General features: G+C 45.0%; 2 protein-coding genes and 2 non-coding genes across 6 annotated transcripts; all 4 read left to right on the forward strand.

Moving 5' to 3' along the window:
- Positions 1 to 12,706: 12,706 nt before the first annotated feature.
- Positions 12,707 to 81,417, forward strand: PABPC4 (poly(A) binding protein cytoplasmic 4). Of its 3 annotated transcripts, XM_040424653.1 has the most exons (15): positions 13,162 to 13,354; positions 26,594 to 26,787; positions 26,872 to 26,987; positions 30,995 to 31,134; positions 31,382 to 31,476; positions 31,621 to 31,758; positions 48,987 to 49,082; positions 51,403 to 51,675; positions 51,753 to 51,840; positions 51,933 to 52,049; positions 55,791 to 55,909; positions 67,064 to 67,157; positions 67,288 to 67,418; positions 71,669 to 71,768; positions 81,111 to 81,417. In XM_040424653.1, the coding sequence occupies exons 1-14, from the start codon at positions 13,162 to 13,164 to the stop codon at positions 71,753 to 71,755; spliced, it is 1,881 nt and encodes a 626-aa protein (XP_040280587.1). In that variant the 3' UTR covers positions 71,756 to 71,768; positions 81,111 to 81,417. The 3 variants fall into 3 exon arrangements, 2 of the variants coding, with proteins under 2 accessions (XP_040280590.1, XP_040280587.1); XR_005777591.1 differs by lacking the exons at positions 67,064 to 67,157; positions 81,111 to 81,417 and having other exon boundaries at positions 12,707 to 13,354; positions 71,669 to 71,766; XM_040424656.1 differs by lacking the exons at positions 31,382 to 31,476; positions 48,987 to 49,082; positions 51,403 to 51,675; ... (5 more) ...; positions 71,669 to 71,768; positions 81,111 to 81,417 and having other exon boundaries at positions 12,707 to 13,354; positions 31,621 to 31,753.
- LOC120996844 lies at positions 51,203 to 51,331 on the forward strand. Its single transcript, XR_005777943.1, has one exon. It is a non-coding gene; the product is annotated as a small nucleolar RNA SNORA55 (small nucleolar RNA).
- LOC120996845 lies at positions 52,900 to 53,016 on the forward strand. The gene has a single exon (XR_005777944.1). It is a non-coding gene; the product is annotated as a small nucleolar RNA SNORA55 (small nucleolar RNA).
- A 21,003-nt stretch (positions 81,418 to 102,420) lies between the features above and the next one.
- Positions 102,421 to 120,302, forward strand: PPIE (peptidylprolyl isomerase E). The gene is made up of 10 exons (XM_040424657.1): positions 102,421 to 102,546; positions 102,648 to 102,746; positions 106,501 to 106,544; positions 106,942 to 106,968; positions 108,974 to 109,055; positions 109,138 to 109,238; positions 109,728 to 109,851; positions 117,650 to 117,835; positions 119,230 to 119,372; positions 120,114 to 120,302. The coding sequence occupies exons 1-10, from the start codon at positions 102,516 to 102,518 to the stop codon at positions 120,180 to 120,182; spliced, it is 906 nt and encodes a 301-aa protein (XP_040280591.1). The 5' UTR covers positions 102,421 to 102,515; the 3' UTR covers positions 120,183 to 120,302.
- The last annotated feature ends 15,121 nt before the right edge of the window (positions 120,303 to 135,423 follow it).

Below are 135,423 nucleotides of genomic sequence, written 5' to 3' on the forward strand. Positions count from 1 at the left end.
GTGCCTAGAATGACAGGATGTCCTCCTCTGTCACCGGCCTGTACTACGATCACTCCCTGTTGAGGCAGGGTTACTTCTCCCACCTGCAGGGTGGGTTCCCAGTATCCATGAATCTTTACTGGTTTGCCATTGCTGGCGATAATTTCCACCCAGGATTCAGGCGGTTGGGTCAACTGGTTGGTGTCCCAGAACTTTTCAAATGCAGGCAGCTGAATAGTAGTGACCTGAGACCCAGTATCTAATAGGGCTTCAAAGGGGACCCCGTTGATCTCTATATTGATTTTAGGATGGGATCCTACATAACGTGGCATCCAATTTGGATCCTCTGGACCTAGTGTTCTACCTCCCGAGGGGTGGTCCTCAGCCTCAGGGGTTGCCCGTTTAACTGCCAGCACGTGGATTCTGTGTGTCCCAGCTTTTTGCAGTATGTACACACGGGCCGCTTGCGATCTCTATTACGCCTCCCAGGATCCCTGGGGTGAGTCTCTTGGTAAGGAGGTGGGAACGGCCTAGGAGGTGACAGGAATTCTTCTTCTGTCATTATGGGTTTTTCCCATTCCTCTATTTTTCTGCACACTTTCTCTAGACTTTTAGTGAGGTGATTTACTTGCTCTGTCAGCATGGCAATAGTATCGGTAGCTGACACTTGAACAGCTTGACCGGCCTCAGCTCGGTTAGTGATAAGCGGTTTTGGCCTGCAGGCTGGTGACTCAGGTGGGGTGCTCAACTCAGGAGATACTGCGGACCCCAGAATTTTTATAGCCAGTTCTTTAAAGTCCAGAAAGGTACTGTTAGGGTGCTGGGCGGACAGCATCTTTAATTGGGTCCTTATTTGCTCACTAGACACCCCGTTGATAAATTGTTCCCTCAGGGTCTGGTCCTGGTTATCAGCCTCTTTGGGATCTATCTGAATTACAGCCCCTAAAGCCTCCTGAAGTGATAGGGCATAGTCACGGAGGGACTCACCGGACTTCTGTTTCTTGCCAAAGAAGTGCATCTTTATCTCTGAGGCAGTCCTAGTTTCAAAAGTGGCCCTGAGGCGGGTGAATATCTGTTCTAGAGTACTCCGCTCAGTAGCAGGCCAGGATAATACCTCCCTGCGGGCAGCTCCCTCCAGCTGCGCTAGCAGGATTTCCATTTGCTGGTCGGCATTTATGGGGTACAGTTTGAATAATGCCAGCAACTTTTCTTTAAAGTCCCTTAGGGTATGGGTCTCTCCTCTGTAGCGGGGGAACCATGGGGCCCCGAAATAGTAAGGCATGGTAAAGGGCATCATGCTGGGGGCTGTAGGATGATTAGGAGCCGCAAGCTCTCCCGGGGCCGGCTGCTCAGGCACTCCCGGTTCTGACATGGTAGCTTATTGCGATGTGGCCGCTGGTGACTAAAGGGGCCGGAACAATCCCCTTCCCTCCGGTTACAAGTTCTTACCGGTATCGCCGGGTTTGCGCAGTCCAAGTCTCGAGAGATTCCGGACGTCCTGAGTACGCGGTGACGTAGAAGAAGCAGGGCCGCGGCGGTGCGATGATGACGAGGGGCGGGATTCTCTGTGTCTTTGCAGGGCTCCGCCCACGAAGGTCCTCAGCAGCGCGGGAAACTTTACTCCAGGCGGCCGGTGGCCATCTTTAGCAAAACGCTGTCCATTCACTGACAGCAAGCAGGATTGTAAAAAGTCCACAAAACCACACTCCGATGTGGCGATTTCCTTCCTCTTGATAGCGCAACACTGCACAGCGCTTTTTGGAGGTTTTAGGAACACTTTGGGTATGATTTTCAGTTCACAAAGTCCACTTTAAATAAACAGGCAATTTGTCACTTTGGTCACAGGGCAACTGTATAAGGCACAAAGTTCACGCTTCTTGCACTAGAAAGCGTGCGTATCCTGTTCGTGACGCCAAAAGAGAGGTGCAGCGTACTCAAGTTGTGTGTAGAAATGTGTTCCTGGGTGTAGTAGTGCAATAGACACTAACCTGAGACGGCTGACTCTCTGCATAGGCAGGTGATGGTAGGAAAATGTTCGTGACGCCAGTGCCAATTAAACGGTGGCACGCCGTTTGCTGATAGCAGGAATAACTGAGGAACCACGTGATGTTAAAACAAAACTCCAACTTTAGTAGTTTCCATATAGAGACATTAATGGAAGCACAGTTCCTTTGCATACAGTTGATTTTTCAATACGGTCGATGCAGGCAATACAGATTAAGCAAGGTGACTTCAGAGTGTGAAACACAGGACTTGCAGTACAGGAGCTTGCACTCTATTCCTGACTGATCCTGGGACATAGAAAATCTTCTCCAAGGCCCAATACCTTAACTCTGGCGTATATCCTTGGTTCTCTCTTTATAAAGTACCTCCTCTGTTATCTTGAGTACCTCTTGCTTTTCTGCGCTTTGCCTCTGTCTCCCTCTCAGCTTCCTCAGGCTCTAGAAACTTCTGAGCTCTAGACTAGACTGACTTTTGCTTCCCTGTCTGGGCCTTATATAAACTAGGGCTCTCTAGCTCCCTCTAGTGACTAGAAGCTGGAATGACACCCCTAGCAGGCCTGTACATGCAAGTGTCACAGTAACAGGGAAATACATAACATTACATTACATGACAATTTATAAAGATGACATATACCAACTTCCCCATAAATAAGGGGGGAACGACAGCACACCAAGTGACCCTTTTGTAGTGACGGGCATTACAGTCCCCGTACACTACATATGTCTGGCAGAAGCGTGGAGGCAAGTATTCGAGCTTATCATTTTTCTTTGGCAGCATGTCTTAGACCTTTATGGGGAAAGGCATAATTATAACTGATGGGCACATTGGTTTTACTGGGGGCACTAAAAGAGGGCATTTTCTAATGGAGCACATAAGGGGGCATTTTTTAACTGCCACACATTATAAGAGAGGGCACTATGGGGATATTGTTCTACTGGGGGCACTAAAAAGGAGTATTTTTCGTACTGGCACATGTTATAAGGTAGCATTTTTTTTCCTGCTGGCACACATTATAAGGGAGGGCACTAACATAGCTCCCAACGATCCTGGATCCAGCAGGACAGTCCTGGATTTCAGTGGCTGTTCTGCAGTCCCAGTACGGGGGAGGTATGTCCCACTCTCTGGCAGCTGTCCCTGCTTCCATAGTCTGTCTGTAATGATGAAGCAAGAGCCATCCGTTGGCTCCCTGCTCCATCATTCCTCCTCCCTGTATGCACTCCACACTGCAGGTCTGGGCAGGGCCGGTAGCTTCATGTGTTCTGCTGTTAGTGTTGCTGCTGCTGGGGAACGAGGTGAGTATGTGGAGTTTTTTTTTTTTTTACTGCCTGTTAAGGGGACACTTTACTGGGCATATTACAGTGAGGGGCACAGCTGGCTATATTACTGTCAGGGGGCACATATCTAGGCATAACTACTGTGAGGGGGCACATAACTGGGCATAACTTCTGTGAGGGACACATAACTGGGCATAACTACTGTGAGGGGGCACATAACTAGGCATTGCTGCTGTAAGGGGGAACATATCTGAGCATCACTACTGTGAGAGGGCACATATCTGGGCATCACTACTGTGAGGTGCACGTATGTGGGCATAACTACTGTGAGGGGGCACATATCTGGGCATAACTACTGTGAGGGGCACATATCTGAGCATCGCTACTGTGAGGGGCACATATGTGGGCACCAATACTGTGAGAGGGCACATCTGGTCACAACTAATGTGAAGGAGGCACAATACTGGCATAACTACTATGTGGTGGTATAAAGGGTGAATAATTAGTATGTGGGCACATTTAGGGGACAAGGGTGATTAGAAGTTTTGGGCGGAGAGGAGGCGTGGCCTACTGCAGAAAAAAATTGCACATAGTGTTCCTCTTCCTTCTTTTCAAAAGTTGGGAGGTATGCACTAAGGGGACATTGGTTCTACTGGATGCACTAAAATTGGGTATTTTTTGTACTGGCACACATGATAAGGGGCATTTTTTTGTACTGCCAAGTATTATGGCACACATTATCAGGGGGAGGGGGGCACTATCCGGACATTGGGGCACTAAAAGGGGGTTATTTTTTGTACTAGTGCACGTTATAAGGGGCATATTTGTACTAGCACACATTGTAAAGGACATTTTCTGTACTGGCACACATTATAAGGGGGTATTTTTTGTACTGGCACACATTATAAGGGTCATTTTTTTAAACTGGCGCATATTATAAGAGGGTATTTTTGTATTGGCACATATTATAAGGAGGGATTTTTTGTACTGGCACACATTGTAAGAGGGTATTTTTTGTACTGGTACACATTAGGGGGCAGTTTTTCTAATGGAAAACATTATAAGGGGAATTATTTCTACTGGGGGGAATTATAGTGGTTTTAATACTACTGGGAAAGTTATAGTGACTCCCTTTAAGCGTGCTTTAGCAGAGAATTAAAAATTACATTTTGAAATTTCACCTCCATTTTCCTTTAATTCTTGTAGAACAACCAAAGGGTTAACAAAGTTTGTAGAATCAGTTTTGAAAAGTTTGAGGGCCTTGTTCACATTTCCGTTTTTCACTGACGTGTGCTATCCACAGTTGTACTTTCTAGGGGCACCATTTAATATTCCATAGGATGTACCGTAGTTGCAAGCTAGAAACAAAATTCTACATCGGGTGAAACTGGCTAGAAATGCATTCCCACAACTGCTTTATGGGTTTAGTTTTTACAGCATTAGGGTACTTTCACACTTGTGGCAGAGAGATCCGGCAAGCAGTTCCGTCGCCGGATCTGCCTGCTGGATCAGGAAAAACGTATGCCAACTGATGGCATTATTAAGACTGATCAGGATCCTGATCAGTCTTAAAAATGCCTGATCAGTCGAAAAAATGCATTGAAATGCCGGATCCGTCTTTCCGGTGTCATCCGGCAAAACGGATCCGGCATTTATTTTTTTCACCTTTTTTTCAGTCTGCACATGCGCAGATCGGAAGGACTGATTCCGGTATTCTGAATGCCAGATCCGGCACTAATACATTCCTATGGGAAAAAATGCCGGATCCGGCATTCAGGCAAGTCTTCAGTTTTTTTCGCTGGAGATAAAATCGTAGCATGCTGCGGTTTTCTCTTTTGCCTGATCAGTCAAAAAGACTGAACTGAAGACATCCTGATGCAAACTGAACGGATTACTCCCTATTCAGAATACATGGGGATATGCCTGATCAGTTCTTTTCCGGTATAGAGCCCCTGTGACTAACTCTATGCCGGAAAAGAAAAACGCAAGTGTGAAAGTAGCCTTAACTGACATGTTAACTTCATTCTGAGGGTCTATTCAATTACAGTAATTAGAGATGAGCGAAGCGACTTTGGATGAAAAAAATTACCGTCCATTATAATACTGTATGGAGATTCGTCTCCATACAGTATTAGAATATATGGGCTCCGATGAGCCGAAGTAAGTTATTCACGAAGTCGCACGCGACTTCTTTGAATAACTTCGGTAATTGATTATTACAGTGAAAAACCTTGGAACCAAACTCGGTTCCAAGTTTTGAAATGTTTTTTCACTGCAATAATCAATTACCGAAGTTATTCAACAAAGTCTCGTGCGACTTCGGGAATAACTTCCATCGGCTCATCAGAGCCCATACATTTTAATACTGTATGGAGACGAATCTTTGTACAGTACTATAATTATTGTTTTTGTAAAGCTGCTTCGGATGTGCTCATCTCTAAGGGTACTTTCACACTTGCGGCAGGACGGATCCGACCTTTCGCTATTTCGCCGTGCCGCCGCTCCGTCCCCATTGACTATAATGCCAAATAAAATTGTATAAAAAGTGATCAAAAATTCATACATACCCCACAATGGGATATATAATTATAGTCAATGGGGACGGAGCGGCGGTCCGGTGGCACAGCGAAATAGTGGAAGGACGGATCCGACAGGGTGAACAGCCTGTCGGATCCGTCCTGCCGCAAGTGTGAAAGTAGCCTAACAGTAATACCAAATGTTTATAGTTTTTGTTATGTTTTAATACTTAAATAAAAAAAATAAAAAAATTGTTGTATCACCATATTCTGACATCGGTAACTTTATTATATTTATGTATACAGAGCAGTGTGAGGGCTAATTTTTTTGAAGGCCAATCTGTAGTTTTTATTGATCCCATTGTGGGGTATGTATGAATTTTTGATCACTTTTTATACAATTTTATTTTGGAAGGTGAAGCTATCATAAATGGCAATTCGGCCTTTGACACTCCAGCTATTGTGAAACTACAATTCCCAGCATGCATAGTTGCTTGCGTGTTCTTGGAACTCTCACAGAATGGAATAGAACATGCTAGGAGTTGCCAGAGATTGCTGAACAGTGGTCTAAAATTTGAAATTATCATTGCCCTTCACTGGAAATAAGGGGCCTAACAGAAACCATGAAAACCAGCCCCATACCATTATCCCTCCTCCAGCAAATTTTACAGTAGACGCTATGCATTCCACTAGGTAACCTCCATCCAGGGTTGCCAACCATCCAGAAATTTCTGGACAGTCTGTAAAAATAGGTGGCTTTTTTCCTGTGTCTGTGAAAAAAATTGACATGTCTGTGATTTTTTGAGGCTGGTGGTACTTGACTAGATTATTTTGGTGATAATTTTCATAATTTTATAGCTCAGTAACTGCTGGTAATGAGTTTTTATCAGTATATTGAGCTCTAGACATGTAAATCTTTTTTTATCATTCATTATGGTTTTCCAATTTGTTCATAACAAAATGTTGGCTGTCTGTGATTTTGGGATAAATTATTCAGATAAAAGAAAAATTCTGGTTGGCAACCCTGCCTCCATCTCCCAAACCCAGGTTGATCCATCAGACTGCTAGATGGTGAAACATGGTTCATCACTGCAGAGGACAAGCTACAATTGCTGTGGAGGTGGTGTGCACCACCAATGAGGCCAGGTGAGGCGATTGCCTCAGGCAGCACCAGGTAGGGGCAAGAGGGGGGCAGCCAAAGGGCCATGGGCTGAAGGGAAGAGGTTAGGTTAAGAAATTGTTATTGGGGGGCGGGGGGGGGGGGCGGCGCCCTTTCAGTTTTCGCCTCAGGCAGCAGAAAGGCTAGGCTTTACACCTCTCTAGTGGACCATTTGGCATTGCACATGGTGATCTTAGGCTTGTACCCATGGCGACCTTTTATGAATTTCCTGATTTTTTTGGGTGCCACGTTTCAGCGCTCAGCGGTCCTGTTGCTGGATTTTTGTGGTTTACAGCTTTATGACTGAGCTGTTGTTATTCCTAGCTGCCTCCACCTCCCAATACAATTCTCATGAGCTGACTTGTGGCAAAGAAGGACATTTATATGACAGTGCCCACCTTAAAGGGGATGTCCAGGCTCTAGATATTGACAACCTATCATCCATATCACATCAGTGGTCGGGGAGGGGAAGGTCCTACAACAGCCACGCCCACAATCAGTCTACAGAAATTATTATTTGTGATTAATCTATTGCAGTAGATGTTAAATTACCATATTTTCGATTATTCAGCTGTGTAACCCCCACCCCGAAAGCCCAGCAAAGCAGTAAGGCCTCCTGCACACGAACGTGTGTGCCCCTTCGTCGTGCTGCGGCCCGCAAATTGCAGGCTGCAATGCACGAACACCATCCGTGGGGCAGCCGCAGTGGATCGCGGACCCATTCACTTTAATGGGTCCGCGATCCGGCCGTTCCGTAAAAAGAAAGGACATGTTCTATTGTAGTGTACGGGGACTGTAATGCCCGTCACTACAGAAGGGTCACTTGGTGTGCTGTCGTCCCCCCTTATTTATGGGGAAGTTGGTATAAGTCATCTTTATAAACTGTAATGCTATGTATTTCCCTGTTACTGTGAAACTTGCATGTACAGGCCTGCTAGGGGTGTCATTCCAGCTCTTAGTCACTAGAGGGAGCTAGGGAGCCCTAGGTTATATAAGGCCCAGTCAGGGAAAGGAGAGTCAGTCTAAAGTCAGTCTAGTCTAAAGTCAGTCTACAGCAGTTGGAGTTTAGACTATGTCAGAGTCAAGTCCAGGCCGGAAGCCTGCAGACCAGGAGAGGGTATTGCAGTCCCTGTAACCGGGTTCCAGATTCAAAGAGAAGGTTCCCCTCCTGAGTTCCCATATGCAGAAACAGGAATACCGCAGTTAAAGAGCCTGAGGAAACTGAGAGAGAGACAGAGGCATGTCAAGAAAAGCAAGAGGTACTCAAGACTACAGAGGAGGTACTTGATAGAGATAAAACCAAGGATATACGCCAGAGCTAGGGCATTGGACCTTGGAGAAGAGTTTCTATGTTCCAGGATCAGTCAGGAATAGAGTGCAAGCTGCCTGTACTGCAAGTCCTGTGTTTAACACTCTAAAGTCACCTTGCTATATATATATATATATTGCCTGCATCAACTGTATTGAAAATCAACTGTCTTCAAAGGAACTGCGCTTCCGTCAATGTCCCTATATGATGACTACTAAAGTTTGAGTTCTGCTTTAACATCACGTGGTTCCTCAGTTATTCCTGCTATCAGCAAACGGCGTGCCACCGTTTAATTGGCACTGGCGTCACGAACATTTCCTATCATCCCCTGCCCTTGCAGAGAGTCAGCCGTCTCAGGTTAGTGTCATGATTGCACTACAACACCCAGGAACACTATTAACCCTAACTTGAGTACGCTGCACCTTCTCTTTTGGCGTCACGAACAGGATACGCACGCTTTCTAGTGCAAGAAGCGTGAACTTTGTGCCTTATACAGTTGCCCTGTGACCAAAGTGACAAATTGCCTGTTTATTTAAAGTGGACTTTGTGGACTGAAAATCCTACACAAAGTGTACCTAAAACCTCCAAAAAGCGCTGTGCAGTGTTGCGCTATCAAGAGGAAGGAAATCGCCACATCGGAGTGTGGTTTTGTGGACTTTTCATCATCCTGCTTGCTGTCAGTGAATAGACGGCGCTTCTACCAAAGATGGCCGCTGAGGCTACTGAAATAGCTGCTGCGTCATCTTCATCCCGAAAAGGCGGGAAAAATTGGCGCCTTTTTGAAGAAATAGCGGGAAGGAGTTCAAGGTCAGGCGCCACTGCTTATCTGGACATTTGCATGTCGGCCAGCATGGACTCCGCCTTCCATATACTGGAATACCTGGGGGGCGGCCTCCCAGTGCAATGGGAGGAGCTGGCTGATCTTATTGGCGCCACCCTATCGCTCTCCAGAGAAGGATCGAGCATGTTGGAGAGTGAGCACCGCTTTGCTGCAACGTCCGCGCCTGAAATACCAAAGATGACTGATATTGGTGTAGAGCCAGAGGAGGCTCCACCGGCTTACTCTCCGGGACCGGAGAAACCCGCCTGCCCGCCACGGGAGAAAGAACCAGAGCCCTGCTATGGCTCCTGGAGAGACTTCTTTCAGCCCTCTTTCAAGTGGTCTTCACTAATGGCAGAGATCCGGGAGGCCGCTATAAAGCGGAATACAAAGACTAAAATCTATTATGAGGAATTGACCAAGACTATCCATGAACGACGCCCCTTGTCACCACACTTCACTTTTGCCAATTGGACCTGATATGAATGTAAATGCAGATGAATTACATATATGTATGCCTGCATGTCTCTTTTTCTGTTTCAGGTAGAGATTCCAGTTGGGCGAGCCCTGATGGAGTACGAGGTCGTACTCAGCTTAAAGCAGTGGGGTATGTAGTGTACGGGGACTGTAATGCCCGTCACTACAGAAGGGTCACTTGGTGTGCTGTCGTCCCCCCTTATTTATGGGGAAGTTGGTATAAGTCATCTTTATAAACTGTAATGCTATGTATTTCCCTGTTACTGTGAAACTTGCATGTACAGGCCTGCTAGGGGTGTCATTCCAGCTCTTAGTCACTAGAGGGAGCTAGGGAGCCCTAGGTTATATAAGGCCCAGTCAGGGAAAGGAGAGTCAGTCTAAAGTCAGTCTAGTCTAAAGTCAGTCTACAGCAGTTGGAGTTTAGACTATGTCAGAGTCAAGTCCAGGCCGGAAGCCTGCAGACCAGGAGAAGGTATTGCAGTCCCTGTAACCGGGTTCCAGATTCAAAGAGAAGGTTCCCTTCCTGAGTTCCCATATGCAGATACAGGAATACCGCAGTTAAAGAGCCTGAGGAAACTGAGAGAGAGACAGAGGCATGTCAAGAAAAGCAAGAGGTACTCAAGACTACAGAGGAGGTACTTGATAGAGATAAAACCAAGTATATACGCCAGAGCTAGGGCATTGGACCTTGGAGAAGAGTTTCTATGTTCCAGGATCAGTCAGGAATAGAGTGCAAGCTGCCTGTACTGCAAGTCCTGTGTTTAACACTCTAAAGTCACCTTGCTATATATACACTGCGTGCAGAATTATTAGGCAAATGAGTATTTTGACCACATCATCCTCTTTATGCATGTTGTCTTACTCCAAGCTGTATAGGCTCGAAAGCCTACTACCAATTAAGCATATTAGGTGATGTGCATCTCTGTAATGAGAAGGGGTGTGGTCTAATGACATCAACACCCTATATTAGGTGTGCATAATTATTAGGCAACTTCCTTTCCTTTGGCAAAATGGGTCAAAAGAAGGACTTGACACGCTCAGAAAAGTCAAAAATAGTGAGATATCTTGCAGAGGGATGCAGCACTCTTAAAATTGCAAAGCTTCTGAAGCGTGATCATCGAACAATCAAGCGTTTCATTCAAAATAGTCAACAGGGTCGCAAGAAGCGAGTGGAAAAACCAAGGCGCAAAATAACTGCCCATGAACTGAGAAAAGTCAAGCGTGCAGCTGCCAAGATGCCACTTGCCACCAGTTTGGCCATATTTCAGAGCTGCAACATCACTGGAGTGCCCAAAAGCACAAGGTGTGCAATACTCAGAGACATGGCCAAGGTAAGAAAGGCTGAAAGACGACCACCACTGAACAAGACACACAAGCTGAAACGTCAAGACTGGGCCAAGAAATATCTCAAGACTGATTTTTCTAAGGTTTTATGGACTGATGAAATGAGAGTGAGTCTTGATGGGCCAGATGGATGGGCCCGTGGCTGGATTGGTAAAGGGCAGAGAGCTCCAGTCCGACTCAGACGCCAGCAAGGTGGAGGTGGAGTACTGGTTTGGGCTGGTATCATCAAAGATGAGCTTGTGGGGCCTTTTCGGGTTGAGGATGGAGTCAAGCTCAACTCCCAGTCCTACTGCCAGTTTCTGGAAGACACCTTCTTCAAGCAGTGGTACAGGAAGAAGTCTGCATCCTTCAAGAAAAACATGATTTTCATGCAGGACAATGCTCCATCACACGCTCCAAGTACTCCACAGCGTGGCTGGCAAGAAAGGGTATAAAAGAAGAAAATCTAATGACATGGCCTCCTTGTTCACCTGATCTGAACCCCATTGAGAACCTGTGGTCCATCATCAAATGTGAGATTTACAAGGAGGGAAAACAGTACACCTCTCTGAACAGTGTCTGGGAGGCTGTTGTTGCTGCTGCACGCAATGTTGATGGTGAACAGATCAAAACACTGACAGAATCCATGGATGGCAGGCTTTTGAGTGTCCTTGCAACTGATTTGTTTTTGTTTTGTTTTTGAATGTCAGAAATGTATATTTGTGAATGTTGAGATGTTATATTGGTTTCACTAGTAAAAATAAATAATTGAAATGGGTATATATTTGTTTTTTGTTAAGTTGCCTAATAATTATGCACAGTAATAGTCACCTGCACACACAGATATCCCCCTAAAATAGCTAAAACTAAAAACAAACTAAAAACTACTTCCAAAAATATTCAGCTTTGATATTAATGAGTTTTTTGGGTTCATTGAGAACATGGTTGTTGTTCAATAATAAAATTAATAATCAAAAATACAACTTGCCTAATAATTCTGCACTCCCTGTATATATATATTGCCTGCATCAACTGTATTGAAAATCAACTGTCTTCAAAGGAACTGCGCTTCCGTCAATGTCCCTATATGATGACTACTAAAGTTTGAGTTCTGCTTTAACATCACGTGGTTCCTCAGTTATTCCTGCTATCAGCAAACGGCGTGCCACCGTTTAATTGCACTGGCGTCACGAACATTTCCTATCATCCCCTGCCCTTGCAGAGAGTCAGCCGTCTCAGGTTAGTGTCATGATTGCACTACAACACCCAGGAACACTATTAACCCTAACTTGAGTACGCTGCACTATCTTTTTGCAGAATGGAAGTACGGGACGAAACCCCACGGAAGCACTCCGTAGTGCTTCCGTAAGGTTCCGTTCCGTGCTTCCGTTCCGCATCTCTGGATTTGCGGACCCATTGAAGTGAATGGGTCCGCATCCGTGATGCGGAATGCACACGGAACGGTGTCCTGTGCAAATGCGATCCACAATACGGGCACGGAGCACACACGTTCGTGTGCAGGAGGCCTAATAGTGTGAACGCTGCCTCAGAAGGAGGCCTAATAGTGTGAACGCTGCCTCAGAGTGCATTCATTTACTTCACGTTTGAAAGTCCACATGAACCAACTTTACATTTTTAATAGTAACGAAGCTGGCTACTGTTCCAACCTAGCAGACCAACTTCCACCAGTGAACAACTACTCCCCTTCGAAGTATATGCCTCTAGCAATATGGCGCTTCTCTTCATTGCAATTTGCCATACGGTTGGCGCACACCAGAGGGCGCTGTGATTACACGGCTGGGCCGGCACGTCTGTGACCTGGATATAAAAGCCGTGCTTCCAGCCTCAGGCGGCCTCTCTTGTGCTCGCTGCCGAGCACGGTGCCGGCTAAAAGGTAGTTTCCTGAGGGCGACCGGGGCGCAAAGCTCTAAAGACGTAAAAATAGGAGGGGTAACTACAAGATACACACTGCTCGGTACACGGGTCATTTCGTAAGACTGTAACCCCCCGGTCTCTCCACGGAACGTCAGCCGGTCACCTGCTCCTTTCTGTCACGTTGCATTCAGTGTAACCACCATAAGTCTAGCCGCTGTCCACAGTCAAGCACCACAGTGTGACCACACAACTCTCCGACTAGGCGCTGCCCTGTTCATAAGCCGAGCTCTGCCGGTGCACACCGGGGGATCTGCCCGAGCCATATTCCCTGACCAGCTTTGTAGAAACGCCTTATTGTCCTGTTACTTCTCCTGTGGAGATCCCCTGGTTCCTCCTCCTAGCTCGGTATAAGCTCTTGTTGGGGGATGCACACAGCTACCTGCAGCTATCCTATGGCCTCCCTCTATGTGGGTGACCTCCATCCAGATGTCACAGAAGCCATGCTCTACGAGAAGTTCAGTCCAGCTGGGCCTGTGCTGTCTATACGGGTCTGCAGGGACATGATCACCAGAAGATCCCTTGGTTATGCTTATGTCAACTTCCAGCAACCTGCAGACGGTGAGTATATAGCAATGTAATGACTGATGACCTATAAATCTGTGCATTGGACTTACCATGGGTAAGATCCGGCTTTCTTCAAATTGTAGCTTTTCACTAAAGTGAAAATCTTGTAATTCATTTAAATATCATTTTTCTGACTTCTGTTGTAAATGGAGGAGGTGTTATCAGTGATAGCATAGTCTGTGTACGTGTTTCCACTGATAGCTGTCATTCATTGATAGTTGTACATGGGGTAGGTGGTATCAGTGATAGCATTCTCTGTGTAAGTGTGTATACATAGATAGCTGTCAGTCACTGATAGTTATATACAGGGGAGGTGTTATCAGTGATGGCATTCTCTGTGTAAGTGTATATACAGAGATATGTCAGTCACTGGTAATTGTATACAGGGGAGGTGTTATCAGTGATGGCATTCTGTGTGTATATATACAGTAGCTGTCAGTCACTGGTAGCTGTACACGGGAGGTGTTATCAGTGATTGCATTCTCTGTGTAAGTCTGTATATATAGATAGTACTATCACAGAAAAAAGAGGCGCTAAAAAATATACTTTATTAGATACTAAATAAATGAAATTGGGGATGTGTGTATCAAATGCTCAAAAAATGCAATAAATGTGGCACTCAAAGTGACACTTGCTAGATAAATGGTATCCAAGGAAAGACACAGGACTATGAACATATAAGTCATGTCCTTCCTGTAAAATTAGAAACTCCTATATCAGTATAAAAGCCAATCAAGTGTCAAATGTACCGCACGGTCATTTGGTACTGACTAATGACCCGATTGTCACTAGGTAAATGCCACCATAAACCGGGTAAACTGTTCAGACGCAAAAACTGTACAGTGGGTAGGTAGTAAAACACAGTATGGGGAGATGTGAGTCAATGTCCAGCTCTATGAGCACTGACAATCGATGTGAATTTGTCTCCCCGGGATTAACAGTCACATGAAACTAGTGACCAGCCCTAAACCTAACTACCTGCCCCAATAAGCTAAAACTCCCACATGTAGTGTCTAAACATAGGCTCGACGCGTTTCATCAATGAGAATAATCAGGAGCGTTCAGTGCACGTGGTGAATTATAGCAAAAGAAGCGCTGCCTCACTGATGGTGTGTGGCAGTGTTTCCGGCGCTAGGATGGCCGTGAAGCGGCCGCCTGAAATGCCGGTGTATATATAGGGGGGAAAACACCCCCCCCCCCTCCCTTTCCGAAAGGCAGGGCAGACGTGCAGCCAATGGGAGCCCAGGGAGGTGGAACACTCCGCTTGTAAACTCACCGGCATACCAGCAACCCCACATAATAAGTCCACCCTTCTGTCTCTGGATGAATCAAGTAGGGAACAAATTAGAAAGCAAATCCCTAGCAAAGCACCAGGTATCAGATAAGAATTTTTTAGGCCAGGGATCCCCCCATTTCAACTTATTTGAGGTAGAGGAAGGATCCCCAAGAATGTGTCCAATAGCACCCTTGTCACCTTTGAGTTATCTGATGAATTACAGATTATAAATGTGTCTGATAGGGTGCTCACCCCACCCATGCCTTTTGATTTGTTTGGTTGGGTGAAAGATCTTAATCTTTTTATTTATAAAACTAAGGCCTCTTTCACACTTGCGTTGTCCGGATCCGTCGTGTACTCCATTTGCCGGAAGTGCCCGCCGGATCCGTAACACCGCAAGTGAACTGAAAGCATTTGAAGACTGATCCGTCTTCAAAATGCGTTCAGTGTTACTATGGCAGCCAGGACGCTATTAAAGTCCTGGTTGCCGTAGTAGTAGTGGGGAGCAGGGGAGCAGTATACTTACTGTCCGTGCGGCTCCTGGGGCGCTCCAGAATGATGTCAGAGCGCCCCATGCGCATGGATGAATTGTCCATGCGATCACGTGATCCATGCGCTTGGGGCGCCCTGACGTCACTCTGGAGCGCCACGGGAGCCGCACGGACGGTAAGTATACTGCTCCCCCGCTCCCCACTACACTTTACCATGGCAAACAGGACTTTAGTGTCCTGGCAGCCATGGTAACCATTCAGAAAAAGCTAAACGTCGGATCCGGTAATGCGCCGAAACGACGTTTAGCTTAAGGCCGGATCCAGATTAATGCCTTCCAATGGGCATTAATTCCGGATCCGGCCTTGCGGCAAGTGTTCAGGATTTTTGACCGGAGCAAAAAGCGCAGCATGCTGCGGTATTTTCTCCGGCCAAAAAACGTTCCATTCCGGAACTGAAGACATCCTGATGCATCCTGAACGGATTTCTCTCCATTCAGAATGCATTAGGATAAAACTGATCAGGATTCTCCTGGCATAGAGCCCCGACGACGGAACTCTATGCCGGAACAGAACAACGCAAGTGTGAAAGAGCCCTGAAGTGGAAGAAATTCTTTATGGATCACGATGGGCATCAATGTGCAGAACTCTGCATAGATATTGCTGATTTAGCAGATATGAGGAATCTAGTTGATCTCATGTGTGAGAATGATAGAACTTCAGGTGAGGGACCTTTCACGTCCCTCACGCTCCCGTTTGAATGAATCCCCATATTAATGATACCACCCCGATGGATATCTTTCTTATATTGGTCATTGATGATCTGACACAATTAGAGGGATTCAAAGGTAGCAATAATCTAACAAAAGATGAATTAGAGGGTCTGTTATCGCTTGAGAAAGACACCTCTATAGTGATCAAGGCAGCAGATAAAGGGGGTAACATTGTAGTGCTGGGACATGAACAGGACCTCAAAATGTGCCTTTACATCTTGCAAGACGGTGAGTGCTAAGGTGTGCTCTCAGGAAATCCCACTGAGCAGTATGTCAATGAGCTAAAAAACCTTATTCCTGCTTTGGAATCTAATTACCAAAACTGAGTATCGGGCTTTCCTGCCCAAATGCCCACAACTGGCCTGTTTTTGCAGTTTGCCTAAGATACATAAGGGGTTACACCCCTTAAGGGCAGGCCAATTATTTTGGGCACCAATAGTCTCACACATCTAATCAGTAACTGTCGGTCATTCTCAGACCTGTTGTTCTGTCCCTGCCCTCCTATGTGAGGGATTCTATGGAGTTTAACAAACTGGATGGCCTCTACATTGAGGATAATACGCTGCTTGCCAACCTTGACGTGGAGGCTCTCTATAGCTCCATTCCCCACGAGGGGGGCATTGGGGCAGTACGTTATTTCTTAGAGCAACGTGGCAGAGATCTTTTACCTCATAATGATTTTGTCATCAATCTCCTGAAGTTTATATTATAATCACAAAGTCTTTCTCTTCAATCGCTGCTTCTACCACCAGCTCAGGGGTGTGGCCACGGGGAGTCCATGAGCGCCATCTTATGCCAATCTGTACCTGGGCGGGTGGGAAAAAAGTGGTATTTGAAGATGAGTGTATGGTATGGTCCTTTTACATCTCGATGTGGTTAAGGTACATCGATGATGTCCTTATTTTATGGACTGGGATTGCGGAACAATCATTATTCAATACCGAATGACCATGTGGTACATTTGACACTTGATTGGCTTTTATACTGATATAGGGGTTTCCATTTTTACAGGAAGGACATGACTTAAGGGTACCTTCACACTTGCGGCAGAGTGATCCGGCAGGCAGTTCCGTTGCCGGAACTGCCTGCCGGATCCATCAAAGCGTATGCCAACTGATGGCATTTGCTGATCCGTCTTACAAATGCATTGAAATGCTGGATTCGTCTTTCCGGCGTCATCCGTAAAAAACGGATCCAGCATTTATTTTTTTCACCTTTTTTTTTTCGTCTGTGCATGCGCTGACCGGAAGGACGAATCTGGCATACTGGTATTTTGAATGCCAGATCCGGCACTAATACATTCCTATGGAAAAAAATGCCGGATTGGGCATTCAGGCAAGTGTTCAGTTTTTTTGGCCGGAGATAAAACCGTAGCATGCTGATCAGTCCTGATCAGTAAAAAAGACTGAACTGAAGACATCCTGATGCATCCTGAACGGATTACTCTCCATTCAGAATGCATGGGGATAAAACTGATCAGTTCTTTTCCGGTATAGAGCCCCTAGGACGGAACTGTATGCCGGAAAAGGAAAACGCTAGTGTGAAAGTACCATTATATGTTCATAGTCCTCTGTCTTTCCTTGGATACCATTTAGCCAGCAAGTGTCACTTTGAGTACCACATTTATTGCATTTTTTGAGGGTTTGATACACACATCCCCAATTTTATTTATTTAGTATCTAATAAAGTATATTTTTTAGCGCCTCTTATTTTCCGTGATAGTATTAGTTATACCGGAGACTTATATCTTCTTGATATTGTCTTACCTACAGTGAATTATTTTTTGTATACAGAGATAGCTGTCAGTCACTAATAGTTGTACACGGGGGAGGTGTTATCAGTGACTGATAACTTTCTCTGTGTAAGTGTGTATACATACAGTAGCTGTCAGTCACTGATAGTTGTACACAGGGACATGTTATCAGTGATTGATAGTATTCTCTGTGTGTGTATATATAGATAGCTGTCAGTCACTTATAGTTGTACATGGGGGAGGTGTTATCAATGAGCATTCTCTGTGTAAGGCCTCATGCACCAGGCCATTCCGTTTTATGCGGTCCGCAAACTGCAAAACATGGAAGCCGCCCGCGTGCCTTCCGCAATTTGCGGAACGGAACAGGTGGCCCATTGTAGAAATGCCTATTCTTGTCCGCAAAACGGACAAGAATAGGACATGTTATATTTTTTTTAGCGGAGCCACGGAACAGAGCAATGGATGTGGACAGCACACGGAGTGCTGTCTGCATCTTTTGCGGCCCCATTGAAGTGAATGGGTCCGCATCCGAGTCGCAAAAACTGTGGCTCAGATGCGGACCAGAACAACAGTCGTGTGCATGAGGCCTAAGTGTGTATATATAGACAGCTGTCAGTCGCTGATTGTTGTACACATGGGAGGTGTTATCAGTGATTGATAGCATTCTCTGTGTAAAGCCTCATGCATACATCCGTGAAACGCGGACCGTGTGATACCGGCCTGGATTTCTTCTCAGTGCAGGAGCGCACGGCGTCACTGGTTGCTATGATGCCGTGCGCTTCCTGCTGCCACCGCAGTACAGTAATACACTGGTATAGATCATACGAGTGTATTACTGTACTGCGGCAGCAGCAGGAAGCGCACGGCGTCATAGCAACCAGTGACGCCGTGCGCTCCTGCACTGAGAAGAAATCCAGGCCGGTATCACACGGTCCGCGTTTCACGGACGTGTGCATGAGGCTTAAGTGTATATACAAAGATAGCTGGCATTCACTGATGGTTGTACACAGGGAGTTCTCTGTGTAAGTGTGTATACATACAGTATAAATTACAAGTTTTGCTGAATCTTTTAAGCTAAAGCTACTTCTGCTCTGCTCCTCCTGCTCCTTTAAATGCTGTCTGCAGATTGCACTACATTCTGTGGTGACATGTCCTCTTTAATTTAGATTTTGGTTTATTTTGCATTAGCCTTACTGATTGTTGTTGCTTTATATGAAGAGTTGTGTGCTGTTTTGGCTGCTGTGGTAAACGTAAATCCCATTCATACAGTACAGGCAAAAAACCACTTTACTTGGGGCAGGCTGGGATTATTTTTAAATAGCAGTTAGTTAGTGTTGAGCGAAGCGAGCTTCGGATGCTTCATCTGAAGTCGCTTTGTTCAAAACTTTAAAAATAATACTGTATGGAGATTCTAGACACTAGGCGGAACCAAAGCAGAGTTCTGTTTCAAGTTTTAAAGTGGTTTTCCACATTAAAAACCAACTACGACTTGGCGAATCACTTACTTCGGCTTATTGGAGCCCATACATTCTAATACTATACGGATCTCCGTACAGTATTATTCAGAAGTTCCGGGTGAAGCTTCTGAAGCTCGCTTCGCTCAACACTAATGGCAGTATTGCCTATCTGCCCAGGTTTTTACCTCTGTCTCTGTAAGGCTACTTTCACACTAGCGTTCGGGTGTCCGCTCGTGCGCTCCGTTTGAAGGGGCTCACGAGCGGCCCCGAACGCATCCGTCTGGCCCCAATGCATTCTCAGTGGAGGCGGATCCACTGAGAATGCATCCGCCTGCCAGCGCTCAGCCTCCGCTCCGCTCAGTGAGCGGACACCTGAACGCTACTTGCAGCGTTCCGGTGTCCGCCTGGCCGTGCGGAGGCGAGCGGATCCGTCCAGACTTACAATGTAAGTCAATGGGGACGGATCCGCTTGAAGATGACACCATATGGCTCAATCTTCAAGCGGATCCGTTCCCCATTGACTTTCAATGTAAAGTCTGAACGGATCCGCTCAGGCTACTTTCATACTTAGAAAATTTTCTAAGTTTTAATGCAGACGGATCCGTTCTGAACGGATGCGAACGTCTGCATTATCGGAGCGGAAAAGAATAGGACAAGTTTTCTATTTAATCGGACATGCGGAACGGAACAACGGAAACGGACAGCACACATTGTGTTGTCCGATTTTTTCCAGGACCCATTGAAAATGAATGGGTCCAGATCTGGTCCTGATCTGTTCCGCAAAAAACGGAACAGATCAGGAAAGAAAAAACGGACGTGTGAATGGACCCTTAGGTTGTTTTTCAGAAACCCCGTATTGTGAATTAATCTAGGGCTCATGCCCACGACCGTATGGCGTTTTCAGTGTTTTGTGGGCTCATTTTAACGGATCAGTTTTTCCGTTCCGGTTCAGGTTCATGTCTGGACCAACAAAGATCCAGAGTTTGGGGCCTTTTGGACTTCACATGCCCAATGCTTTTGTTCTTAGGATAGATGCCAGATGTGTAGCACTGCAGGTTTGGCAGGAATGATAGTGGCCAGCAGCTACCTAAGATTACATTCACATCTGCGTTGGAGGCCACACACTCACGTTTTTTATGTAGTTTCTGATCCAGGGTCAGGAGTGGATAATAAAAGGAAAGAAAGTGTAAATGATGGATACTTCCACTGTAGGTTTAGTTTCAAAACATATTCATTGGTTTAATGGCAAAGATGGAGAAAACGTACATGGTATATAAGAGGACAGAATGGATGAACATAGATCTCCAGGAGTATTGAATAATTATTAACCATAGTTTGAAGAAGTATGAAGTAATAAAACATAACTTATGTAGGTCAGTAGGAACTGATCCTATGGAACAGTAAAGAGTTAAAAAGGGTCCAGCTCTCGTGACTCTCCCGGTCAGAAGAAGTAGAGTAAGGGCGGTGGGGACACACAGCTTAGGCTACTTTCACACTAGCGTTCGGGGCTCCGCTTGTGAGTTCCGTTTGAAGGCTCTCACAAGCGGCCCCGAACGGATCCGTCCAGCCCTAATGCATTCTGAGTCAATGCGGATCCGCTCAGAATGGATCAGTCTGGCACCGTTTGTCCTCCGCTCCGCTCAGCAGGCGGACACCCGAACGCTGCTTGCAGCGTTCGGGTGTCCGCCTGGCCGTGTGGAGGCAAACGGATCCGTCCAGACTTACAATGTAAGTCAATGGGGACGGATCCGTTTGAAGATGACACAGTATGGCTCAATTTTCAAACGGATCCGTCCCCCATTGACTTTCAATGTAAAGTCAAAACGGATCCGTTTGCATTATCATGAACAAAAAAAATAAATTTTTTTTTGTTCATGGTAATGCAAATGGATTCGTTCTGAACGGATCTAAGCGTTTGCATTATAGGTGCGGATCCGTCTGTGCAGATACCAGACGGATCCGCACCTAACGCAGGTGTGAAAGTAGCCTAAGGCTACTTTCACACTAGCGTTCGGGTGTCTGCTCGTGCGCACCGTTTGAAGGGGCTCACGAGCGGCCCCGAACGCATCCGTCTGGCCCCAATGCATTCTCAGTGGAGGCGGATCCACTGAGAATGCATCCGCCTGCCAGCGTTCAGCCTCCACTCCGCTCAGTGAGCGGACACCTGAACGCTGCTTGCAGCGTTCGGGTGTCCGCCTGGCCGTGCGGAGGCGAGCGGATCCGTCCACACTTACAATGTAAGTCAATGGGGACGGATCCGCTTGAAGATGACACAATATGGCTCAATCTTTAAGCGGATCCGTTCCCCATTGACTTTCAATGTAAAGTCTGAACGGATCCGCTCAGACAACTTTCACACTTAGAAAATTTTCTAAGTTTTAATGCAGACGCATCCGTTCTGAACGGATGCGAACGTCTGCATTATCGGAGCGGATCCGTCTGATGAAACATCAGACGGATCCGCTCCGAACGCTAGTGTGAAAGTAGCCTAAGTCTTCCAGGTACTAAAGCAAGTATTTAGAGAGATAGGAAATACTGTAAGTTAGGGGAGTTGGCACCGTTTACCAGGGGTTCCATATTTACGAGCAACGTTCCCTGGTATCATTCAAAGTGGCACATCATTTTTCGTATAAGGCAATGCGGTTGACTCTGAGGATAATCGCTGATACTGAAAGAGAGGGAGACCTCCATCTGGACGCGACATGAATCCTTGTAGAAGCTTCTAAGCAGTTTTGTTGAATGTTTGCAGTTTAAGGCCTAGCAGATATACAGGTGCCGACTAAATTCACTGTAGGTTTTGGATCCAAAAACTGCTTCCAAAAACCTAAATTTGTGGCTGCACCCTTACGGTAGGTTCACATGGCAGATCTTGCTTCTGCCAAATCTGTGCATATTCTGCAGCATAAACCGCCATAGTTTCTGCTGAGGTTTTTCACTTTGAATGCTGCGGACCTGATAGCAGCTTAGCCCTATTGAATGGAGCTAGACCACGAACGGTCAACCGCAATTGCTTCCAGCGGCATCAGTAGCAGCGAAGTGGATGGGATTTTACGATATCTCATTTCCACACTGCAGTCCATGATGGATTCTACACATAGATTGATATGCGATGTGGATTTTAAATCCGCAACTGCATATCAATTTATCTTGCAGATATCTGCAGCATATTTCACCCTTTTACAGTGCACAAAATCGATACCAAAATATGTACAATTTAGTGTGGATTATGGAAAATCCACAGCAGACTCGCCAATGTTGGACATACCCTTAGGCTACCTCTGCTCATGACTCAATTTCTGTGAGTTTGCCGTTGTGGATTTTATTTTCAGCAGTTGTCATTCTCACTTTTCAGCAGTTGTCATTCTCACTTTTCAGCAGTTGTCATTCTCACTTTTCAGCAGTTGTCATTCTCACTTTTCAGCAGTTGTCATTCTCACTTTTCAGCAGTTGTCATTCTCACTATTCAGCAGTTGTCATTCTCACTTTTCAGCAGTTGTCATTCTCACTTTTCAGCAGTTGTCATTCTCACTTTTCAGCAGTTGTCATTCTCACTTTTCAGCAGTTGTCATTCTCACTTTTCAGCAGTTGTCATTCTCACTTTTCAGCAGTTGTCATTCTCACTTTTCAGCAGTTGTCATTAGCAGGCTGCAGACAAAATCCGCAGCGGAAATTGACCTGTGATGCAGATTTTAAATCTGCATGTCAATTTATGCCGTGGATTTTTATTGAGGATTTCACCCACTGCAGTGCATACGGAAATCTGCGTCAAGTCAGTAACATTTCCACAGCAAAAAGTGCATCATTTAATTTCTGTGTGGATATTTTCGTACAGTGCGGTTGTAACTGCATTCAACTTAAACTTGGGGGTCCTGGAATATGAAACATTGTTTGGTGGAGCCCATGGAACAATTTGGTCACTGATGGTTTTCTATTACTGTTCTTCAAGACACATTTTTCTTTCTGTAGAGCCCCAAGAATCCTATAAAACATTTAATACATCTCAATTTAACTCAATAAATTCTCCCTCAGTTATATGGAATTAGGTTGTGTTCACACTACTGTCAGAGGCTCCAGTGGTTTAGAACCTCAATCCCAGTTCTGTCAGATTAGACGGGAAGGATAGCACAGCATGCAGCACTATTCCCAGGTGAACGACAGGCACGCTAACGACTCCCATGGATCTGGCGCTTTTTTCTACAACCAATGCCACACATTTTTTTAGTCTGTGCTCACACACGAACCAGACCAGTCAGTCACACAGGTTAGAGCCAGTATTGTGACTTCCCTTATTACTGTGGAGCTGTCTTTCCATTGTTTCCCTGTCCTTTTGTCCGATACTTTTTCTAGTAGTCCAGGCAGAGTTGAATTAACCCCTTACTGACGACCAATACACCTTTTTACGGCAGTCACTAAGGAGCTTTAGGCTGGACCACTGCCTTTTCACGGGTCTGCCATGCAGTGGGACAGCAGAAGCGCTGATCCGGGCCGTTTAGCCCCTTATAGACCGGCATCTAAGCTGTTAGAGGGAGCAGACTCCCTAATGAAGGCCCACGCCTACCTTCAGCATATTCCTAGCGGCACAGCCTGCTCATGAATGTCAGTATAGCACTGACAGAATAATATACATTGCATTGCATACATACATAAGCAATGCACTGTATTATAGAAGTGATTAAAAGATCGCCTATCAAAGTCCCCTTTGTGAGACTAGTAAATATTCATCAAATTTTTTTTTTTAATTAAATACCTGATCCTGTACAGTGAATGTCGCAAAAAAAAAAAAGCCAATTTTGCTGGTTTTTGTTTTTGCCACCAAAAAGGTGGTATTAGAGATGAGCGAATTTCAGGTTAAGAAATTCGTTCACGCTTTGTTTGGTAAAAGCAGAATTGTGTTATGGATTCCATTACCACGGACCATAACGCAATTCTTTGACGGAATGCATAATGGAATGCCTTTAGAGGCATTCTGTTATTGATTCCGTCATAATAGAAGTCTATGGCCTGCATAACTGAAACGGGACTGATCCATTATGCAGGCCATAGACTTCTATTATGATGCAATGAATAAGTGCCTCTAAATGCATTCAGTCATAAAATTGCGTTATGGTCCGTGGTAACGGAATCCATAACTCAATTCTGCTTTTACCACCAAACGAAGCGTGAACGAATTTCATAACCTGAAATTCGCTCATCTCTAGTTATGATACCAATAAAAACTACAAGTTGTCCTGCAAAATCAAGCGCTCACACAGCTCCGTAGAAAGAGATGTAAAGTTTGGCATTCGCGTCCCCACCCATCCGTTGGTTGAACTTGATGGACTTATGTCTTTTTTCAACTGTATCAACTATGTAACTGTTATGGGTTTTGGGACTCTGAGATGCAAATACATTTTTTTAAGGGTTTTTATTGTGCAAAGGTTTATTTTTTGTATTTTCTATCTCTGCTATTTATTTACTGATGCAGAAAAGTTATTTATGCCGAAAAATGAACGCTGCAAAATTTATAACTTGAAAACTCAATGGTAGTATTACTGTTTTCTCATTCCCCCCCTCCCCTCTAGAAACAGTTAATAAAAGTTAACCAGTAGGTTATTTGTACTCCAAAATGGTGCCATTAAAAACTACAACTTGTCCCGCAAAAACAAGCCCAAGGCTACATCGATGCAAAAATCTAAGTTATAGCTATTAGAATGAGACAATAAAAAATAGCTTGGTCACAACGGGGTTAATAGATCATTAAAATTTTCCTGTGACAAAGCTGTGCTGAAATACAGAGAGTGGAATTTAGCAGCGCTCTGCCAGTGCACAGCGTGGGAACGGGGAGCAGATCCAGACTCTTAGCGCCAATACTAATGTAGTATATGCATAGCGTTGCCAAAAATCTAAGATGACCTATCGCCTCTTCTGTCATTTCGCCAGATTTCTACTTTAGACTTTTTCACCGTGCTGAACATATGAACATTGCAAGAAATAATGTATATTGTGCAGTATGTTCTTGACGTTACAATATCTGCCTGAATGATGCTCTTTTGCTGTCATGTTCAGTGTATATGGTGAATGCGTACCAGAGGTGAACACGCCTAATGTGTACCTACATGCAGCTTTGGTCAGGGCAGGTCAGACACTGCCAGTGTGACAGGACTCCCTGCAGTGAGTGGGGAATCCAGGGCCATGTTTTGGATAGTTCCTCTTGTCTTCTCCTTTTAGTATGTGTTAGTCTGCCTTGCTATAAATACACTGCTCTACATTCCAGTGGCTGCTCCTACTGGGAGCTCTGCGCTTACTGCCTGACCAAGTACACGCGTCCCATTACTGCCTCAGCAACTTGTACAGGGGCTAAAGGTGGCCGGAATGGCCATTTCAGCCAAGTGTCATTCGAAAAATTAGCGCGAACAATCGTTTCCCAATAGGCCATGCAGGAGAAACTGTTGTAGGATGAATTTGCCATGTAGTATTCAGTGAACAGAACTAAAGTTTTTCTAACTTTGTAATTTCTTGTATTCTGGGTGGAATAATTTAGCACGTATCCACTGGATCCTTGATAAATGCTAGATCAATAGGGGCCTGACCACTGAGACCCAGCTCCAACTGGTCATCAAAACAGGGGTTCAAGGTCCCCCACTCTCGCCTCACCTTCTCCAGTTGCACATTGTATGGCAGTGACAGAAACTGATGAGCACTTGGCTTTTCCATCAGTGGCGACGCCATAGATTTTGAAGGGTGCAGCTCGGTAAAGAGGCGGAGGTGCACACAGATCTGATATGGCCCCCAAGACAAAACTTACCACTAGTCCATACCCCCTCCCCTTTCTGGAAAATTCTGGCACACATTACCCAACTTCTATGTCAATGCTTCATACATATAGCGCTCAATCTGACTACCATATTTCCCCAATGTATTTACACTAGACAACTGGCATCAATACATTGATAAATCTCCCCTGTGCTGCACTAAATCGCACCTGGCTTCTGTACACTAGGTGGAGCTCATTGCAATGGAATTTATACAGTTACTATCTCTTTACTCTGAGTTCTCGTAGTGGTGGCTCATGGAAAATGCTTTGGATTTATGTTGAGAATAGAAATTCAAAGTTCGGCACCCCTCACCCCCTGCTTAGGTGATAAAATGATTCAGTATTATGCCTCATTCAAACATCAGTGTTCGGTCAGTAATTTCCATGAGTGATTTTGAGCCAAAACCAGGTACTCTAAACACAGAACAGGTGCCGGTCTTTCCTTTATACCTTATGTCTGTGGAGGCTCCAATCCTGGTTTTGGCTCACAATGACTGATGGAAAATACTGACCAAAACATTGACGTGTGAATGAAGCTTTACTATAAAAAATATATATAAATCGGTCCTGGGAAGTGACTCTTGTTTTTTAGGACCATTGTAGTGCATGATAATTTATGACCTTTCTAGAATATGATTACCACGCTATTTCACTTTACATATTTGAATGTATTTCTGTGGAATCTGTTTGCAGCTGAGCGGGCTCTGGACACCATGAACTTCGATGTGATCAAAGGAAAACCTATTCGGATTATGTGGTCCCAGCGTGACCCATCTCTTAGGAAGTCAGGAGTGGGCAATGTCTTCATAAAGAATCTCGACAAATCAATTGACAACAAAGCACTTTATGACACCTTTTCTGCATTTGGCAACATTCTTTCCTGTAAGGTACGTTTAGCACCCTCTTGTAGTATAGCTTGGGTTTTTAAGTTCTGAAGCCCAGAGTAAGTTTTTGATGGGTGTCTCCTACAGGTGGTGTGTGATGAGAATGGCTCCAAGGGATATGCTTTTGTGCACTTTGAAACACAAGATGCTGCGGATAGAGCCATAGAGAAGATGAACGGCATGCTGCTCAACGACCGCAAAGTGTGAGGAAGAATAGCCTTCATTTCACCACACATTCTCAGTGCCATACAGCTAGAGACTGGGATTGGGACAGGGCATATATTTCATGCTGCGCCAATTCTGTTAGAAAAGGGATTCTTACAGGCAACAAAGCAAGAGCATGTAGCAACGCTCGTTACACAGCTCAAAGGCAGGAATATGGTATATGTTAGAAAAATGAGCCCTCTCCCTATTAGTTATTTTTTTTGCTAAAAGTATAGAATGTAGGGCTGCAACGATTAATCGACGTTATCGATAATATTCGATAACTGGATTCGTTGTCAACGAATTCAGTTATCGAATAATCGGCCGATTCGTTGCTATGCGGGCGGGAGCTTGAACTTTAAATCACTGCATCTTTATTACCTTACAATGAAGCTCCAGTAACAGGCAGAGCGGGCGGCGGCGTAACGTCACTTACTCACGTGACGCGCATGCTCCACCTGCTTCATTCATAAAGTGGGCGGAGCAGGCGCATCACATGAGTAAGTGATATCACGCCGCCGCCTGCTCTGCCTGTTACTGGAGCTTCATTGTAAGGTAATAAAGATGTGGTGATTTAAAGTAAAAGTTACTGCCGGTTAAGGAATGCTGCTGTGAGCGGCGGGGCTGTTATGGGGAGGGGGTCTGTGGATGGCACTGTTATGGGGAGGGGCATCTGTGACTAGCATAGTCATCCACAGGTCCCCCTCCCCATAGCAATGCCATCCACAGATCCCCCCCATAACATTGCCATCCACAGATCCCTCCATAACAGTGCCATCCACAGATCCCCCCCCCCCATAACAGTGCCATCCACAGATCCCCCCCCCATAACAGTGCCATCCACAGATCCCCCCCCCCCCATAACAGTGCCATCCACAGATCCCCCCCCCATAACAGTGCCATCCACAGATCCCCCCCATAACAGTGCCATCCACAGATCCCCCCCATAACAGTGCCATCCACAGATCCCCCCCATAACAGTGCCATCCACAGATCCCCCCCATAACAGTGCCATCCACAGATCCCCCCCATAACAGTGCCATCCACAGATCCCCCCCATAACAGTGCCATCCACAGATCCCCCCCATAACAGTGCCATCCACAGATCCCCCCCATAACAGTGCCATCCACAGATCCCCCCCCATAAGTGCCATCCACAGATCCCCCCCATAAGTGCCATCCACAGATCCCCCCCCCATAACAGTGCCATCCACAGATCCCCCCCCATAACAGTGCCATCCACAGATCCCCCCCCCCATAACAGTGCCATCCACAGATCCCCCCCCCCATAACAGTGCCATCCACAGATCCCCCCCCCCCCCCATAACAGTGCCATCCACAGATCCCCCCCCCATAACAGTGCCATCCACAGATCCCCCCCCCCATAACAGTGCCATCCACAGATCCCCCCCATAACAGTGCCATCCACAGATCCCCCCCCATAACAGTGCCATCCACAGATCCTCACCCCCATAACAGTGCCATCCACAGATTCCCCCCCCGCATAACAGTGCCATCCACAGATCCCCCCCCCCTATAACTGCATAACTGTCATCCACAGATTCCCCCCCCCCCTTCCCCATCAGTGATATCCACAATTTGTTTTAATATGGCCTTTGAACATAATTTTTTAAGTAAAATCATATAAACACCTTTTTTGTCATTTTGGTGTTTTTTCCCGATTAATCGATGAAATTATCGACAACTAATCGATTATTCAAATAATCGTTAGCTGCAGCCCTAATAGAATGCCTTTAACCTCTTGGCAGCCATTGAACGTACATTGATTGCCAGGGAATGTATAGAGCGGGCTCAGGAGCAGATCCCACTCCATACGGCGGATGCCTCTGGCAGGGCCTAATAGGATGCTAGTAAAATTGCTATTCATAGCCATACAGAAGAATGAGGAGAGAGAAGCATTCGCAGTGCACTCTCCTCGCTGCAGAGGACGGAATCGAGATGGGGATATAGACTTCCATTGAGCCCATTTTCTGCAGCAAGGAGAGAGCATGATACGTGCACACCTCTCTCTCCTCTTTCTAGCTATTGGTGCGGGTCTGCGCTCAGACCCCCACTGATCAAAATCTTTGGTATGCCTCTGTGGCATATCAAAAGTTTTAAAAGTTCCTCAAGACTGGCCTTCACCATCGTATCGACCCCTGCCGATAAGATAGTGACGGCCAGTCCTGAGGATAGTCAGTCACTTGTAAAGCTAGTATTACAGTAGCAGATCAGCCAGGAGATTGTCAGGAGGGAAGCGTTCCTTCCCAGCGATCGCTTGCTTGTTAGTTGAGGAGGCCACTGTTTTTACATGCAGCAATCTCCTCCTCAGTATGGGGAGAAACGATAGCTAATACCATCACTCATCCCCATACTGAATCATTGTTTGCCGGCAGCAGATTGTGATTAGACACCCTGATCTGTTGCTGGAAAACAATGATTTTTACATGTGCTGAAATATTGTGATTTCCCGATGACTTTTGCTCGTTCATTGGGTAATTGGCAGCAGTATTACACTGCCAGATCATCGCTAACGAGCATTACTATGCTTATGTTAGCGATGATCTGCACGATCATCTGCTAGTGCAATATAAGCTTGAAGGGTTGGGCATCCTCTTGAAAGGGTTAGGCCTCTTTCACACGACCGTATGGCTTTTTGTTTTGCGGTCCGTTTTTCACGGATCTGTTCCGTTTTTTGTTTCTGTTCCGTTCTGTTTTTCCGTATGGCATATACAGTAATTGCATAGAAAAAATTGGGCTGGGCATAAAATTTTCAATAGATGGTTCCGCAAAAACGGAATGGATACGGAAGACATACGGAGTACATTCCGTGTGTGTTTTTTTTTTTTTTTTGCAGACCCATTGACTTGAATGGAGCCACGGAACGTGATTTGCGGGCAATAATAAAACTTGTTATATCTTTTAATGGAACGGAAATACGGAAACGGAATGCATACGAAGTACATTCAGTTTTTTTTGCGGAGCCATTGAAATTAATGGTACCTTATACGGAACACAAAAAACGGTTGTGTGAAAGAGGCCTTAAGGAGATCATCAAGGTTGTAGTAAAGAAAGCTTCATTAACAAAGTGACAAGAATTAAAGACATATTAAAGGGGACCTTTCACCACTCCAGACACGCCTGTTTTAATAGCTTCATGCATTCCCCATGTAATAACAATCCCGGAGCATCTATTCATATGGCTCTATGTTGTACCATTCCTTTTATATTTGTACTAGTAGTTATGAATGAATTGCTAGCAGTCTGCAGTAAGGGTACAGAGGCCTCATTCTGAACATAGGAGTAGTTCCCAGAGGTGGACATTGGCATCAATATCTCAGATGGGAATATCTCTTTAATTCACCAAATCTGCATGGTTTCTTCACTCTACGGGTGCTTCAGGTGTTGTCTATAGTGCTTTCTGGTATAAAGCAGACTGTAGATTGCTTGCATGTATTTTACCTCCACACCTCTGTGTATATACATGTTTGGCTGCAAAGTTGTATGGTCACTAGACATAACCTGCAGCACTGTCATCATCTTTGAAGAAGCATTATATTTTTGCTGTTTGTCCATTTTATACAGCTTTATTAAACAGGGTAGCGAGCATTTCTTGACTATTTTATGGTCATCTGTTTTATTTTAATGGCTGCTATGTAGTCCTACCACTGCTTGAGAATAGTCCCACTGAGAGGACTGAAACGTCGCATGATACCGGGTGAATAAACGCACCCGGAAGTGCCGCAGAGTTTCTTTATTTTTTGTATTTCGGGCTTAAGGGATCGCCCTTCAGCCGCTGGCACGCCAGCATTTGCTTGATTTACAGTGGAGCTCCCTGATTTATTTATTCTTGCTATGTAGTCCTACATTTTTCCTACAGGGAAAAGTGTGGCCACCAGCAGCTTCCCTTTATGATCTCACCTAATTTAAAAACTTTAATTTGAAGTGGGGGGTAACCCATTTAATGCTATCCTAATACAAACTAATTGTTATCTTTGCTCTGCAGGTTTGTTGGTCGTTTTAAATGCAGAAGGGAGAGGGAAGCAGAACTTGGAGCTAAAGCCAAAGAATTCACCAACGTTTACATCAAGAACTTTGGGGAAGATATGGATGATGAACGACTGAAGGAGACCTTCGGCAAATACGGTAACTGCGTGAGATTGATTCCATCAAGTGACCACTTGCTTCTCGCTTAGTGTGTGCCGTGGATAACTTCGTGAGCTCCTTGGCTCTTCCCATGCATGTGGGTTCTGGTTTCACGCGTATGCCGTGGTTAACCTAATGAGATCTGACTCTGCTCCCGCATGTGGGCGCCTGGTATCAAGCCTGTGCCGTGCACCTGCATGCTGTGACCCTGTGACCTTTGTGGTTAACTGGTGTCTCTTGGCTGCAGGGAAGACTCTGAGCGTTAAGGTGATGACTGACCCGAGTGGCAAGTCCAAAGGGTTTGGCTTTGTCAGCTTTGAAAAACATGAAGATGCCAATAAGGTAAGAGCTCCCCTGGAGGACCAGGCAGACAAAGAATGTCTGCAGGGGAGAGCCAGGTACTCGGGAGCTCTAACGAAAATGTCCAAATGTGGGGAAAACAAAATTCTAAGTTATAATATTCCCTAAAAGTCTTATTTTTAATAGGCTGTAGATGACATGAACGGAAGGGATGTCAATGGAAAAGTGATGTTTGTTGGCAGAGCACAAAAAAAGGTTGAGCGCCAAGCAGAGCTGAAAAGGCGGTTTGAACAGTTAAAGCAAGAGCGGATTAGTCGCTATCAGGTATGCATTTAATTTATTAAATATGACATGGTAGAATTTTTGTATGATCCCTAAACAAGGGAGCTCTAGGGAAGACAGGATAGAGTTATATGCTGATGACCTAATAATTTTTATGGATGAGGTGGAGCAATCGCTGCCCAGAGCAATTGAGATAATAGAAACCTTTGGGCGTTTTTCCGGACTACACATTAACTGGGCCAAGTCAGCTCTGATGCCTCTTAAACCAACGGATTGGCCTGCGGTATACTGCAACCTCCCAGTTGTAGATAGGTTTAAATATCTGGGTATCATAATAACCCGAGATCCGTCCTTAGCATATACCTTGAACACTGAACCCCTCATACCAACATTTGCTGGGAAATTTGCAACATGGCAATCCCTCCCCATCTCAATTATGGGACGTCTGAACCTAATAAAAATGGTTCTCCTGCCTAAAGCATTGTACATACTTGAGCACGCCAGTACAACGGTTCCATGAAGGTTCTTTGATCGACTCCATTCCATGATATCGGCCTTTATTTGGGGGAAAGCTAGAAGGAAACTGGCGCTTCACACTCTACAAAGACCTAAACTACAGGGGAGGGGGCGGCGCTTCCAGACTTGTTTTTATACTTTTTGGCAGGACAATTATGCTACCTATCAGCTTGGGTGTCTTCACAGCCTCTTCCCAACGCAGAATTTTATCTGCAACATTTCTTGCAGATCCAATCGTTGTGGCCAGTGCTGGAGGATATTGGTTTGTTCTCTGGCAGGACTCTCCAATTGCATAGATTAGCCCATCAGGTCTGGGAAGCAGCTAAACTCAAAACCTATAGGGACATACCGGACGCAATACCCTTGTGGGAGAACCCCATGTTTCAACATCTGGAACAACATGATGGAGTGGTGCTGTGGAGGGGCCATGGGGTCCTGACTCTGGGAGAAGTCTATGAAAGGGGAGTTTTGAGGTCCTTTTCTCAACTGCAGGACAAATTTGCTATCCCAAGACACATGTTTTTTAGATATCTCCAAATTAGACATGCCCTGTCCTCACAGTTTGGAAGGGGTACCAGACAAATATCCAAATACCTGTTGATTGGTGTACTATCCACGCAAGGCCCCAGGGGTCTTATTTCGGCTGTCTATACGCACCTCATAACTGCAAAGATTGACACTTCCCCACTACGTGCAGAAGGCAAATGGAAGGAATGCAGTCCTTCGCTATCTGAGACAGAATGGGTAATAGCCCTAGCAGCTCCTACGAGAGTGCTTGGTTGTTGTTGGTATTTTATTGTATTGTGGCAAATAAACACTTGGTGTGACGTTTCGGCACAAATGCCTTTTTCAAACGCATGCCGCTCTGGAGGAAGGAGCCAGGTAATGCTGCGCTGAGAGGGGGTGTATAGCATGTCACTGCATGCGATTGGTATAAGCGCTTATACCAATCGCATGCAGTGACATGCTATACACCCCCTCTCAGCGCAGCATTACCTGGCTCCTTCCTCCAGAGCGGCATGCGTTTGAAAAAGGCATTTGTGCCGAAACGTCACACCAAGTGTTTATTTGCCACAATACAATAAAATACCAACAACAACCAAGCAAATCTCGCTGGAGTTTATTTTATCATATACATGGGGTGGGATCCCGACTCCAGGCTTCATCACCAAGTGTGCCACACTGGTCTACTATTCAGTTAACAATAGGTTAGTACAGTTGCATATTCTCCACAGGAGTTACCTTACCCCCACCAGGTTATTTAAAATGGGTAGATTAGAGAGCAGTAGATGTCTCAGATGTCAACAAAACGATGCCAACTTTTGGCATATGATTTGGGAATGCAGATTTATACAAAAATTTTGGAGAGATGTAACATCCTTCCTGTCGGATTTAGTACCTGGAACTGTGTCTCTCTGTCCCAAAATGTGTGTCTTGGGAATAGTAGAAGATGAGCAGTGGTCACACCATCATAGGATATTCCTAGAAGAGACTTTATTCCTTGCTAGGAAATCGATAGCGCTTAGATGGATGGCCGAAAGGTTGCCCACTCTAAACCAGTGGAAATTGATAGTGAATCAGATAATTCCAATGGAGAAAGTGATATACAAGCATAGAGGTTGCCCACAGAAATTCCAGAGGTGTGGGGAGATTGGTGCGCGTCCACAAACACGCTTTCCGTCCGAATTACACCACACATTTCATGAGTATAATAGGAGTTATATATCCTCCCACGGTTTTGTACTCTCTAGATTTGACCCCCTGAAATGTCATGCTCACCGTTGTAAGAAATGTGCTTTTTTCTATATATTGGAAACCCTGCTGCGTTCAGGGATATACTATTATGTACCATGTCTTTAGTTATGTTTAACTTTTCATTTTAACTTGATGATTCTAATGTCATGTAAAATATGGCATATATTTTATTTTGCTGTCTGCAACATTATACTTCAATAAAACGAGTTTAAAAAAAACAAGGGAGCTCACCATGTCTGCCATGCTCCAGGTCTTAGCATGTAGTCTAGGGGTAAAAGAATGAGGCGACATGATTCATGGTGGTATTTGAGTCTTTCTCGACCTCTCTGAAAAACTGGGTGTGACCCGTACAACCTAAAAATACAAATAAGCCAATAGGAATGTAACGTGGGTTAGCAAAGTGTGATGTATATACCCTCATAGTAAATATCTGGACAGAATTGGGATACTCCATGCCGGGAAAATGTAAACAGAGAAATTCCTTTGTCCAGATACATGATGTCACCTCTGTAGCCATCTAGCTTTAATACCAAGTATTGCACCCTAGTTATATCCAAGATTTAATTATGTTAAAAATGATCCTACCATATTAAATACAAATTTCAGTTGTGTTTAAAGGGGTTATTCAGTTCTTTAAAATTCTTGACCTAATTTAGGAAAGGCGATCAGATTATTAGATTTGTGATACCTGAACTGATCAGATGTTTGAAGGGGCTGTGGCAAGCGTTGCTTCTCCTCCATTATTTACCAGGCCTAGCCACCACTGCGTTTATTTCTGCTTCATTCCATTCAGATCACTGGGACTGAGCTGCAGTAGCAGCTGGGCAGCATGTTGGCTCAGTGGTGAGCGCTGGTGCCTTGCAGCTTTGGGGGTCCTAGGTTCAAATCTGACCAAAAGCAACATCTTCATGGAGTTTGTGTTTTCTCCCTGTGCTTGCGTTGGTTTACACCTGGTACTTCAGTTTCTAGGGAACTTAGATTGAGAGCCCCACTGAGGATAGTGATGACAATGTATGTAGAGCGGTGTATAACGATACCGGACACAGCCACTACTCAAAGTACAGAGTAAATAATAAAGGGGATTTACAGCTAATATTTATGGCTTATTCTTCGGATAGGGCATCAGTTTTAACCCCTTAAGGACACAGCCTTATTACACCTTAAGGACCAGGCCATTTTTTGAAAATCTAACCAGTGTCATTTTATGTGGTAATAACTTTAAAACGCTTTTACTTATCCAGGCCATTCTGAGATTGTTTTTTCGTCACATATTGTACTTCATAACATTGGTAAAATGGAGTAAAAAAATATCATTATTTATATAAAAAAAATACAAAATTTACCAAATATTTGGAAAAATTAGCAAATTTCCAAGTTTCAATTTCTCTACTTCTATAATACATAGTAATACCTACAAAAATAGTTATTAGTTTACATTCCTCATATGTCTACTTCATGTTTGGATCATTTTGGGAATGCCATTTTATTTTTTGGGGACGTTACAAGGCTTAGAAGTTTAGATGCAAATCTGCCAAATTTTCCATTTTAATCCATTTTTTCCACTAACAAAGCAAGGGTTAATAGCCAAACAAAACTCTATATTTATTGCCCTGACTCTGCGGTTTACAAAAACACCCGATATGTGGTCGTACACCACTGTACGGCCCCACGTCATGTCGTAGAGGGAAAGGAGCGCCGTGTGTTTTTTGGAAGGCAGATTTTGCTGGACTGGTTTATTTACACCATGTCCCATTTGAAGCCCCCTGATGCACCCCTAGAGTAAAAACTCCAAAAAAGTTACCCCATTTTGGAAACTACGGGATAAGGTGGCAGTTTTTTTGGTACTATTTTATGGTACATATGATTTTTGGTTGCTCTATATTACACTTTTTGTGAAGCAAAGTAACAAAAAAATAGAAATTCTGACATTTCATCTCCATTTGCCATCGACTCTTGTGGAACACTTAAAGGGTTAACAAAGTTTGTAAAATCAGTTTTGAATACCTTAAGGGGTGTAGTTTCTTAAATGGGGTCACTTTTTGGAGTTTCTACTCTAGGGGTGCATCAGGGGGGCTTCAAATGGGACATGGTGTCAAAAAACAAGTCCAGCAAAAACTGCCTTCCAAAATCCATATGGCATTCCTTTCCTTCTGCGCCCTGCCGTGTGGCCATACAGCAGTTTACAACCACATATGGGGTGTTTCTGTAAACTAAAGAATCAGGGCAATAAATATTGAGTTTTGTTTGGCTGTTAACCCTTGCTTTGTTATGGGAAAAAATGGATTAAAATTGAAAATTTGCCCAAAAATACCTGTTTTGGCACAGTTTTATTTTTTTTATTATTTTCAACGTTCATCTGACCGATTAGATCATGTGCTATTTTTATAGAGCAGGTTGTTATGGACGCAGGGATACCCAGTATGTTTACTTTTTTAAATTTATTTAAGTTTTACACAATAATATCATTTTTGAAACAAAAAAAATCATTTGTGTCTCCATAGTCTAAGCCATAGTTTTTTTTTGTTTTTTTTTTGGGCGATTGTCTTAGTTAGGGTCTCATTTTTTGCAGGATGATATGACACTTTTAATGGTATGATTTTGGGGTGCATATACCTTTTTGATCGCTTGCTATCACACTTTTTGTGATGTAAGGTGACAAAATTATGGCTTTTTTTACACCTTTTTTTTATTTTTTTATTTTATTTTTTACGTTCACCTGAGGGGTTAGATCATGTGATAATTTCTATAGAGCAGGTTCTTACGGACACGGCAATACCTAATATGCATACCTTTTTTTATTTATTAAGGTTTTACACAATAATATCATTTTTGAAACCAAAAAAACTTGTTTTAGTGTCTCCATAGTCTGAAAGCCATAGTTTTTTTTATTTTTTGGGCCATTGTCTAATGTAGGGGCTCATTTTTTGCGGTATGAGGCGACGGTTTGAATGGTACTATTTTGGCGTACATACGACTTTTTGATCACTTTTATTACCTTTTTTGGGAAGTAAGGTGGGCAAAATTTCAATTTCATCATAGTTTTTATTTAATTTTTTTTATGGCGTTCACTGTGCGGGGAATGTAACATGACCGTTTTATAGATCAGGTCGTTACGGACGCAGTGATATATAACGTGTAGGGAAAATATATATATATATATATATATATATATATATATATTCATGGAAAAAGGTCAGGCAGCACTCCTGCAGCTGCTGCTGTAATGGTGTGGGTGCCCGCGGTGGTCCCTCGATATGGGACGGGATCAATACCAGAAGAAAATCCACAGCACTCCTCAGGAATTTAAAACTGAGGGTGTGGTTCGACTCCGGTTCCACTGTTGCCATAAATACCAGTGAAGTCAGCAATCCTGATGGTCAACTTACGTTGAAACAGTTTGATTTGCATTTAAAAAGTGATTTTGTTCCACTTGTCAATTCGCATGCTTTGGAATGTTTTTCGGAGGCGGTTAAGAGAGATGTAGCTATGTTGAGAAAAAGAGTTCAGTCAGGTATGTACATAAGGCCAAATATTTCGACACAGGAAATGTCTGCATTGGAGGGTCTGTCCAGTAACCCCGATCTCACCATCAAGCCTGCCGACAAGGGTGGTGGGATCGTGGTGATGGACACTACCCTATATGTTAATGAGATTAATAGACAATTGAACGAACCTGGTGTCTATGAACCATTGGTCAGGGACCCCAGATTCGATATCGCAAGGAAAATAGATGTACATTTGTCTGCTGCGATGCAGAATGGCATTATTGATAGACAACTTAAAGAGTTTTTGGTGGTGAAGTCTCCGGTTACACCCACGATATACGTATTACCAAAGATACATAAAAGGTTGATAGACCCTCCGGGTCGGCCCATAATTTCTGGTAGGGGTTCGATTTTATCGAACATAAATGTGTTCTTGGATAAGATACTCAGAGAATATGCTATGGGAGCGAAATCATACGTTAGGGACACCGGAGACTTCATCACCAAAATCAAAGAAATGCGGGTCCCTAAGGGGGCGATTGTGGCCTCCTTTGACATAGTGTCATTATACACTTCGATCGATCATGGAAAAGGCGTGTCGGCTGTAGCGGAAATGTTACAACACTCTGAGTATTCCGCTCCAGTCCGACAGTTTATACTGACATTGTTGGAACTATCCCTGAGGAACAATTATTTTGTGTTCCAGGGACAGTTTTTCTTGCAGAAGATGGGCGCGGCAATGGGTTCTAATGCCGCGCCCACCTATGCAAATATCTTTGTGCGGTCATTTGAGGAGCGTCTTGTCTATGTATCTCCCCACTTCAACCAGGTTTTGACGTGGTGGAGATACATAGACGATATCTTCCTCATTTGGGGTGGCACTATGGAGCAGTTGATGGACTTTCACGTACACTTGAACTCCCTTGACCGGGAGATCCAGTTTACGTTAACGGCATCGACTGACCGGGTGCAATACTTGGATACACAAGTATATATTGAGGATGAACAGCTGCATATGGACTTAAACATTAAGGCCACAGATAAAAATACATTGTTGCACTTCACCAGTGGGCATCCAAGAAGGATAGTGGATTCTCTGCCGTTTAGTCAAATGCTACGAGTACGGAGAATAGTTGATAAAGATGAGAACATGAATTCAGCGATGAAAAATATGGAACAGTCCTTTATAGATAGGGGGTACCCTAGAAGGCTAGTAAAGAAACATGCGGAAAGAGCCAAAAAGATCCCTAGAGACGAGTTGTTGACCCCCAAACGAAGACAGACTAGTGATAGATTGCCGTTTGTATCATCATATAATGAGTTAAGTCCCGACATTGAAAAGATAGTGAGGCGACATTGGGGCTTATTAAGTAGTGGACACCCCAATATTGCTGCCTTTAAAAATTCACCTATGATGGCATATAGAAGAGCAGGGAACATCAGGGACAAGGTAGTACACTCCAAAGTACCAGATAAAGGACAATTGAGACAGACATTTCTTAAAACAAGGCGCACGGGCTCTTTCCCGTGTCTGGGATGCGTGAACTGTAAACAGATGGCCAAGGGATCTGTGTTCGCGCATCCAGACACGGGTGAGACCTTTGAAATAAGGCATTATCTCACCTGTGACTCGTCATGGGTGATATATGTACTATGGTGCCCTTGTAAAAAATTATATGTTGGCGAAACCACTTGTGATCTAAAAACTAGGTTGAATAATCATAGACAATCAATCAGGAATAAAAGAAGAGATTTGCCCGTATCAAAGCATTTTGCTGAAAAAAATCATAAAGAAAGCGATTTAAAATTTATGATTATAGACCATGTTAAACCACTGGAGAGAGGAGGGGACCGATTAAGTAAATTAAAGAAAACAGAGCTAAGGTGGATTTTTAGGCTGGATACCCTGAAACCGAAAGGGTTAAATGTGGAATTTAGGGTGACAGGAGGAATGGTTAGCTAAATACCCAGTCTACATGACCTATGGCCTGATGTTGCCTGCTTGCTGTATAAGGTGAATTGAATAGAAGCTATAGTGATATGTCTATATTAACATATATATTTGTATGCATTAACTATTGCCTGTGCCGGGTACTGGATAGGGACAATGAGGCATGTGGTGGTATGGAGAAGTAATGATATTGCCCAAACGGGTGCCCTGAATTAAGATGGTGGACGAGAACTCGTGGTGGGGCGCGGACGATTGAGCTGCGTGCTGGCGCACACTTTGAGTGTGTGCTGCGCTCAGACGCGGTCGATCGTGCGTCACCACGCTGGCGTCCACCCTAGAGGCGACGCATGATGGTTATATGCTGCGTCATAGAGGAAGTGGGAGAGATACATGCGCAGTAAGGAGCAGTAGACGCGGACGAGTGGCGCGCTCTAAATACAAGTAAAGACGCCTTCTCCTCATGCTTCTTGGTCCACGGTCAGGCTATCGGCAAGGTATTATAGTCTATGCCTTTTTAAATTGCACTGTTCACTTTATTGTATGCACTTGTATACACTGATGATGATGGAACACTATTGAATGTATCACTGGTATGCTTTGACCTTCGTTGGTGTATATGTTAACATGTGGAGTTAATTATGTGAATTGTAACACACCCACGAATGGGAGTGCACTAGTACCCTATTGGTTAACAATGTAAAGTATATATATTTTTTTTTTTTATCAGGGATGAATGTTTGTTTTTTTTACTTTTTTTCACTTTTTCAATTTTTTTTTTTTTACCCAGGCCCACTTGGTTCTTGAATATCCAGTGGGTCTGATGTCTGTATAATACAGTACAGTACACTATATAGTGTACTGTATTTCACTTACACTTTGTCTGAACAGATCTCTGTTCAGCACCATGGACAGCAGGATACCTGAGAAGGCGTCCTGTTGCCATGGGAACCTTCCCCGTCTGCCACAACTGAGCAGACGGGGAAGGGGAGGGAGGGGGGGCTCTGTGACCCCATCCTTTCCGGGGGCTGCAAAGGCACAGCAGCCCCCCGATGGGAGAGGGAGGGAGCTCCCTCCCTGTTAACCTCTTCCATACAGTGCTGACACTCTGATTCAACTTCTCGGTCATCCTGTGAATAAACTGGCCCGCCTCCCGCACTGCCCCCAATTCAGCCCCCCCCCCCCGCTGCGCCCGCAGGCACAAAAACACAGAGGGCTGCAGGGGGGGGGGGGGGGAGGGAGGAGGTTAACTTTGAAATCCAGGCACTTTGAATTGACCTGCGGTTTGTAGCGATCGGCAATGCGGGGGGGGTCACAGGTTGTGCCTAGGGTTGAGCGATATACTGGTATCCATGATATACCGCAATATTAAAAAGTGGCGATATCACCGTTTCCGAAAAACCGCGGTATTTAATGACGTCATAGGAGTGGTCACATGTGTGGCTCTGAGCTCTGCGCTGTGATTGGACAGCGCTGCTGTCAGGGAGAAGGAGAGGCACTGGCGTCTCCTCCTACTTGCACCAAATGTTAAGATAAAACCGGGGGCCACAGCAGACGAACGGAGCGGCGCCCATGAATAATAGTAAGTGCACTTAGATCCCTGGGCGCCACTCTATGCAGCCTGCTACTAAGTTCATATTCTTTGGACCCAATATGTGTCACCAACGCATGTGTCTTCACTCCAGTGTCCACCTGTGATGTGATACGCATATAAATAGAGATGTCACTGTGTACATACATGACGTGTATATATCGTGTGTACTGGGCTCCGGTAGACTGATGGTTTACAATACATTGATGGTGTTTTCATCTGCGTCGCCCTTTGTGACAGACAGCCCACTACTGACTGCTAACATAACCCCTGGCTATTTCACTACTCCTTCAGGTAATGACTGCAGTCACTGTCCATGGGGGTGATTTATAGGGGTAGGAGAACTTCATATTTGAAGTCAGCTTCTTATGTAGTGCTATTTTGGGGGTGGAGAGTGACATCACCACAGAATGACCCCCCCATACCAGTTGTCACTTCTAGCCCATGTGGAGCCCTGTCCTTTTCTTTAAAATCTCCCAAAGAAGACTTCCTCCACGAATTATCCTAATAGGATTTTACCCCAGTTAGATGGATCGTAAGAGGCGTCCCTACACTTCCACACACCGCCCCATACAGTATAACGTCTCCTTGTGGCCCACCGCCCCATACCGTATAACGTCTCCTTGTGGCCCACCGCCCCATACAGTGCAACGTCTCCTTGTGGCCCACCGCCCCATACAGTGCAACGTCTCCTTGTGGCTGCCCCCATACAGTGCAACGTCTCCTTGTGGCTGCCCCCATACAGTGCAACGTCTCCTTGTGGCTGCCCCCATACAGTGCAACGTCTCCTTTTGGCCCCAAGTGTTTTTTTCTGCAAAATGGGTATTTATCGCGATATATATCGTTATCGCGATAAATTTCTTAATATCGTTATCGTGGGAATATTTTTGATATCGTCCAACTTTAGTTGTGCCAATACTAGAAGTTATTCTCTATTCACAGGATAGGGAATAACTAACTGCTCACGAGCCCCCCACTGACCCCAAGAATGGGGGTCCTATTCCCCCAATATGATGAACAACAGTTCAGCAATGTGCCCTGCTGCTCCATTCATTCTCTATGAGAATTCCAGAGATAGCAAAGTACTCTATTTCTGGCAGTCCCACAAAGAATGAATGGAGTGCTCGACCTGTTGCTCCATCAGACTGGAGGAACAGGACCTCCGTTCTTTGTCACTTTTGCAGGCCCTGATCTAAGGATAGGTGCGGGTCCCGGAGGTGGAACCTGCACCTATCACACATTGGGGGCATTTCTTGGCAATATGCTCCCAATGTCCAAGATGGGACAACCCCTTTAAGTCTCGGTTCAAGGGGCTACTGTGTAAAAAGTGCATATAAATGTGCTGTTTGTCTAATAGCCCTATAGAGTGTGGTGAACTCCAGATGACGAGTCTCTTTTTATGGGTTGTTTTCCATCAGCCCTCTTCACTGTTGATAAATGGCAGCCAGTTTATCATATTATGGCAGTAAAGAGCATGAATAGAGAAGAATTCGGCTCGGACTGGCCCATAGGTGTACAGGTGAATCCACCGGTGGGCCCCTAGTCTCGTCCCCCCCCCCCCCCCCCCCGCACAAGTGGCACATAACACAGACTTACAACTTCTAAAAGTTGCTGCAGGGACCCCCATATTCAGTCATCTGGTAGCATCTTGCTGCTGTGTGAGAAGGTAATATTTGAATGTATCTGTATAGTGGGCTCCCAAAATATTTTTTTCTGGTGGGCCCTAGGCACCCCAGTTCAACACTGATCATAGTAATGCCCTTATGGAGCTAAGCTGCAGTGTAAAGCAGGGCAAACAATGTGTCTCTACATCAGTGCATGAAGCTGACACAATTACTGTACCTGAGTGCACAAAGCAGGGTATGGTGGAGTTACACTGTGTTGGTAACTGAGAGGGTGAAGATTCAGGTTTATCTGCATAGCTGAGAGAGTAGAACTCTGCATCAGAACTGGGGGTTCAGCACTGGAAATGAGGGGTTCAGTTCACACCCAAAACACATATTACTGACAGCACAGTCACTTCTCACCTAAAGTCATCATTTCCGCAGAAGTCACTCTCATCATCCTCTACACTGTCCCTTGCAAGTTGCTTGCAGAGGTATGAAATCCTGACTCCCGTGGCACAGGACACTAAAGTCTCTCTGCTGGGCGCTAGGCAAGCCAATCAGCAGCAGGCTCTACAAGCACTGCTAATGCTGATTGGCCAGCCCAGCAATGAGACAACATAGAGCTGTAGTTGCGACTCTAGTGGGTGCAGCGCAAGCCACTGATGATGTACTGAGTAAAGGGGGGCATTGAGGTCAGGACCGAGGAAGCTGGAAAGCAGAGCCTGAGCCTCGGACAGGGACTCAAGACAGGAGCAAGAATTAAATGTAATTAGGAGGTGAGGCCTTTTGTCCAAGACCGGGCCCCCGTCCTCCAGGGGCCCTATAGCAGCTGCGTGGTCTGCCTCCATTGGAGGTACAGCGCTGACTGTACCTGTAGAATGTATATAAGGTCCCATGCACCACTGATCAGGAGAACTGGATCCTGTGTCCCCTTATGAAAGAAGTAGCAGGTCGAGCGTGCACATAGTTACTCTGTTCACTCTCTATGGGACTGCTGGAGATCGCTAAGTACAATGCTCAGCTATTTCCAGAAGTCCCATAGAGATTGAATAAAGCAGAAGGGAACATGGTTGACCTACCATTCCATTTTTTTGGGATGCATGATCCCCATTCTCATGATCATGGGGGACACATCAACCCCCACTGGTCAGATACTTATCCCCTATACCAGTGATGGTGAACCTTTGCGATAAATAAGTGGGTTTTGGGTTGCAGTTTAGGCCCTCGGTCTCTCAAAGTTCCAACACGTCAATTTAACCTGAACCCTACAGTCCAATATAGTATATCCTTCATGTACTTTATCATTTAGCTATAATAGCCTGCCTACATTCAGTGCACTGCCTGTGCCGTTCATAGTGCTCCCTGCTCTGATGAATGGTAGGAGAAGTCTAAGGCATATTGGTACACCATAGACTTTTTCCAGGGTGCAGGTGCCCACAAAGTGCTCTGAGTGCCACCTATGTCACCCGTGCCATAGGTTCGCCACCACTGCCCTATCCTGGGGATAAAAAAAATAAACTGATCTGTAAAACTAAAAAAAGGCCATTACTATCTGATCAGCAGGGGTCTGACACCCTGCACCCCCATCCAGTTGACTATGAAGATTCATAAAGAGGCTCAGACACACCATTACTTAATATACACTGACTTCTTTATTAACTGCAGGGTATCAAATGTACAGTAGATGTTCTCATTAGAAGTCAGGGCAATGGTATTAAATGTGGTCCTGTTGATGATAGGCCTTTGACTCATGAAGAGTCGGGCCTTCAGCACTCAGGAGAGGAAAAAACCCCAGTGGAGGAAACCTCTAGGGCAGTGATGGTGAACCTTTTACAGACCGAGTGCCCAAACTGCATTCCAAAACCCACTTATTTATCGCAAAGTGCCAACACGGCAATTTAACCTGAATACAAATATAGTATATTTTCCATGTACGTAATCATTTAGCTATAGCCTGCCTACATTCAGTGCGCTGCCTGCGCTGTTCATAGTGCGCCCTGCGTTGATAAATGTAGGAAAAGCCTAAGGCATATTGGTACACCATAGACTTTTTTCCAGGGTGCGGGTGCCCACAGAGAGGACTCTGAGTGCCACCTCTGGCACCTGTGCCATAGGTTCGCCACCACTGCTCTAGGGGAACCATGGCTGAATGACTTCCCTTCCCATAGGCGGTGGAGGAAAATGATGGCACGTGACAAGAACGGTAGATTTTTCCTTGAATCAATGGTGAATGTCAAGTACGTTGACTTCTGCAGAGACCAAGCCTTGAATCTGCCTCTTACTGCAGCAGGAAACTCACTTCTTTGGTGAATACATGTGTCTGCGGAAAGTCCGGTGAATGTCAAATCCAGTGGTTATTGCAGAGACCGAGCCTGGAATCTGCCTTTGATGCAGCAGGAAACTCACTTCTTTAGTGAATACGTCTGACTGCAGAAAGTCCGGTGGGTGAGTGCAGAGACCGAGCCTGGAAGCTGCCTCTTACTGAAGTGCAGGTCATCAGATCCTGACACAGTGGCCACCATGTCACTGACTTGTAACCATCACCTCCAGCTGTATCCCATATTCATTGCAGGGACACAGTGAGACCCCCGCACTGATCCGCAGATGCAAAAAATATAACTAATTATGACTGAACATGGAGCAGTGGAAAATTACATATAAGTTTCACACAGTTTACTCCCAGTCCCTGTGGGTCATTGTAATCCCATTAACTTTATTAAACTTGGGCCAATGTTTCTAACAGCGATACCAACGCTTTTCAATGTCATTGACTGTTATAGCTGTTATTCTTCTTCTTGGACCCACTGCTGTATCCAACCTTAACAGAATATACATTATAATTGTGGGCTGATTTATTTTCAGATATATTTTTTATAAGGTTTGAAGCTCAGTTTTCCTGATACAAATCTCCAAAACTCCTACTTTCTTACACACAGCCATAGTTACAATTCTGGGAGCCATTGCTCAAGGTGATCTACATATTAAGTTCAATGGTAGCTTTCCCTAGTGGTGACTGCAGGCAGTTAGAATTTTATCTTATATGCCATGTATCAGGCAATTTGGATGATTTTCCACTAATGGCCACTGCTCTGCTCATCTTCGTGGAGAATCTAAACCCTAAATTATTCTGTCATCACTCTGGTGTCTCCAAAACTTGGCATCATGTCTGTTATTATTATGATCTCCTGTCATAAATCACATAAAATTTTATGACTCCTGTAACAAGGATCTTACCTTATTTAGGGATTTTTTTGGTTCTTAAGACCAATACCTTCCAGCAGGAGTCACTGGTGAAGATCAGGAGATTGTTTATTCTGCGCCTCAATTTGTCTCAGACCTCTGTTGATCCGATCTTCTGCAATTTCCTTCTTAACCCCTGACTGTTTTTATTTCCAGTGGTGACCAGTAGATACCGCTGTATCCGAGTTATACAGAAAACCATAAATATCAAGAAGCAGAATAATCACAAATCATCAATATAGCCAATGAATACACAAGGTCTTCTCATGGATGCGGTCCCTATGATCTGATAGTCTGACACATTTTCCCGAGACACAACTGCCTGATAATCAGGTCTCTAGGACCGAGTTAAAATAATACATTAGGATACCCCCTCATTAATAGGTATAAACTATAAATGCAGCAAAGTTATGGGGCCCATAGGCTAAAAGGCCCATGTTTGTGAGGTGTGATTATCCCGAACCTTTGGCGGTTGTCTAAGTACTTACAACACATACATATATTATCCCATAAGAAGACATTATTATAATCAGTACATGAAGATGATCAAACTTAGAAAAGTCACTGGTTACTTACCGATGCCAACAAGTCTGTGGGTTCTAGACCTGTAACATGGGTCAGCTGTTGTAATCTGGGTCTGGTTAGAGACTGAAGCTTTGGTGACGTAGAGGATCCAGGTCTGTTTCAGTAATATCAGGCTTGTCAGGGTCGATCTCTTGGCCCATCATAGACTCGACATGCCATGAAAGACATGGAGTCGCTTATTGACCTTTTTGGTAAAGCCTGTGATCCTGTCATTCTGCAAGCAGGATATTAGATGATCTCATCACGTTGTGCTGGAAAATCACGGTGGGTCCACAGTCATCTGCCAGAAACTCAAAGGCATATGCTATGGCGAACACCCCACAGTCATAGGTGTTTCTCTGATGAGAAATTTTAGATGTTTCAGGGGCTCATTGACCACTACACTGTAGATGTTATTAATCTGCTTGCAAACTGATAGAGGCAAATTGCTGGTCTTGATGCTGTCTGCCACTAGGATGTCGCGATTTTTGAAGCAGGTGGTCAGCCAGTGCACCCTGTCCTGGTCGTAGTGGATTTGTACGGCCTTCTTTAGCAGACTGTACCCTGGAAAGAGAATAGCAGCAGCGGGCTGCAGGCCATGAAACTCCCCAAACTGATCCTGCAGGAATTCCTGGGCCTTGTTATTGGTGTCATCGTCCAGCAAGCCTTCCTGGCCGCTGCTCTTCAGGATGGATGAGTTTTGGAGACAAGTTGTTCTGTGCTTACCAAGTAGTACCTTGGAACCGAACCAGAGTTCGAAAAATGGTAGTACCTTGGAACCGAACGTCATCACTACATACCACTTTCCTCCATACTTCCAGCTTAATATACATATTAGGCTCCATTCACATGTCCGCAATTCCGTTCCACATTTTGCGGAACCAAATTGCGGACCCATTCATTTGTATGGGACCGCACGATGTGCTGCCCGGATCCGGGTCCGCAATTCCAATACCGAAAAAAATAGAACATGTCCTATAGGCATTTTCTATTAAGTGCCGGCGATGTGCGGTCCGCAAAATGCGGAACACACATTGCCGGTGTCCGTGTTTTGCGGATCTGTGGATCCGCAAAACACACACGGACGTGAGAATGGACCCTTATTCACATCAAAATTCGATAATATTGATTTATCTCCCTCCATTACTTCCATACCTTGGCAGCGTATCACACCAATCATTGGGTAGGCAGAGATAATCACCGAGATGCCTCTGAAATGTGACTGCACGGCATGGCGTAGCTGTAGATATTTATAGAATGCAGTCCTAGCAGATCATGTCGGATACTCAGCTGCTCAAATGTATTGAATACATTGTCAGTCAAAAGATTCCCCAACACGACAATCCCATGTTCCCCCCAAAATTGGTTACCTGAAGGAGTGCAAGGAGGGAAACATGGGATTATTCCACAGGGGTACATCCGCAACGACTCCCTCAAAGTTGTGTAATCTTCTACTAGTTTCCCATACCATCTCTTGTTATATCTTAACATGGGTTTAAGGTGATTTTTCTTTCTTATAATCGTATCTTATAATATACACATATAAATGTTAAAATAGGAATAAACATGCATAAAAATATGGATATTCAGATGTCATGATAAAAGGGATCACACCCACTTATTCAAAGGATCTCAAAGTTCATATAGCTATAGGCAGGGGATGTCCTGGTCAAACCATCACACCAAACGTGTTTCGGAGTCCCTCCAAATCCTTCCTCAGTGGCCATTCATAATTTTTTTTTTTCTGGGACAAGTTGTAGTTTTTAACTGTATTCTCTGGGTCAGTATGATTACAGTGATACCAAATTATATAGATGAGTGAATTTCATATTTTGAAATTCGTTCACACTTCGTTTGGTGGTAAAAGGTGACCATAACGCAATTCTATGATGGAATGCATAATGGATTCCGTTAATATGGACCATAACGCAATTCTATGACGGAATGCCTTTAGAGGCATTCCGTTATAATAGAAGTCTATGGCCTGCATAACGGATCCGTCCAGTTTCCGTTATGCTGGAGTCCTCTCCTGCATAACGGAAACGGGACAGATCCGTTATGCAGGCCATAGACTTCTATTATGACAGAATGAATAATGTAATGTCTCTAAAGGCATTCCGTTATGCATTGCATCATAGAATTGCGTTATGCTCCGTGGTAACGGAATCCATAACGCAAGTCACCTTTTACCACCAAACGAAGTGTGAACGAATTTCAAAATATAAAATTATTTATAATCTTCTGTCCTTACTGTAACCTAATCCTCAAATTGAACAGGCAGTATTGCAGTGTAAAGCAAGAGGGAGATGCAGAACAACAGACAAAGTTTATATGGAGACAGGACTTCCTATACACAATGCAGCTAAGCTGCAGTCACTGATCAGGACTCGTAGCTGGGGTCTACCGTATTTAGGTTTGTGCTGTTTGATAAAGTAGACCCTCCGTCCTCAACCTACTATCCTGTAAGGCATATGGACAGGGTTGTAGTTGTAAGCTTCATTTGAAGATGTTTTGGATCCCTGTTTGATAAATATCTACGCCTCTAATTTTCCTTGTGTTTACAGGGTGTGAATTTGTATATTAAAAATCTGGATGACACTATTGATGATGAAAAGCTAAGGAAAGAGTTTTCTCCATTTGGATCCATCACAAGTGCCAAGGTGAGACGAGTGTTTTTATCTCCTTCAGCCTTTTTTCAGCTAGCGTTATGTTGGGACGTTTGCGTTTTACTTTTTATACTACTCTTTAGGCTTCACTCCTGCTAGTAATGATTTTATCTGACCTGTCACACTGAAAATCCGCCATTAGATTTATAATTTGTTATGGATAGTACAGAAAGACATAACTGCCATCCAATCTTTGTACAGTTGTGGCCAAAAGTTTTGAGAATGACAAATATTAGTTTTCACAAAGTTTGCTGCTAAACTGCTTTTAGATCTTTGTTTCAGTTGTTTCTGTGATGTAGTGAAATATAATTACACGCACTTCATACGTTTCAAAGGCTTTTATCGACAATTACATGACATTAATGCAAAGAGTCAGTATTTGCAGTGTTGGCCCTTCTTTTTCAGGACCTCTGCAATTCGACTGGGCATGCTCTCAATCAACTTCTGGGCCAATTTCTGACTGATAGCAACCCATTCTTTCATAATCACTTCTTGGAGTTTGTCAGAATTAGTGGGTTTTTGTTTGTCCACCTGCCTCTTGAGGATTGACCACAAGTTCTCAATGGGATTAAGATCTGGGGAGTTTCCAGGCCATGGACCCAAAATGTCAACGTTTTGGTCCCCGAGCCACTTAGTTATCACTTTTGCCTTATGGCACGGTTATCCATCGTGCTGGAAAATGCATTGTTCTTCACCCAACTGTTGTTGGATTGTTGGAAGAAGTTGCTGTTGGAGGGTGTTTTGGTACCATTCTTTATTCATGGCTGTGTTTTTGGGCAAAATTGTGAGTGAGCCCACTCCCTTGGATGAGAAGCAACCCCACACATGAATAGTCTCAGGATGCTTTACTGTTGGCATGACACAGGACTGATGGTAGCGCTCACCTTTTCTTCTCCGGACAAGCCTTTTTCCAGATGCCCCAAACAATCGGAAAGAGGCTTCATCGGAGAATATGACTTTGCCCCAGTCCTCAGCAGTCCATTCACCATACTTTCTGCAGAAGATCAATCTGTCCCTGATGTTTTTTTTGGAGAGAAGTGGCTTCTTTGCTGCCCTTGACACCAGGCAATCTTCCAAAAGTCTTCGCCTCACTGTGCGTGCAGATGCGCTCACACCTGCCTGCTGCCATTCCTGAGCAAGCTCTGCACTGGTGGCACTCCGATCCCGCAGCTGAATCCTCTTTAGGAGACGATCCTGGCGCTTGCTGGACTTTCTTGGACGCCCTGAAGCCTTTTTAACAAGAATTGAACCTCTTTCCTTGAAGTTCTTGATGATCCTATAAATTGTTGATTGAGGTGCAATCTTAGTAGCCACAATATCCTTGCCTGTGAAGCCATTTTTATGCAACACAATGATGGCTGCACGCGTTTCTTTGCAGGTCACCATGGTTAACAATGGAAGAACAATGATTTCAAGCATCACCCTCCTTTTAACATGTCAAGTCTGCCATTTTAACCCAATCAGCCTGACATAATGATCTCCAGCCTTGTGCTCGTCAGCATTCTCACCTGAGTTAACAAGACTATTACTGAAATGATCTCAGCAGGTCCTTTAATGACAGCAATGAAATGCAGTGGAATTTTTTTTTGGGGGATTAAGTTAATTTTCATGGCAAAGAAGGACTATGCAATTCATCTGATCACTCTTCATAACATTCTGGAGTATATGCAAATTGCTATTATAAAAACTTAAGCAGCAACTTTTCCAATTTCTAATATTTATCTAATTCTCTAAACTTTTGGCCACGACTGTACATTCTCCTGTCTGTGATGACTATGATGCAGGTGAATTCAGGGCCTAATAGTCTTTTGTACATGACAGATGACGGACCTAGGAGCCTTTGTTAGGCCCATCGGTGCTCTGCGATCATATGACAGGGCTAGGATTGGAGTCACCTCTGCTCTCAGCTGTTGTAGCGAGCTTTATGTTATAGCTGCCAACCACAGATAATGGTTTGGCGCATGTACATAGTCTGCTTTATCCCAGTGCTGTATATTTGTTTGGGAACTATTTTTACATTGCTTTGATTTCTGGATGTTTGCTGGAAAACAAATGCTCATATTTTTCTAGAAGTGTAAAATTTTACCACAACCCTTACCCCCCACCTCCACAGCGCACTGTAATCGCATTCTGTCCCTGCTGTGTTGTGCATGGAGAGGCAATGCAGTGCTAGATAAATGCAGAGGAAATCCAGACTGAGCATAGTATGCGTTGCGCTCTGTCTCTACACCTCTTCCACATGCAATCCTAAATATGTTTGGAATGTTGTGGTAAAGATATAGCATTCCACCTTAATGCATAATGTCTATTCCAGGTTATGCTGGAGGATGGCCGTAGCAAAGGATTTGGATTTGTTTGCTTTTCTTCCCCAGAAGAAGCCACTAAAGCAGTCACTGAGATGAATGGGAGAATTGTAGGGTCTAAACCACTCTATGTGGCATTGGCTCAAAGAAAGGAGGAACGGAAAGCGCATCTTACCAATCAGTATATGCAGCGTATAGCAGGAATGAGGGCTCTTCCTGCCAACACCCTTATCAACCAATTTCAGCCAGCTCCTGGAGGATACTTTATGCCTGCTGTTCCGCAGGTGGGTGCAGTGGAAATTTTTATTTGAAAATGCTCCTTCACATGTATCTCCTTATAATGTGGGTGGTTGTTTCCCAGGCTCAAAACAGACCTACATACTATGCACCCAATCATATGACCCAAGTACGGCCAGGCCCTCGATGGCAGCAAGCAGGACGTCCTCAAGGTGAGAAATTTTTGTAGAATGCTGTTTTAGATAGATATACAGATATTTGATCATCTTACTGTACTAGCATACTGACCATTTGTTTATTTTAGGCTTCCAACCCATACCTAATGCACTGCGCCAGAGTGGCCCACGTCAGTCACTGCGCCATCTACCACCTTCAAGTACTCAGGGCACCCGTGGAATCCCCAACGTAGCCCAGAGAGTTGGTGAGAAAAACTGCTGTAGCACTTGATCTCTTTCTCAGTCTTAGGCTCATGTTAAGGGATCATTCTCACGTCTTCAAGTGTTTTGCGGTCCGCAAATTGCGCATCCGCAGAACACTGACACCGGTCATGTGCATTCCGCATTTTGCGGACCCGCATGGCCTGCCCTGTGATAGAAATGCCTATTCTTGTCCGTGGCTGCGGACAAGAATAGGACATGTTCTATGTTTTTTGCGGGGCCGTGGAACGGAACTACGGATGCGGATAGCACACTGTGTGCTTCCGCATCTTTTGCAGCCCTAATGAAATGAATGGGTCCGCATCCGTTCCGCAAAATTGCAGAATGGATGCCGACCCATTCATGTCACATAAACTTCAGTATATTGCACATATTCCTGTAAACAGGTGACCATATTGCACACCCACTCCTTATGATGTTTTTTTTACGTGGGCCGAGGAGCAGCCAATTATAGGGAAGGAAGCATTCTTTCCTGACAACTGGCTGCTCGTTTAGTGGGGGCCAGCTGCATTGTTTGCGGCCAGCACAGTGCTGTTTAGACAGCACAATCTGATGTCCAGAAACTATAATTTACTTGCATGCACAAACAACAATTTCACCCGATGAGAAGCGTGGCAGATTGTAGGGAATGAACGATTGCAGAAATGTTCGTCTCCGACAATCTGCTGTGTAAACCCGCCATTAGTGTCCATTTATTACCTTTGCCAATTAATCTTTTCATTTTTACAAGCTTGGATCTGTTTCCAATAAACATTCCCATGTTACATTGCTTTGCTGTACTTCTACTCACAAAAAGGTTATAATGTGTAGTTATGTAGTAGAATATTTAATAATGCACTATAACCTCATCCTGCCCCTGCTACTTGGAAATGTGTGCTGAAAGAAATCCAGAGGAAATCCAGACAAAGCATACTTGACCTTGTATTCTGTCTCTACACCTCTGCCACATTTGAAAAACTTTTCTTCTGTGGCCCTGCTTGCTTCCCATATGCTCAGTCAGGGCCCCTGAGTGGGGAATTTCCCAGCTTAGGAGTCCCTGCTCTGACTGCATATATGGAGTTAGTGTTATGAACTTGTAAGGGGTATTCCCAAGCATGGTCACTATGCTTGGGGGGACACCATGTGTATACAATTCTAATTTATACTTTTGAAATGTTTCTGTGAGGATTTGAACTCCCAACCATCTACATTAAAGGCAAGACCCTTAACCACTGGACTATAGAGCTCAGTGCTGTCATTACTGAAAAACCCATAGAAGTTTCTCTTATGTCATACAAGAGAAACTTACTTCTATGAGGTTTTTCAGCAATGACTTAGCATTAAGCTCTATATCCCAGGGGTTAAGGTTCTTGCCTTTAATGTAGATGGTTGAGTTCAAATCCCCACAGAAACATTTAAAAAATAGTCTAAATAAAACTTAAATACACAGGATTGACTTCATAAATAATTTTTTTCTTTTCATCACGATATTCTGACCCTCATAACTTTTTTATATTTATGTCTACGGGGATGTATGGGGGCTCATTTTTTGTGGGAGGATCTGTCATTTTTGACAATTCCATTTTGGGGTGTGTATGACTTGATCACCTTTTTATTCAATTTTCTTGGGCGGTAAAGTGATGAAAAAAACGCGAAGCTGCCTTTTTAAAAATATTTTTCTGTTACACCATTCACCATATGGGCTAACTTTTTAAAATATTTTAATAGATGGGGCATTTTCGCATGCGGCGATGCCCATAATGCTATTTTTTTTGTTTCTTTTTATTTTGTGGAATAGGGGTGATTTGTAGTAATTTTTTTTTAATATATATATATATTTTCAAAACTTTAAACAGCCGATATTCAGGATTTTGAAAGTTATCAGTATCGGCATCTATTTTGCCGATATTCCGATAACGAATCTGGAACACGGATCGCGCTGCTGTCAGCTCGAACCGTGTTCCCTCAGCAGCACAGGGGAGAAGGAAGCAGTGTCTCCCTCCCCCTGTGGCCACTGCACCACCAATGAAGATAACGCTCCCATTAATTCATATACAGTAGGCGGGAGCTGGCTGCAGAATCACATAGCAGACTCCCGACCTCTATGAGCGGTAGCTCTGATCTGCGGTAGTTAACCCCTCAGGTGCCGCAGGGGAGGAGCCAGGGCAGGTGGTGGGATGAGTCAGGGAGGGTAGTGAGTGGAGTTAGGGGGGCCCAATTCAGATTCTTGCTATGGGGCCCAATGATTTTTATGTATGCCCCTGCTCGCTCTATAATATATATATATACACTCACCTAAAGAATTATTAGGAACACCTGTTCTATTTCTCATTAATGCAATAATCTAGTCAACCAATCACATGGCAGTTGCTTCAATGCATTTAGGGGGGTGGTCCTGGTCAAGACAATCTCCTGAACTCCAAACTGAATGTCAGAATGGGAAAGAAAGGTGATTTAAGCAATTTTGAGCGTGGCATGGTTGTTGGTGCCAGACGGGCCGGTCTGAGTATTTCACAATCTGCTCAGTTATTGGGATTTTCACGCACAACCATTTCTAGGGTTTACAAAGAATGGTGTGAAAAGGGAAAAACATCCAGTATGCGGCAGTCCTGTGGGCAAAAATGCCTTGTGTATGCTAGAGGTCAGAGGAGAATGGGCGACTGATTCAAGCTGATAGAAGAGCAATGTTGACTGAAATAACCACTCGTTACAACCGAGGTATGCAGCAAAGCATTTGTGAAGCCACAAAACGCACAACCTTGAGGCGGATGGGCTACAACAGCAGAAGACCCCACCGGGTACCACTTATCTCCACTACAAATAGGAAAAAGAGGCTACAATTTGCACGAGCTCACCAAAATTGGGCTGTTGAAGACTGGAAAAATGTTGCCTGGTCGATTTCTGTTGAGACATTCAAATGGTAGAGTCCGAATTTGGCGTAAACAGAATGAGAACATGTATCCATCCTCTGATGGCTACTTCCAGCAGGATAATGCACCATGTCACAAAGCTCGAATCATTTCAAATTGGTTTCTTGAACATGACAATGAGTTCACTGTACTAAAATGGCCCCCACAGTCACCAGATCTCAACCCAATAGAGCATCTTTGGGATGTGGTGGAACGGGAGCTTCGTGCCCTGGATGTGCATCCCTGAAATCTCTATCAACTGCAAGATGCTATCCTATCAATATGGGCCAAACCTGGAAAAGATAATGATGACCTATCCTTGAGATAGGTCATTATTATCACATCGATGGGGGTCCGAGTTCCAGATCAGTTGTTTCAGGGAGCTCTGGTGAGCACTGCTGCCCACCTACAGCTTTCCAGGCACGCCACCATACATCATATAGCAGCTGTGCGTGGTATTGCAGCTCAGCCCCATGGACTTGAATGGGGCTGAGCTGCAACTAGGCCGTGTGATGTCATTGGCCTAGAAAGAGGCTGTGGTGCTCACAGAGCCCCTGGCCTCTTCTAACAGCAGAATGGTATTGATGACCTATCCTGAGGATAGGTTATCAATATCTTTTTCCCAGATTTAAACATTGCTTTAATACTCTTATTACGGTGAACAGTAGCCGTGCAGCAAGGCTTGTTCCTAGGAGACAGCAGGCAATCTAAAGATTTCTCCAGTTCAGTGTGCAGACGAGGATTCACCTTTTTACATGTAATTATCTGTTATGTATGATGCTTTTAATCGATTCTAGTGGCAATTTTTAAACATGTTTTTTTTTTTGTTTTGCATAGGGGTATCTTCTGCTACTCAGACCTTAGGTCCACGACAACAAGTCTCTTCTACTCCCCCTCGAGCTGTGCCTCCGTACAAGTACACACGTTGCCCACTCCCTGGTGTTCAGCCTCTACAAGTACGTATTGCTGACTTGCTCATCTGCTAAAACAATATCAACGATCAAAATTGCTTTATAACAGAGCTACTTCTAATAATGGTCAACATCTATGATTTGGAGAGGACATACAATGATTTTCAAACAGTATGCGCAGCACTGTGTTTTGAACTTCTTTCAACTTTTTTTTTGCAAGTGTTTGGGAGAATCTTTACCAACCATCCCTCCATGCTCATCTGAGCAGACCATTGCACGGTATGGGCAAGATGTGTGCTGTGTAAACACCCCATCCTTGCCTGCAAGCTTGAGGCTGGGTTCACACTTGAGCGTTCAAACGCGCTGTAAAACGCTCAACACATGAAAACCAATGCTTCCCTATGGCCCTGGTTCTCACTTGAGCGTTTTACAGCGCGTTTGAACGCGCTAAAAAAAGCCCTACGCTCAAACAAGTTCTTGAGCTTCTTTGGGGCGTTTTGACACGCGTTTGTGGCCATAGGACACTGCAGTCAATCACACAAACGCGCGTTTACTATTGCAAAAAACGCGCACAAAAACGCGCGTTAAACGCGCATATCAAATGCGCTCAAGTGTGAACCCAGCCTGAAGGAGCATATCCTAAGTTTCCTTGCATTAGAAGGTTTCCAGTCTGAGTTAAAAAAAAATTGAAGTAATTTATGTTCTCACTGGGACTTGTTTCATAAAATAAAAGCTTTAGATCCACTTTCAAGAAAGAATATGTGGTTCTAAGTCTAAACCTATAGTTTTGCACTAAGACCTGCCCCTTTAACCCCTGCATGCCCCGTGCAGCTAGCACGTGTATAGAAGTCATGGCAGTTCTTTAATCCAAGCGCTGCAAAGCGCTTGAATTAAAGCTTCTGCCCCCTGCACTGCATATGTCAGGGACAGTGCAGAGTCCAGTAATGCCGGCAAGGGACCAATCAGAGTGGTCCCTTGCCGACGATCGCTCCGATTGGTTAGTCTATGCAGACTAACCAATTGGAGCGCAGCAGTGTAAAAATGCCGGCATTAGCTGATCTTTGCCCCCAATCTGTGCCCCCTGCCCCGATCTGAGCCCCCATCTGTCCTCTGTAATGTGTCCCGCCAGCCCCTTCCGTACCCTCTGCACGATCAGCGCCAGCTGCCGATCTGTGCCCCCTGCTTTTAACTTTGCTGGCTGATCTCTGCACTTGCTGGCCCCTGGAATTAACAACACTGGCCCCTAAAACAGTCACCTCATCTCGTAAAAAATGAACCCCTACATAAGAAAATCGCTTAAAAAATAAAAAAAACTATAGCTCTTAGAACATGGAGACACTAAAACATTTTTTTTGTTTCAAAAATGCTATTATTGTGTAAAACCTTAAATAAATAAGAAAGTATACATATTAGGTATCACCACGTCCGTAACAATCTGCTCTATAAAAATTTTATATGACCTAACCCCTCAGGTGAACGCTGTAAAAATACATAAATAAAAACTGTTCCAAAACAACCAATTTTTTGGTCACCTTGCACCATAAAGTGTAATAATGAACGATCAAAAAATCATATGTACCCGAAAATGGTACCAATAAAAACGTCAACTCCTGCACAAGACGAGAAAATGGAGACACAAAAACATAATTTTTATTTCCAAAATGCTTCATTATGTAAAACTGAAACAAACAAAGTAGGCATATTTGATATTATTACGTCCGGAACAACCTGCTCTATAAAAATAGCACATGATCTACCCTGTCAGATAATTGTTGTAAAAAATAAAAACGGTGCCAAAACAGCCATTTTTTGGTGGTCTTGCTTCACAAAAAATGTAATATAGAGCAATTAAAAATCATATGTACCCCAAAATAGTACCAATAAAACTGGCACCTTATCCTCTAGTTTCCAAAATGGGGTCACTTTTTGGGAGTTTCTACTGTAAGGGTGCATCAGGGAGGCTTCAAATGGGACACTGCATCTAAAAACCAGTCCAGCAAAATCTTTCTTCCAAAAACCATATGGCGCTCCTTTTCTTCTGCACCCTGCTGTGTGCCCTTACATCAGTTTACAACCACATGTGGGGTGTTTCTGTAAACCGCAGATTCAGAGTAATAAATGTTGAGTTTTGTTTGTTTGTTAACCCTCAATGTGTTAAAGAATTTTTTTTTTTATTAAAATTGAAAATCTGCCCAAAAAGTGAAATTTAGAAATTTAATCTCCATTTTCCTTTAATTCTTGTGGAACACCTAAAGGGTTAACAAAGTTTGTAAAGTCAGTTTTGAGTAGCTTGAGGGGTGTAGTTTCTACAATGGGGTCATTTATGGGGGTTTCCACTATGTAAGCCCCACAATGTGACTTCAGACCTGAACTGGTCCTTAAAAAGCCGGTTTTGGATTTTTTTTTAAAGATTTTAAGAATTGCTTCTAAAATTCTAAGCCTTCCAACGTCCTAAAAAAATAAAATGACATTTACAAAAGGATGCTAACCTAAAGTAGACATATGGGGAATGTTAAGTAATAAATATTTTATGAGGTATCACTTTCTGTTTTAGAAGGAGAGAAATTTAAATTTAGAAAATTGCTAATTTTTCCCAATTTTTGGTAAATTTGAGATTTTTTCATAAATATATTGACTCAAATTTATGACTACCATGAAGTGTCAATGTGTCACGAGAAAACAATCTCAGAATGGCTTGGATAAGTAAAAGCATTCCAAAGTTATTACCACATAAAGTGACATCTCAGATTTGCAAAATTAGACGTGGTCACAGGGGCATCAATGACCCTTGGTCATGAAAGGGTTAAAGAGGACCTTTTATCCGTTTTGACATAGGCTAATTATGGTATTACCTTGTAGGGCTGCCCCTACTGATGCTATGGGTGTATTTATTTTTTCTCGCACATTCCATTGGGGGACACAGACCATGGGTATAGCCTAGGTCATTACTAGGAGACACTATGCAAATTGAAAAAGAAAGCTCCTCCTCCCTGGGCTTATACCCCCATGTTCCACCGGAAGGACCCCAGTTCTTGCTTAGTGTCGGATAAGGAGGATGACATTCTCTCTACTCCCGTTTATTTATTTTTTTCTGCAGTGGACGCAGGGTCGCAATTCTGCTTCCCTGGTCTCTTGGTGGAGCAAGCGCCGGGCTCGATCTGCAGCTCCGGCGGCCTACCAGATTCGGGGTCACCTTCCTGCCCTCCTCCAGATCACTGCCACTCCTTGTGCCAGCTGACTGAGAGGTGACCTCCGCTGGTGTGGATTTGAGGGCGAAGACTACAGGACGCAGATAAGTACACTGCCTCCCCTGTCTCCCGGTGTGACGCTAGGGCCGCTTGGTTGGGGGTTTGAAGGGGTAGAGGATACCTGTCTGGGGCATCGCTACATAAGCGGCAACTTCCCGGCCTCCCTCGGCGGTGTCTAGGGGGCGGACCCTCCTACCCTTCCGGCAGCCGCGTCTTCTTATTTTCATATTTCCCCCGCGCGCGCGGGTTTCGCGCCTCCTGGCGCGATTTGTGGGCGGCGCTCTGTCTTCTGCTACTTCCGGCTCAGCGCTCTAGGCTGCTCCTGGCTCCACTCTGTCGCGGTTGCGTGCTGCAGGATTACCGCCATCATGCCAAAACATGGGGCCTCACAAAAATCCAAGTCGGATAAGTCTGGGGCTATTAAAGTTTACGGCTTGCCACTTTCTGTCTCTGGGTCCTGTGACTCTTGCCTTGCCTCTGGACAGGATCATCCTCTTCCCCCCCCCCCCCCCCCCCCCCCTCACTCAGCCCAGTCCTCCCTCCGCCCTGCCGGAGCCCGCGGAAGCAGCTTGGGCCTCTGCCATTTCTAGGGCGGCCGCTGACTTAGCCTAAGTCTTTCGGGCCGCCATGGCCTTCATGGAGCGCATGGCGTCTACGGATCCTGCGGCTACCACCATACCGCTTCCCAGTGGTTCCCACAGGGGAGGCTCAACCAAGTTTCAAAAATGCTATTATTGTGTAAAACCTTAAATAAATAAGAAAGTATACATATTAGGTATCACCACGTCCGTAACAATCTGCTCTATAAAAATTTTATATGACCTAACCCCTCAGGTGAACGCTGTAAAAATACATAAATAAAAACTGTTCCAAAACAACCAATTTTTTGGTCACCTTGCACCATAAAGTGTAATAATGAACGATCAAAAAATCATATGTACCCGAAAATGGTACCAATAAAAACGTCAACTCCTGCACAAGACGAGAAAATGGAGACACAAAAACATAATTTTTATTTCCAAAATGCTTCATTATGTAAAACTGAAACAAACAAAGTAGGCATATTTGATATTATTACGTCCGGAACAACCTGCTCTATAAAAATAGCACATGATCTACCCTGTCAGATAATTGTTGTAAAAAATAAAAACGGTGCCAAAACAGCCATTTTTTGGTGGTCTTGCTTCACAAAAAATGTAATATAGAGCAATTAAAAATCATATGTACCCCAAAATAGTACCAATAAAACTGGCACCTTATCCTCTAGTTTCCAAAATGGGGTCACTTTTTGGGAGTTTCTACTGTAAGGGTGCATCAGGGAGGCTTCAAATGGGACACTGCATCTAAAAACCAGTCCAGCAAAATCTTTCTTCCAAAAACCATATGGCGCTCCTTTTCTTCTGCACCCTGCTGTGTGCCCTTACATCAGTTTACAACCACATGTGGGGTGTTTCTGTAAACCGCAGATTCAGAGTAATAAATGTTGAGTTTTGTTTGTTTGTTAACCCTCAATGTGTTAAAGAATTTTTTTTTTTATTAAAATTGAAAATCTGCCCAAAAAGTGAAATTTAGAAATTTAATCTCCATTTTCCTTTAATTCTTGTGGAACACCTAAAGGGTTAACAAAGTTTGTAAAGTCAGTTTTGAGTAGCTTGAGGGGTGTAGTTTCTACAATGGGGTCATTTATGGGGGTTTCCACTATGTAAGCCCCACAATGTGACTTCAGACCTGAACTGGTCCTTAAAAAGCCGGTTTTGGATTTTTTTTTAAAGATTTTAAGAATTGCTTCTAAAATTCTAAGCCTTCCAACGTCCTAAAAAAATAAAATGACATTTACAAAAGGATGCTAACCTAAAGTAGACATATGGGGAATGTTAAGTAATAAATATTTTATGAGGTATCACTTTCTGTTTTAGAAGGAGAGAAATTTAAATTTAGAAAATTGCTAATTTTTCCCAATTTTTGGTAAATTTGAGATTTTTTCATAAATATATTGACTCAAATTTATGACTACCATGAAGTGTCAATGTGTCACGAGAAAACAATCTCAGAATGGCTTGGATAAGTAAAAGCATTCCAAAGTTATTACCACATAAAGTGACATCTCAGATTTGCAAAATTAGACGTGGTCACAGGGGCATCAATGACCCTTGGTCATGAAAGGGTTAAAGAGGACCTTTTATCCGTTTTGACATAGGCTAATTATGGTATTACCTTGTAGGGCTGCCCCTACTGATGCTATGGGTGTATTTATTTTTTCTCGCACATTCCATTGGGGGACACAGACCATGGGTATAGCCTAGGTCATTACTAGGAGACACTATGCAAATTGAAAAAGAAAGCTCCTCCTCCCTGGGCTTATACCCCCATGTTCCACCGGAAGGACCCCAGTTCTTGCTTAGTGTCGGATAAGGAGGATGACATTCTCTCTACTCCCGTTTATTTATTTTTTTCTGCAGTGGACGCAGGGTCGCAATTCTGCTTCCCTGGTCTCTTGGTGGAGCAAGCGCCGGGCTCGATCTGCAGCTCCGGCGGCCTACCAGATTCGGGGTCACCTTCCTGCCCTCCTCCAGATCACTGCCACTCCTTGTGCCAGCTGACTGAGAGGTGACCTCCGCTGGTGTGGATTTGAGGGCGAAGACTACAGGACGCAGATAAGTACACTGCCTCCCCTGTCTCCCGGTGTGACGCTAGGGCCGCTTGGTTGGGGGTTTGAAGGGGTAGAGGATACCTGTCTGGGGCATCGCTACATAAGCGGCAACTTCCCGGCCTCCCTCGGCGGTGTCTAGGGGGCGGACCCTCCTACCCTTCCGGCAGCCGCGTCTTCTTATTTTCATATTTCCCCCGCGCGCGCGGGTTTCGCGCCTCCTGGCGCGATTTGTGGGCGGCGCTCTGTCTTCTGCTACTTCCGGCTCAGCGCTCTAGGCTGCTCCTGGCTCCACTCTGTCGCGGTTGCGTGCTGCAGGATTACCGCCATCATGCCAAAACATGGGGCCTCACAAAAATCCAAGTCGGATAAGTCTGGGGCTATTAAAGTTTACGGCTTGCCACTTTCTGTCTCTGGGTCCTGTGACTCTTGCCTTGCCTCTGGACAGGATCATCCTCTTCCCCCCCCCCCCCCCCCCCCCTCACTCAGCCCAGTCCTCCCTCCGCCCTGCCGGAGCCCGCGGAAGCAGCTTGGGCCTCTGCCATTTCTAGGGCGGCCGCTGACTTAGCCTAAGTCTTTCGGGCCGCCATGGCCTTCATGGAGCGCATGGCGTCTACGGATCCTGCGGCTACCACCATACCGCTTCCCAGTGGTTCCCACAGGGGAGGCTCAACCAAGTGGGTCTGGGTAAAAAAAAAAAGTAAAAATCAAAAAACACATTTATCACTGATTAAAAATGAAAAAAATAAAATTCCCTACACATGTTTGGTATCGCTGCGTCCAAAACGACCTGATCTATAAAACGGTCATGTTACTTTACCCGAACGGTGAACGCCTAAAAAATAAAAAAACTATGATGAAATTGAAATTTTGCCCACCTTACTTCCCAAAAAAAGGTAATAAAAGTGATCAAAAAAGTCGCATGTACGCCAAAATTGTAACAATCAAACCGTCATCTCATACCGCAAAAGAGACCCTACTTAAGATAATCGCCCAAAAACTGAAAAAACTATGGCTCTTAGACTATGGAAACACTAAAACATCATATTTTTTTTGTTTCAAAAATGAAATCATTGTGTAAAACTTACATAAATTTAAAAAAAGTATACATATTAGGTATCGCCGCGTCCGTATCGACCGACTCTATAAAAATATCACATGACCTAACCCCTCAGGTGACCACCGTAAAAATATAAAAATGGTGTAAAAAAAGTGTAACGTCACAAAGTTATACGTCACAAAAAGTGTAATAGCAAGCGATCAAAAAGTCATATGCACATGGCTCTTAGACTATGGAGACACAAACTTTTTTTTTTTTTGTTTTAAAAATGAAATCATTGGGTAAAACTTACATAAATTAAAAAAATTGTATACATATTAGGTATCGCCGTGTCCGTGACAACCTGCTCTATGAAATTACCACATGATCTAACCTGTCAGATGAATGTTGTAAATAACAAAAAAAAACGGTGCTAAAAACGCTATTTCTTGTTACCTTGCCGCACAAAAAGTGTAATATAGAGCAACCAAAAATCATATGTACCCTAAACTAGTACCAACAAAACTGCCACCCTATCCCGTAGTTTCTAAAATGGGGTCACTTTTCTGGAGTTTCTACTCTAGGGGTGCATCAGAGGGGCTTCAAATGGGACATGGTTTAAAAAAAAACAGTCCAGCAAAACCTGCCTTCCAAAAACCGTATGGCATTCCTTTCCTTCTGCGCCCTGCCGTGTGACCGTACAGCATTTTACGATCACATATGGGGTGTTTCTGTAAACTACATAATCAGGGCCATAAATAATGAGTTTTGTTTGGCTGTTAACTAGGGTTGTCCCGATACCGATACTAGTATCGGTATCGGGACCGATTCCGAGTTTTCTCGGCGGTACTCACTGTACTCTTACACCGGGCCCCGCCGCTCACCGAAGTATTTATAAACGTGAATCCTTATCCTGTTGTTAAGTTGAACTAACTCTGCGCTCTCCCATGTTCCCCTGTATCCCCACAGCACTTACTTAAGCTTCCATAGCAGGCAGAGCAGACGGCAGCAGTAACGTCACTCACTGACGTAGAGCGCCTGCTCCGCCCACTTTATGAGTGAAGCAGGCGGAGCAGGCGCGCGACGTCAGTGAGTGACGTTACTGGTGCCGTCCGCTCTGCCTGCTATGGAAGCTTAAGTAAGTGCTGTGGGGATACAGGGGGATACAGGGGAACATGGGAGAGGGCAGCGTTAGTTCAACTTAACAACAGGATAAGGATTCACGTTTATAAATACTTCGGTGAGCGGCGGGGCCCGGTGTATTGGGGGACACTGTTATGAGGGGGATCTGTGGATGACATATAGCAGTGTCATCCACAGATCCTCCCCATAACAGTTCCATCCACAGATCCCCCACCAAATAACAATGCCATCCTCAGATCCCCCCACCCCATAACAATGCCATCCACAGATATCCCACCCCATAGCAGTACCATCCACAGATCCCCATAACAGTGCCATCCACAGATCCCCCATAACAGTGCCATCCACAGATCCCCATAACAGTGCCATCCACAGATCCCCCATAACAGTGCCATCCACAGATCCCCATAACAGTGCCATCCACAGATCCCCCATAACAGCACCATCCACAGATCCCCATAACAGTGCCATCCACAGATCCCCCATAACAGTGCCATCCACAGATCCCCCATAACAGTGCCATCCACAGATCCCCCACATGACAGTGCGTCATCCACAGATCCACAGATCCCCCAAAACGGTCACATGACATTTAAAAAAAGTATCGGTATTCGGTATCGGTGACTACTTGAAAAAAAGTATCGGTACTTGTACTCGGTCCTAAAAAAGTGGTATCGGGACAACCCTACTGTTAACCCTTGCTTTGTAACTGGAAAAAAAATATTAAAATGGAAAATCTGCCAAAAAAGTGAAATTTTGAAATTGTATCTCTATTTTCCATTTAATCTTGTGCAACACCTAAAGGGTTAACGACGTTTGTAAAATCAGTTTTGAATACCTTGAGGGGTGTAGTTTCTTAGATGGGGTCACTTTTATGGAGTTTCTACTCTAGGGGTGCATCAGGGGGCTTCAAATGGGACATGGTGTCAAAAAAAGAGTCCAGCAAAATCTGCCTTCCAAAAACCAAACGGCACACCTTTCACTCTATGCCCCGCTGTGTGGCCGTACAGTAGTTTACGGCCACATATTGGGTGTTTCTGTAAACGGCAGAGTCAGGGCAATAAAGATAGTCTTGTTTGGCTGTTAACCCTTGCTTTGTTAGTGGGAAAAAATAGGTTAAAATGGAAAATTAGGCAAAAAAATGAAATTCTCAAATTTTATCCCCATTTGCCAATAACTCTTGTGCAACACCTAAAGGGTTAACGAAGTTTGTCAAATCAGTTTTGAATACCTTGGGGGGGTGTAGTTTATAGAATGGGGTCATTTTTGGGTGGTTTCTATTATGTAAGCCTCGCAAAGTTACTTCAGAGCTGTAGTGGTCCCTAAAAATTGGGTTTTTGTAAATTTCTGAAAAATTTCAAGATTTGCTTCTAAACTTCTAAGCCTTGTAACATCCCCAAAAAATAAAATATCATTCCCAAAATAATTCAAACATGAAGTAGACATATGGGGAATGTAAAGTCATCACAATTTTTGGGGGTATTACTATGTATTACAGAGATAGAGAAACTGAAACTTTGAAATTTGATAATTTTTCAAAATTTTTGGTAAATTAGGTATTTTTTTTATCTCAGAATGGCCTGGATAAGTCAAAGCGTCTTAAAGTTATCACCACTTAAAGTGACACTGGTCAGATTTGCAAAAAATGGCCTGGTCCTTAAGGTGAAATAAGGCTGTGTCCGATTATAAACCACTATTCATAAATCGATAGTATAAGTAAAGATTAACAACCTTGTAATGTATCTTATTTGAGAAAATGCCTATTCACATATGAGGCTCCTTTCCTCCCCCACTCCGTGAATTCACTAATCAAATCTCGAGTTAGCTTTTCAGCTTCACTGAGAGATCAGGTTACATGATACCCATAGAAATCTATGGAGAGAGGAAGGAAGGGGCAGGAGACTAACTGCTAATCATGACTCTCAAACACATAACACGGGAAATTCTGTTCCTCTGACACTTGTAGCACAATCTCAGAAGCAGCAGCATGGGAGAACGTTACACTGCTACACTGAGCAGTATAGCTGTGAATCCAGCACTGGAGTGATATGTGAAGCCTACTAGAGCCTCGCAGCGTCTGTATATCTCACTCCTTTGGTCTTGTTCTGCAGCAACTCCTCCCTAGACTTCTATGAGTAGCATGAAACCTGATCACTCAGTGAAGCTGAAAAAATGTGCGTTTTTTCTTAGCAATCTATTACAAAGTTTGTTAACTTCACTTGTGCTACTAATTAATGGAAAGTTGTTTATAATATAAGGTATACTTTGAGTGTTTTTACATATTGCTCTATGGAGGGAAAAAATAGCTACTCTTTAAAATGTCTCAGAAATTGCGGCATTGAATTAAATAAAAAATATGAAATCTCTTGACTGCAGTTACTTAGGGCCACATTTATTAAGCCCTAAGCTGTCGGTGATTCCACCAAAGTTATGAAGAGGTACTGGCATCTTAATAACTTCAGTGGATCCTCCTCCAGTTCCAAATGTAAGACCGCTTCCTACCTAAGACAGCTACAGCTAGCTTTGTGTAAACCTCTGAACTATTAAAATATTCTGTTATCTTGCACAGTAAAGAAAAAATTTCAAAATTGCCGTTTTTGGTCATCTCCCGCCATAGAATTTATCAAAAAGTTGTATGCATCCCAAAATGGTGCTGATCAAAACTAAGTATTATCCAAATTTATGAAAATCTGTTGTTTTATTATTATACTGACCCAAAGTATAAGGTTGTCATGTCCATTTTTTTTTTTGGAGCATTCTGAATGCTGTATGAACTGAACCCTAAAAACCGTGACAGAATTGCATTGGCTCTTAGAAGGTGAAGAAGAAAAAATTAAAACAGCGTAAAGGGGTTAAGTCTATAATAGTATAGGGTCAGTTTATACATGTTACAGAAAAGATCTTAAGATTTCCAGGTGACCCCTCTGTCCTATATCTTCTGATTGCTTTAAAGTGAGAAGACCTATACGTCATATAATGGATCTGCACTGTGTGGTATCCAGTCAGTTGTAGAGGGATATATAGGAGTTTGAATGTGCGCTCTCCAAATACAAAATGCGTTACACTGCTGCATAGCTTAGAACACATTCATGTGCTCAGTAGTGAAGTAATATCCTTTTCAGAACCCCCAGCCTGCTGTCCATGTACAGGGACAGGAGCCACTCACAGCTTCAATGCTGGCCGCTGCCCCTCCCCAAGAACAGAAACAAATGTTGGGTGAGTCAGCTGTGTGTAGCTTGTATATGTGTTGTTTTTTGGAGTGTTTTTTTTTTTTTTTTGCATGGCTCAGATGTTATTAATGGCAATATAGAAAATGTATGTTAATTTATTATTCTGTTTCTTATAGGAGAACGTCTCTTTCCTCTTATCCAAGCCATGCACCCCTCACTAGCGGGTAAAATAACAGGAATGCTGCTAGAAATTGATAACTCAGAGCTTCTACACATGTTGGAATCCCCAGAGTCTCTGCGCTCCAAGGTAAATATCATCTTAATTTGCTGCATTAAAATCAAATTTTTAGCTACGATTTTAATTAAAACTTGAGCTTGTAGATATGTTAGAGGGGTATTCTGGTAGGTAAAAGTTATCACTTTCAGATCAGTGGGGGTCATAACACCGATCACAAGAACGGGGGCCCCGTACCCCCTGAAGGCCCCTTGCTGCTCCCCTAAAATGACCGCATATGCACGCGGCCGCTCCATTTATTTCTATGGGAGTTCTAGAGATTGCAGAGTACAGCGCTTGGCCATCTCCATAACTCCCATAGAAATTAAGAGAGCGGCTGCGCACATGTGTGACTGGCAACTCCAGTCATTCTAAGGGAGCAGCAAGGGGCCTGCAGGGGTTACGTTCTCGTGATCGATGGGAGTCCTAGCGGTAGGACACCCACTGATCTGATAGTTACTCCCTATCCTGTAACGTAAACCCCTTAAAGGTTTCTACATAATTATGGCACAAACTGTTTCATTAACAAAGGAGTTTTCACCAACTAAAAATCTGAAAAGCAATGGTGTAGTCCAGTGGTGGGCAAACTTTTTTGTCAACTGAGCCAAATATCGCCAAAACCACAATTGAAATTTCTTTCGAGAGCCACATTTTTAAAACCTAAAATATTGCGTCAACAGTACCAGTGAGGACTATTAGGGCTCATGCACACGACCGTGTGCCCGCCGTTGCCATATTGCAGGCCGCATACGGCGGGTCCGCAATATACGGGCACTGGCTGTGTGCAGCCCGCATCAAGGACCCATTCACTTCAATATGATATTGATATGATATGAGTGCTACAGAGTGCTTCCGTGGTGCTTCCGCATGCAGTACTTTTTTTGCGGTGCGGGGGCACAGCCAGAAGCACCACGGAAGCACACTGTAGCACTCATATCCCGGATCCTGGACCCATTGAAGTGAATGCGTCCATGATGCGGGCTGCACACGGCCGTGTGCAGCCCGCATCATGGACCCATTCACTTCAGCATGCGCTACTTTTTTGCGCTGCTGGCAGTCGGATGCGGATCACGAACCCCATTCAATTGAATGGGTCCGCGATCCTCATGCAGCTGCCCCATGGTCTGTGTCCGTGCATTGCGGACCACTATTGCGGACCCTTACATTCGTGGGCATGAGCCCAGAGTGTGTTTTTACATACTTTTATATGTACTTTCTTTTATTTGGATCTTGATTATTATTTCATTTTATCTTTATCATTTTTTACTTTTATTAAACTTGTCTGCAGATGTGGATGACGCACTTATGGGGGATATCTGTGGATGACGCACTTATGGGGGATATCTGTGGATGACGCACTTATGGGGGATATCTGTGGATGACGCACTTATGGGGGATATCTGTGGATGACGCACTTATGGGGGATATCTGTGGATGACGCACTTATGGGGGATATCTGTGGATGACGCACTTATGGGGGATATCTGTGGATGACGCACTTATGGGGGATATCTGTGGATGACGCACTTATGGGGGATATCTGTGGATGACGCACTCATGGGGGATATCTGTGGATGACGCACTCATGGGGGATATCTGTGGATGACGCACTCATGGGGGATATCTGTGGATGACGCACTCATGGGGGATATCTGTGGATGATGCACTTATGGGGGATATCTGTGGAGGGCACTTATGGGGGATATCTGTGGATGACATATAGCATCTTATGCTATATATGTGCCCTCCACAGATATCCCCCATAAGCGCCCTCCACAGATATCCCCCATAAGCGCCCTCCACAGATATCCCCCATAAGCGCCCTCCACAGATATCCCCCATAAGCGCCCTCCACAGATATCCCCCATAAGTGCCCTCCACAGATATCCCCCATAAGTGCCCTCCACAGATATCCCCCATAAGTGCCCTCCACAGATATCCCCCATAAGTGCCCTCCACAGATATCCCCCATAAGTGCCCTCCACAGATATCCCCCATAAGTGCCCTCCACAGATATCCCCCATAAGTGCCCTCCACAGATATCCCCCATAAGTGCCCTCCACAGATATCCCCCATAAGTGCCCTCCACAGATATCCCCCATAAGTGCCCTCCACAGATATCCCCCATAAGTGCCCTCCACAGATATCCCCCATAAGTGCCCTCCACAGATATCCCCCATAAGTGCCCTCCACAGATATCCCCCATAAGTGCCCTCCACAGATATCCCCCATAAGTGCCCTCCACAGATATCCCCCATAAGTGCCCTCCACAGATATCCCCCATAAGTGCCCTCCACAGATATCCCCCATAAGTGCCCTCCACAGATATCCCCCATAAGTGCCCTCCACAGATATCCCCCATAAGTGCCCTCCACAGATATCCCCCATAAGTGCCCTCCACAGATATCCCCCATAAGTGCCCTCCACAGATATCCCCCATAAGTGCCCTCCACAGATATCCCCCATAAGTGCCCTCCACAGATATCCCCCATAAGTGCCCTCCACAGATATCCCCCATAAGTGCCCTCCACAGATATCCCCCATAAGTGCCCTCCACAGATATCCCCCATAAGTGCCCTCCACAGATATCCCCCATAAGTGCCCTCCACAGATATCCCCCATAAGTGCCCTCCACAGATATCCCCCCATAAGTGCCCTCCACAGATATCCCCCATAAGTGCCCTCCACAGATATCCCCCCATAAGTGCCCTCCACAGATATCCCCCATAAGTGCCCTCCACAGATATCCCCCATAAGTGCCCTCCACAGATATCCCCCATAAGTGCCCTCCACAGATATCCCCCATAAGTGCCCTCCACAGATATCCCCCATAAGTGCCCTCCACAGATATCCCCCATAAGTGCCCTCCACAGATATCCCCCATAAGTGCCCTCCACAGATATCCCCCATAAGTGCCCTCCACAGATATCCCCCATAAGTGCCCTCCACAGATATCCCCCATAAGTGCCCTCCACAGATATCCCCCATAAGTGCCCTCCACAGATATCCCCCATAAGTGCCCTCCACAGATAGCCCCCATAAGTGCCCTCCACAGATATCCCCCATAAGTGCCCTCCACAGATATCCCCCATAAGTGCCCTCCACAGATATCCCCCATAAGTGCCCTCCACAGATATCCCCCATAAGTGCCCTCCACAGATATCCCCCATAAGTGCCCTCCACAGATATCCCCCATAAGTGCCCTCCACAGATATCCCCCATAAGTGCCCTCCACAGATATCCCCCATAAGTGCCCTCCACAGATATCCCCCATAAGTGCCCTCCACAGATATCCCCCATAAGTGCCCTCCACAGATATCCCCCATAAGTGCCCTCCACAGATATCCCCCATAAGTGCCCTCCACAGATATCCCCCATAAGTGCCCTCCACAGATATCCCCCATAAGTGCCCTCCACAGATATCCCCCATAAGTGCCCTCCACAGATATCCCCCATAAGTGCCCTCCACAGATATCCCCCATAAGTGCCCTCCACAGATATCCCCCATAAGTGCCCTCCACAGATATCCCCCATAAGTGCCCTCCACAGATATCCCCCATAAGTGCCCTCCACAGATATCCCCCATAAGTGCCCTCCACAGATATCCCCCATAAGTGCCCTCCACAGATATCCCCCATAAGTGCCCTCCACAGATATCCCCCATAAGTGCCCTCCACAGATATCCCCCATAAGTGCCCTCCACAGATATCCCCCATAAGTGCCCTCCACAGATATCCCCCATAAGTGCCCTCCACAGATATCCCCCATAAGTGCCCTCCACAGATATCCCCCATAAGTGCCCTCCACAGATATCCCCCATAAGTGCCCTCCAGTAAGTAAAGTAATGTATTAGTGGGGGGAAGGGAGGAGGCAGGGACACTTGCTGCGGGGCCGATGCAGTGCCCGGCGCTGTGCACACACCGGGGGCAGCTCCTACCTTTCTGCCTCTTCACCACTCCTCACATGGCCGGTGTTCTGCCGAAAGTCCGCCGCTGCCCGCCCTTCTGCTGCTGTGCGCAGCGTGACATCTCACCCTCCGTCATGCGCCTCCTGCCCCGCCTGCCTGCTTCATTCATAAAGTGGAAGGAGCAGACAGACGGGGCAGGAGGCGCATGATGGACATTTTGCAAGCAGCTTGAGCGGCGCAATATGGCTGCACGGCCGCCCACCTGCCAGCCCGCACCAAAGAGCCGCATTCAAGGATCTAAAGAGCCGCACTTTGCCGACCACTGGTGTAGTCCATCACAGATAAGATTACCACTCTGAAAATCGTTTTCCCATAGGTTGAAGAGGCTGTTGCAGTTTTACAAGCTCACCAAGCTAAGAAAGACGCTGCTCAGAAGGTGGTGATCGTTGCTGCTACCTCTTGAACCAGGGTAACCTGTAAGTATTTGATATTGGCTATAGTAAACAATGTGCTTTTTAGATGTACTCATTTAAAGGGAATCTGTCAGCTCCAAAACACCCCAAAATACAGTAAGGGCTCACACTACCGAGTTTTCTGTCTGGATGCGGTGTGTTTCATGCATCATCTCTGCATTCAGGAAAAATTGCAGCATGTTCTATATTTTGCGGTTTTTCACGCACATAGAAGTGAATGGGGCTTGCAATCTGGATGCAATGGGTTTTTCACTGATAGTTGCTAGGAGATGTAGATTGTTCTTTAGTTTTTCTTCACATGCATGAAAGACTCATCAAAACTGATTGTGTAGCCATGGAAAAAACGCGCACACTGAATGCAATCTCAGACAAAACTGATTGAACTTGCATGCAAAACCATCATTTTTTTCCGGAACAGATCCTGACACAATCCGTATCACTCATGTGAAAGAGGCCTTAACAGTGTGGCGCTGTAGCCAATAATTTAATTTCTCGTGCATGGCATTGGGGGACACAGCACCATGGGTATATGTCCAACTACCACTAGGAGGCGACACTAGACATAAAAAAGTGTTGGCTCCTCCCCGTTGGGCTATACCCTCTCCACAGACACTAGGCAGCTCAGTCTTGTTCTAGTGTCCATAGGAGGCAGACCTGACCTGCTTTTTTGTGCAGGTCATCCTGCTACTTTTTTATTTTATTTTTTCTTCAATCATTTTTTTCTTTTTCTGCAGGTTTCGGCCTGCGGCAGGGGTGGCTCCATCGTGTTCCACTTTAGTTGCCCCCCTGCGGGGCGCGTACTCAGGTACCTGGCAGCCACCCAGTCCCCACTTGTAACTGCTTCCGCAGTGGAATTCCGGTAGACCCACGGCTCCCGTGTTGAGTCCGCCGAGGGGGTGGTCATTGCTGCGCCTGAAGACATCGGAAGGTAAGTAGAGATCCGGATCCATTGTGGGGGCCCTGTAGTCCCCTTCTCCCTCCCTCCTTCCCCACTCCCCCCCTTGGCCTCTTAGGGTCTGGGGCACTTTGCTGGGTGGTCCACCCACTTTATCTCCCCTATCCCCATGAAGGGGGGGTTATTTGGGGGCCAAAATACCTGCAGAGAGGCCCATGTCTCTTCTGGGTCCGGCACTTTCACAGAAGCCGCAGCATTAATGGGGGTCATTTTCGGGTGTTTTTCCTGAGGGCTTCCTCAATTCCCCCCGGCCCTGTGTTCCTCCCGGCTTCAGGACGCCCCCGCGATCGCAAGCGTCCGTTCCGGCGGCACTTCCCTAATCTAGGCCTCGGCTTTTCGGCCGACTAGGCCGCAGGTCACGTGGGGCGGAGCCTTCTCTCCGCCCACTCCTGGTTTCCCGGGCTCTCTCATTCTCCCTCCCTCCGTGGGAGGAGCCTGGGAGGGGCCTCTGCTCCTTGCCCAATCCAGCGTCACGTGGGGCGGAGCCTTCTCTCCGCCCACTCCTGGCTTCCCGGGCTCTCTCATTCTCCCTCCCTCCGTGGGAGGGGCCTCTGCTCCTTACCCAATCCAGCTCCAGCTGCCCTGGAGAATGGGCGGTTCTTCCTCCGGCTGCCGGCTTCTTTCTCTTCACCGGGTCCATCTTCTCCTGCATGGGGCGCGCTGACACAGCTCCTGGGGTCGGGTAGGCAGCCTCTGGCTGATTTGCTCTGCAGGCTCCCCCCCCCCCTCTCCTTCCTCTCAATTGCTGCATTCTCCTGCAGCCCTGCCACCTGATCTATTGCTGCTGCACCTCTTGGAACAGTGGCTCCGGGGACAGTTAGGTCAGCCCTGCTGCTCTATGAGGGCTTCCTCTCCCAGCCTCCTCATCAGATCGCCACGTATTTCACGTGCGTCCGTTGTCTTACGGAGGTTTCCATGTGGTCGCCTTGTCGTCGTCCCCCCCTTTTCCACCCTTTTGTGTAGGTCCCCCCTGAATGGGCTCCCTCCTTGTCGAACCATGGTAACCTGGCCTGGCTCGCCCAATCCCCGGCGGAGTCGCTGGAGCGCTTCCCACAAATTGCGGTCTCCTCTCCCCCCTAGGCTCACGTCGATACAGGGTCACGCAAGGAGTAGCCCACGGACCAACCTCTGGTGGTCTTAACTAGCTTCCACCCCTCCTCGGCATCCTTGGGTCTCCCCAGGACAGGCCTGAGGCTGGTGACGAAGCCTTCTCTGTCAGTTGCCTCTGGGGACACCTCTGCACCGATTCTCTCGGAACAGAGCATCAGGCGGTCTTCCACCATACAGAAGCCCTCTGTGAGGTCAAGACAAACGTGCACGGAGGAACCTACCCTACCCAGGTTTCGGTGTCCCTCTAGTGGACTTTCGGATGGCGCTCTCCTACCTGCACAGGTAATTACCGCACTGGTAAGCCAGCCGTCTCTGTGCTTAGCAACTGGGACACCTACGTGGTACGTGCGCCCTCGTAGGCTGTACACGACAGACCTTCCTGGTTCCCCTCACCAGGGGCTATGTTCCAGGCAAGCTGATAATTCAGGCAAACGCCTCTTGTAGGGTTGGTAACCCTCCTCGGCCTCTAAAGGTTCTTTTGTAGTAGCCTGTATCAAAGAATACAGGCCTGTTTTTGTTGCCGTGGCGATTAGTTCCTACACTTACTCCAGATGCTGTAGCCATTACCCCTGGTTGGCTCTATGGTGTTCCACGTGGCACTATTTCCCCCTGCCGGGTGAGATATACAGGCCGCCTTCAATTGCCGTTGCAATTGCCCCTGTCTGTTTCCAGCCACCTTGCTCCCTTCATAGGTAGAGTTCCTACACCATCTCCTGATGCTGTAGCCAATACCCCTGGCGGGCTCTATTGTGTTCCATGCGGCAACATTTCTCCCTACGGGCGAGATGTAGAGGCCACTTTCAATTGCCACAGAATTGCCCCTCTCTGTGTCTAGTGGGCACCAAGTTGCCACCTTGATCCCTTCATAGGTAGAGTACCTGCACCATCTCCGGATGCTGTAGCCGTTACTCCTGTCTGGCTTTATGGTTTACCATGTGGCATTTTCTCTCCCTTACCGGACGAGATATTGAGGCCTCCTCCAATTGCCGTGGCCATTGCACCTACCTCATCATAGTGTGCACCAAACAGCCATCTTACTCTCTTCTTAGGTAGATTTCTGCAACCGTTACACCTGTCTGGCTCTATGGAGTACTTTGCGGCCCTGTTTCCCTCTGGTGAAATAGAGGGCCTCCTTCAGTTGCCATTGCACTTACTTAATTGTGGTGTGCACCTGTCGTTCTTTGTGGTACCGTGTGGCCATATTTTCCCCCTCCCGAGCGGAATATAGGTAGCATTGCTAACGCGGTAGCCGCTGGACTTCTCTGGTCCTAGGGGGCACCATGCGGCCACATTTCTCTAATCTTAAATCTAGTACTTCTACCATCTCCAGATGCTGTACCCATTGCACCTGTCTGGTTGTATCTCTGCACTACACAGCCGTATTGCTACTTTACCAGGTTGTAGACCTGTACCCTCCAAATGCGGTTGCATTTCCGGATGCTGTGGCTTTGTTTCCACTCTCCTTAGTGTGCAACATGCTGCCACTTTAGCTCGGTTTTAGGCGTGTATTTTTAGCCCACGTGCTGGGCCCTAGGGTGCAATCTGTGGCCCATACAGTTTCTGTATTACGGGGTGCTTCCTTCCCTGGACTCTATTCTATACTCCAGACATCTACTGTCGTACTCTATGGTCTTCTTGTGTTTTCTCATGGCACTGTCTACAACAGGCCATCCTGGTTCAGCATATGCACGGTAACCATATCTGGCAGGGGTGGGCCAGCCCAACCCCCACCGCCACCTTGTCGGTCTACTGCTACTTCTGGTGTACCCAGTATATGGCTGATCTGTTCTGATCTGGTGGGTGGTTCACATACAACCACGCTCCCTACACCATGGCCAGGTGGTTGTTGGCTTTCGTGCTAGGGTTGCTCTTGCCATCCCTATAAGGTACTTCTGTCCGCGGCACTCCGAGTTACCCCATATCATAAGGAGTACCCGCGTTGTTTTCTGTTACAGGGCGGACCACTCCTGGTGGAGTACAGTCATCTCCACTGGATCTTCTACCTTGTTGGGGTACGAGCTTGGTGAGCTCCGGCCGCTGCAGCGGTTTTCGGCCATTACTGGATGTCCTCCGCCACACGGAATCCTTCTGGGGTCACCGTTTTTTCCTCGTTGGACGTCTTTCCTAATGGTCAGGGACGGAAACACTGAGCGCCACACACCTGCCTGGTAGGTGAATTTTCTGCTGATTGCTCTGGCATCGGACAGGGTCCCGTAGTTCCTTCTGGGTCCGGGTGTTCCCGTATATTCTCTGCTTAGTTGTACTATTTGACAGAGGGCAGTTTCCTTGGACCTTGCTATTGTCTGCGCCTGTCTGGTACTTTCTCCCCCTGGGAGTCTTCTGTGTGTCGGTCGCAGCTGGTTTCTACATTTCGTGTAGTCACTCCCAGTTTCTTTATAACGACTTCGCCATTCCTTGCGTATGGGTGTTTGTCGTTTTTGTGGTACAACCCAAGCCGCTGTACTTGTCCACTTGTCCTCTCCGGGACAATGTATATAGATTGCTAGCCACTATTCTTAGAATGGTTAGTTGTCCATGACCAATCCCTTCCCATGTAGCGGTTCTCTTAATTTTTTCTTGGTTATTCTACCTTTCGTTGGCCTCTGGTGGTTCAGTTCCTGGTTCCTTGTGAGCCCATACCGGGTACTCCTTTCTGGAGTCCCTGTCCCCGTTCATGGACCACGCAGATTCTGTATGATAATCGTTGTTTGTAGAATCTTCCTCCTTAGATTGTTGGGAGTACTCTCCTTCTCCTCCCATGCCTCTCAGTCCAGTGTGTCCCTGCTGAGATTTCCTGGGCCTGATACTCCATTTGGCCGGAGTTTCTCCGGTCTTGCGCTTTTCAGCGATATTTTGTTTTCAGAGGCTCGTTCCTCGTCTCCTGGTTGTGGGATGCAGGTCTTATCTTATCTTTTTTCCTGGCCTTTACTTGCAACCCCCTCCCTTTCCAAGGGTTGGCGGTTTCCCTTGGCGCCTTTGGGGTTTCAACCTTTCAATAGGGCGCTTAACTTCATCACCTGCCTTGCGGTGGGGGAGTCCTGCTCACTTCATTGTGAGCCTTGCTATGGCTTCTCTCACTCCAGGGTGTCCCTGCTGAGATTTCCGGGGCCTGCATCTGGTCCCCATTTTTCCCTGATACTTCTTTTGGCCAGAGTTTCTCCGGTCTTGCGCTTCTCAGCGATATTTGGTTTTCAGGGGCTCGTTCCTCGTCTCCTGATTTTGTGATGCCGGCCTCATCTTTTCTCTTTTCCTGGCATTTACTTACAACCCCTTCCCTTTAAAAGGGTTGTCGGTTTCCGTTATCGTCTTTGGGGTTTTTTCCTTTCAATAGGGCGCTTATCTTCATCACCTGTTTTGCGCTGAGGGGAGGCCTGCTCCCTTCTCATGTGAGCCTTGCTATGGCTTCCCTCACTCGTATGGCCTTCAATGAGTCCATGTTCCCTTGTTCCCCTGGCCTGTCAGGGTTTGACTTCAGGGTGTTTGTGCTTTTGCCTGAGTCAATTAGAATGTTGGGTAGCTCCACTACGTGGTGCTGTCCTACTTTCTCTCTCCAGCCTTTGGTGGAGCTCGGTGTTTCCCTTTTGCCGCCTTCTTGCATTTGGGTCCTTCTCCCAGGCATTTGTCCTGGAGTGCGGACAATCTTCGCTGTTGCTTCATTGGGGTTTCTACCTTATTATGAGGCTTCTTGCCTATTCTGTGCTTTCCCCCTGGTCACGTGGTTCTCCCGCACCTGTATGCCCAACCGGTGGCATGGCTGTCCTTTTCCCACCCTCGGGGACTGCTTTGGGACGTCCCATGGTGCTGTGTCCCCCAATGCCATGCACGAGAAAATTGGATTTTTTGTACTCACCGTAAAATCCTTTTCTCGTAGTAGGCATTGGGGGACACAGATCCCACCCTATGTTGTTTTACTTCCGCTTCTCCGGGCTGGTCTCTTGATCTTACCCGGTACGGGAGTTGTTGGTTCCTTGCCTTCTCTCTCCTACTGCTTTTGGTACAAACTGAGCTGCCTAGTGTCTGTGGAGAGGGTATAGCCCAACGGGGAGGAGCCAACACTTTTTTATGTCTAGTGTCGCCTCCTAGTGGTAGTTGGACATATACCCATGGTGCTGTGTCCCCCAATGCCTACTACGAGAAAAGGATTTTACGGTGAGTACAAAAAATCCAATTTTGGCCCTTATTAATATGATCTTTGATATTCTGAGCCATTTTCTAGATTTTATAAGTTATGCTGTCCACACGGAGGTGCTGTCCACACGGAGGTCCTGTCCATAAAATGGCTGCCGTCCGCGCGTGCACTGTCGGGAGTTTAGTGCAGTGTGTGTGAGTGGAGACGGCTAAGTGATGTCTGTCATATGACCCTCCATCAGCAGCCATCTTATGGACAGTTCCTCTGTGCGGACAGCACAGATGATTTACCTAACAAGTGAGCATGGCTTTTGCACAGAATATGAAGAAAGGCTTTATTAAGTCCACGTAGTCCTCTTACATACAGGTTGGTCAACAGTAGGCAGAAATGGGCAGACCCCTTTAATTGTCTCTCTGGAAAACCCCTTTAACCCTTTTACGACCGCCCCACGTAAAAATACATTGGCGGTCGAGCATTTAAAAATACAGAAGGCTAATAATAGTCTTCGACTGGCAGTAATGCCGGTCGCAGATTGTTAATCCTTCAGATGCCATGGTCAAACGGCATCTCAACGCAGTAAAACCCCGGAAGAGCGAGGAGTGGGGGAGCCAGATGCACTGTGCAGCAGCCCATGTCCTCTTGTGTGACAGGAGGCAGCTGTACATTAGTTCCTATGGAGCTCCTGCCTGTGGCAGGGCTCCATATGAACACAGTATAATCCCCATAGACTCCAATGGTGATGCATTGGAGTCTATGAAAGAAGCAATCTAATGATATATTCATCATGGGCATCGCTGCGTGCAAAAACGTCCATACTTTTAAAATATAAAAATATTTATCTTGTACGGAAAACGACAAATAGAAAAAAAAAAAGTCAAAATGGCAGATAGTGATCAAAAATTCGTACTTACCCCCAAATTAATAAAAAGTACAGCTCGCCCTCAAGAAAATAAGCCTCCACACAGCTCTGTACACATAACTGGCAACTAAAAGAAAAACATTTATTTTTTTCAGAGCTTTAATTTTTTTTCTGTATAAAAATGCAAGAACAAACCTGGGAACCCTGGCTAACTTTCGCTAGTGACCCAGATGCACAACAACAATTCTTAACAGACTAAATCGGAGATTAAGCTCCTCCACTCTCCTGAGTGACCACCCTGCGCATCCCTCCTACTCTTACCTTTTAGTTTCTTTTCTTTTGATCTCCCTCAATCCTTCTATCTTTGAGAGCATTTTATTCCTGGAATCGTTCATGCTTTGCATCGTATAACCTTGCATATTTGTATTTTATGTTTCGACCACATTGCCTTAAACCCGTTCTACCCCTGCGTCTTATCGCCGACCTCTTTAGACACATCTCTGTGAATTTGTATAGAGCTGTTTCTCTAGTTAGATGTAGATTTGGTTTTGTATGTTATTACTTGCAATTACTAGGATGAACACTTGATTTAAACCTGGTGTATCATATAATTAAGAAGAAAGAAAACTTCTGTACAAGTGAGATGTTAATCTGTTGAACACTGTTCTGAAAGAATGAAAATAAATAAAGAATTAAAGGGAATCTGTCACTAGCAATTTACCCAATTTTTTTTTCATGAATCCATGTTTAACAGACTTCCTTTTTTCAATCTGTCTTGTTCTTTTCATTGTGAGTCTTGTCATTTCTTCAAAAAATCGATTCTTATGATATGTAAATGACGCTGTAAGGAGCCCAGAGGGGCGTTCTTCTTTCTCCACGGTGCCCAGGAACGCCCCTCAGAAGTGCCGTGCCCGGCTAAATTTGAAAATTAATAACGCCTCCAAGTTCATCTAAATTGCCTCCCAGAGGCGCGGCTAAGTGCTCAAACCCCCCCCCCCCCTCCTCAGCGCAGCGCTTTGCAGCAAACACCCTGATCCTCCTCTCGCCGGCATCCCAAATCCCACGCAGGCGCAGTGCCGTCATCTTATCATAGTGCAGGCAATCGCCGGCACTGCGCCTGCGCGGGATTTGGGATGCCGGCGACAGGAGGATCGGGGTGTTTGCCGCAGAGCGCGGCGCTGAGGGGGGGGGGTGTTGAGCACTTAGCCACGCCTCTGGGAGGCGATTTAGATGAACTTGGAGGCGTTATTAATTTTCAAATTTAGCCGGGCACGGCACTTCTGAGGGGCGTTCCTGGGCACCGTGGAGAAAGAAGAACGCCCCTCTGGGCTCCTTACAGCGTCATTTACATATCATAAGAATCGATTTTTTGAAGAAATGACAAGACTCACAATGAAAAGAACAAGACAGATGGAAAAAGGGTACTCTGTTAAACATGGATTCATGAAAAAAAAAAAATTGGTAATTTGCTAGTGACAGATTCCCTTTAATAAAAAAAAAAGAAATGCAAGAACAAATATAATTTCCCGCTTCCCACCACATTGTATGCAACTGTAAATAGTGCCATTAGAAAGTACAACAAGCCCTCATATGGCTACGTAAATGAAAAAATAAAAAAGTTATGGCTTTGGGAGGGATGGGAGTAAAAATCGAAAAAACGGAAAATCGCCCGATCTTGAAAGGGCTAATTTACATTGCATATCATTTTACAATTACATAGATTTATTGTACAGCTTAGACATTCAGAGCATATTAGGAAAGCTACAACAGAAAATTGTATTCCCCCACTCCTGCTTTCCTCTTTGAGAGGTGGACCTTACATGCAACCACCTTCCATCTATTTGAACTACCTGGATATGAAGTTGCAGCATTTTAACCTAATATGGTATTTATTTATTTTTTTTATTAAGGATTAGAGGTGAGCGAATTGTTTAATCAAAACAGACTTCTTGAGCAGTGAGGGGCTGTCCGGACATCCTGCCCCTGTCAATCTCACTCCTGCATCGTTGTTTCAGGTAGCAGAGTAAGTGCAGAGGCTCTGCTACTAGCGGAGCAGCGCAGATGCCAACTGTGCATGTGCTACTACACTTCTGCATACCCAGCACAGGAGATATGTCTGACCCTGTCAATCAAGGGAGAGGGGAGCGCCCGTCACTGCTCAAGAAGTCAGTTTTGATAAATGATTAAATTTGTACGAATCGATTCGCTCATCTCCTTTAGGGAGCCATTCAAAATAGAGAGAAAAAAGCCTGTATTTTGACCCCTTCCTTATGCCTTGTTTAATAATTGCAGGAAGTAAAGAAGCCAAATAATCCCAGAATGTGTGAGTTTGAAAAGTGGCTGCCAAGAATCTAGTCTCGTCCACGTGCTGCTTATCTTGAGAGATGCCATCTGTTTGTCAAATATGGAGTCTATGCACTACGTCGCTTTATCGCTCTTAGGATGAGAAGTTGTATCTTGAGTGCACATCTCCAGGATCCTCCTGCAGAACTTTTCCCCATAATTGCAAAGGATTTTTATTTTTTGCAGTTTGTTTGAAGAAATTTGAATGAGATCTAAACTGTTTTCTCTATGAAATAATAAAAGGGTGTAAGTCCGATGACATTGAGTTTGATTTGTGTGGATAGTATATCTTGTTTTTTTTGTTTTTCATCCCCCTTTGTGTCAAGGAGCCTGATAGCATGAGCAGTATAGCTCCAAACAGCATTTGCATCCATAAAAATAGTATTGGAATTTACTTCTGTGTTTTCATGACACGTCTTTCCAAAGTGATAACCCATACAGGCATGTCTACCCAGATTTCTGCAGACTCTGAATGCTTTAGTATTCTCAATTCTCATGCACTTATAGCCTGCATTAGCCCATCCTACTGCAGCTAACTGAAAGTGGAAAGCGTTAAAACATAACTTTTAATAGTGCTTTAAAATATCGTGTACATTTATAAGGTAAAAATGAGGGTGTGTCACCCCTGGTAAGTTTAATCAGGCAACCATGTACTGTAGGAGCGGTAATACTCAAAGATTGTACTTACAAACGTTTTAAGACACAAGACAGGATAGACTTCACGGTCAGTTAGTCAAGAGACCACTGCTCTATAACTACAAGTGTTGTGTAGGTGCATTGGGTGTAGGCGATAGATGGGTCAGACTTATCCACCAAACACTGGTAGTACAAAAAAGAAAGAATGGGTGAGCTAGAGACAGACTAGACTAGGGGTCAGCAACCTTTGGCACTCCAGCTGCTGTGTAACTACAATTCCCAGCATGCTCCATTCATTTCTATGGGAGTTTGGAGAAGAGCAGAGTACATACGCATGCTGGGAGTTGTAGTTTCACAACAGCTGGAGTTACAAAGGTTGCCTACCCCTGGACTAGACCATAGGGTAAGTTGTTGTGTGAGACTGCAACAAAAACAGATACTGATGTCGCCCACTAAGGCAACCACACAACATCAGTGGTGGTATGCTATTGTTCTCATGATATGCATGCTTCCTAATGTAATTCCTGATCTAACGCCTGGCCAAATCTTCAGCGTAGAAACGCGTTGAATTAGCTTGCTGAGATAGTACCTCGCTCTCTTTTAGTGATAGGCGATACAGGGAATTCTTAACATTGTGAGAGCAGTGGCTGCATTGTACTTGAGTAGCCTAGCGCTACTCCTTGCAGCCAACACCTGTACACCTAACAGGGGGGCTGGATGTCTAGCACTCATTAAATAGTTGTACTGTGAGCCACATATAGCTGTGTGGCTGAATACTGTCTGACCGCTACCTGCAATGTCAGGACAATACTTTGCCTGCTCTCACCTTGCATATCGTTGTTGCGGGCATTGAGCAGAACAGGACTTTGCGTTAGCTGTATGTAGGGGCTGCAGTAGTGGTTGACATCTTATTGCAGCCTCACACAGCAATTTGCCCTATGGTCTGTTTTTTTCTCTCTCTAGTTAACCCATTCTTTTTATTTTTTGTACTACAAGTGGTGTTCGGTGGATAGGTCTCACCCCTCTGTCGCCTACATCTGGTGCACCCACACAACACTTGTAGTTATAGGAGCAGTTGTCTTTTCACTGACAGTGAAGTCTATCCTGTCTTAAGATGTTTTCAAGTACTATCTTTCAGAATTACAGCTCCTATAGTACATGGTTGCCTGATTTACCAGGGGTAACACCCTCATTTTCACCTTATTATTGCACATGGCATTTTTCAGTGTACTATTAAAAGTTATGTTTTAACGCTGTCCGCTTTCAGCTTTTAAAAACCACACCAGAATCTGATGTATTTTAGACTGTCGTACCATAAATTCACAAGCAGCATTTATAAAGCTGTCCCTCATTGACTCTAGACTAGGAATGTACAACCATTTGGCCCACCATGTCATTCTGTGCAGCACCCAACCAGAAATTTTTGTGTACGCGGCTGGTCACATTAGAGGCTTGGCATATAGCATAGGGCAGGGATTGTCAATCTGAGGCTCTCCAGCTGTTGCAAAATTACAACTCCCAGCATGCCCAAACTGCCTACAGCTATCAGCCCACAACAGGGCATGGTGGAAGTTGTAATTTTACAACAGCTGGATAGCTGCTGGTTGGCCATCCTTGGCTTAGGGGTAGGGACAGGCAAGTACTAATGGTCGAGTGTGTAGCTAGTGCTGAATCTCCTGTATACCAGCAGAATCTCTTCAACCCTGTTTTTGACACTCCAGAAAGAAACAATGCTCATGTGCCTATATCTATTGAAATTAATGGGTTACTGTTCAGCCCGGATGCTATCTATTGTAAAAATGGACTGCATCCTGATATAAACAATCTTTCGTGTGAAATAACCATTAGGCCACTTGTTGCAGAATATGCTTGGTTTTATTGCGCGATTTCTCGTGCAGAAAAACGCGATGTAGTACGGTACCAGCAAAAAGTATGAGATTGAACAAATCTTATGTACACTTTTCAGGGTTTTTCTATGTTCGGAAATTGACTAGCTGTTCTGATTTCCAAATCTTCAGCATGTCAATTATGTTTGCAGATTTCACCCTTTTCAAATAAAGGGAAATCTGCGGCAAAACCGTAGTGCAGATCTTATGTACATCCACCCAGACTCGAGTGCGGGTTCCCTCAGGAAAGAAGGCTGCTTACACATGCTGGGTGCTCCATTGTAGTTTATTGGACTTGTACAGTGCGAAGGCTAATTTCACATGAATGTTCCCATCCAGATTCTTTGATTTAACAGACAGCAACTAGACTGACACATTAAAGAGGTTATCTTTTTTTTTTTTTTCATTCATGACCTATCCTCGGGATAGGGGAGCTCCAACTCCCGGTACCCCGCTCATTAGCTGTTCGAAGAGATCTCCGCTCTCCTGTGAGCGCTCACTTCGCTTCACTGTTTACCTGCTCGCTGTCAACATTGCCCTGGTGGAGCAGTGTAATTACAGTGGAGCACTGTGGTCTCTCTGATCAGCAGGGTACTGGGAGTTGGACCCTCACCGATTTGATATTAATGACCTATCCTAATGATGGGTCATAAATATGAGAGAACCAGAAAACCCCTTTAACCGCCTAACTGTTCTTCTGGAGCTCAGCTCCAGCTGTGGGAAAAATACTTAAATGTTCTGCCCCAGCCGGGCTTGTGCAGAAGTGGAGGGGGGAGGGCTGCTTTAAGTGCTGATATCTCCTGAATGGTAGCAGCTAGAAGCATGGAACTGGTCTTGTTAGAGAGCTGGTATTCCAGCTTTAGTCCAAACTAAAGTAGATATCACTGTTAGAAACTGAGTCGGGAATAATTACGGGTAAAACCTGCTTTTAGGCCTCATGCACAAGACCGTTGTGTGCATCCGTGGCCGTTGTGCCGTTTTCCGTCATTTTTCGCGGACCCATTGACTTTCAATGGGTCCGTGGAAAAATCGGAAAATGCACCGTTTTGCAGCCGCATCCGTGATCCGTGTTTCCTGTCCGTCAAAAAAATAGGACCTGTCCTATTTTTTGGACGGACAACGGTTCACGGACTCATTCAAGTCAATGGGTCCGTGAAAGAACACGGATGCACACAAGATTGGCATCCGTGATCCGTGGCCGTAGGTTACTTTCATACAGACTGATCCGAAGATCCGTCTGCATAAAAGCTTTTTCAGAGATGAGTTTTCACTTCGTGAAAACTCATATCCGACAGTATATTCTAACACAGGCGTTCCCATAGTGATGGGGACGCTTCTAGTTAGAATATACTAAGAACTGTGTACATGACTGCCCCCTGCTGCACCTGAGGTGTTAATTGTGCATATCATAGCCCCCTATAAGAGATCAGGGGCTGCCAGGCAGCAGGGTGCAGACCCCCCTCCCTCCCCAGTTTTAATTTCATGCCAGTGCGGCCCCCCCCCCCTCCCTCTATTGTAATATCATTGGTGGCCAGTGTGCGGTCTCCCCCGGCCCCCCTCCCTCCCTTTATTGTATTATCATTGGTGGCCAGTGTGCAGCCCCCCTCCCTCTATTGTAATATCATTGGTGGCCAGTGTGCGGCCCCTCCCCCATCCCCCCCGATCATTGGTGGCAGCGGAGAGTTCCGATCGGAGTCCCAGTTTAATCGCTCTGGGGCTCCGATCAGTAACCATGGCAACCAGGACGCTACTGCAGGCCTGGTTGCCATGGTTACTTAGCAATATTACAATATTAGAAGCATCATACCTACCTGCTGCGCTGTCTGTGACCGGCCGGGAGCTCCTCCTACTGGTAAGTGACAGATCATTAAGCAATGCGCCGCACAGACCTGTCACTTACCAGTAGGAGGAGCTCCCAGCCGGTCACAGACAGCGCAGCAGGTAAGTATGATGCTTGTAATATTGCTAAGTAACCATGGCAACCAGGCCTGCAGTAGCGTCCTGGTTGCCATGGTTACCGATTGGAGCCCCAGCGATTAAACTGGGACTCCAATCGGAACTCTCCGCTGCCACCAATGATCGGGGGGGAAGAGGGGAGGCCGCAACTGGCCACCAATGATATTACAATAGAGGGAGGGGCCGCACACTGGCCACCAATGATATTACAATAGAGGGAGGGGGGGCTGCACACTGGCCACCAATGATATTACAATAGAGGGAGGGAGGGGGGCCGCACACTGGCCACCAATGATAATACAATAAAGGGAGGGGGAGGCCGCACACTGGCCACCAATGATATTACAATAGAGGGAGGGAAAGGGGGCCGGGGGTGGGGGCCGCACACTGGCCACCAATGATATTACAATAGAGGGAGGGAGGGGGGCCGCACACTGGCCACCAATGATAATACAATAAAGGGAGGGGGAGGCCGCACACTGGCCACCAATGATATTACAATAGAGGGAGGGAAAGGGGCCGGGGGTGGGGGCCGCACACTGGCCACCAATGATATTCAAACTGGGGAGGGAGGGGGGTCTGCCCCCTGCTGCCTGGCAGCCCCTGATCTCTTACAGGGGGCTATGATATGCACAATTAACCCCTTAGGTGCAGCACCTGAGGGGTTAATTGTGCGGATCACAGCCCCCTGTAAGAGATCGGGTGCTGCCAGGCAGCAGGGGGCAGTCATGTACACAGTTCGTAGTATATTCTAACTAGAAGCGTCCCCATCACTATGGGAACGCCTCTGTGTTAGAATACTGTCGGATATGAGTTTCACGATCTAACTCATATCCGACAGTATATTCTAACATAGAGGCGTTCCCATGGTGATGGGGACGCTTCAAGTTAAAATATACCATTGGATTGCAGAAAACTCCGATCCGATTGTATAATAGGGACTCCTGACTTTACAGTAAAAGTCAATGGGGGACGGATCCGTTTGAAATTGCACCATATTGTGTCAACGTCAAACGGATCCGTCCCCATTGACTTGCATTGTAATTCAGGACAGATCCGTTTGGCTCCGCACGGCCAGACGGACACCAAAACGACATTTTTTTCATGTCCGTGGATCCTCCAAAAATCAAGGAAGACCCACGGAAGAAAAAACGATCACGGACCAACGGAACCCCGTTTTGCGGACCGTGAAAAAATACGGTCGTGTGCATGAGGCCTTACTTTCACTTTCAGCTGCATTCACTGCATCCCGATTTCTAACAGTGGTATTTTCCCATATGCTGAAGATGATGCTGTCATTATCAGCTGGAATGCCAGCTTTCAAACAATACAAAGCCCATATCTGTAGCTGGTACCAAACCAGAGATATGAGCAGTTAAGGCAGCTGTCTCCCTCCCCTTCAGTCTGGAGGAGGAGAGGGAGCAGTTGCAGATTTTTACCACGCAGTAAACACTAAATTAATTATTTTCTTTCCTCCTAAAAATAAAATAAGTTACAGTATTTAATACACTATACAGGTGAAACTCGAAAAATTTGAATATGGGGCAAAAGTCCATTTATTTCAGTAATGCAAATAAAAGGAATTGCATTAATGCAGCTTAAAATTAGAATTTTGTGAAAAGGTTCAATAGTCTAGGCTCAAAGTGTCACACTTTAGTCAGATAATTAATCCATACCCCCTGAGCAAAGGGTACCTAAAAAGTGAGACTTTGGGGTTTCATAAGCTGTAAGCCATAATCATCCAAATTATAACAAAGGCTTGAAATATCTCGCTTTGCATGTAATGAGTCTATCTCATATGTTAGTTTCACCTTTTAAGTTGCATTACTGAAATAAATTAACTTTGCACGATTTTCAAATTTTTTTAATTTTACCTGTATATACCCCAAAATGGTTCCTAAAAAAAAAAAAACTAATCCCGCAAAATAAAATAAAAAATGTAGAAGAAAAAATGTAAAAGTTATGACTGCTGGAACACAGAGGGAAAATATTATTGGTCCTTAACCCTTTCATGACCAAGGGTCATTGATGCCCCAGTGTCCAGGTCAAAATATACAAATATGACATGTCACTTTATGTGGTAAAAGCTTTGGAACACTTATTTATCGAAGCCATTCTAAGATTGTTTTCTCGTGACACATTGTACTTCATGACAGTCATAAATTTGAGTCAATATATTTCACCTTTATTTATGAAAAAATCCCAAATTTACCCCAAAAATTTTAAAATTCGCAATTTTCAAAATTTTAATTTGTCTGCTTTTAAAACTAAGTGATACCTCATAAAATATTTATTACTTAACATTCCCCATATGTCTACTTTATGTTAGCATAATTTTGTAAATGTCATTTTATTTTTTTAGGACGTTAGACGGCTTAGAAGTTTAGAAGCAATTCTTAAAATTTTTAAGAAAATTTCCAAAACCCACTTTTTAAGTACCAGTTCAGGTATGAAGTCACTTTGCGGGGCTTACCTAGTGGAAACCCCCCATAAATGACCCCATTGTAGAAACTACACCCCTCAAGTTACTTAAAACTGATTTTACAAACTTTGTTAACCCTTTAGCTGTTCCACAAGAATTAAAGGAAAATAGAGATTACATTTCTAAATTTCACTTTTTTGGCAGATTTTCTATTTTAATACATTTTTTTCTTTAACACATTGAGGGTTAACAGCCAAACAAAACTTAATATTTATTACCCTGATTCTGCGGTTTACAGAAACACCCCTCATGTGGTCATAAACTGATGTAAGGGCACACGGCATGGCGCAAAAGAAAAGGAGCGACGTATGGTTTTTGGAAGGCAGATTTTGCAGAACTCGTTTTTAGATGCCATGTCCCATTTAAAGTCACCAGGACTTCAGTGGCGGCCTCTTCTGGAACCTCCAGGATGCTGGCCAAGGTAAGTGTAGCAGATTCTTTGACCAGGGAGGAATCCACTGCCTCCGGACTGGCGGCGAATATAGAGGGACCGCTCTTCTTTAATACTTGGGAGACCTGGATCTCCGGTGGGTGCTCCTCATAGACCGGTTCTCCATCAAATGACATCTGGTTCCACCGGGGTTGGGGTAACGCCATCTTGACCACTTCTTCGATCCAACAGACTGCTAGTTCTAAGGGTGTAGCCTTTATCCCCTCGGCTCGCAATAGAAAGTTCACTGGGGGCAGTCTCCAGTTTTCCCGCTTCTGGGGGGCGTATTCGCTATTTTCACGCTCTTGAGGGGGTGTTCTTGTCTCTTCCCATCTCTTGGGTTCGGTGACAATAACTTCTTGAAGAGGCGTGTATTCGCTATCTTCGCCATTTTGAAAGTCATAGAAATGCTGCGCCATGAGGGAAACATGGCCGATTAACCCTTGCAGTGCTGACGCGCACAATGCAGTGTTTTCTGGGCCAGCAATAAAAGCAATAAGGTCCATTTTCAGGGTGTTTTGCACAATCTGCAGCTCTAGCAATACTGTGAAGCATGCGATCCGGTCCCTTTTAACACACAATTGGATCCGGCTCTGTTGGACAGGGGGTGGCACACAATTCAATCCGATCCTGTTCACAGTGACGCCAAAATAAGCAGCAAGCCGGATTGGGGCAATTGCACACTGGCGCAAAATTAATAGTTTTTAGTTTGTGACGCCAATTTCAGCTTGCGCAGGTACTGTAACAGGGCCCTTTAAGATGTAATAACTCACGTACCAGGTGAGGAATGCCAGAGGGGGATAATGTCTCTGTGTAGTAGGTATTGTGACAATGGTGTCTCCTACCTTGGTACGGCTGGACTCCTGGATCCTGGCTCACTTGCAATAAAATGAGTGTTGTTAGTAGGAGTAACTGAGGAACTTTGGTAGTCAGGAATGAGATCCAGACTGATGATTTAATACAACTCGTCTTTACTTAATGGGTCCCAGCAGGTATTGGCAATATGTGGCAGTAATCAATATGTAAAAAAGGAATGGATTGGTCACTCTTATATGGAAATACAGGATGTTTTATTTAATATACATATTAATAAAAAAATAATAAAACGTACATAAAAAAATCTTCTATAAACTATTCTACACAATATCATATAATGGTTCTCTGTCCAACTGTCATAAGTTCATTTCATAAAAAGGCAGTAACATTAAGATAGGTACCGATGGTGTCAAATGCCTCTCTCTCTGTGCCTCCACCCAGACTAGTACAGTCTTAGATGTAATAGAAAGGCTGGTTTTGCTTGGAGAGACAAATTGGCGCAGGCAGTGTCTATCTGGTAAATTGACAGTGTATCAGATTAATAAAAATAACATTACATCCAATATTTTAGTTTTAAAATACAGTTCCACCATACAATAGGCCAGTCTCTGGATATTAGGTCTTTTCTTATATCTGGCAGATATATCCAAAGGTCTGTGTCAAACAAAGGAGATTCCGACTTTTTGTAAACAAGTAGTGGATAATATCAACTCTCCAACTACTATTTGTCCCAATATTTTAGCGTACAGCTAGGTTACAGCGGAAAAATCCTTCGCTAAAGTAACCAATGTGATTGATTTGTATCACAGCGTCTGCATTGGAAAAAGCACTTCAGCCGCCACAAGCTGATACTAAATTGCATCCAACTGTTGACTCCTGTAATGTATTCGTATGTGGCTGCAGTACGGCTTATTGCTTCAGTAGCCGAAACAGTTCATTCAGTTGTTATTCGAAAAGGTAGTTCTTATTATTGTACCCACTGTTGTGGGCTTACCTTTACTTGCGCCGTCGGGTGAATCGGGACTTGATTTCGAGCCCTTGCTCCGTTGAGTCGGCCGGCGTCCCGGCTATGGAGCCGCTCGCGTCCCACGTGTCTCTCACAGATGGTGTAAGTTCAATGTGAGGATCACGAACCTTTCTCTATTGGTGCTAATACACAATCACATTATATGATATTGTGTAGAATAGTTTATAGAAGATTTTTTATGTACGTTTTATTATTCTTTTATTAATATGTATATTAAATAAAACATCCTGTATTTCCATATAAGAGTGACCAATCCATTCCTTTTTTACATTTATCCGAAAAACTTTTGAGGGGTGACTCAAATTTTGGATTGGAGCACCTATCCTGAGAGAAATAGGGGTGAGCGAATCCCTTTATTTTACATACCCCAGGAATCAATATGTATTCTGCTTCTTAACATATGCCTGGAGAATCTGGCAAGTATCTATCTTCTGCTCTGTCTTCTGCTTAGTATGGGCCTGACTAGCTGAGGAGGTATTTGGCTTCTCCTGGACTCTGGATAAGTAACTCACAGTTCTGCTCGCAGGGAATGGCTTCCTGTAGATCTGGAAATGGCTGCTGGCTTGTCCACCAGCTTAGGTAGAAGACTCAGGCTGGGAAGAGTGATCCTTGGCCTTAGCCGAGGCTGGATCCTAGGTTGGGATCCCTGTTTCTGGGAGCTCCTACCAACACAGCCTTCCCCAAGCAGGTGGCTTGTACACACTGACCTAACTTCCTCTCCTCCCCATGAGGTAGGATGTGGGAACATGCCACTCCTCCACAAAGAGGGGGGAGCTAGACTGGAATGAACTATTCCAGTCTAGATATACTAAACTGGCTAAGGTCTGCTGAACATATTGCTGCCACCTGCTGGTGTACATGGAAATTACAGCAAATACATTATACAGGCTTGGAAAATACATATAATGGGAAGTGCATTGTTAAATCACACAAGATGACAATATACATATACACCTGACATGATGCAGCAGGGAGAAAGAGTTTAGTGACATACTCTGGGATGTTACACATGCCAGTGCTGGTCCGCCACACTGCCTCCTCCCTCACAAGAAGATAAGGTGGACCAGGGCAGCCCAGCTCCCCTGCATCCCACCAGCCAATGGGTCACCTAGGTCCGACAAAGAGAAGACCCTCCCGCCATACCAGACTCCTGCCACTCCGGTGCCAGCTGCTGAGGAGGTGACCCTTCTGGAAAAGATGACCTTATGGGCCCAATTAGGGAGGGTGAAGTGAAGAGGAGGAAGATAAGGTGAGTACACGGGACTAGGTGAGTATGTTTAACCCTCTCCCTCCCTTCCTATTTGGCTAAGCATCGGGCTCCCTCTTCCCCCTCCCTCCGTGGCCAGACACCGGGCTTCATTTATCCTAGCCCAGTTTCCTCTGTTGGCATTCCATTCCCTCCCCCTCTGTGCCGACGGTACACTGGCACATAGGGGGTTAATGGCCATGTCTCCCGCAGGCACTATTAGACACAGCGGGCAGCCGTGCGCACCGCTGTGGTCCGGATACAGGGAGGAGGCTTCCCGCTCCCCAGCGCCATAATCCACCCTTGGGAGCGGGTCGCGCCGTTCTAGAAGGGTAACGCCAGCACTGTGTCCGGGCACCGATAAATTAAGGCCCCAGTTCACTCCGGCCCGCGCGGCGTTCTGCATTTCTCATGGCACTACAGGCCCCTCTGTGCTCCATCCAACCCGGCACTACATTCCAGTCAGCTGTGTCCCATACCCTTAGGCCCCAGCTTTGCGGCCTACTAGGCCGCAACTTTAATCCCTGGGGAGGGGAGCGGTCTGGCGCAAATTCTTCCCGCCTCGCTTTCCCCTCTCTCACTAGCTCACAGAGCCCCGCCCTCGTTTCTCAAGGCAAGTTAACCCTTCCTGGCCAGCCATCTCTTGAGGCTGGCACAGGATTATATGGCTTTCTATCTGCAGTGCAATGGGATTTAATGTTGAGGAATTTAACTCCTCTGCCTCTTGTCCAATTGAGGCTGGGCATCCCAGTTTTTTATAAATAAAAAAAAAAGTCCATTCGGGTCCTGCCCTTTTGTCAGACTGGGCCCGTGTCCTATCACGGACAGAGGAGGACCCTTCAGCTTCCCAATCACCCTCCGGGGTCGTTTTGGTTGATAAAGCGCTGCCTGCGCAATCCAATGGTGGACATCCAGACCTTCCCAATCACCCTCCGGGGTCGTTTGGTTGATAAGCCCCACCTGCGCAATCCAATGGTAGACATCCGGACCTTTCCAATCACCCTCCGGGGTTGTTTGGTTGATAAAGGGCTGCCTGCGCAATCCAATAGAGGACATCCAGACCTTCCCAAATCACCCTCCAGGGTCGTTTGGTTGATAAGTACCACCTGCGCAATCCAATGGTGGACATATGGACCTTCCTAATTGCCCTCAAGGGTCGTTTGTTTGATAAGCACCGCCTGTGCAATCCAATGGTGGATCTCCGGACCTTCCCAATCCATCCTCCGGGGTCGTTTTGGTTGATGTAGCACCGCCTGAGCAATCCGGTGAGTGAGCCTCTAGAAGTTCCCATTCCACCCCCTTGGTAGTTTGGTTGATAAATCCCACCGGCGCAGCCTCCAACTGTCATGGGCGAGAGCAGGATATATTCCTCCTCGGTCACCTCCGCACCCCCCACCTTTCCTCCCTAGGGTCACGCTCAGACGCACCCTCCCTCCCTAGAGAGGTTCAGTCTGAGGAGGGGGGATCAGTGGTTCGGTCTCTGCCGTGATTCCGGTGCGATCTTCCAAGGTTGCGTCCAAGGTAGACAGCAGTACTTGTCGTATGCATTACACCCTTCCTTAGGTGGAGTATTTGCACTACTACTGGATGCAGTACTTCCCTTAGACATTACTTCCCTCCAGCAGAATTGCTTTTCTACTGGGGACAGTACTTACCATATGCATTAGCCTCTTCCATAGGTGGAGTTATGGCATTATCAACGGTTTCAGTGTTTTGTTTTGTTTTTCTTCGTTTTATTGAACCATTGAGATCGGGTACATTACATTGTATCCGTGTATAATACTGCAGTACATAACAAAAACAAATACAGCACCGTTTCAATGCATTACATCAATGACAATAAAGATGTTTCAAACATGTCATAATAGACTCTTATTTATCATTATACTCAGTACATTATGTATTTCTAGTAAGCTCTGTGTGTAGAGCATCCATTAACCGCTGAGCAGAATATAATGTTTGTGTAGAGGAACACCATATACCCCATACCTTTTGGAATTTAAGTGTACATTTTCTATTTTTATACACTATGTTCTCATATGGGATAATAGTATTGACTAACAACCTACATTGTGACAGGGAGGGTGGCCTATCTCCCATCCATCTGATGGTTATTGCTTTGTGTGCTAAAAAAATAAGGTTTCTCTCAAGAACACTCTAGTATGATGAGAGAAGGATGCCTCATCAACAATACCGAAGAGGTATACCTTAGGATGAAACGGGAGCGTACAATTTAATAAGCTTAAAAGCAAGGCAATCACATCTTTACAGAATTTTTGTACATATGAGCATGCCCAAACGAGATGCCAGAAATCAGCGTTATCCATCGCACACCTATGGCACCTAGAATGAGTTAGCCTGCCCATTTTACATAATCTAACTGGGGATAGGTAACTCTGATGTATCCTACAAATTGTATAAATTTGTTGTTTATAGCAGGGGACACCAGTGTTGGAGATTCTAAGACATCCACTATGTCATCTTCTGACAGATCAGGAATCAAAGTCTGCCATTTAGTTACTGCTAACATCGGAATTCATTTCAAGTTAGTACTCAAGAGATGGTTATATAGTGCAGAAATTAAACCTCTTGGGCCCTGAGAGCGAATAATTCCTATCATGGGAAAGTTGGATATGAGAACCCGGGATATTGCAAAAGTGAGTTTGCACAGCATGAGTTGCAGGAATTTATAAAACGCCGTTCTAGGCAACTCGTGCCTGCGACTCATAGAGTCAAAATAATTGAATATGTTGTGACTATATAAATCCCCTAAAATGATGACCCCATGGTTTTCCCAAAATACGTTATCTGATAGGGATAGTAAGGAGGGAAACATAGGATTATCCCATAAGGGGGTCTCTATAATATTATTCTGCACCTCATGCATATGTTTACATGCTGACCAAACCTGTATAGCTACTCTATGAATAGGTAGTAATTTCCGGGGAAATCACTTTGGTTGTTCCAGAACCGGCCATAAGGTATTAAGATTTAGGTACGTGGCAAGACGTCTCTCCTGTCTGGTTAGATGGTTGTCGGACGAAATCCATGATTGTATATTCCTTAATTGACCTGCCAGATAGTATAAATAAACGTTCGGTAAAGACATTCCCCCAGTACTTCTGGGCCGACTTAAAGTAGTGACAGATAGTTTCGGTCTGTTCGGACCCCATATAAATGGTGACATTAAAGGGTTTCTACCACCAGAAATACTGTTATGTAGCTGACTGACATTAGCGATGCGCTAATGTCAGCACTACATAACAGTATGTTTCTAACATTAGTCCCTGCAGCCGTTTTTGTAAAAAAAGCACTTTTATTATATGCTAATGAGCCTCTAGGTGCTATGTGGGTGTAAAATCAGCACCTAGAGGCTCCGTCCACTCACCCTTTATCCCGCCCAGGTCCCCTGTTCTGCCCGCCCCGCTCCTCTTGATTGATGCCACGGTCCACCGCATCATTGACGAAATCCCGTGCCTGCACCGTTCACTTCTGTCTTCGGCGCAGGCGCAATGAGTGAAGGCGCTCTCCTGAAGCCGATTTCCTCACTGTGACGTAGTCGGCGCAGGCGCAGTGAGGAATCCGGTACCAGGAGCGCATCATTCACTCACTGCGCCTGCGCCGAAGACAGAAATGAACGGCGCAGGCGCAGGATTTCGTCAATGATGCAGTGGACCGTGGCATCAATCAAGAGGAGCGGGGCGGGCAGAAAAGGGGACCTGGGCGGGATAAAGGGTGAGTGGACGGAGCCTCTAGGTGCTGATTTTACACCCACATAGCACCTAGAGGCTCATTACCATATTATAAAAGTGCATTTTATGCACTTATACGGCTGCAGGGACTAATGTTAGAAACATACTGTTATGTAGTGCTGACATTAGCGCATCGCTAATGTCAGTCAGCTACATAACAGTATTTCTGGTGGTAGAAACCCTTTAAGGAAGTGAGTTTCTGGAAGAACATCTTAGGTTCTACATAGGGCGCATGTTGCAGTACATATAAGCATTTGGATAAAACAATCAGTTTTATAAAATTAATTCGTCCAGATACCGAAAGTGGTAACCCACGCCATGCTTTATATTTATCCTTACAATATTCTAGTAGAGGTTGATTATTTAGAGTGTAGAAAGACTCAGCATCTTTAGTAATATAGATACCTAGATACTTATAGCTAGAGACAATGGGTAATCCTCCATGAGGAAAATCTACATCCGGTGTATAAAGGGGGCATATGGTTGATTTGGACCAATTAATCCGGAGGCCTGAATAGTGGCCAAACGTCTCAATTAGGGATATAGCTCTGGGAAGTGTGGTCTCCACTTTAGAAATAAATAACACCATGTCATCAGCATATAAGCCCACTCTATCTTCTAGTTCTCCTATGCACACACCTTTAAATTGCACATCTTCCCTAATGCGTATATCTAAGGGCTCTATGGCAAGTGCAAAGAGCAATGGGGATAAAGGGCCCCCCTGGCGAGTACCATGATTTAAATCAAAACTTTCGGACACTGACCCGTTCACTAGTATATTGTTTATATAGTATGGATATCCATTTAATGAATTTGGGGCCAAATCCAAAGTGTAGAAGTGTCATAAATAGATACGGCCATTCTACAGAATCAAATGCTTTTGCGGTATCAAGGGATGCCAGAACCCACCTTTCCTCTCTTTTAATCCCTATCTGAGTCACCACTTGTACACTCCTGATGTTATCAGTGGTAGATCTTCCAGGCAAGAATCCAGATTGATCGGGATGAATCAACATGCTGACAACTCTCCCCAATCTTACTGGTAGAATTTTTGATAGAATTTTATAGTCAATATTTAACAAGGATATTGGTCTATACGATCCGCAGTCGGCTGGATCCTTGCCCGGTTTAAGTAGCACTACAATTGTGGCATCATATAAGGACAAAGGCAGGGACCCCTTAATAAAAGCGTCTTCGTACATATGAAGTAATAATGGGTTTATGTGCTCGGCATATTTAATATATACTTCCAGGGGCAATCAATCAGGTCCGGGAGATTTCCCTTTGGCTAATTGTGCTATTGCTTCCGTTAGCTCCAAAGCTGTTATAGGAGCATGTAGAAGGTCTACCGCTTCTTGCGTCAGTCTGGGGAAGTCTAACTCATTAAGATAATTAATTGCTTCTTCCATCCTGTAATCTACTTTAGTCTCATATAGATCCTTATAATATTCCTGAAATCTTCTAGTTATAGTTTCTGGCTCCAGCAACATTTGATTATCTGCATTTTTAATAGACAGAACTGTGGGAGACATCTGATTTTGCCTTACTATATAAGCAAGTAATTTACTGGATTGATTGCCCAATTCAAAGTGAGACTGTTTTGTGTAAAACATCTTACGTTGGGCTTTCTCTTTGAGAAGTGTGAGATATTGTCTACCTTTTAACAGCCATTCTTCTCTATTCTGATTGTTAGGGTTTGCTATATAAACTCTCTCTAATTCCTCTTCTTGTCTAGCTGCAGATCTTTTAATAAAAGAGATGGAGGATCTCGGACATCCCCTTAAATACGCCTTCACGGTCTCCCATATTAAGGAGTATTCTTCATTATTGTCATGGTTTGACATAAATTCTGATAACTGATCAGGAATACGATCCAAAGGCTCAAACAGTGATAGCCAAAAGGGATGGATTCTCATAGAGTGTCTGTTCCCACTCCTATTTGCTATTTGATTGGTACTATTTTGGGGGACATACGCCTTTTTGATCGCTTGGTGTTGCACTTTTTGTGATGTAAGGTGACAAAAATGTTTTTTTTTGGCACTGTTTTATTTTTTACGGTGTTCACCTGAGGGGTTAGGTTATGTGATATTTTTATCGAGCATGTTGTTACAGACCAGGCGATACTTAATATGTACACTTTTTTTTATTTATTTCACCTTAACACAATAATAGCATATTTAATGGTACCATTTTGTTTGAAATACGCCTTTTTGATCGCTCGGTGTTGCACTTTTTTTGATGAAAGGTGACAAAAATGGCTTTTTTTGACACAGTTTTTATTTTTTTATGGTGTTTATCAGATGGGGTGGATCATGTGATATATTTATAGAGCCGGTCGTTACGGACGCGGTGATACCTAATATGTCTAGTTTTGTTGCCTGTTGGTACAGGGCCATTGTTCCCAGGATAAGGGCGGCCATCAGCAGGAGGATCCTCATCCTTGGGCGTCGGAACTTTCTTGCAGTGAGAAGCGTGTATCAAGTTGGGCTTTCCTTTAACCTTTACTGCTGTATGAGTAGTCAATAGGCTATCATTGTTCATTTGCAACTGTTGTGGAAAATACAATCCTAATCTGGGGGCGCTTCCAAACAGAATCTCAAATGGGGATAATCCTGTCTTTCTGTTTGGAGTGGTCCTGACTGAGTATAAGGCTAAAGGCAAACACTCTGGCCAAGGCCGCTGAGTTTCCTGCATGGCTTTCTGAATTTTCAATTTGAGCGTGCCATTCAGACGCTCGATGCGGCCGCTGCTTTGGGGATGGTATGCTGTATGGAAAGCTTGGGTGACCCCTAAAGCCTGCATCACTTCCCTCATTACTTCTCCTGTGAAGTGGGAACCCCTGTCTGATTCAATAACTTCAGGGACACCATACCCGCACACCAGTTCACTGACCAGCTTCTTTGCTCTGTTCTTTGCATTTGCCTTTGCTACTGAGAAGGCTTCCGGCCACCCTGAAAACAGATCAACACACACAAGGACAAATTCATATACTCCTACCAGTTGTATATGGTCTATCTGCAGTCTCTGGAACAGGTAAAGTGGCCTGGGGTGTGCTTGCTTGAAGTCTTCACCACTTGACCAGGATTGTTCAATGCACAGACCATACATCTTTGTACAAACCGAGCGGCTACTGTAGAAAATCCTGGAGCAATCCACCCTGCATTCACCACACTTTCCAATTTTGATAGGTAAGTGGGCCTGTGGGCCTCCTGAGCCATAGCTGGGTATAGAGGGTGTGGTAGACAAATTTTGTCCTTGTTTCTCCAAATTCCATGTTCATCAGGTTTGTCCCCTTGTTTTGCCTAAAGTTCTTCTTCCTTAGGAGGGGCTTGTTCGTGCATTCTTTGAAATGTACTTACAGAAATGTCCTCAGGTCTCAAGGCTCTCACCAGGGTGGCATCAGCATTTAGTGGCTGAAGTGCAGCTTGTTTGGCTGCCTTGTCTGCTCGATCATTGCCTTTTCTTCCACCATGGTACATCTTGTATGAGCCTTTACCTTAATAATAGCAACCTCCTCTGGTAATAACAGAGAGTTCATAAGTTCAAGTACAGAGTCTTTATTTTAATTGGCTGGCCTGCTGATGTTAGAAAGTCTTTAGCCTGCCATATGGGTACATAGTCATGTGCAATACCAAAAGCATACCTTGAGTACGTGTAGATGTTCACCTTCTTTCCCTTGGCCAATTCCCACGCCTCAGTGAGTGCCTTCAGCTCTGCCTCTTGCGCTGACATGTGAGGTGGGAGTGGTTCAGCTATCCTTACCTCATGCTGTGTGACCACTGCATATCCAGTGTGGAACCGGCCGTCCTCTCTCATTAATCTGCTTCCATCTACAAAATACTCAAAATCATAGTTATCAAGGGGGTTTTCATGTACATGATTAAATCCTGACGTTTCTTGTTGCATTAATTGTACACTGTCATGGGGATCGTGTTCCATCATGTCATTTAGGAGGCTGCCTGTACCTTCTATGCCCCCTTCCCCCATTTCTGAATCTGTGATTGGTAACAAAGTAGCAGGATTCAGAGTAGTACATCTTTTAAAAGAAATGTTAGCGGGCATGAGGAGTGCACACTGGAGTCTAAGTTGCCTAGCCATAGAAATATGCATAGGTTGAACCTGTGTTAATATGCCCTGTATGTCATGGCGTGTTTGTACAATCACAGGGTAGTCTAACACAATTTCAGAGGCTTTTTCTATCATTGCCTGCACTGCCGCTACTGCTCTGACACAGGAGGGGGCGCTTCTGGCAACAGGGTCTAATATGGCTGAAAAGTATGCCACTGGCCGCTGGCGGTCACCATGTTTTTGAGTCAGTACAGCCGTGCTGTGACCCTGCATTTCTGAACAGAACATGTTTTGGAATACCCAGGGCTGGGGCCAAGGTTATGCACAGCTTTAATGTATGGAAATTATTCACTGCCTCTTCTGTCAGGTGAAATGGGTCAGATGACAGACAATCATACAGAGGCATGTCTAATTCAGGGGCGACAGTATGACATCAGCCCCCAAAACACCCTGAGGCTTTGTGCTCCTTTGGGCACTTGTATCCTTTCAGCAGCCTCCTTTCTTTCTGGGGTTAGGTGGCGAGCTCCATGGGAGAGACAGTGTCCTACAAATACAACCTTGTTTTTAAAAAACTGACACTTCTGTTTTGAGACTACACCTATTCTGATGTAGGAAAATTAAAAGAGATATAGTTGCTACACAGCAAATTTCATTGGTTTCAGCACACAGGAGCAAATCATCCACGTATTGTAACAGGACCACTGAGGTGGGCGGTGCCCAGTTTGTAAGGACAGATTGCAGAGCCTGTGTATACATGGTCGGGGAGTTCTGAGCTCCCTGAGGCAGGACAGTCCAAGTATACTGGTTACCCTTAAATGTAAAGGCAAACAGATACTGACAGTCTTGGTGCAACGGGACACTAAAGAAAGCATTTGCCAGATCTATCACTGTGAAACACATAGCAGTGGATGGAACTTGTGACAGTAAGGTATGTGGGTTTGGAACTATTAGAGTTTGTAAAACTGTCACCTTGTTAACTTCTCTAAGATCATGAACAATCCTGTAACTGACAGGCTGTCCCAATCATCAATTTGACTGGCCACTGCTATCTCCTGGGCATGACTGAGGGGGTACTGCTTCACTTGAAGAGGCTGACATCCTGGCTTAAGATGCACAGTGACCAGAGACACGGGGAGTTTCCCTTTGTCTGTTTTTGGTGTTGCCCACAAATCCTTCTGCACCACCTCAAGAACAGCCTGGTCTACAAGGGTTAATTCTGATGGTTCAGTCTCAGGCAGGGCCAGTATCGCTATTAAGGGACATAATACTCCCTCTGGGAAAAGGACTTTATACGTACGTTCCTTCAACAATCCCTCGAATCAGAGAACCGGTTAGGGAGGCACAGATATAATGTAAGATAAAGTCTCTTACCTTGTAGCGCTGTTTTTTATATCTGTCCGTCCCAGTCCGGATTATCCAAGTTGTCGGGAGATCAATGAAGTGTCCTTTAGTCGAGCCTCACGTTGGGCGCCAAGTTTTGTTGGGGCAAAACCCCCTTCTCTATGATTGTCAGGGTCCAATTCAAGTGTCCTCATGAGCACTCAGAGAGCTGACATGGACACACTGCTGAATCAGATTCTCTCTCTACTTTATTCAACACAAGTATACATCTTTATAACACTACAGATAATCATAGACAAATCTGGCACACCACCAAGGGAGTGGGAATCGAAACTAGTGATTTGATTCGTTATTCATAAAAGGCAATACTTCCACACTATACTAACAAAATTCTAATAATTAAAAAGTTTCTCCAGCATCTTAAATCAATGTTAGCATTCTCCAGCAGCACACCCCTAAACTCAAAATGAAAATAACTCTCTTCTCCAGCAGTACATCCCGAAACTCAGATAAGGAAGCTGGCTCATTAGTTTTCCACATATGCACAAGATTTAGGAAATACTCATACAAAATGGATTCTCATCCCTCACAGCGGCGCAATGCGGGAACTCCTTGCCCTTGATTTTGGCTAACTTAGGTTAAGGCCACACGTAAACGCTTTGGATTGTCTGCAGCAGAGTTGTGTGTGGAAAATGCAGTGGATGAGTTAAAAAAAAAGTCAAATCCACATGTTATGGACAGTGTCCACAGTGAAACCCGCACATAACTTGACAGATGATGAGGATATTAAATCCTCAGCAAGTCAATAATCCACAGGCTTTGCTGTGATTGTTCCACTTCGGTCTATCGGCAGATCTGTTGCTTAATTTCTGCTGCAAAAAAAACCCACAGTGGACTCGCTACGTGTGACAATACTAAAATACTGCGGTGTGAATAAGGCATAACAAACAGAATAACAAACCTGCAGCCATTTACCTCTTACTAATTGACCGAAGGGGACAAATGGCGGCAGGAACAGGGGTTGTTAGTAGTCTGTAACCATGGAGACAATAGAAGCTTCAAATCCAAACTGGTAAGAAGTCTGTAATCAAGACTAATTGCAAAACTAATTTGGTTGCAAACGGTTTCTTGAAGTGGTTTGGGTGCAGCCGCCTTTTCACCTGGAAGAATGGTCTTTCTGTTCCCCTAATCTGAATGTCTGTGTGAAGACAAGCACTGTGCTGTCAGAACTATTATTGGGAGTGTCACCCATAGCACACAATGGAGACACATAGGCTTGTTCAGGTGGAAATGACCTGTATTTTTGACAGGGTTTATATAGTAGATTTATCATTTCTTATGAGTTGGGATAAGCCTATGCTATCACAGTGACTTCTAGGAATGTTTGGTGACAACTCTTATCACTGACAGGACGTTCTCAAATGTCCCACTATTGAACAAGTGTATAAGCCGGTGGGTAACCACCTAACCCCTATGTCAGACATGTTGGTTGTCAGTGTCACACACAATTTCTCAACATTCCAGCTATATTTATGACACGACTGCATATCGGGAGTAGAGCAATCATCTTTGCCATTAAGGCGCATGCGCAGTGCCAGGACTCCTGTTTGGAGACATCGCGCGAGTCGCACTTTTCCCTCTAGCGCTAACCTGACGTCGTGCGTGCCCACGCTGATGACGCGAAAGGGTAAAGGGTAATGAGATTCAATGCAACATGGCGGCCACCAAGCGGGTGCTGTACGTGGGTTAGTGTCTGTAAAAGTTACTAAAATACGGCACTAGATTCAGTGCATAGCGGCATTATTCTGTAGTGAGGAATCCGCTGACTGTTCTCTCTGTGTTACAGGCGGCCTGGCCGAGGAGGTGGATGAGAAGATCCTGCACGCCGCGTTCATCCCGTTTGGAGACATCACAGACATTCAGATACCGCTGGACTATGAAACCGGTGGGCGCCCCTTCCGTGCAGTGTGTCCCCTTGGTGTCACCCTGATAGGTTTAGCCAGCCTGCCATCTGCTTGATGTAATTGAAGTGCGATTCGTATTACAGATATTTATGGCATATCCATATGATGATCTGTAAATGTCTGAGATGTGGGTCCCACATCTGTGTCAAGAATGGGAGCCCAACCCCACCCCACCCCACCATAAACACACACCCCCACCCTATCTGGTGGGCTGGTAGGGAAGCAGCTCTCTACAGTATGAAAAGTGGATTACAATCTCCTCTGGGCATGTGACCCCCCACAGGGGCATGGGTTGAGTTCATTTAGACTGTTCCCGTGTGGCAAGGCCGCTTTAATCTGTACCAGTTATCCGCAAAACGAAGTTCACTTGGATGAGATTTTTCAAATGCCATCTACTGTAAATGCTATGGACGCATGCAATAGTACTGCAGAGAAGCCGCAGCATTTAGGCCTTAGCTCACGTCTGCTTCAGTAGCACTGTTTAGGGCAGTAGTGGCGAACCTATGGCACAGGTGCCAGAGGCGGCATTCAGAGCCCTCTCTGTGGGCATCCTCACCCTGGAAAAAGTCTATGGTGTACCATTATGCCTTAGACTTTTCCAGCCATTCATCAGCGCAGGGTGCACTATGAACGGCACAGGCAGTTTTTGTCTGCTTAAATTTCATACTCCCTAAAGAAACCTATTCTAGTCAATGGGTTCCATTTGGGTCAGCTGTGTGCGGACTCCAGCACTTCCGTTACTTTTGTTGTAAGCAGAAGGTAAATGTATAGCGGGGATATGTCAGTCAGTGATTCATAGTACATTAAATTCTATGTATGTTTTCAGATGTCCTCTTTTTCCCCTGTAGACGTTAGTCTGTTTTGTCAGAATGCACCCATTCTACTCAGTGGGTCAGTGGAAAACATGGACAGCACCTGGATGCCATCTGTGTCTGCCCCTTTTTTTTCTCTTATTGCATAGAAAAATGAATACTAAGATTTAAACGGTTTGACTAAGGTAAAAAAAAAAACAGACACATGTCCTGAACTCAGACCCTTGCAGATGCAAAACTTAGATAAATAAATTGGCATGCCCTCTCAGTAACAGCTCTGAGACTGTACACAGTCCTGCACCTGTGTGTAGATCAAATGACCAAGGGGAGATTTCCTTACTGGAAGTAATCAGTGAAGCTTTCATTATACAGAACATAACCTTTACTTGTTGAAACCAGTGGAAAGAATGGCTTCCGGGTAATACATTTCCCTTAGGGCTCGTGCACACGAATGTATTTTCTTTTCGCCTCCCTTCCGTTTTTTTTTTGCGGACCGTATGCGGAACCATTCACTTTAATGGGTCCACAAATACAACTGAAGGTACTCTGTGTTCATTCCGTCTCCGTTCCGCAAAAAAGTAGTGCTTGTCCTTTTATTGTCTGTAAATCACGGTCCGAGGCCCCATTCAAGTCAATGGGTCCGCAAAAAATATGCAACGCACACGGAACACATCCGTATTTCGTGGGTCCGTACTGTAGAAATGCTATGCCCAGCCCATATTGCTCATGTGTTTGGTGATTAATAAGTTACTGTTTCCGATCCGCAAAAAAACGGATCAAATACAGAAAACACACTGATATGTTTTGTGCAATAACGGAACGGAAGAGGAATTAAATCAGAGAAAATAAAACCTCAGATACAGAACAACGGATCCGTGAAAAACGGACTGCAAAACAACGGTCGTGTGCATGAGCCCTAATAGAAGAGTTTGTCCACTTGGACAGCCACTTTGACTATTGCAGGATCAGACAGGTCTGTCTGTTTGCCGAGGTACCTGCATAGAGCCTTGGGCACTTTTACATGAGTTTGGCTTATAAATTCTAAAGCCATATACGGACTGCATGAAAGAGGCCTTATAGGGCATATGGACAGAGCCTTTAATGGCTATGTACACCTTTGAAGGTAATTTTTGTTCATGACTGCATTTTACTCATTTATGGCTAAAAATCATATTTTTAATTTGCCTTTATTAAAAATATTGGACCATTCTGTCACAAAGGGTTAACAGTCTAGCTGTGTGCATCCTACTTTCACTTTGTACCAGTCATCTAATAACTTATCTCTAAACTACTAAGGGGTCATACACACTTATATAAGCCACATTCTTATCAGTGAGATAACTGAGCCTTGATGGGTTTTTATAAGGTCTGAGAGCAGAGATAAGGAGCCCATCTGCTCCTCAGATTACGGAAAATACAGAAAATCCACAATCAGCTACTACAGCATCTCAGCTATGTACACAAAAAAAGGATTCCATGTTTTTAATAAAGATGAATTGAAAAAAAAAATTTTTTAGCGCAAAATAAGTACAATTCAAGAATTAAAAAAATGCCCCCAAAGGTGTACATAGCCTTTTAAAGGGGTATTCCCATCTTAGACAATAGGGGCATATCGCTAGGATATGCCCCTATTGTCTGATAGGTGTGGGTCCCACTGCTGGAACCTGCACCTATATCGAGAACAGAGCGGGAAGCGCTGTGGTTGGAGGAGCCCAGATTTCCCGAGGGCCGTCCACCACCAAGCGCTAATCCCTGCCTCTCCCATAGAAGTGAATGGGAGTGTGCCGCGCATGCACGGCCCATGCTCCCATTCATTTCTATGGGGCAGACGGCAATAGCCGGTGGCCCCACAGAAATGAATGGTGGGCGGCTGCGCATGCGCAGTGTGCTCTCCTTCACTTTCAGGGCCCAGTTCTCGATATAGGTGCGGGTCCCAGCGGTGGGACCCGCACCTATAAGACAATGGGGGCATATCCTAGCGATATGCCCCCATTGTCTGAGATGAGAAAACTCCTTTAACCTTTTTGCTGCCTGGAAAGTTTTCTCCCTTTTGACAAAGACAATGCACATTATACCCTCATACCCACAAAACTCAGATGTGCAGAGTTCATGCATGCACATATACACCAGAATGAAATATCTGTGATAATTGAATCACAGAGGCAAGCAATGCCCTAATTAGGCACATTAAGTGACGAGTAACTGCTCAGCTTCTTTCTCCCTTAGTAGATATAAATGCCCAACCCCCAAATATGACAATCAGGAGAGCACAGGTCTTCCTTGTTTGGTAAAGGGTGTGTTCCTGTACCCTCACCTTCAATGGACACTGTATGGGAAGAGACAATAGTAACAGGCTGTAATCTTTCTTCTTGATGTCACTTGAAGCTTCCTTCCTTCCATCCTTGAGATTACAAACAAGTCTTGCACCCCAAATACAGCACCTAGAATCAGGATCATGGTATTTTTTGAAATCTAAGATTCTTGGTGTTGCTATAATACCACGATCTACATGTAATATTCTTTGATTGATAGGGTTAATGAGAACATTTCACTGAACCTCTTTTGAAATAACATTTTATGTTTTCAAGGTAGATCTTATGTACAGCAGTGCCTTAAAGGGTTTGATCATGGTAATGAAATAGTTCCCCAAAGTCACCCTACAGAGACACACATCTTGCATTATGCTCTGGCCACATGGGGAATATGGCTATGTTGCCGTCATGTAAACACAGAGCAGAGGGTCAGTGCAGGATTTAAACACACATCCTGGCTTTGGAGACTTTTTTTTTTAAATCTTAATTATCTAAAATATCCCCTTTAACCTTCAGAGGACATCCGTTTTGCTTTGTTTTTTTCACTGTGAGAACTCCTTGGGTCACAGCAATTTTCTACCTTAATTGATTTTGTTGTGTTTTATTTTCAGAGAAACACAGAGGATTTGCTTTTGTTGAGTTTGAGCTCCCAGAGGTTAGTTGAACCATTACTTTCCTGCTACTCTTCTTAGGGTCTGTTCACATCACACTGTAGCCCTCTGACATATGCGTTGGTGAAAGCTCTCAATATATACCTCTGATGGAAGGCTCACTGTCTAGGCATACATTAGTATATTTATATACTATCCATTTCTTTATATCTTCTACACTGACACACCAACTATGCTATTCCATACTTTTTTTTTTTGCAGTATACCAGCCAACGGGGGGGCACACATACATTCTTTGGCCTCCATTGTATGAATGGAGCCCTATAGATATGCTTAGTGTGTACAACAGGGTCTTTGCTAAATAATTTTATCTGCATTTGTTTGCAGTTATGAAGTGCTGTATGTAATTATACGGTAACCAATAATTTTTATATTTTTCAGGATGCGGCTGCAGCTATTGATAACATGGTATGGGCTGCTTCTCATACTTTGTAATATGTATCTGGTCTTGGAACTGGGGCCTGATGAAGTGGGTGGCGAGTATAGAGAATTTACAGCCATATTTTCTTCTATTTTTGTTCACAATGATGCTTTAGATTTTGAAAAATATAACAAAATCAATGAGAAACAGACTTTGTACTTACTGTAAAATGTATAATAGAGATTGCCCGAGTAAACAATAAGGTCTGAGAGCAGAGATAAGGAGCCCGTCAGCTAGCTGCCTGACAGAACAGAGAGAAAATTCAGATCCTGCTAGTAGAGCTTCTCTGCTCTGTACAGAGAAAATTACTCCATATTTTTAATAAAGACCAATTGAAAAAAATGATTTTTAGCTCATAATGAGTACAATGCACCAATAAAAATCCAAAAAATTGCCTCCAAAGGTGTACATAGCCTTTAACCCGCCACAACAGCCTGCGTCTTTACACATCAGCTGTGTCTGCACAAGCTCTGTTCCTTAATGGTGTCATTAGGCACAGAGACACAGTTAAAGATGTCACAGAAATGTCTTCTTTTCTGTCTCTCTTGCTGGTCCACTAACTTAAAAGGGGTTGTCCCATTATGACAGCTTATCCCCTATCCACTGGAAGGGGATACGTATCTGGTTGGTGGGGATCTATTTGCTGGAGACACTCACAAGAATAGGGGTCCAGTGCTGCCTATTTGAATGTCTGCTGCACCATTCATCTTTGTGGTACTGCCGGATATAGCAGAGTACAAGTGCTCGGCCATCTCTAGCAGCCGCTTACAGCAGCGCACATGTGTGACCAGAGAGCACAGGCCTCCGTTCTTGTGACTCGTCCTCTATCCTATGGATAAGGGATAATTTGTTGTATTGGGACAACCCCTGTAATGACTCGCAGGCAGATCTGAAGCAACCCATGTATTGTGTATACAAATATGACTGGGGCCATTTTAATTCGCACACTGATTATCCCCTAGACAAAATGAGCATTAAAAATAATTGAAGGTGTTTAGGAATTTTTCCATATTTCAATATTTTGCCGGAGATAAATATGATAGCCCTGTACTCAGCTACCTGTGACAGGCCCATATAGGGTGAATGAATGGACTGGCAGGGCACATGCTTGACCACACACAACTCCATACATCCAGAGAACTTGGGACCCTGACTATTGTGAATGTTAGACAGTTTTAATTAATTCTCCCCATTGTACTAAAATTAGTGTACTGGTTTGTAGTGCCATATTCCCCTATAGCCTGTAGATGGTGCTGTGCACAGTGAGATTGAATCATTATTGAAACCTTCTAGTCATAAGGGTGAGGCTACACTGAGACATTTTCCAGTGAGTAACTAAAACATTAACAAGGGTTAATAAAGATTTCTGAACAATTTTTTTCAGGTTGAGACATTTAAAGGGAATCTGTCAGCTTATTAAGGGCGGCATAGTGTAGTGATAGACCCGCCGCAGTGCACATCAGCTTGTGAGGAAGAGGAGTCCGATGAGGCTTGCTGTCCCCGCGCTTCCGGACAATGAGTAAGAAGTGTCTTTACTGTCACTCCTTATCCGGAGGCACGGCTGGATTGACGCAGTGAGACTTATTTCCCTCTCAGCGCTGGCACGCACTGTGTGGTTTGGTTGGTCAGTACTCTAAAAGTACTAATTGCCATCATAAAAGTGACAGATCAATGATATCAGCAGGTCTGTCACTACGCTATGTTACCCTCAGTGAGAGCAGCATATTGCAGCTGACAGGTTCTTTTTAAAATCACTCATAAATCCCATTAGGTTGTGAAATATAATTCCCTAGCAAGTTGCTTGTCTGTAAAGATGTTCATATGATTCAGTATGTTCCTATGAACAGTGATTTCTGAAAGAGGGTAGTGTGGATAGGTTGTAGACATGACTGGTATAATATAAATTCATTTTTAATCCTGTTCATTGTGCAGTTTATTTTCTTACCGTTTCACCTTCAAATTAATAACTGCTGCTTCATCTCTAACCTCTAGAATGAATCGGAACTTTTTGGTAGGACAATACGTGTAAATCTTGCAAAGCCTATGAGACTAAAGGAAGGCTCTTCAAAGGCAGGTGGGATCCACTAATATCTAGCATTTTACAGATGCTTTGTGTTTAATTTCCATAATCTAATCTTTGTATTTGTTAACTATAGTTTGGTCTGATGACGACTGGCTCAAAAAATTCTCTGGTAAAACGCTGGAGGAGACTGAACAGGCTGAAGGAACAGCGGCTCCTAAGCCTGCAGCCCAAGAGGTAAGTCGTCTAGCATTCATAGCTCTGTGGTCTCATGCACATGACTTTATTTTTCATCCGTGTGTTATCCACATTGTTTGCGGCTAGCACACTGACCCATTCATTTCTGTGGGGCCATGCACACATCTGTATTTTTTTTTTTTTTTTTTGCAGATCCACGTGGCAATTCTGCAAATTATAGAACAGGTCCTATTCTTATCCATATTTCTGGACGAGAATAGCCCTTTCTATTGATGGGAGTGTGAAAAATTTGGATTGCACACTGAAGCTATACATATTTTGCGAATCAGTCTTGAAATATGGACACAGTCATGTGCATGAGGCCTGTGGAAAAATAGAGAGATCAGTTATATTAGGAACCTAATGTGTTATTTTCACCCCGTGGTAAAATTTTTAAAGTAGATTGAGTTTAACAGAACATGCATGCTTGTGAATTTATTTACCATCACAGTCTTGTCATGTGCATTTGCCTCTATTTTACACATTTAGGGAGAACCACCTCCGAAAAAAGTGCGAGCTAACCCCCAGGTGTACATGGATATCAAGATTGGGAACAAGCCCGCTGGACGTATTCGCTTTTTGCTACGAGCAGATGTTGTTCCCATGACAGTAGGTTAGTAGCTAAATCTGATGTCACACTGTATTGGATGTAAATAATAAGGGTTCTAGATCAGAGAATACAGCATCTGTGGTGAGAAAAAATGAATTAACCTTTTTGAGAAGGCAAATAAAGTTATCTTTGCAAGCTGCCAATTACGGGTTATTTTACGAAAAACCTGGTGTTGTATTGCAGGGATGCCCAACCTGAGGCCCTACAGCTGTTGTAAAACTACAGCTCCCATCATGCCCTGCTGTAAGCAGATAGCTGTAGGCTGTCCAAGCATGCTGGGAGTTGTAGTTTTGCAACAGCTGGTGGGCATCCCTGTTGTTTTGGATTGTGTCCTTAAGGGTTCCTATACACCCAGCAGTTTTTGGCTGCACATAAAAACCTTCTTTCACCTGTACTTGTCTTGTTGCTTAAAAACGCATTACAAAGCACAGAAATTAGCTGCAAATCTGATATTGCGGGCATCGATGAAAAATCACTGTACACAGATGACATGCTAGTTTACTTGGGGCTTGATGTGGTTGACTATGGTGCTTACTCTGGATTGCAGGTTAACTGGGGGAAGTTGACAAATTGACTACATTTTTGTGGCCCAACATGGTTCCTAGATTGGCAATAGATACTTTAAAGGCACCATATATCCGTGGAGGTCTGGCTCTGCCGAATATTTACCTTTAACTTACGCTACTTGTTGGATTCAAGCAGACTCCAATAACCTAGCAATATTTCTGGAGGCTGCCCTATTGGGCTCCTATGAAGCACTCACTAACCTTGTGTATAGGACAGGAGCATATCCAACTCCTTACTTTACCTCCAATATGGCTGCAGTTGTGGTATTGAACTCCTACACTCTGATATTTGGGGAGAAAGAAGGGACTGAGGTTTGGTCTCCAGTTATCCCTCTTTGGAGAAACTGTAAGCTCCCTGAACTATTAAATTTACCTGATTATGAGCTCTGGCCCCTTAATCGGTTATAAAATCCGGAATTAGACTTACCGGTAATTCAGTTTCCACAAAATCACGACGGCTACTAGGAGATTGACCCCTGACCTCTGTAGGTGCAGGAACAGAGAGAGGGTTTAAATCCCCCCCTCCCACCACCAGCACCAGTGTGTCCAAAATTACAGAGACAGAAAAAGGTGGTGAGAAAAAATTAAATAAATCAAGAGGGTATTACTTCATAACCTCCCAACTAAGAACTAGATTAAGGGTAGGGAATATGTGCCGTCGTGGTGATTTTGTGGAAACTGAATTACCGGTAAATCTAATTCCGGCTTTCCACCTCATCACCACGACGGTTACTAGGAGATATAAAAAATTATAACCTGGGGGGGGGGGGGCACCTGAAGAACTTTACGTCCAAAAGACAAGTCTGAACTAGATAGGTCTAGTCTATAGTGTTTTGTAAAGGTGTGAATGTTGGACCAAGTAGCAGCTTTACAGATGTCCTCAAGAGAAGCTCCGGCCTGGGAGGAGGACATAGCTCGGGTAGAATGAGCTCTTAGATTTGAGGGGCAAGGAAGGCCCTGGATCTCATAACAGATAGAAATGGAATCTTTAATCCATCGTGCTAGGGAAGACCTAGAAGCTTTTAGACCCTTTATTCTTACCTGAGAACAAGACAAACAGATTGTTGGTTTTACGGAATCCTTTAGAAACTTCAAGATACTGTAAGACCGAGCGTCTTACATCTAGTGAGTGGAAACTAGATTCTCTATCATTAGAGGGATTACCACAAAGGGAAGGCAAAACTATCTCCTGGTTTCGGTGGAAATCGGATACTGCTTTAGGAAGAAACCCGGTATCTAACTTAAAAATAATTCTATCATCGGTGATACGGAGATAGGGTTCTTGTATTGATAAAGCTTGAATTTTGCCTAGCCTTCTTGCAGACGTGATGGCGACCAAAAACGCGGTCTTTAGAGATAAATGTTTGGTGGAATAACTCAAAAGGGGCAAGTGTTAGGCCTGTGAGCACTGTATTGAGGTCCCAGTTGGGGATCCGGGATTTTAGAGAAGGGCGTAACCGAGAAGCTGCTTTCATAAATCTTCTGATCCAGCGGTGATTGGCTAGATCTTGATCGAAGAAACAAGCTAGGGCCGAGACTTGTACCTTCAAATTCGAGACCCTGCTGGAGGAAGTTCAGGATTTTCTGAAAATTGGGCGCCTCTAAGTTTGGGGCAGGGTTACCGATCCAGGAACAGAACCTCTTCCAAATCTTCAGATAGATCGAGAAGGTAACCTTCTTCCTACTCGCTTTCAAGGTAGATAATACTCGGTCGGAAAGCCCCTGTGATTTCAACCTCAGGATCCAAGCTGATAACTTGAGGAAACTCGGGTTTGGGTGTAAGATTGGCCCTTGATGAAGCAGGTCCCTCCTGGAAGGAAGAGGCCATGGGTCCTCTATTGACAGGTTTTTTAAGGAAGGGAACCAGCTCCTCTTCGGCCAATAAGGGGCTATTAGTATTACAGTTGTATCCTCTCGGTTGAGCTTCTGAATTATCCTGGGAAGTAGAGGCAGGGGTGGAAACGCATAACAGAGGTCCCAGTCCCATTGTATCGTGAGCTCGTCCAGCGCCCAAGGATTGTCCCGTGGGTTCAATGAACAAAACGTTGATACCTTTGTGTTCCTTTTGGAGGCGAACAGGTCCACTTGTGGGGTGCCCCATCTTTCTACTAGAGTCTGAAACACGTCCTGATTTAAAGACCATTCAGTGTGGTCTATTAACTGGCGACTGAGATAGTCTGCTTCCACATTCAGTACTTTTTTCAAGTGAATCGCGGAGATGGATCTTACGTGGGACTCCGCCCAATTGAAGATCTTCCTTGCCACGGACATCAGCTTCTTGGATCTCGTCCCACCTTGGTGAGAGAGGTATGCTACGGCCGTAGTATTGTCGGAAAGAATTTTTACATGCTGGCCTTCGAGTAGGAACTCTGCGGCTTTCAGAGCTTTGCAAACCGCTTCCTGTTCTCTGAAGTTGGAAGATTGAGAGCGGGTTGTTGGCATCCAGGAACCCTGAAAGTAATGATCTCCCACTTTCGCTCCCTTTTTCGCTTGCGTCTGTAAGCACCTGAATGTAGGGAGCCTTCTCCCAGGGAACTCCTAAGGACAGGTTGTTTGTGCTCTTCCACCAGTTTAAGGAGGCCTTCACCGCTGGAGGGATCAGAACTGTGTGATCCAAAGAAGACTGCTGCCTGTTCCAAATTCTGAGAATCCATGACTGGAGAGATCGGAAGTGGAATTGGCTCCATGGGACAGATGGAATGCAGGACGAGAGAAGACCTAGAAGACTCATAGCTTCCCTTATGGGACAAGACCTCCTGTTCTGAAACCGTCGGACCTACAACTTGAGGTTTCTGACCTTGTCCGGTGCGAGAAAGGTATGTTGAATCCAGGACGACCCCTAAAAACTGGATTGCGCTGGAAGGTAGAAGATTCGATTTGTTTTGGTTCACCAACCACCCTAGATCTTGAATGAGAGACAGGAAGGTTAGTAAGTCTGTTCTGAGTTTTCTCTCTGAATCTCCAATCAGGAGGAAATCGTCCAGGTATGGTATAATCACCAGTCCCTTGCGCCTCAGGAAGGCCACCATTTCGACCACCAGTTTCGTGAAGACTCTGGGAGCAGATGATATCCCAAAGGGAAGGGCCGTAACCTGGAAGTGACAGGTTACCCCCCGGTGGTCTTGGATGGCAAATCTTAAAAACCTTTGAGAGTCTGGATGGATTGGGACGTGGTAGTAAGCGTCCCGTAGATCTACTGAACACATCAGAGCATCCCTCCCTATTAAAGGAATCAGGGATTTTAGGGATTCCATCCTGAATTTTCGATATATTATGAATTTGTTCAGGGCCTTTAGATTTATAATAGTCCGGAAAGAGCCTTCTTTCTTCTTCAGGAAAAGATTTGAGTAGAACCCCTGTCCTAGCTGTGTTGATGGAACCTGTACTATCACGTCCATCTCCAGAAGGCTCTGAATTCCCTGCAGAATCTTCTTGCGTACGTTGGAGGAGCTTGGGTTGGTAACAATGAAGCGGTCTGGGGGAGATGAAGGGAGTTCAATTCGGTATCAGAATTTTATGATGTCCCGGACCCAAGGGTTCGGGGTAATGGACTCCCAAGGATCCAGAAAACTCTTCAATCTCCCTCCGACTCTGGCGTCATTGCTTATCCGAGGATTTGTTTTGAGAGGAGCAAGGGGTATTTCTACCCCTGCCCCCTTTCGGATAGCTCCAGCGTCCTGACTTCCCCTTATCCCTATAAGATTTGTTCTGGCTGGTGGGGGCACGAAAGGGATATTTCCTTTTATAGGGTCTTTCCTCTGGGAAGCCCTTTTTCTTGTCCGCAGCCTTCTCTAAGATACAGTCCAGGACAGGGCCGAAGACATATTCTCCTGAGAACGGAATGGAGCATAACTTCATTTTTGAAGTGTTGTCTCCTGACCAGCTCTTCATCCACAGAGCCCGGCGGGCTGCGTTGGAGAGGCCGGCGTCTTTAGCAGCAAATCTGACAGATTCTGCCGAGGCATCTGCCATAAATGCCGTGGCGGACTTCAGTAAGGGGAGGGACCTTAAGATTTCTTCCCTAGGGGTGTTGTCCCTAATGTGAGACTCCAATTCGTTTAGCCACAACCCCATGGACCTTGCCACCGAGGTGGCAGCAATATTTGCTTTTAAATTAAACATAGCGGCTTCCCAAGATCTTTTTAAAAGACTATCCGCCTTCCTATCCATGGGGTCGCGTAACTGGGAGGCGTCCTCTTAGGGCAACGCAGTCTTTTTGTTGACTTTTGCCACTTGAACATCGATTTTTGGTGTTTCATTGAAAATTTTGCCTTCGTTAGGGTCAAACAATAGACTATTCCTGAAGGACCTGGACACCCCCAAGCGCTTCTCTGGATTGGACCATTCATCAAGCACCATTTCTCGTATGTTTTCGTTGATCGGGAAAACTCTTTTTTTTTTTTAACCCGGAGTCTCCCGAACATCTCATCCTGTACGGAGTGGGCTTTTGGGGCTTCTTCTACCCCCATAGTGGCCCGGACTGCCCTTAGTAGGTCAGGCATTTCGTCCAAGGAAAAACAAAATTTCCTATCTGATTCTGAAGTCTCAATATCAGAGGATGCCTCCTCGTCCTCCCAGGCTCTGGAGGATGAAGCATTTTCCGCTATCTCCTCTGAATATGATAAAGAAGGAGATGGTCCCCTCCGTTTTTTAGGTGGAGGCAGGTCCCTGGGTAAGGAGGAAATTTGGGATAAGGAGGATTTTACTTCCTCGTGTATCGTGGATCTCAACTCGTCAAAAAAGGAGGGCTGTTCTTCACAAATAACGCTAGAGATACAGTCTTTGCATAATCTCTTGCTGTAGTCGCCCGGAAGTCGTTTAAGACAAGACACACACTTATCCGGCTTCCTGTTTTTTTTCTGAGCCTCCTTAGAGACCTGGGAGGAATAACCCCAATCAGCTATGATGAACATATGCGGGGATATAGAGCCTGAAAGCCCCGAGCCAGAAAGGTGGAGGAGGAGGAAACAAGCAACCTGGTACAGTGTCTTTAAAAAAGAAGTAACAGGGCAATAAGCGCTTCCCCACAGGGGAACTTACGGCAGGCGGCACGGAAGGGTCTCCAGGAGAGCGGGGCTCGGTCGACATGTCGGCACGCTCACTCACACACACCGCTAAGGCGCTCGGCACTTGCATTGCTGGCGCCGAAGTTCTAAATGGAGACGCATCCTAAACGACGTCACTTCCTCCGTCCACCGGAAGTGACGTCTGCCGCTTTACCTAAAGCACTTAGGCGCGCACCCGGCTACAGCCACGGAGGCCCGGCGGGAGATCGCGGCCCGGGAGCAAGCTCACATATCATAATGGAGCGAGGCCTCCCTCCTTCACCCCTGCCCAGCATTAGTACAAAGACCGCAGGAGGGCAGGGGGAACACCAGGTAAGGTGTTACGACATTCATCATCTTCATCTCCCCACAGGGATACTCTCTCTGCCCCTGTCCTCTGTAGGGACAGGAAACGCTGGTGGTGTGAGGGGGATATTTAAACCCTCTCTCTGTTTTTGCCCCTACAGCGGTCAGGGGTCAATCTCCTAGTAGCCGTCGTGGTGATGAGGTGGAAAGGATGGTTATTTTAGAACTTTTGCAGATCTGCGACAAGAATTTAGTTTGCCGCAGTCCTCTCTAATCCACAACTTTCAGTTGAGACATCTCTGTCTAGATCAGTTTGGAAGGGGACCCATAAGCCTGCAATATGGAACAGTAGAATAAACCGCCTGTCAGAATATATTATGTAGACCAGTCTCTTCTTTCTATGGGCTGCCTATGTTGCAGCAGCCCTTACCGCTATCTTGCTCTCTTTGACAGTCGATGGTGCTCCACTGTGATCAGTGCCAAATTAAATGGCTGCATAGAACCTATTTAACACCAATCGGCTTGCTGTGTATGCATAAACTTACTAGTGACATCTGTACTCACTGTAGTGAGAATAGAGGTACTCCAATGCACATGATATGGGACTGTTTAGTCATTGCCACCTCTGGCTGGGGTACATGAGTTTCTGAAGACCAGGTTGGGCTTTCCTGCAGTATGCTCCCCCAGGAATTGTCTGTTGGGTCTTGTTAATGATCTTTTAAATGCTAAATTTAGCAGCATCTTTTATAGACTTCTGATGTTTTATGCTAGGAAATCTATCCTTCTAAACTGGAAGCCACCAAGATACCTTGCTTTTCTCATTGGAAGCAGCTCATTAATTCAGTGCTGCCCATGTATAATTTGACATTCTCTGCTAGAGGAGTACCTAAGCGATTTGAAACAAAATGGGATCCTCAGTTGGCTTCCAAAACAACCTAGAAGATTAGGTCAAATTGACTGCCGTATCAAGCACCTGGGAGGAGGCAGTCTGGTGACGAATGGGGCACACTATCTGTTGTATTCACCGCTTATAACAGCGAGGAACATGTGATGCACTCAGCTTTTATGATTTATTCAGCTCTCATTAGGTCTGCCTTATTTGTCCAATTTTTCAGATAAAGTATGTGATTTGCACCTTTGAAATGTATTCAGCTATCATCCCTCGGATAAAGTATTGTTATCCTACATCCTAAGTATATCCAGCTATTATCGACCCCCTGAGGAACCCGTTTGGGGGAAACGCGTCGGGGTATTATTACTAAATCACTGAGTATTATTACTAAATTACGATCAAGGGATCTTTTCTTAGTCTTTTTTACTAATTTTCTATCCAGGGGTATTATGACCATCTAGGGCTTCCTAGGGCCAGATAGGGCAGGCATGAGGACATGGAAATCCCACCATCAGGGATTGTCCCTGGGCTGAGGTCTAAGCAGGGCCTGTACAGGGAGAGTTTCCCCAGATACTAGTGTCATTGCCCTAGGCCAGGCATGGCCAACCTGCGGCTCTCCAGCTGTTGTAAAACCACAACTCCCACCATGCCCTGCTGTAGGCTGATAGCTGTAGACTGTCTGGGCATGATGGGAGTTGTAGTTTTGCAACAGCTGGAGAGCCTCAGGTTGGCCATCCCTGCCCTAGGCCTTTTTACCCATGCTCCATAGCTGCGGTAAGCATGTTGTCATGGTGCATTTCATGTGCGTCTTTGGCAGTGAAAGGGTTAAGCTTTATTTGAAACTGGAAACCCATTTTAATGTGGTTTGATTTCTCTTCAACTATCTCAAATATGAAAATAATTGTGTGGCTATTCATTATAGTGAAAGACCGTTTAGACTTTATGAATTATGTCTCAGATTCCAGAGTGATCTGATGTATCTTACTTTGCAGAAAACTTCCGCTGCCTCTGTACACACGAGAAAGGCTTTGGCTTTAAGGGGAGCAGCTTTCACAGAGTTATACCTCAGTTTATGTGTCAGGGAGGTGACTTCACCAATCATAACGGCACAGGAGGAAAATCCATCTATGGGCGGAAATTTGATGATGAGAACTTCATTCTGAAGCACACTGGTCCAGGTGGGTAAGCATGCACAGAATATGTGCCTTAATTAAATTTTTTTTTTTTTTTTTACTTTACCACATTATTAAAGAACAGACTAAAGTTTACTTAGGGATTGTCCGAGATTAGCAAAAGTAGAGGCACAGACGGTGGATGGTTTAAAATAACAAAATTAGCATTGCTTACCCATTGAATTGCCTACCACTCACGAAACCATTTCCTTCCTTCCAGTCACGTCATCAACACATTGACCACTGCAGCCAATTACTGCCCTCATAGGTACACTGTGTCCAGTGATTGACTGCATAACCTCTTTTCTTGGATAACAGATTTAATATTTACTACACTGCAGCCAACTGAGGACCTGCGAACACAAAATGCAGTGCAGTCTGCAGACAGCATGTTATAGAGCAGGAGGAGCTGAGCAGATTGATATATAGTATAGTGGAAAAAATTAAGTAACACATGTAATTTTATATTTATATCTCTCCTCTTTCTGAATTCAGTTCACGGGGAGGTGGAATCAGTGATTGATAGCATTCTCTGTGTAAGTGTGTATACATAGCTGTCAGTCACTGATAGTTGTACACAGGGGAGGTGTTATTAGTAATAATAGCATTCTCTGTGTAAGGATAGATTTACACAGCCCAAATATCGAGCCAATTATCTGGAATGAACATTCCTATGAACGTTTGTTTCCAATAATTGGCTAAAGGTGTCGTAGATAACAAAAGAACGCTCATTCATAGGGTGACACGATTGGAGCGGCGCACACCACAATCGCCATTCCTGGGCTGCAGGTTGTGCTGTCTAAGCAGCGATCTGCTGCCCAGGAGCAATGATTATGTATGAGGACGAGCAATAGCAGCATCGATTGCTCATTCTCATACTGTGGTTGTGAATGCAGCGGACACCTCCACTTAACTAGCAGCCAACTTCGGGGAGGAACGCATCTTTCCCGACAATCTGGTGCTTGTCTGAAAGTCTAAATGCATCTTAAGTGTGTATACAGAGATAGCTGTCTGTCAGTGATAGGGCAGTCATAAGAATAGAAAAATGTCTAAATATATAAATTACAGGTTTTACTGAATCTCTTCCCATAGACCTATACACAATCTGCTCAGCTCTTCCTGCTGCCTGCATTTTCCGGTGCCAGGTCCTACTTAAACTTCTCTATCATCAGGGCAGACCTCTGCATTTTGCATGCCATACGGTTGTGGATAACGGCCACAATTTACATAGGACATTCTTGTGCCATGAACAGATGTTGAGGGGTCTCAGCTAGTTTTCTTGGGGCATGATTTATTTGAGTCGGATCTTGCAACTGGTTAAAAGAAGTGCTCTACTATGGTTGTAGAAGGTTGGAATTAAATGTTTAGTTTTCAACCCTAGCAATTCTGTCTTTGTACAGGTTTACTGTCTATGGCAAATTCTGGTCCAAATACAAATGGATCACAGTTTTACATCACATGTGACAAAACAGACTGGCTTGATGGAAAACATGTTGTGTTTGGCGAGGTGATGGAGGGAATGGATGTTGTACGTCAAATGGAGGTCAGTATTCACATATCTCCCTCACAAATGTTCTTTATTTGTATTTAAAGGGAAGGTGTCATCTATTTATTTTTTATTTTTTTTGCTTTGGAGCAGTCACTACGGGTTACAGACAAGAGACAGGAGGGCACTCGCTGGCAGAGATTTATCAAACTGTCTAAAAGAAAAATGATCTTTGTTGCCCATAGCAACCAATCACAGCACAGCTTTCATTTCTTACCGTGCTCTTGAAAAATAAGATTTGCGCTGTTATTGGTTGCTTTAATCAACAAATACAGCTTTTCTTTTAGGCATTTTTTCATGAATTTGCCTCTTTTAATTTTATGGCAGAGTATATGACAAGCTGTGTGTCTTCTGTAGAGGTTACTGTAAAAGAGGGGAGAGTATATAAGCTGTGACTATCTTCTATTATTAATGATGGATCATGTACATACAAAGGTGTTATCTGTCATTATAATCCTGCATGTGTTGATAATGAAATGACTACTGACGTGGTGGCCATTTGTTAGGCTTGGTAGCCAAAGTGAAAACTGCAAGTAGGTATGCATGAATGAAAATCCAAACAATCCCATCTTTTTTTCACCCATGAACTCTGTCTACAAGTTCCTAACCCAAGAAAATTTTTATTTTGTTTTCAATTTCTATGTTTTTTGTCTTTTAAATCCCAATCTTTCATACAGTTTATGGTGAATTTATTGTGGTGTCTGATACATATATATTTTTTTTCTTTTTGTTGAAAAGGCTCAAGGGAGCAAGGATGGAAAGTCCAAACAGAAAATAATCATCTCAGACTGTGGTGAATATGAATGACGTTACCTCTTCCGCACTGAAAAGGCGATGACCAACAAACGTTACAAGTGGACTTAACGTTCTCCAGAAACTTTCTGTAAATAATTTGTTAAAAATTAAATATTTTGTTTTCTAGCCTTGGTGTGTCCATCGATGGGTCTCTAGTAATATAGTTAGGTATTATTTTATTTAGACCCTCGACGATCAGCTATTTGAGAAGGCAATGGCGCTCGTAGTAGCACCACGTCCTTCTTGCAGTTTAGACTAAGCCATGTAACGTCACATGGCCTAGGAGCAGCTCAGATCCATTGAAGTGAATGGGGCTGAACAGCGATACCAAGCACAGCCACTATAGAATGTACAGCACTGTGCTTTTTAAGCTGAGAGAAAGCCGTGGTGCTACTGCTTGCACCGGTGCCTCCTCAAACAGCTGATCAGTGGGGGTCCCAGACCAGTCAGATACTGATGACCTATCCAGAGGATACATTTTTGGGGGAAAACCCCTTTAACCATGCACAGGGTCCCAGATAGCAATAAGCTTGTTTCATTACTCCCTGGTTAATGGTATTGTCAGCTGGACCCTATTCTTATACAACAGAGAGATGTTGGGTTTGCACATTATGGCTGCAGTGTGGTTTTTGCCACGGATTCCAAAATCGCAGACTAATTAATACTCCTTGTTATGCAACAATTGTGGAAAAATGTGGCACTGATAAAAATATTGCACGGTCCTATTTACTATTTGTTTAAAGTGCTGTGTGTGATTACAGCTTAAAGGGATTGTCCAGGATTTTCATATTGATTGTGGTCAGACACCCCACATCACTGGAACTACACAGCTCCATCTACTGTGTAGTAGACCGAGCTGGTAACTGCACCACTGCTTCCCTTAAAGTACCGTATTTTATCCCTATAAGATGCAACTGCCCATAAGACACACCTAGGTTTTAGAGGAGGAAAAAATATATTTTTAATCAGACCTCAGATCAGGCCCCCAAAGAGACCTCAGAACAGACCCTCAATTTTACTTAGACCGCAGCTCAGACCCCCACTGTTAATCAGACCCTCATGCAGACCTCAGATCAGACAATAAAAATGAACACGCCTCTCCTGTTCTGGACGCCGATGCCACCTGGTCACAGCACAGTATGCTGCGCTTGCAGGAGAAGACCTGAAAACGGTGAGTACAGTGCGGTATTCACCTCTGCCCAGTCCTGCTGTACTAATGAGCAGTGCCAAAGGATTTGCTTAATTTAGGACTACTCCAGCCCCCTGACTTACTCCTCTTTTATGCCTGTTTTCAGTCCCGGCCCCTGCCACTCCCATAAAAACAACTGTGCAACAAAATATTGTCGAACGGGTGTTTTAAAAAGTTGCAAAAAGGGGTCTTGCAAATATTTTTACATCAAAAACTGGCATAAAAATGTTCGTAAAAGACCTCCAGTGTCTCAGTGGAGGCTGCTAATGGACCTGTCTGCACTCCTGTGCTCATCAGAGGCCTCTTTAAGTATGGGATTGCAGTCTGCTGTGAAGACTGAAATGACAAGGGGACAGTGAGAATGGATACAATAGTGATCTCCTTTAAAATGATCATTCTAAAATCTTCTCTCGCCTTGCTAGGGCCTCATTGTGGGTGCATTTTAGCATTTGTATTAAGCCTTATTCACATGTCAGTGATTTGGTCAGTAGTTTCCATCAGTGATTGTGTGCCAAAACCAGTATTGGTATAATAAGGGAAAGATCTGCACCTGTTCTGCGTTTAGAGCTGCGCCTGGTTTTGGCTCAAAATCACTGACTAAAACCCTGACGTGTGAATGAGGCATTACAGCTGCAAATCCTGACTCAACTACAGATCTAATGACCCAAAGTAACAGCATCATAAAGAGCTATAATTCTGTAAGTTCAGCTCACTAGAGGCACAACTGGGTTGAGGTTTGTGGCTGTAATATGAACGCTAAAATGCACCTATATGGCCGTCTGAATGAGGCCTTACAATCGGCTCTCTTTATTGGTGAAACTGGAGGAAAGAAATATCTAAACATCTGACCCCAGGGAAGGACCATGTGGAGCACATGATGGCCCTAATTTATCATTTATCTTGTATACTGCATGTTTGTGACTTTTTCAACACCACTTGCACAATTTATTTCTTTGTGCAAGTGGTATGCCTTGGCCACTTTTCAAAAAGGGAACGGGGCAAGCCCGTACCACCGCATTTATCTTCTTTTACGTCAGTCTTCTTGAAGAAGACTGAAATCTACACCAGCCAGGCGGTGGCATAGATTTCAGTTTAGGCGCACAGACTGTCAAAGGCTCCGCCTAATTTATAATTTTAATGATAATAATATAGGCTGGCTCACAGTATTTTTGCATAAAATTTATTAATACACTAAATAAATACAAACTGACTTGGTGTCAGTATCAGCATACAAACATAACAGAATGTGTAAATAGGTATAGAAGTGCGGAGCTCTCGCACAAACCTATATAACCGGAGTACTCCTAGGAATGAGACCTAATGGCTAGAGTTAGGCTGCAAGGGTTAATCTAATGAACCGCTCAAATGTCCATGATTATAGATACCAGTTTGCCAAATAGTTAGAACCAAAAGTTCAAGATTGTCCTTGTTGTAATTTCCCACAAGGGGGACTCTGTGTTTAAATGTCGTCTGACAGATAGTAACCACACTTTCTCCGATCTGTGGGGCTCCACTTACTTGTTCCTTGCGGAGCAAACCATCAGACCCGCTCGCTCAGCGTCCCACGTGTCCAGCCAAGCAGTCGATCGCTGGTTTGTGACGTAGGCGCCTGCACCGTCAGGCCAGACGGAAGCTGGTACAGCTGAGCCGAGCCAGTGATTGCCTGAACTTGTCAGGCCAGGGAGAGTGAACACAGCAGGGTTTACCTTGTGTTTGTGGCAGTGTCAGATATAACAGCACAGTTTCAGTCCACTTGGTAGATTCTTGGTGAACAAATCTTTGCAGCGGTATATATTTGAAGAAAAGTCCTCTTGCGTTTTTTGGAAAAAACCGCACCGGTAGCCTGGTCTCAATACACACCAGACGCGTTTCGGAAACAAGTTCCTTCCTCAGTAGATAGTTGTATAATGCCTTATACAGCATTATACAACTATCTACTGAGGAAGGAACTTGTTTCCGAAACGCGTCTGGTGTGTATTGAGACCAGGCTACCGGTGCGGTTTTTTCCAAAAAACGCAAGAGGACTTTTCTTCAAATATATACCGCTGCAAAGATTTGTTCACCAAGAATCTACCAAGTGGACTGAAACTGTGCTGTTATATCTGACACTGCCACAAACACAAGGTAAATCCTGCTGTGTTCACTCTCCCTGGCCTGACAAGTTCAGGCAATCACCGGCTCGGCTCAGCTGTACCAGCTTCCGTCTGGCCTGACGGTGCAGGCGCCTACGTCACAAACCAGCGATCGACTGCTTGGCTGGACACGTGGGACGCTGAGCGAGCGGGTCTGATGGTTTGCTCCGCAAGGAACAATTAAGTGGAGCCCCCCAGATCGGAGAAAGTGTGGTTACTATCTGTCAGACGACATTTAAACACAGAGTCCCCCTTGTGGGAAATTACAACAAGGACAATCTTGAACTTTTGGTTCTAACTATTTGGCAAACTGGTATCTATAATCATGGACATTTGAGCGGTTCATTAGATTAACCCTTGCAGCCTAACTCTAGCCATTAGGTCTCATTCCTAGGAATACTCCGGTTATATAGGTTTGTGCGAGAGCTCCGCACTTCTATACCTATTTACACATTCTGTTATGTTTGTATGCTGATACTGACACCAAGTCAGTTTGTATTTATTTAGTGTATTAATAAATTTTATGCAAAAATACTGTGAGCCAGCCTATATTATTATCATTGATTTATTCCTCTTTTTCAGCTGGTAACTGAAAGGCTGAGCTCCAATAGTTTGCTGGTGGAGCCTTTTCTAATTATTTGATACTAGTCTTAATTTATAATTTTATTTCTTCTATACAATGCTTAAGCTTACCTAGATCTACTTGAACTTTAAGGTGTCATTACTGAGACAAGAATAATTCTCCTTCAAAATACAAGGTTGTTCTCACTGAGAAGATCTTGCATGTTCATACTCCAGGCGAAGGCAAGATGGTGAATGAGCACCACATGCTGCTTTTCTGAAGGAAAGAAGCACCCAGCCCCGGCCACATGTAGCGTAGATGCTGCAGGTTCTCCACAGCGGAGAATAGCCGTGAAATGGATGAGATTTTTTTTTTTTAAACGCTCACTTACATGCTGCAGAGAGTCTCCACAATCAGTGCATTACCTCAAATGCGGTGCATATCTTAAAGGCCCCTTTACACTGCCAGATAAGGCTGACAATCGCCTGCTCGTCAGTGAAGGAGACCAATGTATTTACATGCAGCGATGATCTCCACAGTGTGGGGTGGAGCAAACGTTAATGCCATCGCACGTCCCCATACAGAATCATTGTTTGCCGGCAGCAGAATGCTGTTGAGATGGCACAATCTGCTGCCCACAAATGATGATTTAGGTGACCACACCAATGATCTATTAACCAATGAACAAGTGTTTCGCTCAATTATTGGGTAATCTGCGACACCTTTAAACCGACCACTAACAATTTCTTTTACAAACGTTTATCAGAGATAATCTGGCTGACTATCGAGCAGTGTAAAGGGGCCTTAAATCTGCAGAATGTCAATTTTTGCAGATATCTGCTGCAGGTTTCCTTCTTTGCAGTGCAGAGGGTGAAATCTATGGCAAATCCAGTGTCTCTGCTATTTCGTGCAGGTTTTGCTGCTGCAGATTTCAGTGAGATCCACCGTGGAAGGTCCACAGTGGAACTGCTACGTGTGGGAGTATCCTTACATGAGCCATTCTAACATTTGAGCCCACTGACCTATGACCGTTTTCCATGACTACACTGCATTTCACAGAAATCAAAATATGCAATATTTCAGGTCCAATTTCCGATCAATTAGCTGAGAGGGCACACTGAAGCATTTCCTGCGTGTCGAGGTGGCAGCCAGATATTGAGAGCAGTGTGATACTATGGTGGTGATTATCTCATGGTTTTAGGCCCCTCTGATGACCATTTTTGCTTAGTTGGAACACCCCTTTAAGTCCCACCCTCGATCTGCCAGAGAGTGCTCATTTTCAGGTACTTTGGCAAAAGCTAATCAAGGACAGTTGGGAGATATGGTTTTCTAGGTTATGAGTAGAGGCTTGCAATGGGTTCTTTCTTTTCTAGTCTTATGTTATTGGTGCAGATGGAAGAATACATTATACCACTGGTATCTTGGGTGCAGTAGGCAGAGTTTATTAACTTGCTCGGGTGATGAGGGAGGGAAACATGATATCTGTAAAGATAACATGGATCATCAGTATTTTTCCCTTTTAAGTAGGTTACTGGTGATTTAAGAAAACATGCATAAAACTAATTATTTAGGCTGTGCTCACTTGTTGATGTCCTTACTGTGGAATTTAGTCTGGCTATGAAATTATTTGTAGGGTCCATAGTGCAAGATTTATATTACCACAGTTTTGTAAGAGTTTCCTCGATTCCCTGTGCACAGCAATTCTTTTAATTCAATTTATATAGCCAACTTAATAAACAATTCTCCTTCGCTACTTGCTGGCTCAAGTAGAAACATAACCAAATGAGCGCACAAACTAATGAATTGCTGACCACGTGCCAAGAACAAATCCAAACCAGCAGCAGACACGGAGCTGACTCCTGCTGAGCCGTGCCCACCTAGCCCAATATGTGGGACAGCAATCCACTTCTTGAATGACCATTTGGCAGGGTATTTCAGAGGTGCAATATCTGATGTAAGCAGAAATGCAGTAATTCTCTTATGAAGACCACAAACAGCCCGATATTTATGATTAGAGATGAGCGAATTGAAGTTGACGAAGTGGAATTCAATCCGAATTTCAGGAAAAATTTGATTTGCACCGAATCTGAATTTCCTCACGCTTCATGGTAACGAATCGCATTTTTTCCTAAAATGGCTGCTGCACGTGTGAGGACATGGAGCAAGGAACTCTGGGAAGGCGGGATCACCCATAATGCCATACATAATGCCATACATGCAGCCAATCAGCAGCCAGCCAGCCCTGTGATGGCACAACCCTATAAATAGCCTCCGCCATCTTGGATTCTGCAATTTTCCAGTGTACTTGGTGCAAGGAGAGATGTCAGCAGGCGCTAGGGACAGTGCTAGGAAAGGTTACAGCCTGGGTAATAGGAACAATCCTATTACACCTTGCTGCACTGACTGGGCACCCAAATTGCCATTATACAGCTCTGTAATTCCAGCAAACCGTTCTTGTTATTGGGGTGTTACAACCATGTTCTAAAGCCTTTTGTGGCGTGTATTAGTAGCAAAAGAAAAATATATTTGCTGTTCAGCGGTGCAGTTATATGTTCTAAAGCCCTTTTTGTTGTGTATCAGTGGAAAAAAGAAAAATATATTTGCCGTTCAGCAGTACAGTTATATGTTCGAAAGCCTTTTTGTTGTGTATTAGTGGAAAAAAGAAAAATATATTTCCCGTTTAGCAGTGCAGTTTTATGTTCTAAAGCCTTTTGTGGCGTGTTTTAGTGGCAAAAGAAAAATATATTTGCCGTTCAGCGGTGCAGGCTCTGTAGCACCCCGAAGGGACTCAAATCCAACAGGTCGGACATGTCTCTAAATACCAGGCCGGAAATGGGCTGTCTACGGGAGCTTAAACCTGGACTACTTTTCTGTAAACCTCTCAACGTGGCCTTGACAACATGACTTGAAAACAACGAGATTCTCTCGGGATGTGAGAGAGACAAATAATGTTGGACACCCAACAGGTAAGTTCTGACTGTGCCATGTGAGAGGTGCATTTGTACTTGACAGTACCCGATAAAAGACAGTATGTGGTCGATATGACCAAGACCACCTTGTGCATGCTCCCATTGGAATCTACAGTACAACCGCCATCCGGTGTTGTACGCTCTAGTAGTGTTGGCTGAGAGAGACCTGGAAAACAGCCCATGGGCAGCGGCTAAGTATTTGTTTAGCTCAGTATGAGCGAGGCAAGATGAGGAGACGGTGTTCTTGAGGTATCGGCTTCGGGGCAAACCTGGGAAAACAGAGCGTAATTACGCTTAGCTAGGGCGTCAACTGCTACCATCTGTGCATCATGTACAAGGGTACCACAGAACCGGAAATTATGCACCAGCGACAATTGTACCAGACGCCTCAAAAATGACATGGCCAGTTGTGACCTGGATTTACCACTGCTCAGCATACTGACGGTGGAGGAACTACCGGAAGTGAAGACAACGGTATGGCCTGCCCAAGAGCTACCCCAAGCATAAGCCGCCGCCACCATGGGATATAAGTCCCCCACCTCTGTGGATTGGAAAACTCCTGTGGCCTCGAACATCTCTACTGGCCATGTCCCGTTCAGCCAATGGGGCCCAAAAATTGCAGCGAAACCAGTGTTGACAGCACTACTAGAAAATATGATGGGGGAGTTCTCTGAGACTGCTGGAACGAACATGGATACGCCGTTCCAGTGACTCAAAAAGTGATCCCACATAACTAAATCTGCTTGCGCCTGACTACCCAGGAACACCGGGCTATCCTGACAGGAAGCTTCTGAAAGGAGAGGTAACAACCTCGCTACAAACGACCTACCCTGAGGAATGACGCGCATCGCAAAATTGAGCATGCCTAATAGTGACTGTAGCTCCACCTTCGTGGTGACCCTACCAACTGTGAATTTATGAATGACTTCCTGGACCCTGACCAATTTGTCTACCGGTAACCTGGCGGACATGCTCCTGGTGTCCAAAACAATGCCCAGGAAGGTAATGGTGGTAGAAGGACCATCCACCTTCTTGGGGGAAACGGGAATCCCTAACTGCGCAAAACAAGCTAAGAGACTCTGTAGATCTCCCCGCAAGCCCTGTGGAGATTCGATCAGCAGGAAGTTGTCCAGGTAGTGTATGACGTGTTCACAACCGAACTTGTTCTCAAGGATCCAATGCAACGCTTTTGCCAGCTGATCGAAAATCCAAGGGCTGCTTCGGGATCCAAAGGTCAATTTCGTGGCAAAATAATAAGAGGTTTTCCACTTAATTCCGTGCCATTGCCAAAGCTCTGGCCTGATCGGAATTAATTTAAAGGCGTCCGATATGTCCGCTTTGTACAGAACTGCGCCAGGACCTGTCGCTAAAATGAGCGCAATTGCCTGATCGATAGAGGCATATACCATGCTGACTTCCTCGGCTGGTATGAGGGAATTCAGGCTTGGTGCATGTATACCGTGAGGTGCTGACAGATCAAAAATTTGTCTCTCTTTTCTACTGAATTTACCGGTGACCACCCCTATTGGACTGATTCTCCAGCGTTCAAACGGGGATGCTGAAAAAGGCCCGATGACGTAACCCTTGTCTAAATCCAGCTGTAACAGCCTATCTATGGAACCAGGATTGTGTAAAGCGGACTGCAAGTTCTTAAACTCAAAGGTGTCATCCGGTAAAGCCACAAGGCCTGTGTGGAAACCAGTCGTAAAACCAGATACGAGAAAGTCGCAAAAATAAGCATCCTCATGCCCCTGCAAATAAAACTGCAAGAGATCCACATTTACGATGCTCATGCAATGTTTATCTGTTTTTAATGAACATGCTACCTTTGGGTGAGCACGGAAACAGTTGAGGCAAATGTGCAACAGACGGCACTGGCTATAATTGCAAGCAGAAAAATTATAATTGTTGCAGATCTGTGACCTGCCCAGGTACTTGATAGGACGGCCGAGTTTATCTACAGATGAATTCTTCTGGGTAACATCCGACGAACCTGGGACAGGAGCAGAAGCATTGGACCTTGGGACATTTGCAGCATTATGACACCATTCACCTGTGTGGTAAATAGACTGGCATAAAGAACATGCTGGGGCTTTCAGCCCTGCGAAATGTCTACAGAATATTTCTGTGTCAATATTCGCCCAGTTGGTGGTAAACTGAAATTGGCTAAGCGCCGCTGCTGCTTTTGCGGAAAATGAGCAATGATAGTCATAAAACCCGAAACCACCGTATTTGTAACCCAGCTCCGTGACCCTAAACAAGTACAGGTCCAATTCTTTCCTCCTATCAGGTCATACGGAACATATGATGTCTCTGTGCAGACTAAAAATGAGTACAAATTCTGGGATGGTCAACTTTCTACTAAGTCTGAGATCGCGACCCTTCAGGACGACAGAGACATCACCACAAGCGATGACCCTATTGTCCGATAGGTCACGAGTGGCAATTAGCAGGGAGGCGAGGTTCATGTCTCTCCCATCGAGGATGTCCTTTTTGATATTGGCAGGAATGAAATGGGCTGGAGTGACGTTGGGCACTGTAACAAAGTTACCTGCAGTGCTGGCTATTGGCGCAGGTGCGACAGGTAACTATGTGGCTGGTGAGGACAAGACGGTGACCCTCGACTCCACTAACTCCAACCTAGATTGTACATTTGAGACAGAAGACGTCAAACTATTGAGCATGACGTGAAGTTGGGTCAAGGAAGTTTGGACCGTAGCTATGGAGACCTCTTGCTGACCAGCTTCTACCGGGGTGGACACTAGCAACCGATACAACTCAGCCTTCCGGGCCTCGGCCGGGAAAGGAATGCCTCTCTTTGTCAACTCAGACATGAGTTTGGGTACAGTCCAATTGCGTAGTGAAGGAATACTCCCGGATTCTGAGACCCTGGAACCAAAATCTTCACCAGAAGCATTCACGACATCAGACATGTGAGACATGATAAGACTGTGGAAACAAGCAAAATTTGACAAATGTCACCATTACTGTCTAACGACCTGCTGACTAACACCCGTGAAGCTATACCGACACCGTAACTGCTGAAAACCCGTCATGCAAGAAAGGAGCAACCGACCCTGGTGATAACATGACAGCTGAGGGATAATAAACAGAGGCAGGGTGTTGCAGAAATCAGAAAAAACGTGTAAAGTCGTGGAGAGCGGACCTTACCAGAAGAAAGGAATACAAAGCCTCTGTTGCACGGACTCTGTAGTAACCACAGAAAATGACCTGTCCACACAAAGTAACCAGACATGAGAAACTAACGGGGTTAAAAAAATAAATAATATATTTTTATTTTTATTTCTGGTTATGAAAACATGAGAACTGATGCTACCAGTGTCTAACAGGTATTAGATACAGGCCCTGCGTAAGGATAACTTTGCTACATGACGCCCAAATCACTTTCATAAGGAAACCTGCATAGCTATAGGATATCCCACCCATCACGGTAAGGTGTAGCCAAGGTACAAAAAACTGCAAACCAAAGGGGCATACGCAAGATGGTGGATTACCGTGCCCCCAAGACACTGTTACATAACGTGTAATAATGCGCTTGACAGTGGCCATAAACTGCCAATGGTAAATTCTATGTCTATGGGAAAACACACCAAAACGCCATCACTGTAAGGTACCCTCTTTGGAGTGACCTAACCTTTAACCTCTACATCCTTAAAACTGCATGATATTACAAAAAACCCTACCTAGATAAGAGCACGGCGGCCCGTGCCAGACTTTACCTCATAGATAACCAACCATGCCTGTCCCAGATGAAGTATTTCACAGAGCACAAAGTAAATTACCTAGCATTTATGTAGAATACACACAAACATCAAGTCATTAAAAACATCCATAAACATAAGAATGTACCACACAAACTACGTAGGAATATAAAGTGCCATCAAACATAACTGTATTTATACCTCCTCCAAGCAGCAGAAGTTACCCATTCCTCTCCCCTACCCTAACCCCTACAGCCTCCTAATTAGTAAAATGAAAGAACCTAATGCGATGAACCATAACGGAGTCACGCTGACTCCTGCTACCTGCGTGCGAGTCACGTGGGAGCCGGCGTGCTGACAGACTGCCGTTCTGGTGTGGGGATGTCCCTCCCTTACCTTGAAGGGACCGACCCCACCGACCGGACTGAAGGGCCGATGCTGCGCTAAGAGGCAGCTTCCACTTACCCATCACACGAGCAGCACGGACGCGGGCTGATGCGACTTGGAGGAAGCAGCTGACCGGAAGTGGAGAAGGAGATTTTCCTGTGACGCTGACCTGCCGGCTGGATACTGTCCGTGCGCCTGTGTGTGAGGTGAGGGTTGATATATGGGCAGGGCGCCCCTCCCACAAATTCAGGCCAATAAATCGGCCTTGATACTTGTCGCGTATCAATAGAAAAAAGAAAAATATATTTGCCTTCAGCGGTGCAGTTATATGTTCGAAAGCCCTTTTTGTCGTGTATTAGTGGAAAAAAGAAAAATATATTTGCTGTTCAGCTGTGCAGTTATATGTTCTAAAGCCCTTTTTTGTGTGTGTTCGTGTGAAAAAAAATGGCTTATTAGCCGTTGTGTGGTGAAGTGAGAAAATTTCAGACTTTTTTGGGGTGTTTTAATTTCCTTTGTATTTATTTGATCTAACAGTATGTCAGACAAAGAAGTGCCAGGCCCTGCACATTGGAGTGGCAGAGGCCTAAATGTTTATGGCGCAGGCAGAGGTCGCAGCAGAGTAAGGGGCCGTGGCAGCAGGGGTCACTTCGAAAGGCCTGAGCTCCCAGTGTCAGCTAGCAGTCGTGTCTTGACCAGCAACCCAGCGGTTCTTAAATGGTTGACTCGATCTTTGACTTTGTCGCAAGTGACATCAGACACCCCCAGCCAAGAGTCAGTGGGTTCGTCACAACCCTTAGTTGTCATGGCCCGGGAGCAGGCCCTGTGCCCTCACCTGTCCTCAACCTGCCTCTGTCCTTTTCTGTTCCTTCAGCCAGAGAAGTATTGTATGCTGTGGGTTCAGCTCCAATATTCAGTGAGGAAGAGCTGCTAAAAGACAGTCAGCAGCTACTGGCAAGCCAAGATGTGGACGAGACAGCCACCGCTTCTTCCACTAGGCGGGCAAGTAGTGATGAGGAGAGTGGTGTGGGAGCTGGTGTTGCGAGCGGGCAGGCTCCTGACCTAGGTATGGTTGAGGAGGACATCAGTGATGTGCAGACAGTACTCGATGATGACGATGTAGATGATCGCACTTGGGAGCCGGGTGAATTAGGGGCTACATCATCATCGGGAGAACAGGGTGGCAGCTTGCCCATGAGGCAGTAGTGAAGTCAGCAAGTCTCTAGCGTGGCCGGGAGTCAGCAGGGTGGCAGCAGTGGGAGGTCGGGAGCCTAACGTGCCCGGGGTAGACCACCTGCTTCGCAGAAGCCTACCATACCTGCCCGGGAAGTAGCGGTGCACGGGTTCACGGTGGCAGTGGCAGTAGCAGTCAGTCAGTGCGTAGTGTTGGGGGTAAAATCACCTACTTAGCGGTGTGGCAGTTTTTTGTTAAGCCGTCGGAGGAGTTGAACATGGCCATATGTAGAATCTGTGGGCACAAGGTGAAGCATGGCCAGGGTGTCAATGTTGGCACCATGGCCCTGCATCATTATAAAGTGGCCTGGGAGAACTGTGGCTCCGATTTGGTGGTCCAGCCTGCCGCAGCAACCGTGGCATCACCCAGTGGCACGCAGCCGATTTCAGGCAGTCAAGGCTCCACCACCTCAGCCGAAGGGAGCTGTCTGTTCTTCCCATCATCTGCTGGTCATGATGCTCCTGCTCCTCGCCCTCCAACTCCTCGTCAGTCATTCAGTCAGCAATCGATCACCGAAGCGATTGCCAAGAGACAACAATATGCGTGCACTCATCAAATGGCGCAGAAGCTGCATGTGCTTCTGTCCAAGTTACTGGTGCTGTAGTCCCTCCCTTTCCAAGTGGTGGATTCTGCACCTTTCAGAGAACTGATGGCTTGTGCCGAGCCAAGGTGGAGAGTCCTAAGCCATCGTTTCTTTGACAAAAAGGCACCAGCCCTGCACACACATGTAGAACAGAAGGTGGGCCAGTCCTTGAGCCTGTCGGTGTCTGCCAAAGTGCACGGCAGCGCCGACGTGTGGAGTTGTAACTACGGTCAGGGACAATACATGTACTTTACTGCCCACTGGGTGAATGTGGTACCTGCACAGCCCCACCAGCAACTTGGCCAGGTGATGCAGCTTCCGCCTCCACGTTCTCACGCAGTTGGTCCTGCGACAATGTCCTCCTCTGCCTCCTCATCCTCCACTGTGTCCTCAGCCTCCACTGCAGGGACAATTCACAGTGCCCCTCCAGCATACCACATGTGCAGGGTGAACGGAATCACACAGGGGAGGAACTGCTCTGTGTGATTCATCAAGAAATCGAATCCTGGCTTTCTCCGCGACAACTCAAAATTGGAACCATGGTGACCGACAACGGGAAGAACATGGTGTTGGCGCTGTGCCAAGGAGGGCTGAGCCATGCGCCCTGCATGGCACATGTTTTCAATTATTGTCAAGCGGTTACTGAAGTCTTCCACCCATCTGCAAGACATCCTAACAATGGCCAGGAAACTTTGCATGCACTTCAGCCACTCGTACACTGCAAAGCACACCCTCCTTGAGCGGCAGAACGGCATCCAACATAGGCTGATATGTGACGTTTCCACCCGTTGGAATTCCACCCTCCATTTGTTGGACCGACTATAAAGGCCATAAATGATTTCTTGATTATCCAAGCAGACAAGAGTACTCCCCTGTGTAACTTCGATGTCAACCAGTGGCAGCTCATGCGTGACACCTGCTGTTTGCTCAGGCCCTACGTTATTTGTCAGTCACCAGGACTATGGGATGAACAACGTCATTCCACTGCTTCAAGTCCTCGAACAGATGCTGGTAAATCTGGCTGGTCAGGGGACTGGAGACATGGCGCCTAGATCTCACGGCCACATGAGCCCTGTAGGGGCTGAACTGGAGGAGGACATTGGAACACAAGCAATGTGTAGCGGTTTTTATACACAGGTGACAGGAGGGGAGGAGCAGGAGCAGCCAGAGGAGCTACAGGGTGATGAGGAAGATGAGGCAGAGGACCTAGACACACCGTGGCAGTATGCAGTGGAGATGGAAGCAGGGAGTCCCTCCGAGTCACTTGCACAAATGGCCCAATGCATGCTCAATTGCTTGCGTAGTGACAGCCGAATTGTCACCATTTGGCAGAGGGATGACTTCTGGCTCTCCACCTTGTTGGACTCTCGCTACCAGTCCAAAATGGTTGCTTTTTTTTACAGCCGCTGAGAGGGAGGACAAACTGAACTACTATAGAGACATCCTATGTAGTCAATATGAGTAAAAGTAAAAAAGGGGGGGTGGCTCACTTCTGGTTGGTAATGGTGAGGTGCTACTAACTTGAATTGAGGACACCCTACCTCAATCAACAATAGTGAATAATGGTAAATAGAGTAAGCGAGCACTCACACTATGGCATCTGCTATACAAGTTTAATGGTATAATATAACAATAAATGGTGAAATATAAAATGTACTAAAATAGATCAGCCAAAATCTTAAAATGTTAGCGGCATATATATAGGAGGCTCCAGCATAAATAAATAGCAGCAATATAATTATCACAGTGGTACCGACATATAAAAAAGGTACATAAAATCAAATAGTGACAAGTATCCAAACAATTATGGAAATAGTGATGATAACCAATAAAAATATATACTTGGTGATATGAAAAAAATAAAATAAATAAGTGGTGTGAGCTTGGTGGATTCAAAAATTAGTGAATTCAAAAATTGTGACAATATATCCAGCACAAATCCGTACAATATGTGACTCTCTCGGTACTTGATGTCCCAAATCTTCCGATAACGTGCAATAAATCACTCCAATTGCTGTAACAAAAGTGTATGTCGAACTTGGATTTCTTAATTGCTGACTATATGTTGGTAATTGCTTTTGCTTGCTTCCATATATTTCAAATGCAACTTCTAATGGCAAGTTGTCCCAATGATCAGGTGTATAGAAACTGTAACAGTTCGTTCCACAGTATATTTGTATCAGTTAGTATAAGTGCTCAATATAGCAATTCATCCGGTGTCTTTCAAATGTGACTGATGGTAAAATATCACAATGGATGATAGATGCAGGGAGTCTGTCATTTCCCTTTGCAAAGTGCTTATATATATTAATATCTCATAAGCACAGCAACTTCATACTGATATTCCAGTTGTCTCAGAATATTAAGCCTTCATATAACGTCACTCTTACCTCCTGTTTCAGAAGGGGCTTGTTGGTGGGATATCCCGGGAGGCGAGCTGGAGACGCCGCAACGCCCAACTCCTCGTGTTCTCCGTCG

The sequence above is a fragment of the Bufo bufo genome, chromosome 3 (genome assembly GCF_905171765.1).
Source record: "Bufo bufo chromosome 3, aBufBuf1.1, whole genome shotgun sequence".
Lineage (NCBI taxonomy): Eukaryota > Metazoa > Chordata > Amphibia > Anura > Bufonidae > Bufo > Bufo bufo.

Bases quoted from the DNA above. Each gene is read 5' to 3' on its own strand.
- PABPC4 (XM_040424653.1), top strand. From the start codon at position 13,162: ATGCACACAGCTACCTGCAGCTATCCTATGGCCTCCCTCTATGTGGGT. The intron at 55,910-67,063 runs GTACGTATTGCT...TATCCTTTTCAG, and splicing joins CTGGTGTTCAGCCTCTACAA to AACCCCCAGCCTGCTGTCCA. The intron at 67,158-67,287 runs GTGAGTCAGCTG...TGTTTCTTATAG, and splicing joins AGAACAGAAACAAATGTTGG to GAGAACGTCTCTTTCCTCTT.
- PPIE (XM_040424657.1), top strand. From the start codon at position 102,516: ATGGCGGCCACCAAGCGGGTGCTGTACGTGG. The intron at 106,969-108,973 runs GTATGGGCTGCT...TCTAACCTCTAG, and splicing joins CTGCAGCTATTGATAACATG to AATGAATCGGAACTTTTTGG. The intron at 109,056-109,137 runs GTGGGATCCACT...TGTTAACTATAG, and splicing joins GGAAGGCTCTTCAAAGGCAG to TTTGGTCTGATGACGACTGG.